Here is a 142479-nt window from a genome sequence, read left to right as displayed (position 1 = left end):
GTTCCACGGCGACCGTACGTCGAGCGTACGGTAGCCTTACGTTTAATATACTCCAGGGGTGGAGCGGTAGCATTAGTCTGGCGGCATGGTCGCCGTATGGTCCCCCTTAGGCCACCTTGTGGGCCCATTGCGGCTACCTTGCGTCTACCTTAGTATTTGTCGACAAAGCTGCGGCCGCCGCAGGGACGCCTTAAGGCGACCATGCGTGATCACTTCAAAGGCCGTACGGCAGTCGCAGATTCAAATTCAAGATACGCCATTCGGCTACCCTAACAATGTGACCGCTACCGTATGTGACCGTGGGAGAGCTGCGGCGGTCCTATTATTGCTATTGGCCGTATATAATTAAGACCGCACGGCTGCCGCGGCAAATTTGACCTAGGCATTAGCAATAGAGTTTTTTTCTTTTCTTCTACGAGTTGGTTGTTCGCGTTCATAGTTGTATCATTCGTTAAATATGCGGAATGTGAATCCAGGGAAAGCTTTTGAAAGTGTGGCGCTAACAAATTGAAATCATAATACCGAACGTAAACAAAGAAGCGTCAAAGGTGACCATTAGTTGTAACGCTTTGAGTCATGGCAAAATAAGGTTACATGAAAAGATTGTGTATGTTTTGCATCTTTCTCTCTCTCTCTCTCTCTCCTCTCTCTTGTTCTGTTTCCCTTCCCCTCTCCTTTGTTCTGCCCGCTCTCCTTCTCTTGCTCTGTCTCTGCACACACACATATATATATATATATATATATACTCGTTCACCCTCTCCCTCTCTCCGTCTCCCTATCCCTCTATTGCTCTCCCTCCCTTCTTCTTCTCCTGCTCTACTCCCCTGTCTCGGCCTATCTCTCTTGATCTCGCTTCATTATCATTTCATTCACGTCTCATAGTACTCGTTCACGCTCGTTTCATGACCGTTTAATCGATTTTTCTTTCATTTCCGCGTTTACGACGTAATAATTGTCCACACCTCCATCAAAACGACCCAGATCACTTCTTACAATGTAAAGTTTGCTGTTCTTACCTTCGTTTTTTGAAGGTCGGAAGAAAGTTCACCCCTCGATTGGCTGTTCTTTGATGTTTAAACTTCGCTTAAAGAAGAAATATTTGACAATGTACTGGTGATTTGTGCAAATCAAAATGGCGTCTAAATAATTACCATCCAAACTAAACCGAACCTTACACCACGAATGCCTTTACAAAGCCAACGACACTTTTAACGCATGCTTGCGTATCGTGCAAAAAGGCAAATAGAGTGACAAAATATGAACCATTGTTAACTGCATGATACAGATTTATGGGCAAAAGATAAGCCCCGCTGCACTTTGTAAATAGATCGACATGGAATGGGTGAATAATATTTCAGCATTACACATTAGGAATATATTGGCTTCATTCACAAGGCAAGTCAAAGCGAAGAGGGGTGTATGTGGGTGTGTGTGTGTGCGTGCGTCGAGGGTAGGGGATGCGCCGTTGATTTTACGGGGGGAGGGGGGGGGGGAAGGATTGATTTCACGGATTTTTTTTTTAATCCCCTCCCACGCCCCCGCCACAGAATACTGTATTAGCATTTACTATTTCATAATAAGTATGCAAAACGTCATTGATGTGTGTGTATTGAGGCCGCGAGACTCACTGAATAGTATACTATCATTATAAGCGAAACGTAACATAATTGTCACATAAATGTCAATGTATTCTGCTCTTTGTGCTTTGTGAAGAGTTGTGTAAAACTTGGTGCTATTAAACGTAATTAAAACTGTTCATTTTCTCTCTTTCAAAACCACATTTTTTTTCATAATTAACACTCTCTCATTTATCATTAATATTGACTGAGAGGTAGACGTTGTAACAACGACCGCATTCTGGTGTATTTACAAAATGTTAGTCGTCCGGAATAAGTATGGATTCAATGATAACTGTTTAAAACTAAAATAATATTTGAAAGAGAAATAGTAAACAGAACAGCTAAAAAAGCCAGACCACAAATTGCCCGAGAAACTGTTAAAAGTAAAAGCACTTTAGATGAAAAGTAGCAAAATAGTTTATAGTTGAGAAAATATGTGATTTCTATTGATAACATTGTACGTCAATTATATTTGTTCTTAGAGCTTTATTTTGATGTTTGAATGTGAATACACACCTAATTAGTGGAACACACACACACACACACACACAAAAACTCTCTTATTTATCATTATAGTCTGGTGAGAGCCAGAAGGGTGTTAACTCTGTGTTAACGCCCTTCTGGTTCCAGACAGAATTACCGTACGTACTGTTTCTCTAGTAATTGACTCTCTCCTTCTCTCTCTCTCTCTCTCTCTCTCTCTCTATCTCTCTCTCTCATACACACACACACACACACACACACTCTAACTCTCTTAGCATATCTTTCTATCTTCAATTCGCATCTCTCTCTCTCTCTCTCTCTCTCACACACACACTCTAACTCTCTTAGCATATCTTTCTATCTTCAAATCGCATCTCTATCTCTCCCTCTCTCTCTCTCTCTCTCTCACACACACATTCTAACTCTCTTAGCATATCTTTCTATCTTCAAATCGCATCTCTATCTCTCTCTCTCTCTCTAACTCTTTCTCACTCTTTTTACACATCTTTCTCTATTAACACCGTCTGGTGAGAGCCAGGCACATATGTCTTCATTATTGACCCCCTTTCTCTTACTCTTTTTACACATCTTTCTCTATTAACACCGTCTGGTGAGAGCCAGGCACATATGTCTTTATTATTGACTCCCTCTCTCTCTCTTACTCTTTTTACACATCTTTCTCTATTAACACCGTCTGGTGAGAGCAAGGCACATAATTGTCTTTATTATTTAACCACTATCTTTTACTCTTTTTACACGTCTTTCTCTTTTCAAACTGTCTCCTCTCTCTCTCCTCCTATAGTCCCCTTTTCTTTATATCGCGTTCAACGAGATGCAGCCCCAGAAATCACACTAAAAAAGCCTGATTTTACACTGATTTTGTTGTTTGCTTGTTTATGTGTGTGCAAAGTTGCAGATGTGTACACGTATTGAATGAGTGTGTGTGTATGGGGCCGGGGGAGGGGTAGAAGACTATATATGGCCCGTCAAGTTATTCTAATCGTTAACTGTGGCCCGTAAACTTTAACAGATTGGCCACCTGCTCTCCTTCACTAGCTCTGGCTCTGCACATATATCTACTCTTTCACCCTCTCCCTCTCTCCGTCTCCCTATGATTATCTTGCTCTCCCTCCCTATTCTTCTAGCTGTAATCCCCTTTCTCTGCCTCTCTCTCTTGATTTCGCTTCATTATCATTTCATTTACGTCTCATACCCGTTATACGCTCGTTTCATGACCATTTAATCGATTTTTCTTTCACTTCCGCGTTTACGACGTAATAATTGTCCACACCTCCATCAAAACGACCCAGATCACTTCCTACAATTTAAAGTTTGCTGTTCTTACCTTCGTTTTTTGAAGGTCGGAAGAAAGTTCACCCCCTCGATTGGCTGTTCTTTGATGTTTAAACTTCGCTTAAAGAAGAAATATTTGACAATGTACTGGTGATTTGTGCAAATCAAAATGGCGTCTAAATAATTACCATCCAAACTAAACCGAACCTTACACCACGAATGCCTTTACAAAGCGAACGACACTTTTCACGCATGCTTGCGTATCGTGCAAAAAGGCAAATAGAGTGACAAAATATGAACCATTGTTAACTGCATGATGCAGATTTATGGGCAAAAGATAAGCCCCGCTGCACTTTGTAAATAGATCGACATGGAATGGGTGAATAATATTTCAGCATTACACATTAGGAATATATTGGCTTCATTCACAAGGCCAGTCAAAGCAAAAAGGGGTGTGTGTGTGTGTGTGTGTGTGTGTGTGTGTGCGTGCGTCGAGGGTAAGGGATGCGCCGTTGATTTTACGGGGGGGGGGGGAAGGATTGATTTCACGGATTTTTTTTTTAATCCCCTCCCACGCCCCCGCCACAGAATACTGTATTAGCATTTACTATTTCATAATTATGCAAAACGTCATTGATGTGTGTGTATTGAGGCCGCGAGACTCACTGAATAGTATACTATCATTATGAGCGAAACGTAACATAATTGTCACATAAATGTCAATGTATTCTGCTCTTTGTGCTTTGTGAAGAGTTGTGTAAAACTTGGTGCTATTAAACGTAATTAAAACTGTTCATTTTCTCTCTCTCAAAACCACATTTTCTTTCATTATTAACACTCTCTCATTTATCATTATTATTGACTGAAAGGTAGACGTTGGAACAACGGTTGCATTCTGGTGTATTTACAAAATGTTAGTCGTCCGGAATAAGTATGGATTCAATGATAACTGTTTAAAACTAAAATAATATTTGAAAGAGAAATAGTAAACAGAACAGCTAAAAAGCCAGTCCAAAAGTTGCTAGAGAAACTGTTAAAGGCACTTTAGATGAAAAGTATCAAAATATTGTATAGTTGAGAAAATATGTGATTTCTATTGATAACATTGTACGTCAATAATATTTGTTCGAACAGCTTTATTTTGATGTTTGAATGTGAATACACACCTCATTAGTGGCACACACACAAACAAACCAAAAAGAACCTCTCTTATTTATCATTATAGTCTGGTAAGAGCCAGAAGGGTGTTAACTCTGTGTTAACTCCCTTCTGGTTCCAGACAGAATTACCGTATGTACTGTTTCTCTAGTAATTGCAATGACGACCTTCGTCATTGCCTTGTTTTCGTTCACATTCTGCCCCATTAATATTCTCCTTTTCCTCCTTTTCCTTATCGTCCGAAAATCCCTTTCGTTTTGCACGTAGTGCTTGTTATCACTAATTATGCCCTTTTCTCATGTCCGTTTCCTTTCAAATTTCATAGGCATAGTCTCTAATATCTCTTCAAGGTCACTACATTCTTCGATTCTCGAAATCACTCATGCATAACCGTCCAGGCGCCATTTTGTCCGTTTCCGGTCCATTTTAAGGCCTTTCTTTCTTCCTTCCTATCTCCAGTATCCTAGATCCTACAATCTTCTAACAAAGTCCTCTAGATAGTCTAAGAGATGTTCTTTAATCTGCGACGTATAACCTGCCCTTCAAAATGCCATTTTCGTACTCAAAATTCAAATCTGAAACCGACTCCGTCAAAAATATCTTAAATTCTTGAAAAATTGACCCCTAAATAATCTAAAACTGCCATAACTTTCTCATATAAATTCTGTTTTGTATTTAAATCACACAGTATCTTTTTCTCATAATTGCACATAGCCATGCCAAATTTCACGCTCCAATGGCTTTGCAAAACATAAATAGCGCCCTCTAAAGTTCTGGGAATTGGCTTTCTTTCTGTGGCCGTATCTCCATTATGGCTTGGCAAACCCGTACCCTTTTTTGGATTTAGATACTTGAAGATATGCCCTTTCAAGCCATATACAAAATTATATACCCTAACACTGACCGACTTTGCGAAAAAAGCCCTCCAAATTCGCCATTTTCAAGAAAATTGAGAAATAACTTCAAATTGCTCTAAATTAGCAATCTTTATACCTACATCAATGAAACTTGGCAGACATATGTATCCATATACGTGACAACTGTCCGCCAAGTTTGGTAAAATTCGAATATGTCAGCGCAAAGTTATCGCCAAAAATGATGAATTTACTATGCATTACGTAATAGCGCGTTTAATGCGTGCAATACATTGCGCGAAGATAACAATGGTGTCATACTGACCGCAATGAAGTGCCCTTTTGCATGATACCAAGTATAGTATATGTTAACACAGAAAATTGTGAATAAATCGCATTTGAACAAAGGTCACTACACGAATTCCGCCGAGTTTCCGCCCGAATCTAACACGTATCGGCTATGACGTCATTTTTTCAGACTGCTTTTCGCCCCTTAAACGTCCTTTTTTTTCCTTGAAAATTTGCAGTGACATGCCGAGTTCCAATACGCAGGGCACCTCATGGCCGGATTTTTAGAATTGGTCAATGGGGCCATTTGAGACGCCATTTTGTCCTATAAATCTATTTTACATCACGTGTTTCGATAGGATTATCATAGAAGTAAAAAGAGTGGTTTACAATAACAATTATGAAATTTTCTTTCTAATGATACCAAATACGGCCCATAAAGAGACATAAAGAGAGAGAGAAAAAACAATTTAACTCTGGTCATAATACAGATCCTGTACGTTTTCCGCTCATGCATTACACGCATTGTCTATGGGGCATATTGGGTTCACGCTTTTGACCCCCAGAACGATTTTTATTGCAATGACGAACATGCACCAAATCCCCTTGGTTTTTGCACGCAGTGCTTGCGAGCCCTTACTACGTCCTTTCCCCTATCCCAATTTCTTTCAAACTTCGTAGGCATAGTCACTACCATCCCATCAAGGTCACTGTTGAGGCCTTTCTTTCACCCTACCTATCTCCAATTTCACAGAAGCTACAGACTTCGTACAAATTGCTCTGGATAGGACGAGAGAAGCTCTTTCGTTTGACACGTAGAAACATGGCGTCATTGCACGCACATCGTTGTGACACGATTGCATTTCTAGTTGACTCTCTCCTTCTCTCTCTCTCTCTCTCTCTCACACACACACGCGCTCTAACTCTAATAGCATATCTTTCTATCTTCAAATCGCATCTCTCTCTCTCTCTCTCTCTCTAACTCTTTCTCACTCTTTTTACACATCTTTCTCTATTAACACCGTCTGGTGAGAGCCAGGCACATATGTCTTTATTATTGACCCCCTCTCTCTCTCTTACTCTTTTTGCACGTCTTTCTCTTTTCAAACCGTCTTCTCTCTCTCCCCCTATAGTCCCCTTTTCTTTACACCACGTTCAATGAGATGCAGCCCCCAAAATACCAGTGAAATACCATTCAACCTAATAATAATTTTGGACGCTCATTTGCATAAGCACCAATGGTAGATGAATGGTACTATTTACACTATTGAATTTGAATATTTGAAAATGGTAAACCATTGGTATACCATTGAAATGTTTGTTGTAAGGGCAGCTTCATTAATAATTGTTAATTGTTTACGATCAGATAAATAACTTGATAAAAGTTCTAAAGGTGTGTCCCTAATACTGAAATATTTCAATTTTTGTAATAAAATAGAATGATTTATAAGCTGCTTTAATTAACAATAACAGGCTGTTCATGTAAGCAAATGTATAATAATGTACATCACAGAGTCATATGAGTGGGACCACAGGCACAAAACGGCAGTTACTCACGGTAAAGAGACACATATCAGATCCAAAATTACTCCAAATTGAAGAAAAAACTAAAGATCCATCATTGTTCCTGAGGACTAGGGAATTATTCCTTGCAGTTGGTCAGCTTTGTACGTTGATCATGAAGAAAAATTCTCGAAAAATAAAGCGGAATCACAGAGCAAATTGTATGAGGGACACCTAGTTTTCTCAAAGTCACTACCATTGAAACACCATTGACCATACAATTCCACCATTGAAACACCATTCACCATACAGACTCTACCATTGACCATTCACCATACCGACTCTACCATTGAAACACCTTTCACCATACACTTCCACCATTGAAACACCATTGACCATACAATTCCAACATTGAAACACCATTCACCATACAGACTCTACCATTGAAACACCATTCACCATACAGACGCCACCATTGAAACATCATTGACCATACAGACGCCACCATTGAAACACCATTGACCATACAATTCCACCATTGAAACACCATTCACCATACAGACTCTACCATTAAAACACCATTGACCATACAATTCCACCATTGAAACACCATTCACCATACAGACTCTACCATTGAAACACCATTCACAATCATACACCACCATTGAAACATCATTCACCATACAGAATCCACCATTGGCACACCATTGAAATACGAATTACCATTGATGCCAGGCGCGGATCCAGGATTTCTTAGGGGAGGGGGCCCAACTTTTTTTTTTTTTTGCTCCCGAAAATTTAAAAATCGCGCCGGCCGAAAAGTCGCTCAGTGGGGGGGGGGGGGGTGTGGGGTTTACAGAGCAATTTTTTTTCAGTTTTTTTTTTTTTTTTTTTTTTTTTTTTTTTGCTCCCGAAAATTTGAAAAACGCGCCTGCCAAAAATTCGCCCAGTGGGGGGGGGGGGGGGGGGGGGGGGGGGGGGGGGGGGGGGGAGGGGGGGTAGTGAGCACATTTTTTTTTTTTGATCCTCAAAAAATTTTCGATTTGCACCCCCCCCCTTGAGCGCCAGGGGGGGGGGGGCCCAACCCCCAAAAAAGGTAAAAATCACGTGATTTTACATGATTTTTTTCTCAAAGGGGGGCCCGGGCCCCCCGGCCCCCCCCCCTGGATCCGCCACTGATTGATGCTACCATTCAAACAAATACCATTAGGTTTTTTTTAAGGGTACCCTCCTGTCTCTGCCTCTCTCTCTCTTGATCTCACTTCATTATCATTCCATTTACGTCTCTTACTCGTTTTACGCTCGTTTCATGACCGTTTAATCGATTTTTCTTTTATTTCCGTGTTTACGGAATAATAATTGTCCACACCCCATCAAAACGACCCAGATCACTTCCTACAATTCAAAATTTGCTGTTCTTATCTTCGTATTTTGAAGTTCGAAAGAAAGTTCACCCCCTCGATTGGCTGTTCTTTTATGTTTAAACTTCGCTTAAAGTAGAACTATTCGACAATGTACTGGTGATTTGTGCAAATCAAGATGGCGTCTACGTATATATCATCCAAACTAAACCGAACCTGACACCACGAATGCCTTTACAAAGCTAACGACACTTTTCACGCATGCTTGCATGTCGCGCAAAATAGGCAAAAAGAGGGACAAAATATAAACCATTGTCACTGCATGATGCAGATTTATGGGCAAAAGATAAGCCTCGCTGCACTTTGTAAATAGATCGACATGGAATAGGTGAATAATATGTCAGCATGACACATATGGCCCGAATTCACAAAGGAGGTTTGTGGATAAACTGGCCCGAATTCACAATGGAAGGTTAGTCGACAAACCAAGGTTTTCGTACGTCAAATGACGCGTTTTAGACCTTGGTCTGAAATACATTTCACAAAGGATATTTGTCGACAAACCAAGGTTTTTGTACGTCATATGACGCGTTTTAGGTTTGAGTTCAGACCTTGGTCTGAAATTACATTTCACAAAGGAGGTTTGTCCTCAGACCAAGGTGTATGTACGTCATCAGACCCGAATTTTACAGACTGCTCAGAGGGGAGGTTTGTAATTTCTCAAACCAGGTCTGAGAGGTATCAACCAATCAGGATGCAGCACTGCGTGGAGATAGTTTTCGCTCGATTAATTTTATCCAAATATTTCACCGCCAAAACAATCTGCGATAACATCTGGTCAGCCCGATTTTAGTGCAATTGAAATCTCCCACTTTCTCGATCCTTTACTTAAAATCGTAAGTATAAAACATGTACATGTAGTCGAATCCATACTCTTCACTTTATTGACATTTCAATATATGATATGCTTTATAAATTTCCATTTACCATGAAATGTTCGGTGTTTTCAAATCCGACGGCCTATTAGTTTTGTTCTCCAATCAGTCCCATGCATGAACATTTGTGCTGACTTTAAAATAGACTACGATTCTTTGAATTCGTCTCGGGAAGATTTCCTTTTGCTACAGCCACCTAAATTAAACAAAAATACGGGTACAGCTTAGAATGATATAAGGTCTATCTAAGACTTATATGATTTATAAAACATGAAATAGGATTAGCCTAGATTTTAGGTGGCTGTCGCAAAAGGAAATCTTTCCATCGTCTCTTTCAAATCTTTTCCCCTTCAAATTCCAAACTTGATCCTGCCTGAAAGTTAAAAAGAAAACGATGACCATTCTGTATTTGATCTATCTCAGCAAATTCTCCACTCAAGATTGCTAGATATAGAGACAGAGCCTAGACTAGGCCGTACGTGACTGCTTGCGAGGCTGAATAATTACAATGACTCAACTTTTTGTACGGGAGTGTCAGTTTCTTCTCCTTGGCGTTTAATCATTCGCTGTACCTTCACTCCTTGAAAACTGTACATGATAAAGCATAACAGGAATGCATAATAAGTATGTGTTCATGAATATAAGTTTCACAATATTAAAGCAGCTATAGCATTCTACTAAATCAAAGGCATTGTCTGAAATCAGTGTCTAACTCCTTTTCATGTTTGCTTGTTAATCTTATATAACAAGTCAGACACTTGACAAATCTCTCTGAACTTTAGGTAGAATGTCATAGCTAACAAACAATTAAACTTACATTATCTTTATCATGTCTAATTCAGATTTAACACGGTTTCAACTAATAATGTGACCATATTTAGCGAGCTTGAATGACTTTATCATAGTCAAGGAACACAATAACAAAGTCATAACCTTGACCTGTCATTCACACAAATATGCTCACATTCCTCATCCGTTTTCATCATAGAATGTCTTCTTCTGCATCATACGTTTAACTTTACTATTTCGTTCAACTTTAAGCAAAACCAAAACATCAATTATAGATGTATGACATATTAAATGTTCAATAAATATCTCTGGTAAGGTAATTGTACTATCATCTGTGTGGGTGCACAGTTTACACATGTTATACATTTGCCATACAAATTACTGCTGCTACTGTGTAAGTTTCATACAATGTAAACAACTTAAAAACTACCTTTTTTACATTTATTTTCATAATGCTCAAATATGTGGTTTAACTAACCTCTGTGCCTCCATAATACTGTAGAAACAGCTCTCAGGAACAAAGGATGCTCCAGAAAACCACAGATTTTCTTCACAAAACAGAAATCATGTGGCAAACATGATTATTTCAAATCAGCCAACAACAGGTGGCGCCAAACCAGTTTCTGACCTTTAAACTAGAAAAACTTAAGAGCTGTCGTAGTAATCTTTGAACAAACGCCCTCTGTTGTTCCATTATTGCAATGTCAAGCTAAATCAATAAATACTAAATAAAATGACTTTAAATGGCAAATACAAAATTACAACTTTCACACCGTATGAATATGAATATGATGATAATTCCAGAGTTCAGGGACTGAGAGAGCTCCGAGTCGAGTCCGAGTCCAATGCCCAATGCCCTTGGGCTGAAGTTAGGCCTAGGGGGCCTAGAGTAGACTATATCTGAGTATGACTGTCATGTTTAATTTTGTATTGTTGTCAACAATGCCATGACACACGCTAATTAGTGTAGACTATAGGTCTAGGCCTACACTAGTCTAGTTATTAAAAATTCATGATATGCCAATGCCAGGCTCTAGGCATAGCAATGATGTCCATCACTTGTTTCACTGGTAAATATAAATTCAAGGGGCATCAGCAATGCCAATGTTCCCCAAAATGAATGGAACTGACAAGGTAAGCTTTTAATAAATTTAGATCTGGTTCTAATTGTCTTAAATAACTGGCTTAATTGGCTTGGTCTCCAGAGCCAGGAACACCCATAAAGTCACAAGCACAAGTAAAATTTCTTTATTTTAAAAACATTGTTTCATTTTATCTTCACTCCAGTCACTGCCAGTAAAGATGATAGAAATGCAGCTGATTCAGCATAATGAGCTGGAGCACCTGGAGGAGAAGCTGGAGCAATATATAGCAGCACAACCGGGCAGAGGCCTCTGCTTTTTGGAAAACCCGCTGAAGGATGAGCCTTTTGTCTTAGATTGAGGTACTTTGAATTCAAATTCTGTATTGGGAAAGTTACCGAAAACATGGCCAAACTACCTGATGAATATTGTTAACATAACTATAAAAAAGGATTCTGTTATAAAATCCAACCCTAGTGTCTTTATTAAAATCCAGAAATACTTCAATTCACGTTGACCGCCTAAATTCACTGTCCGTTTGCCCCGGCGCTCCGCTGGTCTGCCTACGACGTGCAAGCCCCCAATGCCATGCACATGTGCGTTTTACATAGATTTATTCAATTTCTAAGCATTTTCTGTCATATACCATACATTGATAGATAAGTTATGATATTTTTTTTTCTCACATGGTAGGTGATGAAAGCATAATGTTCATAATTTGTGTGTGAGGCATTTCCCAATACTGTTATTTGGCTTTAATACATGAGGAAATTATTCAGATTATGTGTTGGAAACAAGTTTGTGATTTGTTGTTTTGTGTACTTAAATTTTACAAAAGGTGAAGCCGTGAAGGAGATTAAAAAAGGCATGACCAATTTTGTCTTTTATGTTAAACTGATTCACACCACATCTATAAATCAGGATAATTTGTTGTTTTAAGTGACAGTGACAGTTGGGGATGCAAAAATATAATAGCATAAACCAGCAAAAAAATATTTATTTGAATGCTTGTTTTTCTTCTATTTTTAAGGGTATTCGATCTAAAGGATGCACGGTGAGAAGGCAGCATGCCTTGTCACAGTAATTTGTTTGCCGAATGCAGAGTAGTGAGGGATGTTTTCGAAGTTGTTGCCAGAAGAAAGGGACAAGTCATGAAGTTTCCTACAAGTTACAACAAGGCAAAAATTGACTACTATTCAGAAGCAGTTTTGCCAATACTGCAGATTTCTAGGATTTGTGGGTGCTGTTGATGGGACACATTTTTACATCAGGAGCCCTGATTGGGCAAGAGCCAGGTACTACATCAATAGCAAGAACAGGTACTCCATCAATGTTCAGGTGACAATAAATGAATACATCATGACTGGATCCGGCACGGCTTTCCCTCTAGGCCTTTTTTTTAGGTTGCAACATTTTCACATTAGATATATACACTCTCCAGTCTTGTGTGTTGTACATCCATAGTTATTCATTGGTGACCAATGCAAGATTTCTAGTGGCCAAATGGATATTAAATTACCGGTACTCATTGCCTTTTTGCACAGTTAAGATTATTCAATGGATAGTTAAATTTAAAAATCCTAACACATCTGTCCTTAATATTTTTTTAACGAAAGGGAAATTGGAAAAATCAAAACTTGTTCCATCCATCTATTGGCAATACGGAAATGACCTCTAGATTTCGGATAATTTGTTGATGGCCATTGGCAATTGGGCACTGTTTTTGCCATTTATCAATGAAAAAAAGAAGAGAAGCATGTAAATTGATAAATGACAATTACCACTATATATGTTAAACTATAAATTAAAAAACAGGTTCATTTACCATAAAACGATGAGTGAGTGGGTACCCCCTCCCCCCCCACAAAGCATGTGTTGTTGTTTTAGGATCACTGTTAACAGTGAGATTATTTTTGTTTACATTGCTACAAGATAAACAATGAAAAACATGAGGTAAAAACGAAGAAATACTTCATCAGTCCATAAATATAATTATGGTAATAAGCATGATCTTCCAATTTTTGTTGTATAAATAGATATTGAAAAGCAATTATCAAATATTGAACTGCATTTGCATTAATTACCATAAATAACAAATTAAAATTGATACATTTCACGGCCAATCTGAAGTGTGAAATGAGTGAGTTTTCATAACTAATGAATGCCAACATGTTATTTCATATTGACAGGTTGTCTGTGATCATGCTTGGAAAAATCGTTGCAAGGGGGCCTGCACTGCTAGCAGCCACGATGCCAGGATCTTTTCTGAGTGTGCACTGAATTGACAGCTTGATGCTAGGGCAAATGAATAACAATTGATTCTTGGAGATAGACTATAGGGTAGGTAGATTATTTCTTCATATGAAATTATTTATTTATTCTTTTTCTTACTCAATCTTGTTTCCTTTTTTTATATTTGGCCAACATGTGGCATGTTAGGAATGGTCATTTGGTAATATAGTAACAACTGACATTAAGTAATTAATTCAAAAGAGCTCATGTCCTCAGTTCACAAATCACAATTCATTTTGTTGATATCTAGATGCAACTGGATTAGTTTGTTGTCAAGTGAAACATCATAGTTTTTGTATTAGTGACACAGGATAGAATAATTCCTGATTATGTGCACAAAATATACATCGTATCCTTTTCTATAGTATTACCCCCCCCCACCCCAACCCCTCGAAGCAAAACATGAACAAGTTGTAATTAAGAATATTGTTTAGGATATTGTTCATTTTGTCCTTTCGATTTTGCAGGTATCCATGCCGTCTCTGCCTCATCAGAAGCCATTTCTTCATTTAGAGGGTTGACCGCAGATTTGCTTTAAAAGCCATCTGTACTAGTTCAGCCAAAGAGGATTAGACAACCCAGCGAGGTCACTGACGGGTGGCTATCTCATCAATTCAATGTTCAATTAACATAAGAAAAAGAGGATCATGGGGAACCAACAGGCACAGATTGGGGAAGTTTTCTATATAGAGGGAGCAAGTAGATACAAGTAGTACAGTGAGGATTTAAATCTTCACACACAAAAATAGGAGATGTGCGATTGAGCGCATATTTATTAAATGCAAGGATGAGGACGTTCCATACCTCATCAATCAAAGACAGAAGGTCGACACTTCTTAATTATTGTTATGCTTTCCTGTTGCCCATATTTGGGAAATTCACGTTTTGCAAATATAGCATTGGTTTGGCCAAGTAGCCTGCACCAGTTAACACTGGAGCTTACTAACAAGCCTTTATTTCTTTCTTAGCTGTAAAGTTAAATAACCACCACTATCTATCTATTTAGTGAGCTATACATTATTTGATTAAGGATTCCACAAACATTTTCAATGTATACGGTAATAAGTTATACAATACAGATTTAACTCAATTGCAACTGGAATTACCTCAAAATGTATTTCAAAATATGGCCCCTCCCTGGTGTTCCCACAATACTTCGTAGTTTATGCAACATTACATCAACAACCTGGGTGTTGAACTGTTGATTATCGATCCGCTAAAACTATTAAGAGGTAATTTGATTTTTTTTTTTGTTATGCCAAAAACTGCTGATGTAGGCACTGTCTCATCAATGTTGTTATTTTTGAGGTAATTGTAATCTCTGTTGACTTTCAAGCCCGCAAGTCACTATAAGGTAAATGACGGACATCATTTTTTTTTACATGTATTATAAAGTATTTGGTTTCTAGAGGTTCTAAATATTACTGATTGACTGCCTAATATCTGTTGATACGAATGTTTCAGTTAACAATACTAAAAGACTTTGTAGTGAGAAAAGTAACAATGTTGTGGTGACATAAAAGATTTACCACATGGTCTGAATGTAACAGTTTAATTTAAGTGTTTTGTTTGATCCATGAATAATTACAGGAGATCAAGGTCCCCATCATTTAAAAAAAAAAAAAATTGTTATTCTACTCGAGGTAAACAAGTTTGCGATTCAATTTTTACTTTGCATAAGGTCTAAACCTTCAAATGCGTCAAATGACGCACATAATCCTAGGACTGTCTTCAAACCCCCTTTGGGAATTCTGACCAATATGACCCAATTTTAAAAGTCACATTAACTTGCGTATACCTGTAAATTGTAAGACAGCACATGTGCTTGAATACATTGATTATGGTTTGTGAAACAAACATGTTTGAAATTTCATTAATTTAAAACAAAAAAATATAATTGCAAATATGGTTAAATGCATTTATTATGATTGTATAACAGTGCAATTTGATTTGTCTAAATTCTCAGTGAGTTACAGTAATTATATTACTTGTGCAAATGGTTTGTCTTTATATAATCTGTGCTGGGTCTACTATGAGGTAAAGGTTACCTTTTTTTTACACACACTTTCTCTATAAACTACCAAAGAAATATTAGTGCATGACATAATCCTAAAACAATTCTTGGCTATAACATTTTTAAAGAGTTGTTTTCAGTGGGCCGGGGGGAGGGGAATTGTTGATGTTATGTTTAGTTGATAAGTATTTGTTGTCACTCTGACGGTATTTGTAATTAAGTGTTCTCTATAGATTAAATGCACCCGATTTAACTTTAATTAGCATTGTATACATTGCTGAGTTGAGGGGTGGGTCAGTATATATTATTTGGTGGTCAGCTAGGGGAGAGTATTCGAACAAATGTTATTATTTACTGTACTAAGCGAAGTCAAAATCAAAGAACTATTATGTGCAAATTTGAATTTTTGTCACCCATTTTGTTGTATTTCTAATTTTCTTTCTTCTAATAGTAATAGCGCTACAGTGAGACTTTTAATTGGCCTTCCAGAGCCTCTCTTAACCTCTAGTGGGCTATTTTTCATATAAGCTGCTACAAAATTTACAAATGTAAACTCCATTGTTTGAACAAACGGTAAATTAGATGCTGCTTGTGAGTGTCGGCTTGCATGGTGATGTTTTCAATTCAATTCAATTCAAAAGACTTTATTTCCGTTAAAAAACATACAAATAAATACATGTGATAAAGTACAGACAATTTAAAATATACAAATCATGAGCATTAAATTAAATTAATTTAAACAAACTGTGAAAATGAGTAAAAGGAAAAGGGAGCACCTGTAGAAAGCTTATGTTAGCTTGTTGATTCAGGCGTCCAAATGAATAAAATAATTACACAGATATAATAACATAATAATGAGTATTGCGCATGTATTTGTTCTACCCCCCTCCCTTCCTCCCTCCCTCCCACCCCCCCCCACCACCTCCCCCTCCCCCTTCTTTCTCTCTTATGGTAATTTACAAATTATATTTTATTTTAAAATAGGTGTTAAACTAAAACAAATTATAGGGATAATAGATATATTTTAAGATTTTTCTTGAATGAGTTTAAGTAAACATATTGAGTGAGAGAGGATGGAAGAGAATTCCATACTATGGGCCCTGTATACCTTACCGATTGTTGCATGTACTGTTTATCAATATTCCAAATGTGTAACTTTAGACTATTTCGAGTATTATATTTATGAAATTTAGAGTTAGTTTGGAACATAGTGGCAAAAGATGATGGTGCATTACCTTTAATACATTTGAATACAAACACAGCATTTTGATATTTATTTAGGCTATAAATATTGAGGGTATTTAACTGTCTAAATAAAGGTTTAGAATGGGCCAAATAATGAGATTTTGTACAATATCGTAAACAACGCTTCTGAAGTAAAAATAAGGGTTTCAACTTAGAATGACTTGTATTTGCCCACACGATGTTACCATATGACAAATAAGATAGAATGAGTGAATTATAAATCATAAACAATACATTTCCTGGTAAATAATACTTCAGCTTTGACAATAATTCTGTAGTTTTACTAATCTTTGTAGAGATCATGGCAATATGGGATTTCCAAGACAATGTTTCATCTATGAGAATACCTAAAAATTGAATATTTGAGACTTTTTCAATAATTGTTTGATCAATATATAATGGGGGAACTTGATTTTTCAATTATTTTTTGTTGCAATGAGCTGTTCTAAAAAGAATACATTTGGTTTTGTCTAAATTAAGCGATAGTTTATTTACCTTTAACCACAGAGATACATTCTTCATGTGTTCATTAAACTGGTCTATCAGTGAGTATAAGTTATTATGGCTTAAGAACAAAGAAGTGTCATCAGCAAATTGTACAAATTTTAAGGAATGAGAGGAGTTACATATGTCATTTATATATAAAAGGAAAAATAGGGGGCCTAAATTTGACCCTTGAGAAATTCCAGATTTAATCAGTAATTTGGTAGAACTATATCCATTATATTCAGTAAATTGGTACCTTTGTGAAAAATAACTCTTAATCCAATTCAATGCAATACCTCTGATTCCATAATTAACTAATTTCTTAAAGAGAATGGAAAAATCAATGGTATCAAACGCCTTACTCAGGTCCATAAAGACACCAAATATAAACTGTTTTGAATACAAGGCATTAACAATGATATCATGAACAGATATTAAAGCATGGTCAGTAGAGTAATGGGTTCGAAATCCAAATTGATTATCATGTAATATATGGTGTTTAGATACAAAATTGTATATACGATCATAGACTAATCTCTCCATGATTTTTGAGAAGCATGTCAGAAGTGATATAGGACGATAATTACCAATAGTGTGCTTATCCCCTTTTTAAAGATTGGGATAATTTTGGATACTTTTAGTTGTGAGGGTACTATTCCCATTTGAAGAGAGAGATTAAAAACATAAGCTAAAGGTTTTGTAATAACATATCTGACATACTTAATAATATCTGGACTAATATCATCCCATCCACACGACTTTCCATTTTTAAATGAGTACATTATTTTCAAAATTTCGTCTTCATTAATTGGTTTCAGAAATAAACTTTCCTTTATCGGAGGTATCATAAAAGAGGAGAAATTTATATCTTTAGAAGTAGTTGCATCAATGGAAGAAGCTAGTTTTGGTCCAATATTGTTAAAATAATCGTTAAAAACACTGGATATCAATTGCGGATCATTTAGTGTTCTTCCTTCGTGTATAAAGTGTTGTGGTAAGATGGGTTTTCGTTTTTTAAATATACTATTAATCAATCGCCATGTTTTCTTGAGGTCAGTTCTACAATCATTAAACCTTTGATAAAAATACATTTTGTTTGCCTTTCTCAATTCAGATAACACTTTGTTTCTAATCTTCTTATATTTTTCTTCATTTTCATATGTAGGATTACAACAAAACCTTTTATAAAGTTTGTTCTTCAATCTTATTTTTGTCAACAAGTTTAATGATACCCATAACTTTTTGTTTTTATTTTTCTTATTACTCCTAACAAAAGTGAAAGATTCATTATAATGCCTTTGAAAGTTGGAGAAAAAAAAATCATAGGCAACATTGGGATCTTTACTTCTATAAACATCTGTCCATTCTTCAGAAGATAACTTGCAGAAAAATGACTTCTTTGTGTTATCATTGATTTGTCTTGTTTTTTCCCCCTTATCATACATGTACTCATAACATCTTTGAGCATTATTTAGTACTACAAAAACTGGCAAGTGGTCTGATACATCAGAGTATATGATACCAGCATTTACATTTGAAGTATAAGAATTAATAAAAATATTGTCTATAAGTGATGCAGTAGTTTTTGTAAGTCTGGTTGGTTTGTTGATCATAGGTGTTAAACCATTAGCATATACGTTGTTCAAAAAAGTATTAATCCTTGTATTACTAGAGGACTTCAGGAGGTCTAAATTGAAGTCACCCATTATATATAGATGCTTATTCTCTTTAGTTAAACATTGTAAAATATCATCAAAATATGTATTAAAGTCAACTACACTTGAGCTTGGTGGCCTATATATAACCAATATTACAATATTTTTTCCACGAGACACTGTGATTTCAATTGCAAAACACTCTTGAGTAGATGTTATAACATTTAAATCATTTCGTATTAAATATGTTAGAGTACTAGAGACAAGAAAACCTAATCCCCTCCCCGACATGTTTTTCGGTCTAAATGTATAAACTCATAACCTTGAATACTAAATACAGGTAGACTATGGTCTGATATCCATGTTTCAGTTAACCCAACCACAGAAAAAGGGTAATTTAAAGAATTAAATAATTGTTCAACATCACATGAGTTTTTATTTAAGCTTCGACAGTTGATGTGAAGCAAGCTAAAATCTTGACGACCATCTTTATAATACTTATGAGTAAAATCTTCTGGAAGTATATACTGGCATTCCTGACATAGTTGAGGAAAATTTACATCTGGATCCCGTTCATTGTTGGTATCTTCTTCGGTTATATTTAAAGATTGGGCAATGTGTGAAATTATTTCAACTTTGTTAAACTCGTGACTAACAGGAAGCACATTCTCTTTAAATTCAACACCATCAGTAATGTGATTAAAAGGGAAAATTTCACGTAGACAGAAACAACATTTCCAATCAGGATTACTTGAATTAATTTTACCTGCCAATAAAAACTATTTCACAATTACTTGTATGACATTTTAAACAGCATGTGCAACATATACCAGCATCTCCTTGACAATTACATTTAAAATCATCCACCATCTGGGTGCAGGTCATATACATATCGGTCACAGTAGACTATCCTACAATAAAAATCCATCCTTAAATAACCTACATGCATTTTGAGAGAGAAATATCTAAACAAATATCCCACATCTAAGTACATCATATTAGAAAAAACAACAGTTTGTCTTGCATTAAAAAAAAGAAAAATGTAAGGAATTATAAGAGGCATCTTAAAAATCAAAGTGTTCACAGCACCTACTCCAAGTTTAAGTTGTCAAGTTGATATACTTTCTCAAGAAAGATTACCTAGAGTCCTTTTCAGGACTCCTTAGTCCTCCCTCTCCCTCACATGGTGCACCCGCAAGCCTACTGTATAAACGGTAAATTACTATTGTGTTTCATGCTCAATTATTTATGTAAACATGAAAATACAAATACAATATTCTTGCTTTCATATATTTACGAGGATAACGGAGATAGATATGCGTCAGATTCTCTCTCTCTCTCTCCTTTTTGTTGGGGGGGGGGGGGGGGGGTGGGTCTGTATATGTGTGTGTGCATGGTTTTGTATTATGAGTTTCATTGCGAAAGAGAAGAAGACGACAGAGAGAGAGAGAGAGAGAGAAAGAGAACAAAAAATGGGTAGAAAGAGAGAGGAGAGACGTGAACAGAGAAAGAGACTGGGAGGGAGAGAGAGAAAGAAAAGATGGCCATAGAGGAATTTATTTAAATTAATATTATATGGAATCGAATCATTTACCAGTCACAATTTGTATGTGCAAAAATGGCCAGTTTGGTCCAATAATTAGGGTAACAAACGGGGAACTAGTTAAAATATTAATTAATCGACCATTCTAACAAAAATAACTATATAGATCTACAGTAAATAACAAGTATAAACTTAAAAATTTTAAATATGGAAAACAATATACAAGACAAAACTAAAATGGCATGAAAGGAGAATGTGCAACTTGCAATCAATTGAATTAATATATTAATCACAATAAAAACTTCATTCATATTAAATCAAGATTATTATTAGGTGATTTTATTGATAACAATTTGTAGCCCCCAAACCAATAAGACTCTTACAGTTAATTTAAAAGAGCCCTTGACAACCTTAGATTTATTAATCCAACGAAGGTTTTGAGGTGCCGATGTCAAATTGTTCTGGGTCAGATTAAGTGCTTCACCAGCACTAAATTAGTTGAATTTTCGAAAATAATTACGATCGTGTTACGCGATGTTGCCACGATATCAAATGTGTGACATCAGTATCTAGCCAGATGAAAATCAATAAAGTTTGCACGATTCTACAGCACAGGGGATGCCCTAATTAATGTTGACCCCTCCCTACCTACCCTATCATTTCCTGATAATATATTCAAATGCGTATAGTGAAGAGGCGCTCAATTTTCACTCTCATAATTATGTCCAACACTATACCTCCCGACAACGGAGGCGATAGAGCGCCATCTAATATGTAGCTCAGCCAAATTTGATAATCAATATCGTCTCTGATCATCTTCCCGTTACGTTTTTCTATCTTTCTTGTTGTAAAGATTAATTTTTGTTATATTCTTTATCATCATTCCCCTCTCTCTCTTTCATTCTCTTTGCATGTGAACCTAGTAACGGATGTCATCGGGGCCGGACGTATCCATCATGAGGAACTTTAAGATTTGCACTGCTACGTGTGACGTCCTTTTAAGCCACTATCAGTACCTTAAAAGGAAGTCACAGTGCCTTAAAAGGACGTCACTCGTAGCAGTCCACTATGTCGACGTGCAAATGTAAAAGTGTCTATTATAAAAGGAAGGAGCCGCTGCTCCGTCTAGGAGAAATTTTGTCTCATGTTCTAGATAATTCAACTGGTCATGAGTTCCTGTATCAGACCATAAGCTGGCTAGTGGTTTCCCCTTTTCACTCAATGACAGTGGATGCCTAGAGGCGAAAGAGCGCCCTCAATAAGATGCTTAACAGAAGAAATGGAATGGATGTATCCCTCACACCCTCTCTCTCTCTCTCTCTCTCTTTCTTTCTCCGTCTCTCTTTCTTTCTCTTTTTCATTAAAAAACTCTACTAAATGGTCAAAATTTGAGGGGGCAGATAAACAAGGCCGGGAGGAGAAATATTCCTTGCCCCTTTAAAGTGGGAAGATTTAGCATTTGATAGTTAAACGGACACACAAGCAAACTCTTTTTGGCTCTTTTCCCGTATTTCTTCGATCTTTCACTTCCATCTTTATGTATTAAGTTCCCCCCCTAATTTAGACTTCCACTTAATCAAGGACGCAGATCGAATCACCCCAACACATTGTTCGATAATCGTTTAATGAACCTATTACAACATTATTCATTTAAGACTAATCATGTTGTCCACATGTTACTGATTAACATAATATTAATAATATCATCTTTGAAGAGCGCCTATAGAGCAATCCATCGCCTTATATTGTCTCATGTTCTTTTTCCTTCATCTTTCCCTCATCGACCGAAGTGCTGAAACTTGCAGTATTATCATTACCCAGTCATTGGATTCAATTGCTATCCTGCACTTTACATTACAGTGTATAATTGCAACACCACTCTGGGAGCATAACAGCCATTCATCTGTCCACATGCGTGCACGCGCATTTAAAATCACATCGACTTTCGCATCGTATCCAGGGTACCCATTTAACACCTGGGCCCTGTTTCATAAAACTTGATATCAATAACAAGTTACAAGCTACTGTTATAGAAATTTAGCAGTTGTTATAGATAACAAGTTTTATGAAACGGGCCCCAGGGTGGAAAGGAGTAAAGTTGAGAAAATACCTTGCACAAGGGCATAAGTGTTGTACCAAGCCTAAAACGTTTGCATTTCCAGTCAAGTGATTTACCCACTTCTATTTAAAGACACCTCAACAATTATAATGACAAGGGAAGCAAGGTAATTTGTTATCATAACAAAAATGAAAATTGCACCGAATCATTTGAAAATTGATTGATAAAGATCTACAATGAAAACAGACAGACACAGACAGACACACACATACACGCACACACAGGCACAGGCCCTAACATATACATAAACTCTTACATACATACACCAAACACCATCAGGCCTGAACACCATATGTCGAAGCTAATAACATTATAAAAACGAGACCTCTCAGGCTTCTATTTTGGCGTATATGTCCTGTATTCGGATTCTTTCGATTTCCGAATGTTTCCTCCAAAAAGTCCGATGTCCCGCCTGCATTCTAAAACGTATGGTGTAGTTGAAGTGATGCGCCATTGAGCTCCTTTGTATCAAAACATACATCGTCTCTCTGTGGATTCGAATATTCTACAGCGCTAATTTTATCAGTGATTTAATAATGGTTAATTTCTCATGTAAACGATTTTATTGACATATTTTCGATAGATACAGTTGCCCGACAAAAAAGATTAAAATGTTGTAACCTAAAATCTAGATTTTCTTTAATAGTAGAAAGTATTGATTAAAGTACATAGGTCTATGCAAAAAAACTGTCACAGATTTAAGGCTCGTTCAGATATGACATGGTACACCGCCGCAAACAAAAATGTATTCATTTAGCTTTTTGTTATAAGATAGAGAAGTGTGACGTTTATGAAACTTTACTTCATCACAAAAAGAAAAACCACAACCCTAGGTAAATAAGACCAAATTGTTATTGATAAATTATATATTGATATTGATTATAATTCGAAAATATAATCTCTGATTATTTCATTTTTTCTTTTCCAGCTATGGCAGTACATTTTTTCACTTTGCCAACCTAATAAAAATGGTCACGGCGCATTTCAACATGGAGTCCCAACTCAGAGAGGTGATTTGTTTAGTTATTCCTCTTACTAGTGGCGTACTATGGGTCCGGTCAATGGAGGAGGTGGGAGAGGGGACAATGGTATTATGAGGGGGGGGGGGGGAGGGGTGTAGAAGTAGTGCGGTGAAAATCTGCTTAAGCGACCACCTGTCTATCAAGGCCACATTTTCTGTTCCGCTTGAATAATGTCTCTCTATACCTTAACCCTAATAAGGCCGGGCTATTTGAAGTCTTACTACGGCTGGGGGGGGGGGGGGGGCATTATGGCCCCCCCTAAGATCTCGGCCGTGAAACGGCCGATCTCCGCGAAATTTTGCACGCATGTCAAGTGAAGTGTATAGAACAATATGATAATTTCATTTTTTTGAAAAAAATCCCTTATTTGCATATTTATGGTAATTTATGCAAATAACGTCATAAAATCACATTTTTTCCCATAAATCCTATATTATTCATATTTAAGCATTCTTTTTCACTACATATATTCATTAGACCATTTGGAACAATAAAACGACAAAAAAAAACTGGAAGAGCCAGCTTATTCCTTATGTTATCTCTTGTTTTGATAATTTCTTATGTATTTCATTGTTTTTTTTTAACTTATTTATGTTATTGTTTTTTTTTTTCTTTTCATTTCTTCCTACAATTCAACTATTTTGACTCCCCCAAAAACCACCTAAACTTTAAACAAGACCCAATAACCAATGTTTGATCTATTTTTAGGAAAAATGACATTTCCATATGTTTTGTACACAAATCACAAAAATGAGCGATTTTTGGGCTGACATGCAAAGACAAAAGGTCACGTGACCTTGTAACTATAGGTCCGATTTTTTTTTTTTTTTTTTTTAAAGATGCGCAAGACTCTAAAGAAAAAAGTCAGCGAGCGGCGAGGCGCCATCCATATGCGTTCTCGAACAATCAGAAAAATCGTGGAGGGGCCTTATTAGGGTTAAGAACACAAGTGTAAACGTGCTTTTTGATCGTCAGAGAATTTTGACGTAAAATGAACAAACGGCATCAAAATATCCTGATTCCCCCTTTTTGTTGTTGTTACTTTGTTTGCTTGTTTGTCAATTATTGGTGCTCCCTCTAAAACAAGACCCTGGATTCACCCCTGATTAATTCATAGACATCTTTCCCGTTTTCAGCTTCAGAACTTTATATCACGGCACCCTGATCAAGGGACGGGCGCCAGAGCTCTGGTCCAGGCCGTAGAGCAGACCAGGGCTAACATCAGATGGGTCCAGAACCATCGGGATGAAGTGAAAGCCTGGCTTCAGCGGGTGAACCAAGATTGAGTCCTGGATTGTCTGAGCCTCGTTCATACTTGACGTGGTAAACCGACTTAAAGCTCGATGCACACGAAGCGTTTTTTTTCCTACTGCCACGAATTAAACCAACTGATTGTTCAGTTAAATAACATTCATGTAACAGTGAGCAGTGAACAATAAGCCTCTACAGATTATGCTGGCTGCATCTGCATGGAATCACCACATAAACGTTTCTTTGTGTATTCTGTTTACGCCAGTTTTCAGTCGAAATCTGTTTACAGACCAATTTGCAACTTTGCGCTAGGCCATTGCACCTTACTTATTAAAGTTGCGTCTGAGACTAGAGATTACGCCCGGACCTGTTCTGTGCATTTCAATGCCTGGTTGTCATCGAAAACGCCTCCTATCAACCGGGTCTAAAACTTTGGTTGCAGCGAATTTTAAACCACACTGCGTTTAAATGAAAGGAGAGAGACGGTGACGAAAAAGTGGTGTCCGATTGCTAAAAAAAAGACTGCTAAGCATACTTACCTATCTCTGTGTTATGCCTGTTGAGCTCCATGCGTCAGTGCGTTATTACTTGCGCTAGTAATTGAGCCTTTGAAGGCAATGGGACAATACACTGGTAATTCAACGCAGCATTTGCCTCGCTCATTTTGCATTGACTCCGAGTCCGGTGTCACTGACGCATAACAAATCGTGCCAATGGCTGACGCAGTGGCTGACGTAGTTCCACGTCAGCGTAATAAAGCCTCGTGTGCACATGCAACGGATTATTATAATATACAAGAAATGTGAGACGCACTGCTATAGATGAGCTTTACACCATTTTATTTTACCGCAGCGGTTTTTTTGAGACGGTTAACCGCGTCATCTGGGAACGAGGCTTATGAGACGCTAAGAGATCGATGTCCAAGAAGGGATAGCAGAGAGCTGAAAGTCTTCCTCAAGTGCGAAGTTGTGGTGATATCTGCTGTTTATTTACAATCCGAACAAAATTCCAAAGATCTCCTCGTTATAAACTTGCCATTGTTTCCATCATGATAAAGTCGAGACACGTCGTTATTTGGTCTTGTAGTGTTTACCCGTCAAGACTGACGGTCAATAATCATTGATACAATAATCATTGAAATCAAAGTCATTCCTGGCATATGTTATCGACAAAATACGAATATCCTATTAAAACTCATTAAGAGGTGTCTCTCTTTATACTCCGTTTTATCAGCTCCCAAGAAATGACATGGGCACAGAACTTAAAGTTCTCTGTAATGATAATAATTTGATTACCCATGGAAGTCTCATCAGCATCAATGTTGTACTTCCTGAGGACCCTGCAAATATTATTACCCCAGCAGTCATTGCCAGGTACCCATTTAAGCATGGGTTGAGAATAATGATAATAATAATAGTTCGTTCTTTTATAGCGCATTTCAGGACCGAAGGCCCTCTCAAAGCGCTTTACAATGTACAATGTACGTTAACATAATTACTCGAAGCATTCATCAAAAAGGTGGGTTTTCAAACGCGGATTAATGTCTTTCCGAGGAATGCTCTTCAGCAATTGTGTTGCTCTTTGGTTCGGTCCCGTAGCTTTATTAGGTTTAGAGAAATTGAAGAACTTTCAAAACATGACTTTGTTCAATCGACTTAAGAGAAAAGGTAAACCCGTTAGCAATCACGCCATGATGGACATCATTGGAGACTGATCCAATATCTTTACTATCATATACAGTTAAACTTTACCAGTGTTAACAAAATAATCATTCAAGTATTTGCAATATCATCATTGTTGTTGTTATCCTGTCCGCCGACGACTGACGTAGGCAAATGACTGTCACGTGATTTCCTTTGGTAAAACGTAACAAAGAGACTTCCAACAGTATACTTTTGATTCAACATTCAATCTTTTGTGAAATGAAGTCGCAATTGACCTGTCTAATCAAATATATCACGTAATTTATTCAGTTTTTAACATTTTTCCCATTGATCAATCATTTTTTGGTCTAATCAAATATGTCACGTTATTTATAAGCCTTTTACATCTTCCCTATTCATCATCATTGATTGTATTACTTGATTTTCTTTTTGATTGTATCTTTTCTTGGGTAGAAGGTTTTGCATTATCCATGAAATCCAATTAAATTAAACTGTGAGAATATTTAAATGAAAATTAGAGTATTAGAGTATATCATATATATATAAGATATAAAATCTAGAGAAATAGACAAATAGCCAGAAGAAAAGGCAAACCAAGAGGTTTAACAAAATAATATGTACATTAGTGAGCAGGGCGTATATCACTTTAAGATCAATTAATTTTAGAATTCTAATAAGACTTTTTTTTCCTACTAATATGTATCAATGTTATCATTGCTCCGTCCTTGTATCATATGAAATATATATCACTCTTTGAACATGTAGATAGCCCTCTTTTTTTGTTTAGAAGCAGCAAGATCAGATTGGAATTTTAAGAAGAGGCACGATATATAAACTAATGAAAAGTTCATGTGAATAATAAAATGATAAGATATAAAAGCATTTTTTGGTTTCGTTGTTTTGACTTTATATCAGGTGGATTGATTAATAAAAGTAGGCATGTGTGTATTAAAACGATCAGTTTCAGTGTGCGTATAAAGTGAGTGGATAGATGTATGGTCGTGTGACCATAATTCGCGCATGACCTTAATTCGCGCACAGTTTCAAATCCCCCCCAAAAAACAACAGTAAAAATTCGATAATCTGATGCCACCTTCAGATGTTCCCCCTGCTTCTCTGGAGACATTCGGTAAAGGGGGGGGGGGGGAGGGGTGTCTTTAGGACGTCTTTCACATCCCAGCTCAGCAAAAAAGGCAAGTGTTGACGACGTAGACTAGTGGTCCAAAGTCAACGTTTTCTTAAAAATCTCTGCCTTATCCTTGTATTGCTACACTATACATCCACAAACGCACGCATACATTTTTTTTTTTTTTTATTCCTCTAAATGTGTAATACACACACCCACGCACACTTATATACACACATACAAAGGGTGAGTAATGGGGTGATAACCCTAGGCATCTGAATCATAGACTTGAGTAAAACTTAATGAAACAGTTGTAGAATAAGATCAAATGTTCTCAATAATGTGGAAAAATACATGACTACCTGAAAATAGTTCAAAAAAATTAGAATTCTCAGATCAGTATGATCTATAAAGACCCTATGGGCTTTACATGGCACTGCAGAATATTTGTATTCTTAAAAAAAAAAAAAAAAATCACAATTACACATATAGCCATGTTTAATGAAATACATTAAACTACATATAATAGGAGCATACACAATATACCAAAGCATAGGTATGTACATTTAAGGCACGTTGCATTATTTACATTTAAATACTAAGGGCTATATGATAACTTATACTATAACCGCGTTATAAATTGTCATGCATTCTCATGAATATATATTACAATAATTCAATGAGGATAAAATAATTCATCACAGTTATATTCAACATAATGGATTCCAATATATATATAGTTAGTCACATGTTAAACAAAATAGACCTACATGTAAATAAAGGACGTACGTCATTCTTTATAATCTAATAAATGTAAACAAAATAATAAGTTTCAGTAAACGATATTCGGCGTTTTAACAATATAACACCCACACTGAACATGTCTGAAAGGAATCAACACAGCTTCTTATACTAATACTCCACAACAAACACATCATCAACAAGACAATAACTACACCAACCACTACTATTACTACTACTTTTACTACTACTAATACTACTACTTCTACTACTTCTACTACTACTAACTCTACTACTACTACAGTCTGGAGAAATGGCAATGAAAGCCAGCTAAATCGTCTCCAAGTTTTACAGAATAGAACGTTAAGGTCCGTTTTAGAGGTAAATAATCGTTTCAATAGAGCCACTTTGTATAACACGCTAAATGTCGATCAACTCGACGAAAGATGGAATAAGCAGTCAATTGTACTTGTATTCAAATTAGTTAATAACATAGCCCCACCCTCACGGATCCATCTTAAATCACACAACTACCCGTTATGTAATATCGATTGCCAAATTCAACTGCCACGACCACATACAAATTACCTCAGAAAGAGCCCTTTCTACTCAGCCTCAAAACTTGTCAATAACCAACCGGCAAACATCCGATTAGAAAAATAGCCTGGGAACATTCGCACGTCTTATATCCCTCTCTTAAATAATACACCCCTCCATCGTTTCTGTTATCCAAGTAATTTTTGATTCATTTTGTTTGTTTTCATCTTATTATGTTGTTATGATCATTTTTATGGTTTATTTTGTATATAATTATGTATTCGTTTACTTGTTGTGTTCAATTGTTGTTCACGGCCTTGCTGAAAAGCAGCTTCTAGCTGATAGCAGGCTTTTTAACCGTGATTAAATAAATAAAATACCAACAAATACAAAAATACTACTACTACTACTACTACTAAAAATGATGCTACTATTATAACTAGTGATTAATTGGGCCTTTCGCAGAATGCAAACATTTCTCGGTGCACATTTACCATGATTACAGAAAGTGCAGAAATGCATTTCGAATATTAAGTTTGATGGTTCGTGAATTAACTTAATAATGTTTTTGCATCGAATTTAATAGTGTACAATCATTAGTTGAACTTGTAGAAGAAAAAAAACATCTGCTTGGATATTTGACATTCCTATACATTTATACTTAGTCAGTGATTAATATCTTTCGTTGCAAAGACAATCCTTTGTATGGGCACCAACCATTTGGCTACGTTATTTACAAATTATCTACAGACAAAAGTAAAAACTCATATGAATATATCAGACAAGACAGCTTCCCTTTCCAAATCAAACTGTTAAATACAAACAAACCTTTTACGTAACACATGCAAGAGTTCATACATAAAATATACTGGATAACAAAATAATACAGCGTTATATGTGAAAGAAATGTTGTCTTCATTGTCCTTTTTGCAAGGGCCATGAAGGATACATAACTAGTTACATTTCCTTTAATGTCTGGTCGTGGATACATCTTAGATCAATTTACCGTAACACTCTTGTGTTTGTGTGAAATTACATGACAACTGATACTAAAATTATCTTCAATTTACACATCTGAATGCTAAAATCGTTTCTCAGTTTACAATTCAAATATTCGTTTGTTTGTTCTGTGTATACATTCATTTTATTGTTCATTATTCAATTACTTTCCGTTACATTCTTTGTTATATACATTTGCTTTTAAGACCGCCAATTACTGCCATTGAATATATTTTCTGTTTATAATTATAAAATATCTTTGTACATGAATACATCCGAATGTTTCAATCAAAACAAGCCTTCTGGCTCTGAAAAGACCACGCTCTTTAAACATAAAACGTAATAAATAAATCATAAAAAATGATTGATTTTAATGGCACAGACATCATTTGAAAAAATGTACATATTACACAAGGCAATATTGACATTGCATTGATACTTCCACTAACCGACTGAGGTGATTCAGTTCGGACTATGACGCTCTTAATTTGAAGAAAGGTTTGCATCATTCAGTTTGCACTCACTTTGTGTAACGATATTACTCTCAAACGGTGCGTCAATGTCTACGTCAGTCGCTGACGCAGTCATACGCTAGGAGCTCCAATGCAATTTTAATAATTAGATAAATTTATATAGCGCAGCCACTATATAAATATACTCTACTGCGCTGACCGCACACATAATTATCAACGATAACATATTATCCATTCCAAAAGTAGTTATGTAAATAAATCTTAGGAATGCACTATATTTACAGCTGAGTAACAAGGCAAGGCAACATTGTTGCATTTACTAAGATTAAAGAAGAACTGGTATTTTCAAAAGTCACGTGACTATAGCGTGAATAAATCTCTGTCCTAAGCCTGATCGGATATTTAGTGTTGGTCTTTCATCCTTCCATGACATTGAACACTCTGATGGATTCTAATTTTGGCAGGCAACCATTGACAACCAAATTATAATTCTATCCGATTCCCTTCTCAATGACAGCTCACATCAATTCATCACCTTATTTACAGACGTCCCAACTCTGAAGATTTTTCAAATGTTCATGATTAACTGAGCAGGATCTTCTTCCATGAGAACACATGTTAATTTCATTATATACATGTATATGTTTAAAGGTCCCTTTCAGTGATTCGCAAGCCATCAGAAACTTATGTCAAACTTTATCTGGAGCAGCAATTTTATGAAAGTGTTTGCAAAATTTAAGATCAACATACTGTGGTCTTCTATCTATAAGGGAAATTTGTGGGCCCTCATTTTGTACACGACAAATGTTTTGAATGAAACACTGACAGTTGCAAAATTCAAATTAGAACAGAAATGACTGTATTTTGTTTACAGAATGAATGTTTTGCCACCATACGTTCAGAAAACTTTACAACATTTTGGCCCTTTTACAATTAACACAAAAATAAGTGTAAATTCTTCCTGAATCCTGAACTGCTTAATGATACTGAGAATAACAGTTCAAAGGGAATTCAAAATCATGATTTCATCAATGAAAGAAAAAGAGCCATATAATCGATGTAAAGAACACCGATCCAAATTATATTAAATGATTATCAACGTGATTCATTGGATGAGTAACTCGATTGCATGGCAGTTGTATTTGTAATAGCCAAAGTCCGGATTTCAAATTAAACGTTGAGCGATTATGATAGGTCTATAATGATGCGTTTTGTGTATTCTTCACTTCAACCCATAATATATAGTTCCTGTTGGCAAGCAAAGATCGTCTGATCCCTCTGATTCGTCAGATCGAGTACAGTGTCATCTGTATGAATACTCAATAATATTTACTAAAGTGATGGAGAAAGAGAGAGAGAGAGATAGAGATAATTGTTAATGTGTGCATCAATATAATATATAGAAGCAGCACTACATAACAAACTTCACATACATACAGTAGACAGAGGACGAAGAAGAGCTGTTGAATATTACACAGTTTTACGTCAAAGTACAGCACCATTTGAACTAACAAGTTATCTATAACGTAAAAAACATAATAGTACAAAAATGCGAGAATCAATTATATGAATAGGTCTACATGTTATCATGTTAAAAAAAGAATAAATACCTTTACTTTATCACTTCTAGAATCCGGCCTATATTTTTCCAATGGGCAAATTGAAATATTAATTATTACCCATTTCCAATAGAATATTTTTTTTATGTACACGCCTTTGCCGACTCTTTGTTACATTTTGCAATGATTGGTTCATGTGCGATCATGAGTGGTACATAATGTCAGTTCGTATCATTATCGATCAATACACAAATACAAAAATAAACATAAGAACAAAAAAACTATTTCTGTAATGAGAAACAATTCTTCATCCCCCTCCTCTTCTCCCGAGACGGGAAATAACCTCATGCTTGTAATAATTTGTTAAGATAATTTTGTTTTCTATTTCCGTATACTAAAATACAAGCAGGGCGTTTTGAGCAGACCTCGCGTCTGAATGAATATCAGAAACGACTGGCATGAGGAGACGAGCATGCGTGCTAGTCTCCCACTAATTCTAAAACTAGACCTCCTTTTTGCTGCATTCTAGTCAGCCAGTAAGTCGTTAAAGTTAACAAAAGAGGAAGGCGGCTTTTAATTTTGCACATCCTTCCTGAGATGAACAAAATACTTGTGATCGTGCGAAAGATACACCAACACTGATTATCGCAGAGGATTTAAGAGACATGCAGTCATACAAAAATGTTATGCAGTCATTAATGGCTATGCAAGTCTAGAAGTTAAAGTTCTAAGGACTTACACACATCGTTTGCCATGCTCCACCTCCACCTCCATGTCGTGGTCTTCATTGCATGCAGTGTTGACATCATTCACGCTTAAATCTGTCCCGCATCTCACGAATCTACCGATATAAAAATAGACGGAATACAGTATCATCTATGTAAAATAATTAGGAATGGGGGCTTAATTGTTACAGGAGTTAACAATGTTTGTAATATATTTGTTCATAATGATGGAACTTTTAATCTTATTTGTTTTATCATGTAGACTCTTCAATTTATAGTAGAACAGCTGTAAGATTGTAAGATTCTATTGACTCTGTAAAAGTGCTCTTTGAAAGCACAATGTGTCTTACTCTTACCTGATAGTCTTCAGGTGTTTGAGGTTGTGAGGTGATCTGAAAGCTTGTAAGATTAGCTCCATCTTACTGTTGCCAATGTCAAGATCGCTGAATGTCACCTTGACAAGCTGAGGGGAGATATTCAGAAGGGCTTTGGGGAGTGAAGTAGGCTCCTTATGGAAACCAGTCGGTCGAGATGCATACACATGTGTTTTAATGGTAAGTTCTGTTGCTCCTGGTAGATGGATCCTCTGGATGACGTCACAGTTGATTGTGTCCCATACCTCTATAGCGACCCTCTTCACATTGTCGAACATCGAACCACAATCCTGCCATCCTCGTAGTGTCTTATCCTCTACTGTCAGCTCAGTCAAGGTGGGGCTCGTGTTACCACTCTGGTCGTGATCATGAACATAAAAAGGGAAATTAAAGTGCAATAACTAATTTAGTAGGTTCGATTGTTGGTAGGTATATAATTGCATTCTTAAGTTTCATGAAAAAAGCGACAAAAAACATGAAAATGTTTTTTGCTAGCCTCATGGGTATTGTAGAATATAAACAAGGATTATAAAAAGACATGAGCCGAGCAAATGAAAGATGGCTTTATATGCAAATGCAAGTATAGGTTACAAGTTATAATTTATTTTTCTTTTATACAATTCAATTGTACATGTATATTATTCGTTATTTACCAATATATAAATATGTTAAAGGCAAGTACCGTTTATAGATTCAATGATATGAAGACCAGTCTAAATTAGTATACGTTAGGATGAACACCTACTAAATAATTTCAAATCAGTCAAATGCAAGTATTCCGTGCTTCGTATATACAACAATCAAATACAATGTAACTGGCATAAATTTCTTAGAGTTTTAAATAGTAATATTGAAAGTGATTACAAACTAAATAATTTTATATCACAAGTACATTTAAACCGTTATCGATGTAGTGTAGTGTAGTGTGAATTCATAATATTACTTGAATTTCAATAAACAGTGAGCCGTTTAAGAATGTCCGATGTAAAACTTGACAGCAGAATTAACAGATATTTAATATTAAACGTGACTACAGGTACAAATATACCACCATAACATTTAGCTTATTATGTGTTTTAATGCATAGGCCTATCGGGAGGAAGGCGGGCGAATTGTCAAATTTCGTTAGACTATACAGAATAAAGTACACTTCCAGTATAACAAAACACGTAGTGATTTGCTTAGATCCTACAATATATAATGACATCAATACCTTAGCGGATGCTGCCATCGATGATGATGTTGAGTAGAAGTCATTGTGATACTGACCGCGGAGTGTCAGGTTCTTCAGATGAGACATCTTACATATGAACAGAGCGAGATCACGCGATGCAGAGGGACGTTCACTGAGATCCTGAGACTTGATGTTAAGAGTCTCAATCTGTAATGATAGCAACATTATGTTAAATGAATACTAATAACGAGCTAATAAAACTATATTCAAGAATCAACAGTATGTTTAAATTATATTAACATCGTTGCCACAATAAAAAACTCTTAACACAATCACATTTTTTGCAAAAGATGTACAAGTCTTGATACCTGAATTTAGCAGGAATTTCAATAGTAATGACAGATGCGTTTTTGATTGATCGGAACGGGACTAGGGCATGACAGATACACAAATTATTTTATTTTTCTAGACCTTATTGACCTGTAGACAGACGGAGTAGTGGGTAATATGAATGATAGACGTGGCTCATGATCTTAAGTCTTACAGAACAAAAGAAAATACAACAAGAAGGCAGAACGGTCTCAAAACAGTCCTTACCCCTAAAAAGGCGGGGCTATTTGAGGTCTTAGTACGACCGGGGGGGGGGGGCACAATGGCCCCCTTAAGATCCCTAATAATACGACAACAAATTTGGAAGAGCCAGCTTATTCCTTATGTTATCTCTTGTTCTCATTATGTCTTATTTATTTTATTGTTTTTTTAACTTACGTATTTTATTGTTTTGGTTGTTTTATTTCATTTCTAACTACAATTCAACTATTTTGACTCCCAATACAACCACCTAATTTTTAAACAAGACCCAATAACTAATGTTTGATCTATTTTTCGGAAAAATAACATTTCTATTTAGTTGTACACAGATCACGAAAATGAGCGATTTTCGGGCTGACATGCAAAGACAAAAGGTCACGTGACCTTGTAACTGTAGGTCCGATTTTCAAAAACATTCTTTTCAAAGATGCGCAAGACTCGAAAGAAAAAAGTCAGCGAGCGGCGGGGCGCCATCCATATGCGTTCCAGAACAATCAGAAAAATCGTGGAGGGGGGGGGGGGGGAGGATTAGGGTTAATCACACTACTCTTGACGAAAAACTTGAGCATTATTCGGGGGAGAACCTGAACATCCTTATAATGGTATCGACGACATTATAGTTGTGGATCAGTGACTGTCAGAAAGGAGGGGATTTTTCCCCCAGGCATATGATTCGGTAATCTTACTGACCCTACTACATTTTCACGTCGGAATGAGTAAGGAGTAAGGGAGGGGGGGGGGGGGGGGGAGGTGAGCCAGATACTTGATTTCAAGTTTTAATCTGTTATAATAGTAACATTGTATTGGATACACAATTGCTGACATTACGCTACTTAAAAATATGTTTACGCTTTACATTATGATACAGTTGCCATCCTCATTCTTTTATAAAAAACAATATGTTATTCTGACATTCAAGGATTGAAAAAGGTACTTGAAAAACTTATATAACATTACAAAAAAGTATAAAAACAAATATAAATGGAACACTTTGCAGTTTCTGACATGTTATAGAAATAATACAAACGAGGACGAAGAAATTCAGAACATTCGACAGTTTCCGATGAGAAACGTAATCACAACAACGGGAAAGAAATGATTCGATTTTTTTATTTTGTAGGGTTTGGACTAATATATTTATTATCATCAGCAATTTTTAATAAACAAAGCCGTCACTCCATCAGCACTTCTTTAGGCGGGGGTCTACATATTGAGTGTTTTAAGTCCTAATCTAATATAATTATAACATTATGTTTAAAAGAACAATTGCTGACATTACACGACTTGAACATATTTCTGAACAATACATCTTGATACAGTTGCCATCCTCATTAATTTACAAAGGAAAACGTTATTCTGACATTCGATTCGGAAATATTACCTTGAAAATCTAATTTTACATAACATAAAAGTGTGAAAACAAATAAACAGGGAACACTTTGCAGTTTCTAAAGGGATAGAAGAGACAAGGAGATTCGATTGTTAGCATTCCGAATTGTCATATGAAATGAAAAATATGGTATATATTATTCGTTATTAATCTGATAATCTTCAGTATGTTTTTGTATTATGACGGAGAGTTTATTTTTCGCTTCCACGTCCATGAACATTTAATTTTTCATACCTGCTTCCTCTCAACTGCGTTCCAATTGCGAGAGTAAAATAATCAACTTCCTTGCGACTATACAGAAAAGGGCACACTTGAAGTATAAAAAATATGAAGTGATTTTCTTAGAGTCATAAAATATATATAAGACCAAATCAATACCTTTGCAGTTGATGCCATCGCCGATGATGTTGAGTAGAAGTCTTCGTGACAGAAAACACCTACTGTCAGGTTCATCAGATGAGGCATCTTACAGATGAACTGAGCGAGATTGCTTGATGCACTGGGACGATTTTCGAGATTATTAGAGCGGATGTTCAGAGTCTCAATCTGTTGTAATAGTACGACATCACGTTAGATAAACAATTGCTGACATTACTATCCTGTATTACATCTAACATTACATGATGATGTAGTCGCCACCCTCATTCACGTACAAAAGCAACACGTTACTCTTACATATATTTGATAGAGATATTACTTTCAAATCATATTCCATAATAACGTAACACAAATGTGTGAAAAATGGGCTCAGAATATTTGACAGTTTTCGATGGGAAACGTAATCACAACAACGGGGAAGAAATGATTTGATTGTTTATTTTGTAGGTTTTAAACTCATATATATATATATTATCATCAGCAATTTTCAATTAAAATAGCCGTTGCTCCATCAACATTTCTATAGCGGGGGGGGGGGGGGGGGGGAGGAGTCTACATATTGAGTGTCTAAAGTCTTAATCTGATATAATTGTAATATTATGTTTAATGAAACAATTGCTGACATTACACGACTTGAACATATTTCTGAATATTACATCTTGATACAGTTGCCATCCTTATTCATTTACAAAGGAAAACGTTATTCTGAAATTCGATTCGGAAATAGTACTTTGAAAATCTAATTTTACATAACATCAAAGTGTGAAAACATATAAACAGGGAACTCTTTGCAAATTCCAAAGGCCTAGAAAAGACGAAGAGACTCAATTTTTTGTTTATGTATTCGATTCGATTTTTCATTTTTGAAGGTTTTTAAATTGAAATAATTTAGTCTCATTGGCATTCACAATTTAAATGGACGTCTCTCCATCAGCATTCCCGTAGCATTTCGAATTATCATATGGAATTAAGAATATGTTATATAATATACTAGTCACCAGCATTGTTGAAATCTTCAGACTGTTTTTGTATTATGACAGAAAGTTCACTTTTCGTATCCACGTCCATGAACATTTAACTTTTCCTACCTGCTTCATCTTATAGTCCGGCAGCCAAATCCAGATTATTGGCCTAACCTTGTTTTATGGTCTATAGTTTTTTTTTCAATAGATTTTGATTGCTTAGACCTTCTATTTCAAGAATCTGATTGCTGACACTCTGTCAGCCTTGAGCAATTTAAGATATATGACGTCATACAAAATGGCCGCCAAAGTACATGATTTTCCTTTAAAAATGAATAATAAATATATAATAAGGATTTTTTCTTCAATTTTTGGCAGCCAAATGTCTGTATCTCTCTAGGACCATCACTAAAAATATGCTTCGTGGTGTTGCATGGCCAGAGATGACCAGCTTATTTGCATATTTTGAAATAGCGCCCTCTATAAACATATTAATTTGAATAAAATATGTGTGCCAGCCAAATGCCAATTTCTTAAATCTATGTCACGTTGAAATCATATTAAATGCTTTGTTGGGGAAACAATTGCAGTTGTGCTGCATTAATCTTTTATCGTGTTTGGTACAAATTTAGATAGGGTAGGTGTGGGGAATGGAAGACCCTTAAGCACATTTGCATAATTTACATAAACATGAACAATGTTACACATACAGACATTTTTGTATTCTCTTTAGTATTTTTTCTCTTTATTTGGTAACGAAATTGTGGTGATGATGTAACTGATTAATAAGATAACAATGATTAATGACGTCATCACCAAAGGTCTCTCATTACCTACATGTGTAGGTAATAAGGGACAGTTACAAATCAAGACATTTTAAATACAATTTGAATGAAAATGGGATTGTTATAGTTAGTTCAAACACTTTTTGAATGATATACATGCAGCCAATGAACTTACTGTAATTTTGAAACGATTTTAAAACAATGGGGCCCAAAATATTTCTGTAGTTTTTTGTTTACCGTAATAAAGGTGCTCTCAAATATGTTAAAATACTTTCAGAATAATGTTCTGGCAATATGACTTTTACATTTATCAAACTCACAGCATAGAAACAACTTCTTAAAATTAAATGCATTCAAATTAGAATGGTGACACGTACAACCAAATATGTTTCATGATAGTGCCTTTCAACATGAAATGAACAACTGGGGAGAAGTAGGCCCCCATCTTGGACCTGGTGTCCCCCATTACCTACACACATTTCTGATCAGACACCATTCATAATGTGAATTGCAACACCCATTCACAACACACAGTGGCCATAAACTTTCTGTGATGGTTGGCACATTTCATAAACTTCCTTTTAAAACTATTTTTTTTAAGGGCCACCCCTAAATATCTGCATACACCACAACATTCAGTGAAAATTGTGTTTTTATATCAGAGCAAAATTTTACGATCAAAATTGCTTATCTTGGTCAATTTTGCCAATTTTCTCGTAGAGAGAACGCACTGTAGTCTTCGAAATGAATTGGATATATGCAGTAGTGCTGTTGAAGGCCACATATGTCGGTTTATCAATATTGGATCCAACACGGACAGGCAGTGATGGGTTCAAGCTTGGTGGTCTCCAATTCCCTACACCTACCCTACATTATGTCAAGAAAAAAAATGGCTATGAAAGAATTTATTTTTCAACAAATCGGTGAGAAGTGGTTTTACGGGACACATTATTATTCAATTAATAGGCTTTATTTAGACCAGCATTGCTCCAACGTCAGTGAATGTGGATAAAGCAGTTGACATCTATACTAGACAGATGCATGATTTTCAAAAGAAATTACCTGGTGGATTCTATGTCACAATTTCCAAGAATGTTCAAACCGTGGCAGCCATGAAGAAGTCAATGTTGGGGTACGAAAGTCTATGAAAAGTTGATCTACTCCAGAGTAATAGGACTGCAGACAAGTTCAAGAGAGGTCAATGTCAAGGACATTTTGTCATAAGAGCTTTCACCAGTCCCAACAGCACTTTTTGATGATTCTGGAAACGAGCACTCCCATGTCAAAGACGGACTTATAGAATTTGACAAAAGTTGAGATGTCAGCCAGGCATGAGACACTGGAACAACCTTGTACAGTCATTGATGGTTGTGCTTCGCTGTGGATGAAAATCTGATGATGTTTGCTTGGTGTTTGACAGATCCGAGAGTATTTAGAGGTCATAACGGGTCGAGAGTCTTCCAACTGAGTCCCGCATCACTGCTGCCCTCCAAGAAACTATCTCTTACTGTTCGTCGTCGTCGTCGTTGTCATATAGATCATGGCTCACCCTTGTGACCCGTTTGATGAGACCTTTTGATCGGCATCTGTCTCCTGCAATCCGGTAGAGTGTCTTTAGTATTTAGAGGGTGGCTAGTGATTTCCCTAAGGTCGTCAGTCCATCTGAGCTTGAGTCTTCCTTTGTTACGTGTTTCTTCAAAGGTACCTTGAATGATAATTTGTCAAGGTTGTCTCCTGATCTTCTGCTAACGTGACCAAACTATTGTAGCTTGTACTTGTCAATCCTGGTAGCAAGTGGCGGTTGATCTCCGATGATGGACATTAATTGTGTACATTGGTGTTGTAATCTCTTCATGATATCCCAAGTAGCTACCTCCAACACCACATTTCAAAGGCAGATTGCCGAGCTTCCACCCTCCTTGACAATCATTGACCCAAGAACATTATATAAACTTGTCCACTTGATCAACTTCTTCTCCATCAACCACCATGCTCTGTTGCATGTAGTTAATTTCCACCAATCATGATCTTGGTCTTTTTCACATTGAGGTAGGGTCCAAATTATTCACTTGCATCCTTCACTCTTTTTTAAGGAGTTCTAGTAGTTCTTCTGATGTTCTTGTTATAAGTGTTGTCAGTGGCATACTGAGCAAAAACACTTAGAGGGGTAGAAAAACAATCTGCATCACCACCACTTATACATGTTACATGCAGGCCCCGCGGAACTTTTTTTTTAAAGCGGGGGGGGGGGGGGGGGGGTTGAAGTATTTACGATCAGGAAGAGAGGAGCGCAAATTGGCGTGGTGTTCAAGGGGCCGCAGCCCCCGGAAGCTCAAGGGTTTCAGGCATTTATTAACTGTAAGATGAACATATTTTGATACCTCATTTCACCTCGGGTCACTTTCTTTCTTTCTTTCTAGTTCTCTTTAACATACTTTATACAAAAAGTGAGGGGGGGGGGGGCTCGAGTCCCCTGAGCCCCGCTGTTCTGCGGACCCTGACATGTAGGCTTTTAAATAAGCATATTTTTTGCTTGACTGTGGATTTAATAAAAAGTGAGAAAAAACCCAGGAAAATCATGTCATTTCAGCAACATTTGTAAATCACTGGTATCGAATATATAAAAAAAAACAGTTTGAATTTTGTTTGGGGGTTCAACTGTCCCCAACCTCCCCCCCCCCATACCCTTCCCCATTAATACGCCAGAGAGTGTTGTATTGTCGGCGTATCTTAGGTTAGTGATCGTTCGTCCACCAACAGAAACTTGACCATAAAATTCCTTTCTCATGATGAATTCAGCATAGATGTTGAAAATTTATGGTGATAGGTTGCAGCCTTGACGGACAACTTGACCAATAGTGAACCTTTCGGTGTCGCCATTCTCTGCTCTTACTGTTGCTTCTTGGTATTGGTAGAGCGACTGGATGAGTTGAATTATATGTGCTGGAAAGCCCATCTAGCTCATAATCTTCCATAGGCGTTTATGTTGTACGCAGTCAAAAGCTTTGGAAAGATCAATAAAGCTAGGGAGAGAAGTTGTTGAAACGTGTCTCTAGTGTTGCTAACTTCACTATCTTTTCATGACAACAAACTACAGTTGATCGACATCATAATTATATGCGCGAGTCTGCAGGATGATTGGGTGCTCAGAAATAGGCAAAAGCACAAGCAGGCCTTTACCGTCAAGATGAGGTTCTTGTTGAAGTGATTCCAGGCAATGATGTCATGCCAAGGAAAGGTCTGTCCACAACATAGTTATGATGAAGCAGGCAACATCAAAGAACAGCAAGCGATTGGAATTGATGCTAATGAGAAGATGTATGTTAGGGGCCTAGTGGATGACACAGACGTCTACGTACTACTTTTGCATCATTATCTACATGACGGACTTATAAAACGCCAATTACCATGGAGACGCCCCTTCACAAATCGAACTGTTATTGATGTTCCTGCCAATGTAGACAAGTTAGGAGATATCATTCCATCGATGTTGGCAGGACATGCGTTGACGGGATGCGACACTCTTGGGGCATACTTTGGCATTGGATAGGGTACAATGCTGAAAGTGATGAAGCAGAAGATTCGACTCCCTTAGGACTGAGTTGGCAATGTTGATGCAGCATGGTCATATGTCATCACTCAACCTACTCAATGCTTTGCTTCATGTTATGGACAGTCAACAACCAACTGAATGTCAGAGGCTCGTATCAACGTGTGGCTATCAAGGGTCCGAAGACTAGGAGCTCCAAATACCCCCAAACCTTGCCTCACTACCTCAAACTACTGAAGCGTTTGTAGAAAATGTTAAGAGAACTCATTTGCAAACATGCGTATGGAAGCACGCATTACAGTCACGACCTTACTTTGCAGAATTAAGTGTTAAATGACACCCTCTTCCACATGGAATATTTTAGGGTTCCCAACACTTTAGAGACCTTTTAAACAAATTTCAAGATTTTGAAGCAAACTTACAAACGGATATAGTCCTGTATCGTAGTGGTAGTTCGTAATTTTTAGGTTAATTCAAAAGAATCTAGAACCTTAGAATACAAATCTAGTTTCTTAACGCTGTCACTGAAAATGGGCATTTATCACCATATGCCACCTCATATCTATGGGACAGAGAGCATAAAATTCAACCGTGTTTTGTTCGAGTATCAAATTACAAAATAAAAACAAATGTGCAGCACAATCTTTACTCACTGTATTCAGTGCATCTGACTCATGACATATGATAATCTCATGTTAGAAATTGGTATTTGGCCATCATTTTGACCTATGCAAGTTAATGTGTCTATAGAGGGCGCCATTCCGAATTATGCAAATTTGCATATAATTTGTGATCATACAGCATTGCAATTTTTATTTAGTGATGATTCTAGAAAAAAAATCAAGATATTTGACTGCCATTTAATGTAGTAAGATGCTGTTAAAACTTTTTATATCATTAATTTTGGTTAAAAAGGGGATTTTGGCGGCCATTTTGTATGACGTCACATATCTCAAATGGCTCAATGCTGACAGAGTGTCAGCAATCGAATTCTTCAAATTGATGGTCTAAGGAACTATAATCCGAAAAAAAAACTATAGACCCTAAAACAAGGTATATCGAGATGGCTGCCGGACTATTAACAATTACGAGAGTAAAATCGTACACTTGCGTTTGACAATATAGGAAAGGGTACACTTTTAGTATAACAAATATGTAGTAATTTTCTTAGAGTCCTAAAATGTATCACCGAATCCATACCTTTGCTGATGATGCCATCGACGATAATGTTGAGTAGAAGTCATCGTGAAGAAAGACCTCGTACCCCCTATTGAGTGTCAGGTTCTTCAGATGAGGCATCTTACAGATGAACTGAGCGAGTTTACGCGATGCATTGGGACGTTCACGGAGATCCTCAGAGGGGATGTCCAGAGTCTCAATCTGTTGTAATAGTACGACATCATGTTAGATAAACAATTGCTGACATTACTATACTGTATTGTATCTATCATTACATGATGATACAGTCGCCAACCTCATCCACGTACAAAAGAAATACGTTACTCTTACAATTTATTTGATAGAGATATTACTTTAAAAATCATTTTTCATAATAACGTAACACAAATGTGTGAAAAATAGACACGGAACATTTGGCAGTTTCCGATGGGAAACGTAATCGCAACAACGGGAAAGAAATGATTAGATTTTTTTTTGTGGGTAGGTTTTGAATTCACATATTTCTTATATCATCGGCGATTCTTAATTAAAATAGCCGTCACTCCACCAGCACTTCCATAGGGGGGGGGGGGGGGGTCCACATATTGAGTGTCCAAAGTCCCAATCTGATGTTGTAGCATTTATGTTGGATAAAAAATTGCTGCCATTACTTGAACATGTTTTTACATTTTACATCTTGATACAGTTGCCATCCTTATTCATTTACAAAGGAAAACGTTATTCTGAAATTCGATTCGGAAATAGTACTTTGAAAATCTAATTTTACATAACATCAAAGTGTGAAAACATATAAACAGGGAACTCTTTGCAAATTCCAAATGCCTAAAAAAGACGAAGAGACTCAATTTTTTTTTATGTATTCGATTCGATTTTTCATTTTTGAAGGTTTTTAAATTGAAATAATTTAGTCTCATTGGCATTCACAATTTAAATGGACGTCTCTCCATCAGCATTCCCGTAGCATTTCGAATTATCATATGGAATTAAGAATATGTTATATAATATACTAGTCACCAGCATTGTTGAAATCTTCAGACTGTTTTTGTATTATGACAGAAAGTTCACTTTTCGTATCCACGTCCATGAACATTTAACTTTTCCTACCTGCTTCATCTTAACAATTACGAGAGTAAAATCGTACACTTGCGTTTGACAATATAGGAAAGGGTACACTTTTAGTATAACAAATATGTAGTAATTTTCTTAGAGTCCTAAAATGTATCACCGAATCCATACCTTTGCTGATGATGCCATTTCCGATAATGTTGAGTAGAAGTCATCGTGAAGAAAGACCTCGTACCCCCTATTGAGTGTCAGGTTCTTCAGATGAGGCATCTTACAGATGAACTGAGCGAGTTTACGCGATGCATTGGGACGTTCACGGAGATCATCAGAGGGGATGTCCAGAGTCTCAATCTGTTGTAATAGTACGACATGATGTTAGATAAACAATTGCTGACATTACTATACTGTATTGTGTCTATCATTACATGATGATACAGTCGCCAACCTCATTCACGTACAAAAGAAATACGTTACTCTTACAATTTATTTGATAGAGATATTACTTTAAAAATCATTTTTCATAATAACGTAACACAAATGTGTGAAAAATAGACACGGAACATTTGGCAGTTTCCGATGGGAAACGTAATCGCAACAACGGGAAAGAAATGATTAGATTTTATTTTTGTGGGTAGGTTTTGAATTCACATATTTCTTATATCATCGGCGATTCTTAATTAAAATAGCCGTCACTCCATTAGCACTTCCATAGGGGGGGGGGGGGTCCACATATTGAGTGTCCAAAGTCCCAATCTGATGTTGTAGCATTTATGTTGGATACAAAATTGCTGACATTACTCGACTTGAACATGTTTTTACACTTTACATCTTGATACAGTTGCCATCATCATTCATTCACAAAGCAAAACGTCATTCTGAAATTTGATTGCAAAAGTACTTTGAAAATCTGATTTTACATAACATAAAAGTGTGAAAACAAATAAATATTGAACTTTTTGCGGTTTCAAAGGGATAGAAGAGACAAAGGGATTCAATTTTTTTTTATTTTTTTAGGTTTTTAAATTAAAATATTAAGTTTCATCATCATTCACAATTTAAATGGACGTCTCTCCAGCAGCATTCCTGTAGCATTCCGAATTGTCATATAAAATGTAAAATACGGTATATGTTAATCGTTATCAATCTGATGATCTTCAGTATGTCTTTGTATTATGACGGAAAGTTTATTTTTCGCTTCCACGTCCATGAACATTTAATTTGTCCTACCTGCTTCCTCTCAACTGTGTACCAATTGCGAGAGTAAAATAATCCACTTCCTTGCGACTATACAGAAAAGGGCACACTTGAAGTATAACAAATATTAAGTGATTTTCTTAAATCCTAAAATATAGGACCAAATCAATACCTTTGCAGTTGATGCCATCGCCGATGATGTTGAGTAGAAGTCTTCGTGATACTGACCGCGGAGTGTCAGGTTCATCAGACGAGGCATCTTACAGATGAACTGAGCGAGATTACTTGATGCATCGGTACATTTCCTGAGATCACCAGAGCGGATGTCCAGAGTCTCAATCTGTTGTTATAATACGACATGATGTTGGATAAACAATTGCTGACATTAATATACTGAAGAATATCTAACATTACATGATGATACAGTCGCCAACCTCATTCACTTACAAAATCAATACGTTACATTTACAATCTATTTGCTAGAGATATTACTTTGAAAATCTTTATTTCATAATAACGTAACACAAATATGTGAAAATAGACTCAGAATATTTGGCAGTTTCCAATGGAAAACACAATCACAACAACGGGAACGAAATGATTCGATTTGTCATTTTGTAGGATTTAAATGCATATTTTTTGTATCATGAGCAATTCTTAATCAAAATAGCCGTCACTTCATCAGCACTTCCATAGGGGGGGGGGGGAGGGGTCCACATATTGAGTGTCCAAAGTCCCAATCTGATATAATTGTAGCATTTTGTTGGATAAACAAATGCTGACTGAACATGTTTTTACACTTTACATCTTGATACAATTGCCATCATCGTTCCTTTATAATGCGAAACGTTATTCTGAAATTTGATTGCAATAGTACTTTGAAAATCTGATTTTACATAACATAAAAGTGTGAAACAAATAAACATGGAACTTTTTACGGTTTCAAAAGGGATAGAAGAGACGAAGGGATTCTATTTTTCATTTGTGTAGGTTTCTAAATTTAAATAATTTAGTCTCATCGGCATTCACAATTACAATAGACGTCTCTACGTCAGCATTCCCGTCGCTTTCCGAATTGTCATATGAAATTAAAAATATGGTTTATCATATATTATTCACCATCCATGATAAAATCTTCAGTGTGATTTTTGTATTATGGCAGAAAGTTCACTGTTCACTTCCACGTCCATAAACATTCAACTTTTCCTCCCTGCTACCTCTCAATGGTATACTAAATGGGAGAGTGGATTCGTACACTTGCGTTTGACAATATAGAAAAGGGTACACTTCAAGTATAACAAGTATGTAGTGATTTTCTTAGAGTCCTAAAATATATGACCGAACTAATACCTCTACTGATGATGCCATCGCTGATAATGTTGAGTAGTAGTCATCGTGACAGGAATCACCGAATGTCAGGTTCTTTAGATGAGGCATCTTACAGATGAACTGAGCGAGATCACTCGATGCATCGGGACGATCACTGAGATCACCAGAGCGGATGTCCAGAGTCTCAATCTGTTGTAATAATACGACAACATGTTGGATAAACAATTGCTGACATTACTATACTGAATTATATCTAACATTACATGATGAAACAGTCGCCACCCTCATTCACTAACACAAGCAATACGTTACTTTTACACATTATTTGATAGAGATATTACTTTGAAAATCTTTATTTCATAATAACGTAACACAAATGTGTGAAAATAGACTCAGAAATATTTTGCAGTTTCCGATGGAAAACACAATCACAACAACGGGAACGAAATGATTCGATTTTTCATTTTTTAGGTTTTAAATTCATATATTTTGTATCATGAGCACTTCTTAATAAATAGCCGTCACTCCATCAGCACTTCCATGGGGGGGGGGGGGGAGTCCACATATTGAGCGTCCAAAATCCGAATCTCATATAATTGTAGCATTATGTTGGATAAACAATTGCTGACATTACTCGACTTGAACATGTTTTTAAACTTTACATCTTGATACAGTCACCATCCTCATTCATTTATAATGCAAAAGGTTATTTTGAAATTTGATTGAAATAGTATTTTAAAAATGTGATTTTACATAACATAAAAGTGTGAAAACAAATAACATGAAACACTTTGCGGTTTTCAAAGGAATAGGAAAAGATGAAGGGATTCGATTGTTCATTTTTCTAGGTTAAGTTAAAATTGAAAAAATGTATTCTCATCGGCATTCATAATTTAAATGGACGTCTCTCCATCAGCATTCCCGTCGCATTCCGTATTGCCATATGGAATTAAGAATATGTTATATTATAGAAAAATCGACTGCTACGAGAGGACTGGCTGTTTCCATACGCTCAAGGGAAATTTGCCTCCGCTGCTACACCCCGAGGCGCGCCTTTTTGTTTAGTATGCACACAAATTGGTCGTTGGAAAACGAACATTTTGATATCAACAATTATGAAGGAATTATGAAGAATTATCCACGGAGCGACGAAGCGTTCATCATTAGTTTTATGCTTTTCATCTACAAAATCTTTCACATGAGATATCTTGGAATGTAGAATTTACAACTTTAAGACGTGATTTTCCATTATTGATAAAAATAGGAAATCAAAATAATCTTCAAAAGATTGATCCGGAAGAAATAAAATTGGACACTTGCTAATATCAATTCGAAAAAAAAATCATGAATAAATAAATTTATAGGCGATCACAATATAGAAGAAGCGTAATTTATATTTGTAGAAAATTTGAATATCACAATGATACGTCCAGGAAAGGGGAAATCAACACAAAGACAAATTCCTTATTCTTGGTGAAACAAGGAGGCCCGAATTCACAACAGTGGTACAAAATATTTACCAAGTATAAAAGAAAGCAATCACTTAAGATATTTAGCAGAGAAAAGAAAAACTGAAGAATACGTAGAAGATTACTTGAAAAAGAAAGCAAAAGCACGAAAGACAAGCCAAACGAGACTATTTGATCGCCTTATGTAAGGAAATGACTCGTTCCACATCAATGAGAGAAATTGGAAATACGATACGTAAAATAGTAAAAATAATAATAAAAGTAAAACATTAAATCGATAATATATGAAGATAAAGAACAAATTAACTCCTCAAGACAATGATTTATTCCTAATAGATCTAAATAATAGTATACATTCTCAGATTTTATTGAATACAAATTTGCGAGTGTTTGTTTTGCGAGACTGCTAAAGCATGTGTGTGCTACTATGTTAATCAACTAGGGGACCTACGTCCTTAAGTCATAACTGACAGTAATGATGATTAATGCCTCACAAAAGGGCACTTATATAGCTGATCGACACGGTTTTTATTATGGGGCCTCACAATAACGAGGCCTTTGCTTAGCCACTGAATCATGACTGTACGCAGCGGGGCTAGGGTTCGTCGCCGCCCCCACAAATACACAAAACAAAGAAAGTGCAATAAATCATCAATAATTCCTCTGTAGGGCAATGTATTATGGTTCAAGGCATGCCCACATAGAGGATTTTTGTATGTTGGGGACCGGGACAAAATGCAATGAATTATTGATAGGTTATTGCATTTTTTTTGTTTTTGTATTTGTGGTGGCGGCGACGTACCCTAGCCCCCGCTGCGTATAGTCATGTTTCAGTAGCTAAGCAATGGCCTCGTTACTGTGAGCCCCCAGGATTAAAACCGTGTCGATGTGCTATATAAGTGCCTTTTTATCAGGCATTAATCCTCATTACTGTCAGTTATGACTTCAGGACGTAGGTCCCCTAGTTGATTATCATAGTAGCACACACATGCTTTAGCAGTCTCGCAAAACAAACACTAACACATTATTATTCAATAAAATCTGAGAGAGTATACTATTACCTAGCTCTATGAGGAATAACCCATTGTCAAAATCATTCCATAACTTAGGGTTAAAATAATAATTCCACCATAATAACCAACAGTGTACTAGGGAAAAATTGGGTCATCATTCAATTCAATTCAATTCAATTTTATTTCGCAATATAAAAATCAAAATATACAAAGTAACAGTAAATTTTAACTATCATGAACTATCATTAACTATCATGATCAGAGCGAGCAAAGATGAAGATTTTTGGGGGTGGAAACCCACGAGCTTAAACAGAAGTACTATATAAATAGTTTAATGGAGTATTTTTCTTTTTGTGTGTACTTAAATAAAGGATAAAGTCTGAAATTGAAATTTATTTTTCTAAAAACAAACCTCTATTTTCCAGTATTCTCCTAATTTAATCTTATGACACCGGACAAATTATTATCCTGACTGAATATGGCATCCATTTCTTTTAAAAGTAAGATGTACCAAATATACCAGGACGTGGATAATACACATGTATACTGACCTTGGAATCGACTGCTTTATTCACAAGCACCGAGTAGAAGACATCATGCATAGTACGACTGATCGTCACAGATCTCAGTGTACGTGATGAGCACATGTATTCAGCCAGGTCCTCTGAAGCCGTCCGTCCACATGTCTTCTCAATAGTCAGATGATCCTACAATGTACATGAACACAAATAATATTGTGAGGCTAGAAACGTAAATCATAAAAATAATACCATATTATCCTTATTAGTCACCTTAATAGAAACTGATTTTGTTTATATGTTTTTTTTCCTTCCATTTCCCTTTGGTTTTTATTCTGCTTTCAAAAATCTATATTTCACGAAGAACATCAAATAACTTTAAAATAACACTTTGCATTTGAAAGGAATTATTCTGATCCTACCAAATGTAAACTTTACTGAGTTCTGTACGTTATCTCATAATAATTCAAGTTGGCTTTTTATCCTACTGGTTTGAACAGTATGCACGTGCAAATCCTATTGGAGTTCGTGATATTAAAAGTGTTATATTATTAAACAAGATTTCATTGCAAATACACACAAGATCGGTTGTGCTACAATAACAATAAATCGCAACTCCTATTAAAAGACTTAAATCCTAATACTTATTAACTCTTGTAGATAATAATAGTGAAACAAAATTCGTGTACATTGCAATTTTCAGATAAAAAATGATAATCAGAGTTGCACCCACACTAGATCCATAGAACATGCATCAAGAAAATTGATTGTATCAAGCTTCTTTTCAACATTTGGGTGAAGAGAAGTTTATACAGAACGCGTTGCGCATCGTTAGTATACAGGGTATATGTATACAGTTAAGTGTTCAAACCAAACGACGTTATCCTAAGTCTAAGTTGCAAAAATTCGACGTTTCTTTCCTTACCACTTCACGATGATTCATGATGAAGATATGCCCTGATACTGTGTGTGCCTGCATCTCCTCAGTGATCTTCAGTGTCTTGCTGGACTCAGAAGAGAGATGATCCGCCACTGCTTTGGCCACTGTTTGGTCTTGGCTCTCGTATGCTACATCTACGACGAAGTCATCATCATGTCTACGCTTTCTTTTTCCTGCTGTGAGATGTGATACGATATCCAATCCGATCTCCTTCTGCTGGGCCGAGGTGAAGTACAGGAGGTAGCGGTATTCTCTTGCTTTAGTTATGATTTTCGCCACCAACCCGTCATACTCATTACGGTTTGAGTTGTAAAGAGATGCAAGATAAATTCCTGATAGATATTCCTGGAAGAGCTTATGAGGGAACTGCACCGATTGAACTGCTAAATTTGGATTAGTTCTTCTGTCTCGCCTCGGAAGAACTTTCTTTTCTCTGGTGAGCGCACCAACTTTGCAACCTACATCTATAGACTCTGGACAGCTTTGAAACTCTTCTTCTGTGAATACCAACCGTCTTTCCAGAAGACCCTGGAAGGCAACGCGGCCAATCTGAAGTAGGTGATGACGAATATCTGAACGATGTTCCCTTAATTTGCCTTCAACAATACCTGGAGATGGAATGTGCTTCGATAGGTAATGATCAACCAAAAAGTGGATCATCTCATCAAATAGCTGGGAGAATGTTTGCAGCTTGGACATTGCCTCTCGGCGCTCTCCATCAAATTCTTTCCACATTATGCACAGCATGGCTGTGTATATGGGATAGGGGGCCATGTTCTCTCTGATCACATCGTTGTTTGATATGAATAGGTTTAGATCTTCAGAGGAAGCTGTGTCTGGATGAAAGAACTTGGTGATGTAGGAAGAGAGGTTTTCAACAGAGAAACCTTCCACAGCAATGAAAGCAAACACCTTTCTGAGATTGGCATTCTTCCTAATCTCATCTGATCTCCATTGTCGCGATGTTATTAGTACTGTCCCTGAATTGAACAGACGATTGGAAGTGATCCGGGCGACTTGCTGATTGCTGTTAAGATCGACAGTAGACTCATCTAGGCCGTCCAGGACAAGAAAGACTTCATCCGAATTTGAGAGGATGTGCTTGTCTAGCTGCTTAGCTGTGACCGGATTGTTGTCAGAAAGATACGTCTTCACTATCTCTCCCACAGTCTTGTCCTCTGCTTCGCGAAGGAGGACGACAAGAACCAGTTTGAAATCTTGATATCCTTTTCCGTGGATCCAGTCCCAAGCGATCTTGGCGCAGAAAGTGGTTTTCCCTACACCACCTTCACCTTCAACCAACAAGCGTTTAGGATAGTTCCCGTTAACTTTCGTCTTGAGGAGGTCATCGTATAGAAGCGGTGTTTTGTGCTTGGTACCTTTGTCTTCTTCCATTAACGTTAGATTGGTGAAGATCTGTTCTAATTTAACGGTAAGCTCGGTGTTCAGTGGATTAGCTTGAATCTGACAGAGATTAATTTCATAATAGCGTTTGACCTCTTCAGCAACCCGTTGGATTTCCTCCTCTGTCATGGAGGGTATGTGATCACCGACCTGACCTGTGATGAGATGGTAAAGAAAGTTGTTTCTAAAGTTACTAGACAAAAACGTTGTGTTTAAAGATAAAACAATATAAAAAAGAGCAATCCTCCCCCCAAAGTACATTAACCATACATCACAGAAATGTTATATCAATATACGTAAATTCCCACATCTCAATTTAAATTTGCTTGTGGATTATGATCAATCGCTGAGAAATCATTTATTTCCTAGATAGGGGCTGTCACATTGATTACTGGATTGACATCGTGCCCTGATGTCACTGCCACAGGGAAAGGTTACTCGGGTCGATGCTAAGATGTAAGGCCTTTCTGGTTATCTGGTCGGGTTTTATACAATATTCTATTGAGCAAAGCTTGCGGTAAGCGTCATATTAAATATGCATGATCGTGTGCATTTTATACTAAAGAAGATAAAAACGATTTCTAGTTTCAAAAGCTACGCCCCTGGATTATTATTCGTATAATCTATGAACTAATAAAATGCATCTATCAAAACACGTTCTATTTCCCTGTTTTGCTAGACGGAGATTCCTCTTTTGTAACTGTTTATCCATATGGATGAATATGACAATCGAAGGCATTTGGTCCCATACGTTACCGCGTATTTTGGAATTTGCTTACATATTTAGTCTGATCCAAACTCTAGTGGCGCTACTAACGTGATACATTTCTCTAATGAAACTATATTTAGGTCAGTGATGCATGAAAGAAATTACCCTTGAATTGCCCCCCTCTCTCTTTATCTCTTTAAATAAAATGTATATATATATATATACGTATATGTACATGTATATGTATATTATATACATTATTATGCAGTATCCAAAAAAAGTGAGGACACACTGCTCCCTTAAAATAAATGTTAAATATTCCAATATTCCAAGACTCCTCACTTTGCTGCTATGTTTAAATGGAATACGCAGTGGTACTAATAGATTTAGCATACAGTGCTAAATAATATAGATTCTTGTATAGCGCTCATGTCTAACTTTACACACTAGACAATAATTACATCGTGTTTAACATGGCTGCCATTATGGTGCTCTAGCATTTCAAGGAATTAATTCCTGCCCGCGGCACCCATTCATCTAGTTGGTGAATGTACTTAAGAAATTAAGGCCATGGCGGGACTCGAACTTTACAGTTGCTGTAATGGCAACCTTGCTATTTAAGAGCCAGGATCATAAATTGTAGAGCGCCAGGAATGTCAAGTTATACAGACATGAGCGCTTTACAATCATGAACCCACTATTATCATTATTACCTGTTCGTACACTATCAGCAAGCTGTACCAGCTTAATGCTTTCTAACGTGTCGACCAATGTCTCCCTCGCCTCACTTTCACGTACTGTCTTCCGCCATTCGCAAAGCATCTGATAGGTAGCTAGCATGGAGTTGCCCAGCTTGTCCTTCTCAAACTGACTTAGTTTAGCCTCAGTGAATCCTAAAGCCAGTCCGACCTTCCTAAAATCTGAGGGATCTATACCTTCGGCAAGGAGATAGAACTCGAGCTCGGTCAGACTGCCAGAGCTAAATTATAGACATAAGAAAAATGATTAATTTCATAAAGCGCTCATAGATATTTGTGAAAGTTTATATTAAGAGTACTTTTGTCTTGCTCCTTTGACTTGCGAATACAGTGTTTTACTGCATTGAATTATAAATATTAATTGATATCGTCACCTGTAATGCAAGTACTAGACAAATACTGTACAAATATTACGACATCTACCTGTCAAACATAACGAGAATATGGAAAACGTCTTCCCTTTTGGTTCCATTTTTCGAATCCAAAGATTATTTTTACCAGCAAACTCAATGACCTGTATTCTACTAATCACGAATTGAACCTGATGGTGGATTAAAGGTTTTGTTCAGAATCGGGTTTAACAAAGACAATTAGCCTTATTAAGTTGTCCTTCATTTAAACGTAATCGTAGACTCGGATTAGAGCTCAGTTTAATTTAAAAAAAAAAAGTATTTTAACGTTCCAAAGATGCTCTTTCATGCTGCTTACTTATCATTTGGACCAGGGTTTCGTTCTACGTCACCGGATCTCAATAGGAGTATGTTGGTCATGTCTGGACGGTCATTTCCTTTGATTGCATCTGCTTCACTAGTGGTTGTCCCTGATAGGGGGACGGATAGGTCGGTGATCCGTGGTTTTCCGTTACTTCCTAAGAACGAAGAGAAAATTACGAATAGAGAACACACTTTTAACTCTGCAAACTATGAACAAGCCATACTGAGATAGTATCCTAGTGCCACATTGTATTTCTGGCGGTTTTTTTTAATCAATGGTTTCTAATTTATTTTAACATTTCTAACATCACTGACAGGTGATAGAATGGTGTCCATGTAGTCATTGGACAAAATGTTTCATGGTATTCCGTTAATTCCTTAATGACATTGATGGGCAGAAGACAATTTTCAAAAGAATAATTAGACGTTATTTGTCAAAATATACATGTTGATTCGGGTGAGAATAAGAATTCCGTGAAAGGGTAAAGGGCACTTTTACCACTGATTATAGTGCAAATAACGTCAAATCATAACAATCCATAGCAAATTGAAACAATCAAACTGTCTTTTATAAAACATTTTGTATAGCTCTAATTTTGCAAGTTTCCGTGTCCTATTAAAAAAAAATATGTGCAAGAAGAATTGTATGCAGTTGTTGTTATTATTTATATTTCTCATATTTGTTTTCTTCTTCGTCTGTCTTTTTTTGTTATAATGGGAAAGGGGTTGTTCTGGGAAATATATATAAATATCAATCATACCCTGATAGATGGTGTTGTTTGCTCGGTGTTTCTAGTTGTATCTTGCCTTAGTTTAGGTGACAAGCCTGATGATTGGTCCTCTTTCACTGACCGCGCAGAGGTTGATGCATCCTCCTCGTCTATTTGGATATGATCTGTCTCAACTCCGATGGCTGCAGGTACATGTGAGTACGATTCTGATGGGACAACTTCAGGTGGTTCAATTATTTGGGCGGAATTAGGGTGGTATTCATGTGACACTAGATTGATGGTTATATGTCTATTGTCCAATTCGTCTTCTACACAGGGTCGGGTAACTGGGTTCTGAACGTCAGTGGTATCACGGACAGGGTTGGTCTCATTTGCTGTTGGAGAGCTACTGTTTTCAGCACACGAAGACTCAGAGTGAGAAACCTCGTTAGGTCCGGGGCTTTTTACATCACATGAGGATCCACTCTCCTTGACATCATCACACTCAGGACCGTCACATTGTGACCGAGTCTGAGGAGTGCGAGGCGAAGTGTTACATTCTGAGTTGTTTTCTTCAGGTGACTGAACATTCTTGGCTTTTTTGATCAAGTTGACAAGTTTACTCCAAAAGTAATTGTAGTCATATTCTTTCTTCCGCCAACGTGTAAACGTGCCGATCCTGACACGCTACTCACCGACAGACACAGGCATGGTGACATCCAGATGCTGTATGACAGATTTGAAGAAACAGCAGAAATCAGTGAACTGGGAGATATTTGGATAACAACTAGTAGACCCCTTTCGAATATATATACTTACTAAATTAGCAGTGACTAATACTTTTGAATCTGTCGAATCTTTGAATTGTCGGTAAGATCGATCGAGATTCAATTGTATTGAAATAACCGATCAATTTTTCGCACACGTACGGTATCCTCGATCGCTCAGACCATTTGTTAACATGTAAACCTATGGGGTAACCATGGAGACTGAACTTTTTTCCCGGTAACCATGGTTACTGGGAATTTTACAGAAATAGTTAAAGTTTATGAATGCAATTTCGACCAATCAGATGGCTGGATTTCTTAAGTGAGGTATATAAAAGAATATAGTTCCTGTATGTGGGACCGTGCAGGGGGGGGGGGGGTATTTGTATTTCAATCTGTCTATAAACCGCCTCATCCTCTGCTCAGCCCCCCCCCCCCACCTCCTAATTTCCTTTCTTTTCTCCCTTTTCATTTGATACTCCTTCTATTATATTCGTCTTTTCTCGTTTTCATCTCTTTCAAGTCTTCTTGGACAACTGGATTGCTCGGTCATTTACCCGGACCTGCCTTTCAACATACAACTAAATTTGTTCTTCATAAAATATTTTTTCTTCATAATAGGAATTATGAATCCCACTACAAACTTAATAATGTCCAACCTTCCAGAATAATGACTTTTCGTAAAACCGACATGTAACCGAAATATCCGTACATGCAAATCCTGCTAACAAGCGGTCTTAATCGTTAAAACTTACTTTCATATAATTTATTATACAGCCATGCCACAAAATCATGTCACATCAAAAAGAAAGAAAGAGACACACACAGAGAGTGAGAGAGAGAGAGGGGTGGTGGTGGGAGATAGAGAAGACAGAGAGAGAGAGAGAGAGAGAGAGAAGGAGAGAGAGTAAAAGAGAGAGAGAGAGAGAGGCGGGAGGGAGACAGACAAAGAGAGAGAACGAAAAGAGAGAGGAAGAGAGAAATGAAATGGTTCTAAAACCGCGTTCCCCTGTAAAGTATGCTACATATATAATTGCACTTTAGACGGTAACATACGGAAACTGACTAGAACTTAGTGTCTGTTAATGAAACGGTAATTAGAAAGTAGCAAAATGTCCTTCGCAATTAAAATTCCAAGATTAAAAACGGAAAATAGCTTTCATTTAATATGGTCAATCACAACTGCATGAAATGTGGCTAGAGTCCTGAGACTATGCGTGTGTTAACTCTGGGTAATTATAATTATAAGGGTTCTGTTCCATTCCAAAACGAAACCACTGTTCAGAACTTATGGTAAGTAGGCAAACGGACAATTAAATAAATATCTCTTGCCAAGTAGGTCATACATAACATTAGTTATTGTGCAAATCATAATCATGCTTGGCATGGGGCCAAAAAGAATAGTACAGTATTAGAGTGAGAGAGAAGATAATGCTTGTGTGTGTATTTGTCCGTGTGTGCGTGGGCGAGAGAGAAGGAGAGAGAAGGAGAGAGAGAGAGAGAGATAGAGAGTGGGGGGGGGGGGCTATGCCTCGACATGCTTTAATCCGATAGGTTTCTTGTTTAGTTCTTGATAATGATTACGAACACTAGGTTGAAGGAGGCACACTGATTTGCAGGCTTAGAGTAATTGTAGTTGATAACTTTAGGAACTGAATCCAATGACATGTACATCGAATATGAGGAAGTACGTCTAAATGAAAATAGACAAAATAATGATACATTTACGTATAATAGAGCATTAAATTGTCTAATTTCTACGGTTAATATAAGATGAGTATTTGTTTGCTGTAAGATTCGCGCTCTATGAAAAAGGTGCGTCGAGCGTAGAATGTGCAAGGTGCCTTTTGTTAGGAGACCTTTTCCATCCGAGAAGAAAAACACACGAGGGGCTTTGCCAGAGAACCAGATGAGTGAATGCATATCTCTTGCCGAGTGAGACGAAGAAAGCATTATATCAATAGGGACGAGAACGTGGACTGCTACATGTGACATCCTTTTAAGGCAATGTGACATCCTGTGACCATTATCATTCAAAGACTACCGATGCTATTGAGGCGCAAATGAGAGAGGTATGCATGAGAGACAGGGTGTGTGTGTATAAAAGAGAGTGTGAGAGAGAGAGAGAGAGAGAGAGACAGAGGGGGACAGAGGGAGAGGAAGAAAGAAAGAGAGAGAGAGATGAGTGTGTGTGTGTGTGTGTGTGAGGGTGTGTGTGCGAAGGAGAGAGAAAGACACACACAAAAGTAAGGGGTTGAGATAAAAATCAACAACCAAATCTCAAACCGAGGGGGGGGGGCAACGGTTTGCAACGAACACTCACGTATCACGTATCACGTGTCACGTTCACGTTTTGCGCTGTTTCGTAAAATAGGTGACTCTTATTTTCGAAGTGTAGGGCCTACTATTCGTTGTTTTCCACGCCAGTAAAACACGAATGATCACGTCTACTAAAACGTGACGTGAGTGTTCAATCAATATTTCTAAAATTGCAAGTGCTTGTTGCTAATACTAGTCATGACGTCACCGTAATATGTATGATTTGAGTATGTACGTACTGTTTGTAACTATTTAACACTGTAACAACGAATGCACTGTTTCCCCGACTTCATAAATATTGGGATAAAATATTTCCGGGACATACAAGAATATAATCTCTCTTCGCATTTCTAACTTCCACGATTGTTTTAAAGTGAACTTTATCCTGTGTGAGAGCATATGTTTATATTTCTATGGTTGTTTTGTCTTTAAATGTCCCAACATACGTTGACACTCATCGGAAATGATTGTTACGTGGACAACATTATCCTTCAGACAAAATAACCAGCTAGTTTCTCAAATTAGTATCCAAGGTGTTTACTCCTGGATGTAACTAAAGATAAATCCTTTTGGCCAACAGAAACATCTTTGAGGGGAAATGGGTGTAAGTAAGATACGCCCTCTTATCAAAGTAACACCGCTTAAGCGGGAGAGCGCATCCTATAGTTGAAAAGACTTTTTTTCTTCTTCAAATGATTCTTACTATCTATTCACAATTCTCTTCGTGCTCAATTTGTACTGAAATATATGATACACATCATTACAGAAAGATACAGGCTATAGTTGAACCACGATATCCTATTAACAACTAAACAGTTGGAAAATAACACATTTTTGTCCTCACAGAGCAATTGTCGGTCAGGCAAAAGGGCGTATAAAATAATGGTCGGCTGTAAATTCGGAAAAAGGGCGTGTGTTTGTAATTCTTTAAGATACACCCTATTTGCCGAATTACTACCAAATATTGTTTGACAAATTGGTACGTCTCTAGAAAAAAAAACCCTTCCTCCTGAATACGACTAAAACTGTTAGTGAAAAAGAAAGTGAGATACGTTCTATTATCTCTCAAATAGTTAAGTTATGAGATTGCAGACGTATTTTATCAGAAAGATTGTATTATATTCACACACGAACTGTTCTTAAAACAAATTACCTCCTACACCCCTTTGCTTTATCCCGGTTGTTAATAATGGTACTTTAAAAAGATCAATGATGTAGCCTTTTACTTCCTTTAATCATGTTCATTGCCATTCACGTATTGATAAGTGGTATCACAAGCGTCTATATCCTGCAAGGAAGGACTTATTTACACAGAACAGAAACTTACTTTCTTTGAAAACTGTTATTATATTGTTCACGCGGCCGGATACTGCATCATAGAGATAATTGTTAATGACCGAGACCTGGGGAGCCTAGATGTAAAAAAAAAAAAAAAATTGTACCGGAGATAAAGCAGATTCGATGTACACGTAGATCTATGTCTAAACCCGAAATAGTGTAAAGGTTACAAACCTTAGCGCGTTGGAAAACATATATGAATTATCAATGGCTGAGAGGGAGGAAGACTAATTTTGCCTGGTAGGAAGGTCAGAAATCATGATATCTTTCTTCTTCATCCGCCCATGATAATTAGACGTTACCCAGCGCACACTTGAATGTTCATCATCATGCGGGGATAATAAATACTGTACCACTTGGGCAATGGTGTCAAAGATTATTTTTAATGACTGGCACCCGGGTAGTCTGGGTAGAAAACACAAGTTTGTATAATGGATTCAGTAAAGTATTATGTCTTTACCCCCCATATTATGATAGCAGTTAAATGAATCAAGCTTAAATTATTAAAATGTAATCATTGTAATAACCATTGCTTCGTTTGTACTCTGACTGTCCGTTCTATCCCTCTTCTCCAAGGTCATGTAACAACATACGGTACATGATTTTCCTTTGCTAATGTAAGCTTTTCCTGTGTTTTGGAATTTTATCGAAAAGATTTTATGTTATTGTACTGTATACAAAAACATGTAAATTAAAAAAAAAATCACCTGGGCAAAATATGGCTAGACCGCGCTATCTCTCGTGGACTACCCCCAAGAGGTGCTCCAGTGGCAAGCCGTTTTGGCTCGCCGTGGCTCGCTGTTGGGCGGACCGAAACGACGTTGAACCTTCAACACCGCAGAGATAGAGCGGTCTAGCGCGCGCTACACCGCGCTATCTCTGCCGGTCTGAACAGCCTCTAACATATTATACAAATATTGACTGCTCATGAGGATGATGGTGGGAACTATCACTCCCAAGGTGGTGTTCACACCGGTCCTTCTATCACCCCCGAGGCGAAGCCGAGGGGGTGATAGAAGGGCCGGTGTGAACACCACCGAGGGAGTGGTAGTTCCCACCATCATCTGATTACAGAGCAGTCCATATTTGTTTTATATACCTCATCCTTTTTATTGATTCATGATTAGGTCTAGCTGTAGGTCTAGATCTAGCACTAAAAAACAGAAAACTAGATCAAGAGGAATTACTCACCAGAAAAATCCAACATCAAGTCCAAGGCAAGAGTATTGAATTCCTACGCGCTACGCGTAACCGCGCGATTGCGGTAGCCTAGAACTCTAAAAATTTGTGTGCGCAACTAAGTCGCGGGAGGGGTTAGGGGTCCTATCCCGGGGTTTGATAGTAGCTATCAAACCCTCTGACGTAATGATACTTGATAGATCGAAATGCTCCTTGACATGTGATATAGTTTTGACCAATCAGTGAATGACAATCTATGTATCAGGTATATAAAATTTATTATATCCTGCATCAAAAATTTGTTGGCTTTTGATTGGTTGAGAGCTCGTCACATGACCAAAAATATTTGACCTATTTTTAGAAAGTACTATATGAGAGTACTATTTTGGTTTACTATTTGGGAGTTGAAAAAAAAATGTGAATTTTTTTTTAATTGAATCAATTTTTTTTTCTTCAAATCTTAATTTAATGAAAATAAAATATTTTAAATCTTTTTAGATAAAAATTGACCTTTTTTTTGTTCTAAATTTTTTTTCCCAAAAATGTTCTATTTTTTTAATTAAAAAAATAAATAAAAAATTGATGCAGGATATAAAACAAATATACCATGCCTTCTATTCGAGGTACTGGTTAAACTATGGGCCTCGGTGACTCCAAAAGTACCATTTGCTTCGGGGCTGCGCCCCTCAGCAAATAGTACTATTGGAGTCACCTATTGCGCATAGTTTTAACCAGAACCTCTCAAGGCAGAGTATTTTTGTATATTATACAGCCTGGCCACAAAATCATGTCACATCAAAAAGAAAGAAAGAGACACACACACACAGAGTGAGAGAGAGGGGGTGGTGGGAGATATAGAAAGGGAAACAAAGAGAGAGAGAAAGACAAGGAGAGAGTGAAAGAGAGTGAGAGAGAGAGAGAGAGAGAGAGGCGGGAGGGAGACAGAGTAAGAGAGAGAACAAAAAGAGAGAGGAAGAGAGAAATGGCATAGTTCTAAAACCGCGTTCCCCTGTTAAGTATGCCACATATATTATTGTACTAAAGACGGGAACAGACGGAAAATGGCTAGAACTTAGTGTCTGTTATTGAACCGGTAATTAGAAAGAAGCAAAATGCCCTTCGCAATTAACACTCCAAAATTAATAACGGAAAATAGCTTTCATTTAATATGGTCAATCATCACTGCATGAAATGTGGCTAGAGTCATGAGAGTTTGCGTGCGTTACTCTGGGTAATTACACTGTTGGTCATAATGGTGGAATATTTATTTTTACCCCAGTTTAGGGAAGGATTTAAAAAAATTAGTTATTTCGAATAGATCTAGATAATGGCATACATTCTCAGATTTTATTGAATATTAATTTGCGAGTGTTTGTTTTGCGTGACTGCTAAATCATATGTGTGCTACTATGCTAATCAGCTAGGGAACCTACGTCCTTAAATCATAATTGACAGTAATGAGGATTAATTCGTCACAAAAGGGCACTAATATATAGCCGATCGACACGATTTTTATCCTGGGGCCTCACAGTAACGAGGCCATTGCTTAGCCCCTGAATCATGACTGTACGCAGTGTTTGCTAGGGTACGAGGCCCCTTCCACAAATCCCCCAAAACGAAGAAAATGCAATTAATTTTCAAAAATCCATTGCATTCCCCCCCCCCGGCCCCCAACAGGAAAAATTCCTCTGTAGGGCATTGCATTATGGTTCAAGGCATGGCCAGACAGAGGAATTTTTCCTGTTGGGGGCCGGGGGAAAATACAATGAATTTTTGACAATTTATTGCATTTTCTTCGTTTTGGGGGATTTGTGGAAGGGGCCGCGTACCCTAGCAAAAACTGCGTACAGACATGATTTAGGGGCTAAGCAATGGCCTCGTTACTGTGAGGCCCCAGGATAAAAATCGTGTCGATCAGCTATATTAGTGCCCTTTTTTGAGGCATTAATCCTCATTACTGTCAATCATGATTTAAGGACGTAGGTTCCCTAGCTGATTAGCATAGTAGCACACATATGATTTAGCAGTCACCCAAAACAAACATTCGCAAATTAATATTCAATAAAATCTGAGAATGTATGCCATTATCTAGATCTATTAGAAATAAATAATTTTTTAAAATCCTTCCATAAAGTAGGGTAAAAATAATTATTCCACCATTATGACCAACAGTGTATATAGGGTTCTGTTCCATTCAAAAACGAAACCACTGTTCAGTACTGATGGTAGCTAGGCAAACGGACAATTAAATAAATATCTCTTGCCAAGTAGGGCATTAAAAACATTATTTATTGTGCAAATCATAATCATGCTTGGCATGGGGCCAAGTGGTTATATTATTAGAGTAAGATAGAAGATAATGCGTGTGTGTGTATTTGTCCGTGTGTGCGTGGGCGAGAGAGAAGGAAGGAGAGATAGAGAGGTGGGGGGGGGGGGCTATGCCTCGACATGCTTCTATTCCGATCTGTTGCTTGTTTAGTTCTTTATAATGATTATGAACAATAGGTTGAAGGAGGCACACTGATTTGCAGGCTAAGAGTAATTGTAGTTAATAACTTTAGGAATCCAATGACATGTACATCGAATATGAGGAAGTACGTCTAAATGAAAATAGACAAAATAATGATACATATACGTATAATAGAGCATTAAATTGTCTAATTTCTACGGTTAATATAAGATGAGTATTTGTTTGCTGTAAGATTCGCGCTCTATGAAAAAGGTGCGTCGAGCGTAGAATGTGCAAGGTGCCTTTTGTTAGGAGACCTATTCCATCCGAGAAGAAAAACACATGAGGGGCTTTGCCAGAGAACCAGATGAGTGAATGCATATCTCTTGCCGAGTGAGACGAAGAAAGCATTATATCAATAGGGACTAGAATGTGGACTGCTACATGTGACATCCTTTTAAGGCAATGTGACATCCTGTGACCATTATCATTCAAAGACTACCGATGCTATTGAGGCGCAAATGAGAGAGGTATGCATGAGAGACAGGGTGTGTGTGTATAAAAGAGAGTGTGAGAGAGAGAGAGAGAGAGACAGAGAGGGACAGGGGGAGAGGAAGAAAGAAAAAGAGAGAGAGAGATGGGTGTGTGTGTGAGGGTGTGTGTGCGAAGGAGAGAGAAAGACACACACAAAAGTAAGGGGTTGAGATAAAAATCAACAACCAAATCTCAAACCGAGGGGGGAGGGGGGGGGGGGGGGGCAACGGCTTGCAACGAACACTCGCGTATCACGTATCACGTGTCACGTTCACGTTTTGCGCTGTTTCGTAAAATAGGTGACTCGTATTTACGAAGTGTAGGGCCTACCATTCGTTGTTTTCCACGCCGGTAAAATACGAATGATCACGTCTACCAAAATGTGACGTGAGTGTTCAATCAATATTTCTAAAATTGCAAGCGCTTGTTGCTAATACTAGTCATGACGTCACCGTAATATGTATGATTTTTTTTTTTCATTTTCATTTCATTTCATTTATTTAACCAGTATAAAAACAATTTACAATGAAAATACAATATACAATATACAATATAATGGTTAGGACCCCTAAGAAGCAGAAATCTGCTTGTAATCGGGGCCCTGCAAACAAACAATAACAAGATAATGCACATAAATTAACAATACAATGTAAAGGACTTAAATAATACAAGTACGCACCCGTACATCAACACACACGCACGTTCATAAAGGTTACAGAGAAAGAATAGAAGGAAGCGAAAATAGGGCAGAAAGAGATAAAAGTAGAAAAAAGATGGGAAAGAGAAGTACTTACTCAACCATGGATTGTAAAATACTTTTTTTATACATTGATTTAAATCTGGTAATTGTAGAACTGGATCTTAGGTCATAATTCAAGGAATTCCACTCCCGTACCCCAACAAATGATATAGAATTATACATTAAAGTTGAACGACAGAGTGGGTGATGTAAATTTAGACGTTGACGAGTGGGGTAATTGTGAACAGAAGACTTTGTTTGGAACATATTATTAAAAACAGATGGTAACAGGTTTTTATGAAATTTAAACATAAATATACATGTATTAAGTTTGATCAAATCATATACAGGAATAATTTTCAGTTTAATAAATAATGGTAAACTTGGAGACATATAATGACTATTTGTTATTAACCGAGCTGCACGTTTCTGTAACATATAAATCTTGAACAGTTTTGTTTTGTAAGTATTACCCCAAATGATATTGCAATAATTTAAGTGGGGAAGAAGTGTTGCATTGTAAATATTCATTAATATGTTCCTTGGGAGAAAATTCTTTAGTCTAGATAAAACACCAATACTTCTAGAAATTTTAGAACAAACATAATCAATATGACATTTCCAATCTAGAGTTTCTTCAATATTAGTACCTAAAAAAATAACACTTAATTCTCGTTCAATATTTACATTCGCTATTTTAACAGGATTGGTGACATTTGGAACTTTCTTTTTCTTTGTGTGAAAAATTACATATTTTGTTTTTTCATAATTCAAAAATAATTTATTACATTTAAACCAATCATTCAATTTTATTAACTCTTCATTTAAATTAGAAACTAAGCATGCTACATTAGAATGAGAATAATATACAACCGTATCATCAGCAAATAATGAAAACATAAGTAATTTGGATGAACTGATTATATCGTTAATATATATGATAAATAAAAGTGGTCCGAGAACCGATCCTTGCGGAACTCCAGTATTTACATCCATATAATCAGATTCGACACCATCGACCACCACATATTGTTTTCTATTAAACAAATAATCAGAAAACCACTGATGAGGTATACCGCGTATACCGTAATGGTACAGTTTTTTAAGTAAAATATGGTGGTCGATGGTGTCAAATGCCTTAGATAGATCCATAAACAATCCATAACAAAACATTCCATTATTAATTTCATGTAGAATATTTTTAGTAAAATTCACAATACTCAGATCAGTGCTATGGTTTTTACGAAAACCAAACTGTTCTGAAATAAGAACATTATATTTCAGTAAATAATCATATAACCTTTTATGCATTACTTTTTCCAACAGTTTTGCAAAAACAGAAAGCAAGGCTATGGGTCTATAATTTTCTATATTTTTAACATCATTTTTTTGTATAAGGGTACAATTTTGGCAACTTTTAATTTATCTGGGACGATTCCACTATTTAAAGATTTATTAAATATGTCACACAATGGATTAACAAAAAAATGAATACAATTTTTAACAACTTTAGGTGAAATGCAGTCAGGTCCACTTGACTTATCTATTTTTAACAGAGAAGACAGTTTGATAATTTCATGAATACTTGTTGATTTAACATAAAATGAATTTAAATTTGGGTTAACAAGGTATTTATCATAAGAGTAATTAGGTGTTTGAATCGATTTTGATAGTTGTTTACCTATGTCAATAAAAAATGTATTAAACTCTTTTGCAATATCTTTCCTACTACTCATTTTTATATTTCCGTGATACATATTTTGAGGTAGTTTATTCTGTTTCTTTTTGCCAAGTATCATATTGATCTGCGACCATGTTTTTTTCATATCATTCTTTAAGTTATAAAACAAAGACTCGTAATATTTCCTCTTTGACGCTCTTATGATATTTGTTAATTTATTTTTATAATCTAAATATTTTCTTTTATGATTGACACTAGGTCTTTTTAAGCTATTTTCATATAATCTATGTTTACGTTTCACTGAATTCAATATTACTTGCGTAATCCAAGGTTTCCGTAAATTACCATTGAGTTGTTTGACTAATTGAATAGGAAAACAGTTATTATAATTGGAATAGAATTTTGTAAAGAAGATATCATAAGAGTCATTTGCACTTTCACAAGTATAGACCTCTGACCAGTCAATGGATGATAAACTTTCTTTAAACATTGACATTGATGAATCATTAATAATGCGTCTTTTTATGTATTTGTTACCATTCTTTACAATTCTTTCACTTGCAATTGAAAATACTGGAAAATGATCAGATAGATCACTATAAATGAGTCCTGTATATTTTTCTTCCTGTATGGTATTTGAAAATATGTTATCTATCAAGGATGCTTTATTTTCAGTAATGCGAGTTGGCTTTGTAAGTAAATTAAAAGAAAGCATCATATCTAAAAAGTCATTTGTTTTATTATGGATACCATAATTAAGCAAGTTTACGTTAAAGTCCCCTAAAATATATAAGTCTTTCTTCTCACTTTCCAGTATTTCAAGAACACTTTGTATTTTCTCATTGAAACAAGATATGTCAGAATCTGGTGGACGATAAACGCAACCAACAACTATAGGTTTAGGTTTCTTACTTATTTCAACAAATATAGTTTCATAATTGCATTCAGAATAAGTAAATTCGGGTAGTACTTTGTAATTGAGATTATTTTTCAAATATAGTGCAACTCCGCCACCAGATTTTGAGGGTCTACACTTAGAAACAAGAAAATATCCGTCTAGGTTATACATATTAATATTTGTAGAAGAATTGAACCAAGTTTCAGTTATGGCAATGACATCAAATTCAAATTGAAGAGATGACAGAACAATCTGTAATTCATCAAAATGTTTCTTTAGGCTTCTAGCATTCAAATGGAGAAGTGACAGTTTAGAATTCAATTTACTAAATTTTAGACTAAATTCTTCACAAAATGTGTATTGACATGAATTTTTAAGTTCAAGATCTAAATCAAAAAGGCTATGCACATCATATTTATTCATACAAAATGGGTTTAATTTCAATTGTAATAACTTGTCAATATCAATTCTCCTATTTAAATGGAAAAAGTCGTACATAGTCCAATAAAATTCATTATCATCATCTATATGGTTGAATGGAAAAATATTAGAAGTACATTGAGTGCATAACCATGACTGAGTTGGAAAGAAGGAAGAAGAGATACCACAATGAACACATACACTCATTCGCACATTCACAAATTAACTTTCAATAAGTAGTTAATAAAACATAAATACAGTAAAAAATAACGAAGATAATTACAAAAAGATCTGTAATTAATCAAAGGGCATAGGCATAGAATATGAAAAATATCATATTTGCATGTAGTCAGTTTAATGTATATCAGTTTTCACAAGTTTGCCAGTTCACTCACGGAATGTATTATCTTTCTTGTCGTCTTCCCATTGGTAGCTTTGGTCAATACAATTATCCTTCCATCTGATGACCATGCGGCATTCAGCCTATTGTTCTGTTCAACCTCCTTTTTCGCTTCCTTCAACAGAAGTCTATTTGCTGGTGTCAGGTCCTCCTCAACCCCCTTTCTTTTTCCTTTCAGCAGTTTGCGATTCCTGATCATGAGATTGCGGGCGCGATAAGAGGTGAATTTCACTATGATGGGTCTTGGTGGGAATGACTTGCTGTCTTTCCCTCTCGTAGGTTGATGCGGAAGACCTACTCGATGCGAACGATCGATGTCCTCAGCTCTCAGATTGAGTTGGAGATCGTTGATGGCGAGGTCAAGCGTCAAGGTATCGGTATTCTCATGGGACTGCTCTGGGATTCCATAGAGTCTTACACAGTTCCTGCGTGAGTATTGCTCTGCATCATTCAGTCCTTGATGAAGTGCACGGATGTCTCCGATGATGCGCGACTGTTTCTCCTGGAGATGATCTATGATGGCTGCCTTTTCCCTGACATCGTTTTCTAGCTTGAGTATATTTCCCTCAGCCTTCTCCAGCTTGTCCCGAAGCTCCGTCATCTGCTTCATGATTGCATCAGTTAGCGATGCCTGGAACAGGTCCCGAAACTCGAGACTTCTGAAGTAGTCCTTAACTTCCTCGCCGATCTGGTCACAATGATCAGTAGGGTATACATCAGAAGAAGCAGCAGCCATGATTCTCTCAGATTTCTTCCCTTTAGGTGGCATGGCTCTTGATACTTCAGCTTATGGAATAAAGCTAGAAGTCAATGGACGGGACACTTACTTTCAATAGGGTTATTCAACCCAAGCACCTTAGCTTGAATAGAGCTCAGAGTCTTTGGTGTCTGTATAAGCTGATATCAATGGGTGATTAGTCACAAAATAAGCTCTCAAAAGGTTGTTAAAGAAGATTTTCCAGGCGCATATATTGTACTGGTTGGCATATAAGCAAACTTAACAACCATACAAGTGAATATATGGGACCAGTTGTGAAGATAGGAGTCCAATACCAAGTTGAGTCCTCCAGGAGAACCAGTTAATTTTACAGTAAATACTACAATTACTGCATGTTTTTTGCCCTATAAATTAATCCACAAGGCTAGGTACACATGTCCATCAGCATTAAAAAGTTCATAATGCTCAAAAAGTCACAAAAACGCATCAAATTACTTGCCATACGAGATCAGGTACGTCTCCTCAAAGTCACTCCTATAATAGATCATTTGAGTATGTACGTACTGTTTGTAATTATTTAACACTGTAACAACGAATGCACTGTTTTCCCGACTTCATAAATATTAGGATAAAATATTTCCAGGACATACAAGAATATAATCTCTCTTCGCATTTCTTACTTCCACGATTGTTTGTCATTTTGTTTTAAATGCTCTTTTATGTATGCACGTTATATTTATAGGTTTTTTTTTAAAGTGAACGTTATCCTGTGTGAGAGATGGTTGTTTTGTCTTTAAATGTTCAAAATACGTTGACACTCATCGGAAATGATTGTTACGTGGACAACATTATCCTTCAGACAAAATAACCAGCTAGTTTCTCAAATTAGTATCCAAGGTGTTTACTCCTGGATGTCAAGGCCCGGTCACACAGAGGAGACGCATGGGGGACGCACGGCCAGCGCATTGGAAATTTGCAATTTTGGCCAGTGCGTTGTCGTTCGCTAGGCGTGCGTCATCATTCGTTAATCGTTCGTCGAGCGCGCTGGACCCACGCTATGCATTCGTCGTCATTCGCTGTGTGCGTCGGGATTTTTTGAGCATGCTCAAAAGTGTGCGTGGAGCTCGACGCATGAATGTACACGCCAAAGGCACGCTATACATGCGTGGAGCGCGCTAGACCAGCGCCAGACATACGCGGAGCACACGCCCTGTATACGCACAGCGCGCTAGCTACACGCTGTGCATTTTGTGTCAGCTCGCTAGCTGACAAAAACACGGCCTTTTCCGATTTCCAATGCGCGGGCCGTGCGTCGTCTATGTGTGACCACCTCTGTTGAGAACGCGGTGCATGCGTGGACCATTCGTCCAGCGCGCTAGCAACACGCTGTGCATTCGTGGAAGTTGTTATCATGTGCGCTCTGTGTACGGTCTGTATGCGCATTGTATGCGCCCTGTATGCGCTCAGCGCGCTAGCAACACCCTATGCATTTGGTGTCAGCTCGCTGTAGCTTCGACAAAAGTTGGGCGCACGACAACGCACTGGCCAAAATTGCAAATTTCCAATGCGCTGGCCGTGCGTTCCCCATTCGTCCCCTCTGTGTGAACGGGCCTTTAAGGATAAACCCTTTTGGCCAACAGAAACATCTTTGAGGGGAAATGGGTGTAAGTAAGATACGCCCTCTTATCAAAGTAACACCGCTTAAGCGGGAGAGCGCATCCTATAGTTGAAAAGACGTATTTTTGGGTTTTTTTGTTCAAATGATTCTTACTATCTATTCACAATTCTCTTCGTGCTCAATTTGTACTGAAATATATGATACACATCATTACAGAATGATGCATGCTATAGTTGAACCACGATATCCTATTAACAACTAAACAATTGGAAAATAACACATTTTTTCTTCACAGAGCAATTGTCGGTCAGGCAAAAGGGCGTATAAATTGTCAAAATAATGCTCGGCTGTAAATTCGGAAAAAGGGCGTGTGTATGTAATTCTTAAAGATACGCCCTATTTGCCGAATTACTACCAAACATTGTTTGACAAATTGGTACGTCTCTAGAAAAACATCCCTTCCTCCTGAATACGACTAAAACTGTTCGTGAAAAAGAAAGTGAGATACGTCATTATCTCTCAAACAGTTAAGTTATGAGATTACAGACCTATTTTATCAGAAAGATTGTATTATATTTCACACACGAACTGTTCTTAAAACAAATAACTCCCTACACCCCTTTGCTTTATCCCGGTTGTTAATCCATGATGTAGACTTTTACTACAGCATGCTATAGTTGAACCACGATATCCTACACTGTCGCTCATAAAGGTGGAATATTTTAGTTTTACCCCAATTTATGGAATTATTTTAAAAATTATTTAAAAATAATAGATATAGATAATAGTATACATTCTCAGATTGTATTGAATAATAACTTGCCAATGTGTGTTTTGCGAAACTGCTAAAGCATGTGTATGCTACTATGCTTATTAACTAGGGGACCTACGCTCTCAAGTCATAAATGACAGTAATGAGGATTAATGCCCCACAAAAGGGCACTAATAAAGCACATCGACACGGTTTTCATCCTGGGGCCTCACATTTACGAGGCCATTGTTTTGTCACTGAACCATGATTGTACGCAGCGGGGGCTAGGGTAGGGGGTAGTTTCCATAAATTTAAAAAAAAAACAGAAAATGCAATAAATTTTCAATAATTTATTGCATTTTACCCCGGTCCCCAACATAAAAAAAATCCTCTGGACGGCTATGCATTATGGCTCAAGGCATGGGCACACAGATTTTTTTTTAATGTTAGGCACCGGGGTTAAATGCAATAAATTATTGAAAATTTATTGCATTTTCTGTGTTTTTTTTTATTTATGGAAACTGCCCCCTACCCTAGCCCCCGCTGCGTACAGTCATGGTTCAGTGACAAAGCAATGGCCTCGTAACTGTGAGGCCCCAGGATCAAAACTGTGTCGATGTGCCATAATAGTGCCCTTTTGTGGGGCGTCAATCCTCATTACTGTTATTTATGACTTAAGTGCATAGGTCCCCTAGTTATTAAGCATAGTAGCATACACATGCTTTAGCAGTCACGCAAAACACACATTGGCAAATTATTATTCAATAAAATCTGAGAATGTATACTATTATCTAGATCTATCATTTTTAAATTATTTTTAAAATAATTCCATGAATTGGAATAAAAAAAAAAAAATTCCACCTTTATGAGCGACAGTGTATTAACAACTAAACAATTGGAAAATAACACATTTTTGTCTTCACAGAGCAATTGTCGGTCAGGCAAAAGGGCGTATAAATTGTCAAAATAATGCTCGGCTGTAAATTCGGAAAAAAGGGCGTGTGTATGTAATTCTTAAAGATACGCCCTATTTGCCGAATTACTACCAAACATTGTTTGACAAATTGGTACGTCTCTAGAAAAAACATCCCTTCCTTCTGAATACGACTAAAACTGTTCGTGAAAAAGAAAGTGAGATACGTCATTGTCTCTCAAACAGTTAAGTTATGAGATTGCAGACCTATTTTATCAGAAAGATTGTATTATATTTCACACACGAACTGTTCTTAAAACAAATTTCCCCCTACACCCCTTTGCTTTATCCCGGTTGTTAATCCATGATGTAGACTTTTACTTCCTTTAATCATGTTCATTGCCATTCACGTATTGATTAGTGGTATCACAAGCGTCTATATCCTGAAAGGAAGGACTTATTTACACAGAACGTAACGTACTTTCATTGAAAACTGTTATTATATTGTTCACGCTGCCGGCTACTGCATCAAATAGATTATTGTTAATAACCGAGACCTGGGAAGCCTAGATGTAAAAAAAAATAACAACAAATACTTTTGGTGAAAAAGTATGTGGGATACGTCCTACTATCTGTAAAATGGTTAAGTTTCGAGATTGGAGACCTATTTTACCTGTCTGATATACATAGGTTTCATTGATGTATCATGTTCGGTTTTGATTTGATTACATATGCGCATATTAATTAGACGGACTTAGTTATTTTCACAACTTTTTCATATCTGCAGATTCGCAAAAATGGCAAAAATTACTTATTTTGTTTGCTTCTGTTTTCAAAACGGTAATAGATTTATGAATTTTCTTTTTTGTATTTTTTACCACAAAGATGATATTTTAGTGTCTGATAATTTAATTTATTATTTGTGTCCGAGAAAGTGATGAATTAAGTTGTCAACTTTGTCGAATTTTGCAATTTTTGCCAATTTGACCATTTCTGGCAGGTTTTTCGGTAATTTTGCGATATCAAAAAAATGGTATAAAATCACAACGCATTGACCGATTTCAATTATGTTTTTTGTTTTTTGAAGCTTTCATTAAACTTAATCATTTGCAATCATAAAAAAACATGTGTTTGTTGTACTTATTTTTGGTGTGCTATACCTAATCAAAGGAATGGTAGGTACAGGCAGGCCGTGTGCACAGCAAGTCATAGACATGGTAAACGGGGTAAATGCCCTTACAAGTGATCTGGGTGTAGGCCGATATGCTTTACTGAACTGACTGGGTGTTAAAAATAGAATATAAATTAGTGTAATAAACTTTAGTTCTGGTACGAAAACAAAAATAATTCTCACAGAATCAAACGAAACTTACACTAAATGTTCAAGATTACAAATAAATGTCATTTGCCAAACAATTTTGGTAAAAAATGAATACTGGCTGAATAAAGAGCGTAGAAAGATAAGCAAATCAAGGTAAGTATGCCCGACACTATTTGTGTAGTCCCATATGCATCTTTCTGTGTACAGTGCTGCATATAGCTCCGTTTAGTCTCATTTGACATCGCCCCCTATCGTCAGAGTCAGCAGCCTATCATGCTAGCTTATGGAATTTTACCCCCCAAACAAATCGTTAACAATTTATTTAATGTTTAAACGAAAAGCACATCCACCCCGACGTACGTTTTCACTAGCTCTTTCATTGGAACCCTCATGTCCCATTGAATTTTGAAAGTTCACCCACCGTACTTTGATCAAAATAGGTTGCAAGCTCGCCATTGCCTATATAACACATGTGAAACAAGTCGAACTTTGGACTCAGTTTGCCAAGCGATTGTAAGGTTTTAGGTCAAGCACACGAAGGATAAGAAGCATGAATTATAATAGAGCAGTTCTGAGCGGTTCATTATGTCCATTTCAGCCAACCCCCCACCGTAATTTTTCCATTGAAGATATATATAAGCAAACATTTTGCCGAGGTAAGCAAAAACATGAATATTCATGGTCGCCATGGACTATTCGATTATTTACAGAGGGGTGCAATTGTGCACCACATCAAACTCCCCTACTTTAAGTCAAGTATTTCATTGTATTATGTAGTTTGGTAGGTCAATCTTAATAACTGTTTAATTATCAGATATCAATGATAGTTTAAAGATATGGAAAATGTTCTTGTATTTTATATTTAGCAAAGCAATCTCACATACAAATTCACTACCAAGTGTCGTCTAATCCGCCGATTGCCGTCTGCTTTATACGTCCAGCGAGCGAAAATGAGACAACTGGAGCAATATGGTTTAAGACTTGCCCACACACAGTCTTTTTTTAGTGGCTCAGCGTCTATCAAACAGGAGGCCTTGTAGGCTATCGCATGACCAGAACTCAACTTTATCTTTAACCCTAAAAAGGCCGGACTTTTTGAGGTCTTAATACGGCCGGGGGGGGGGGGGGAATTATTTCTCCCCCTAAGATCTCGGCCTAGGAAGGTCCAATTAATGTGAATATTAGCATGCATGGTGATAGATTGAAGTATATTAAATTACATGGTAATGTTTATTTTCTTTTATGATTATTTATATATTTTGTATTAATAATTTAATGACAATATACAATTTTGGGGGGAAATATACTTGCACACGCACATTTGTAAGAAATACATATTTTGTCACCTAAAACCCGAACCATAGGTCCGTCCATAACAAGTTTGGTATCAAAATGTGCGGGAAACATGAGGGAAATTCGACAGGGAAGGCCATTATACCCCCCCCCCGGCCTTATTATGGTTGAGAAGGCGTGGGCGTAAAGGGATTTACTGCAAGGACGAAATGTGAAAAAGTCAGACATGCATGATCATTGATTGGCATTGAATTCTTTTATGGGTTTACAAAGATTGTTTAAGGTATACAGAAATATGATCATCTGCCCGTAATTGAATGCCTTAAGCCCCTGAGCTTCAGGGGGCTCCATCCCCTGGACCCCACGACAATTTACGCTACGCACTACATGACCGTAAATACTTTAGCCCCCCCCCCCAACACACTTTGAAAACGTTCTGCGGGGCCCAAGAAGGTAGACAGGCTCGTTAATGTAAGTGATATGGCGGAATGATATACAACACTTGGCCAGGTCTTACCTCCAGGTGCAAATAAATTTTCTGTCTGTTCAAGTTATGGTCTGAAGGATTTCCCTCTCGCCAAAATTCCTGCTTAGATTCGGCTTATCATTTCAGCAGTAGCCTCCCTTGTAAGTAATAGCCTTTCTATGCCATCTCCTCGGGGTCCACTTGGCGCGTGTAGACTCCTTCGAATATCCAGCAGCTTCCCCCCGTGGTTGGCTCGGGCTCGTTCGCTAGGTCTCCGTACTACTCTGATAAGACGCTGTCTGCTGGCTGGAGCTTGCATGCAGGGTACATGACTGCGCCTGCCCGTGTCCGCGGTTCCGGGATTCTGATTCGCCCGTTTATCGGAAGTGGACGTGGCTTGTGGCTTTATGAGGAAAAGATTTCCGCCACTGGCTAACAGACACCTTACCGATTCAGCCAATTTGAAGAGCACATACCTATAATAACTACATTTCGCATTTTTTGCCCAATTTTATTCAATTTTTCACCTGTCTACTTCTCTACTTTTTTCCTATAGAGTAGTTTGCTTTAAGCGTTGAAATCAAATGAGAAAAATATCAAAAAGGGCCTTCTCGTTTGTCACGTCCACAGAGACGACGTCAAAGATGTGACGTCATTTCGGCGATTTGCGCATGCGTCGGGTTGTCTCACGTCGTCAGGCAAAATTTGAGAACACGTTTATCCACGATTTGAGGTTCGTCAGAAAACTCGAACCTCGTCGTCAAAATGACGTCATCTTGCTATATCGCAGCGTAAATCAAAAAGGAAAGACAGAAAGAGAAAGTGATAGAATGATAAAAACAAATAATAACATCAGGAAAGACAAAAAGAGAAAGTGATATAATGATTAAAAAAACAAAGAGCAACATAAGAGAAGGTGAAAGAAGGAAGAAACAAATAAAAAAACATAAGGAAAGATAGAAAGATAAAATGATAAAGAATATATCATGGAAAAAACTGAGGAGAAAGAGGAAGAGAAGAAGGATTTGGGTGGTGATGGTAGTGATCTATATGTTGTCGAAGATGATGGTGCTATCAATTAAGAGACAAATAGATATTGATATTTAAATAAAATAGAAATTGCACATCTGTCTAGTGTTCTTGAATGCCATTAGAATGAAAATGGTCATCATATCATAATAAAGCTAGCAGACAAGTTAGTCCATATTTCATCCGAGGAGCAAAAATTATCCTATTTCTTAGAACAATCATTTAAGTAGGTCTCAACTGGTGATGTCAACTTGACTTGCAAATGACGTTTTGATATACAACATAAATTTATATAACTTTGTAGGTTTTGATGTCTGCCCTGCCCTCAAACCAGCAAAGTATGACATCCATTTCAACGTCAACATCTCATTTGCCGTGCAGCAGTACCCCTATGCTACCAACGACATTGATTGTGTGATCAAGGGCAAGGGATTTGAGTTGGTGATAGATGAGCTAGGCTAAATGCCGGGCTGGTAGGGTAACCTATGATGACCACAAACAGGCCTATACAGTATTAGGTATACATATAAGCTGTTGACTACCAAATTCACTTATTTCCGTAGGCTTAATACGGGTAACATCCAGTTCATGTAGACCGGGTGAATACGTACAGCCCCCCCCCCCTCAGCATGTACCAACAATTATATAATTTCTTATGAAATTATTTAAATCATACTACCTTTTTTCCTTCTTCATGGTGATAATTTCTAATATCTAATGATATCTAATAAACTTTAATACAGATTTGATCTTTGTCCAAATATTCAGTGCTGTATCTATGTTGGTTCTAAACCACATAAGGCAGTGAAAGCACTCTTAGAATAATTTGCTTATCTGTCTACTCCATTGCATGGAGCAGTATCATAAACTGTGAAGTACCCTCTTCCCATCCTCCATCCGGGCTAGTTGTCCCTGTGCTTCTATACCATGAAGACATGATTAAAACAAAATCTTACCATTGCATTGTTTAATCGGATTTTCATATTTTGATTGTCACGGTGGCAGCAGTGGGATATATATATATATATATCTTCAATGAGAGATTGTTGTGATGCAGTATATACCAGCACTCTCATGCATAGGTTAAATCCATGAAGCACCATATACATATTAGATAATGTACATGGGAGTGAACCCGTTATACTGCTTTCAAGGCATTGTCTCATTTTTAATTTTCTTTTTTTGAAGAATGTTTATTTTTAAAATATTAAAATAATGGAATAAATAACTAGGTCATGTGGTACATATTTACTTAAACAGTCACATTTGGATTAGTACTTAATTGATGACTCTACTTTGAATTCATGTCAAAGGTGTGATGCCTCCAGATGAACATTACAAAAAATTACCATGATAACCATGTTTTTTGGTCCTAATTACCATCCACCATGGTAATCATGGTACCAAACAATGAAATACATTGTTTGATGACCCTATGTCTATCATCGTTTGATAACATGGTAACCATGCTTTCCATGGTGGATGGTAATTTGAACATATAAAAACATAAGCTCTGTAGCTTCGTCTATTCCTCAGATAGACTTTCTACATGATGGGAAAACTATAACGCTCTAAAGCACTCGTACTCCAGTCAACTCAACGTTAAATGAAATCACCACGAAGATGCAGACTTGTCATAATATGTTCCAAAGATATAGCCTTGGTGCATTTATTTCGGATCTCACGCGTTAATAAAACGGCGAGCAAGCCAAGTGTCATTCAGAGTGCGAATGATTCTAACGAAGTGAAGTACCATAAGTAGGAGACCAGCCTGTAGGTCCCGTGACCAATCTCTGGGAACAAAGGTTTGAAAGTATTTTTGTGTTCCCTGATGAATACCGAACAATTTTGACTGCGTCCTTACAGATTATATGTTGACCCCTCACGAACATGCCTGGGATTTTCAAAGGGGCAGCCCAAGTCAAAATTGTTCGGTATTCATCAGGGAACACAAAAACGCTTTAAAACCTTTGTTCCCAGATATTGGTCACGGGACCTACAGACTGGTCTCCTACAACATAAGGTATATTACCATATACAGTGGTTAACTGAAACAAATAGATACAAACATAAATTAATTATCCTAATTAATTCAACAACACAAACGATATATAATATACTTGAATAAACTGATTATTCACTATCTAAATCCTCGTCTATATATTTGCATCAATAACTAAGTACGTAATTAGGTAAGTCTTTATACATACATGTAGTTACTGCAATTATTGTAGTAAACAGTTATCTTGAATAGTTTAAATGTATTGATTATTCTTTAAGTATTATGCTATTCCTAACTGAATCTATAATCAATTTTCCTTTAATAGAATAATAAACCATAAACAATCACTCAAATGCAATCATAATACATTTAAATGAAATATGTTAACTAGCGCCAGCACTCAGTGCAGTATAAACTAATCATGCAAACTCTTTAACTTTCCAGTAGCTTTTGTGCTGAGAATTACACTTTCTCAATGACTGGTAGCTGTGCAGAACACGTTACAATGGAGACAATCTTTCTGCACGCTGAATTCTAAGAAACCCAAATGGAAGTGACTTCACTATCCCGAGGGTAAACACCAAATTCCTTTTTGTGACTCATGCATATATTTCAATCTTCTATCTTTCTTTCAATCACTTGAACTATATATTACAAGCAATGAAACTATACTAACAGAGCAATATTACAACATACTCTAAATGGTACATAGTTATTTCTCAGCTAGTCTTAAAGTAATCTGTAATGATTCTAGAGTAAATTAAACCTATCTCTGAATGGGTGTGCCCATCTATAATGCACACAGTACAGAAACACATATTCCTTGAGGGGAATTTAGTATATATTCCTCAACAAATTTGCAACATTGATATCTTCTTACAACAAATTTAAGCAATAAAATCATGAAATATATAAGCATTAACTTGTACAATGATATGAATGACAACGATAAACTCACCAACTGTTATATACCCCAAATGATGAATTTCTAATAATAATAATAATAATAATAATAATAATAATAATAATAATAATAATAATAATAATAATAATAATAATAGCCTAATAGTCCACTCCAAATTTTATTAAACCGAAACGGAAATTCTTTTTGCCCAATTGAGATCTTCTTCAAGAACACACATATGCACACATAGGGTAAGGTGTGGGGGTGATAATCCTAGGCATCTGAATCCCAGACTTGAGTAAAACTTAATAAACAGTTGTATAACAAAAATAAAAATTTCTCAATAATCTGGAAAATCCATGACTTCTTCAAAAAAATTCAACAAAATAGAATTCTTAGATCAGTAGGAATTTCATTAAACTGTACATATATTCTTTGCGAGAATCAATATTAATTACTTCGTTTTTTGATAAATAATAATAAGTTAATATGTGTATAGCACATACTAGTCCCTATGTGCCAATCATGGTGATGCATAATAGTTGTATTCTAAAAAATAGTAATCACAACATATAGACATGTTTATTGCAATACATTAAACTACGAATAATTTAGAGCCTACACATTATATTAAAAGCAAAAGGAGATAAATGTAAGGCACACTACACTATTTACATTTATTTGATAGGGCTTATACAGGATAGGTATGACTGTCTTAGACATTGACATGCAAACATTCTTGTCAATTCATATTACATTACATGAATAAGAATGAAATAATTAATCATGTTTAAATTCAACTATAATGAATTCAACCATGTATATTTAGTCATGTGTTCAGCAAAATAGACTTACATGTAAAGTCATTCTTTATAATATAATCAATGCATACAAAACGATCAATATCAGTAAACAATATTTGGCGTTTTAACAATATAACACTCACACTAAACGGAATAATTAATATTGATAGATCAAGTCTGAAATGAATCGATACAACTACTTTTACTAATACCGCCACAGCAATAACATCAACAGGACAATAACTACACCAACATCAAGTATTATTTTAGTATTACTACTACTACTACTACTACTACTACTACTACTACTGATACTACTACTACTACTACCGGAAATTACACTACTACCATTACTAGTTATACATTTTACTTCTTCGCATAATGCGGAAATTTCTCAATGCACTTTTACCATGTTTACAGAAAGTGCATACAACCTTCCGAAAATCAAGCTTAATGCTTCGTGAATTACACTTAATAATGTTCTTGCATCGACTTTTATAGTATACAATCACGAGTTAAACTTGTAGAAAATCATCTACTTGGATAAATGACATTTATATACAAACACACTCCTTTGAATGGGCACCGATGATTTGGATACGTTATTTACAAATTATCTACAGACAAAACTAACAAGTCATATATATATAGCAAACAAAATAGTTTCCCTTTCCAAATTAAGATTTAAGAAAATACAAACAAGCGTTTTAAGTAACACATGCAAGAGTTCATACACAAACTGTATTAGATAACACAAGAATACAGCGTTATATTTGTGAATGAAATATGGTCTCCATTCGTCCTCTTTACAAGGGCCATGAAGGATACATGACTCGATACATTTACTTAATAGTCTGTTTGTGGATACATTTGACAAAGATTTACCGTATTAAAACTCTTGTTTGTATGAAATCACATAAGAACTGGTACTAAAATTATCGCCAGCTTGCACATCTCAATTATATATCAATATTGAGTTGTATCCACGTTCATGAATATCAAAGTAATGAGTTATCGGAAATTTCGGAAGGAGAACACTATTTTTGCTTCGATTTGTATTTTCTTTCTTTTGATCGTTCGTTTGTTTTTTGTGTTTTCGTTTTGTTTTTTGATTATTCAATTTCTTTCCGGAACATTCTTTATTATATATACATTTGATTTTAAGTCCGCCAATTACTGCCATTTCATATGCTGTGTGTTTTTAACTGTAAAATATGTTTATATATACATTTAAAGTTTTCATTTAAAACAGGCCTTCTGGCTCTGAAAAGACCACACTATTTTGTACATAGAAGGTAATACAATAAATCATAAAAGACGATTGATTATAATGGCACAGACATCATTTATATAATGCTCATTGCACAAGAGGCAGTGTTTACACTGCATTAATACATGCCCTAACAAATTGAGGTGATTCAGTTGAAGAAAGGTTTACGCTGTTCGATTTTCACTCACTCTGTGTAACGATATTACTCTCGCACGGTGCGTCAATGTCTACGCCAGTCCCTGACGCAGTCATACGCTAGGTAAAGTCCGTACCGTGTGCACTGAGCTCCATTGCAATTCTTTTATTTAGATCAATTTATATAGCGCAGCCACTATATAAATAAACTCTACTGCGCCAACCAAAAAAAAAATTCTCAACGATAACATATTATCCATTCTAAATGTAGTTATGTAAATGTAATAGCTGAGTAACAAATTAAAAATACAGGCAACATTGATCGTTGCAGTTATTAGGAGTAAAGATCTTCTGGTATTTTCAAAAGTCACATGACTATAGCGTGAAGAACTCTCTGCCCTAAACCTGATCGGATATTTAGTGTCGGTATTTCATCCATCCATGACATTGAACACTCTGATGGATTCTATTGTCGGCAGGCAACCATTAACAACCACATTTTTAAAATTAAATTACAACTCTATTTCCGATTCCCTTCACAGTGACAGCTAACACCAATTCATCACCTTATTTACAGACGTCCCAACTCTGAAGGTTTGTCAAGTGTCCATGATTAACTAAGCAGGCTCCTCTTGCATGAGAACACATTTTAATTTTATTATACATGTATATGTTTAAAGGCCCCTATCAGGGATTTGTAAGCCTTCAGAAACTTATCTCAAACTTTATCTGTAGCAGCAATTTTGTGAAAGTGTGTGCAAAATTTAACATCAAAAGACTTGACAAAAGGTTTTCTATCTATAAGGGAAATTTGTGGGCCCTCATTTTGTACACAACAAATGTTTTGAATGAAACACTGCAGGTTGTAAAAATTCAAATTAGAAAAGAGAATAAATGTTTTTTTTTTTCACAGAATGAATGTTTTGCCACCATACGTTCAGAAAACTTTACAACATTTGGGATCTTTTGCAAAAATTAAATAAAATAAAGTGAAAATCAATCCTGAATCCTGAACGACCTAATGCTAGTTAAAGTAACAGTTCAAAGGGAATTCAAAATCATGATTTCTTCAATGAAAGAAAAAGAGCCATATAATCGATGTAAAGAACACCGATCTATACCATATTAAATGAATATCAACGTGATTCATTGGGTGAGTAACTCGATTGCATGACAGTTGGATGTGTAATACACAAAGTCTGGTTTTCAATTTAAACGTATTATATGATATGCCTATAATAGTGTTTTATGGACTCTTCACTTCAGCCCATACTTCCTGTTGGCGAGCACACATCGTCTGATCCCTCTGATTCGTCAGATTGAGTACGGGTGTCATCTACTTGATAACTCAATATTCACTAAAGTGATGGAGAAAGAGAGGGGGAGAAAGGGAGAGAGAGATAGAGAGAGAGATAAGTGTCAATGTGTGCATCAATATAATATGTAGAAGCAGCACTGCATAACAAACTTCACATACATACCGCAGTAGACAGAGGACAAAGAAGCTATCGAATATCACACAGTTTTACGTCAAAGTACAGCACCATTTTAACCAACATGATATCTATTACGTAGAAAACAAAATAATACAAAAATGCGAGAATCAATTAAATAAATAGGTCTACATGTTATCATGTTAATTTTTGGTTCGATGGGCACATTCGAATATTCCTGATTACCCATTTCCAATAGAATATTTTTTTTTTATGTACACGCCTTTGTTGACTCTTTGTTACATTTTGCACGGCTCGGTTCATGTGGGATCATGGGTGGTACATAATGTCAGTTCGTATCATTATCGATAAATACACAAAATGAATACAAATATAAACATAAGAAATTCAAATATTTCTGTATGTCAATAGCATTTTTTTCTTCATGTGAAACAATTCCCCCCGTTCTCTCGAGACGGGAAATAAGTACATACTTGTCAGGGGCGTACGTAGCGAGGGGGGGGGGGGTTATCTTGACAACATCGGACTGCTTACCCCCCCCCCCCCCCCTCCCCCCTCCCCCCCCCCTCCCCCCCCCCCCCCCCCCCCCCCCCCCCCTCACTGAGCGACTTTTCGGCTGGCTGAGTCGTTGCGATTTTTTTTGACCTCCAAAAAAAAAAAAAAAGTGTCCGCTTACCCCCCCCCCCCCCCCCCCCCCCCCCCCCCACTGAGCGACTTTTCGGCCGGCACGATTATTCAAATTTTCGGGAGCAAAATATTTTAAAATCCCCCCTTGAACAAATCCTGCGTACGCCCCTGATACTTGTATTAATAATTAAGATATTTTTGTTTCTATTTCTGTTATAAAAATACAAGCAGGGTGTTTTGAGCAGACCTCGCGTCTGAATGAATATCAGAAACGACTAGCTTGAGAATAGGAGCACGCGTGCTATAGTCAGGGGCGTCGCTAGACCTTTTTCAGTGTGGGGGGGGGGGGGAGGGTGGGTGTAGAGGCCAACGATTACCGACAAAACTAGCCACCAATTACAACAAAATTAAATGTCCCAATATCTACAAATTTAACACTATAAACCCGGGGCCGAAGGCTAAATTGTTTTTCCTATGGACTATCTATAGTACTTGCGTATGGGCAAATGGTCATTTTCCTCCAGGATATAAATGTACGAATTATTTCGTCAACTTAGTCAGCATCATAGCTATATATTAAAATGCAGGCGCGTAGCTAGGAACTTATTTTAGGGAAGGGCGGTAGTGAGCAAGCAAATCACCTAAAGTATTAGGGGGTGTGGGTGATAGGCCATCCGCGCGAAGCGCGAAAGCTTTGACGTTTCATTAAATTATTATAAAAAGAAGACGATTTGCTGTACCGTTCTCGACTGTTAATCTTTGTCTGAATTCAGTTTCTCCCCCTCCCGCTCAAAGCGCGGAAGCTTTGACGTTTCATTAAATTACGATAAAAAGCAGACGACTGGGTGTACAGTTCTCGACTCTTAATCCTTATCTGAATTCAGTTCTCCCGCGCGGAAGTTTTGGCATTTCATTAAATTATTAGAGAAAGTAGCAACTTGTTGAACCGTGCTCGACTCTTAATCCTTGTCTGAATGAAGTTTCCCCCTCACGCGTGAAGCGCTGAAGTTTTGACGTTTCATTAACTTATTAGAGAAAGAAGACGATTCGTTGTACCGTTTTCGACTCTTAATAAACTCTAATTGTCTGAACTCAGTTTCACCCTCTAGCGCGAAAGTTTTGACCTTTCCTTAAATTATCAGAGAAGCAGACGACGGTTGTACCGTTTTCGACTCTTAATCCTTGTCTGAATTCAGTTTCCCCCTTCCCGCGCGAAGCGCGAAAATCTTAGACGTTTGATTTAATTATTATAGAAAGAAGACGATTCGTTGCTCCGTTTTCGACTCTTATTAAGCCCTATTTATTGAATTCAGTTTTCCCCTTTCGCGCGAAGCGCGGAAGCTTTGACGTTTTCATAACTTATTAGAGAAAGCAGACGAATCGTTGTACTGTTCCCGACTCGTCTAAACTAAGTTTTCCCCTTCCGCGCGAAGCGCGGTATTTTTGGCGTTTCATCCAAATATAGAGAAAGGAAGACGAATCGTCGTACCGTTGTTGACTCTTAAAGGGCCCATGACGTCGAAATACAAGTGTATTCCTGTTGGTGTGCAGTCCTGCATACATCTCATATTTTGATATGTAAACTACTGAATTTGTTTCATAGATTTTTAAATATTTTTTGAAATATTTGTTTTTCAAACTTGCTAAGCTCCACCCCAAAAAACCTCCAGATCTCATTCCCCTTGTGACATCATCTGTCAGTCATCAATGAGCTAACTTGAGAAAGTGGTATGTATCTTTGCCGAAGTCGACCACCCATTAGAATACGTATTACAATAGCAACATACAAGTTGCTATGTCAGACATGCTGTAGCATCACCAGGAAGACAAAGGCAATGATGATGTATGGTACATATGTATGGAAGCATGCAATTATATTATGAACGTGTGCTAAGCTGGGGGAAATTACATACCATTGTCTATTCTAGGATATTAATTTAGTCTTACATCCTTGGCGACACCCTTGGCTATAGTCTCCCACTAATTCTAACACTAGACCTCATTTCTGCTGTATTCTAGTCAGCCAGTAATGCCTAGGTCACATTTGCTATACGCCTAGGATACGGCGGCCGTACGCCCCGGAAATCGAGAGATACTTGCGGCGGCCGCAGACAATCTGCGGTAGCCTCAGGGTCACCCTTGGGCGTATCCCTATCTTTGCAGGCCATACGGGTCGCCGTGGAATTATAACGCTGAGTTATAACTGTTTTTATGTATAGATTCGCCGTAGCGATTAGACACGCCGTAGCCATGCCGTAGACTCGTAGAGCGTCGGGCGTACGATGGCCTTGCGTTTTATATATTCCAGGGGTGAAGCGGTAGCAAGCGTCTGGCCGCACAGCCCCCGTATTGTCACCCTTCGGCCGCCTTGCGGACACCATGTAGCTACAGGTGTACCTTGCGTCTGCCTTAGTATTTGTTTAAAAAAACGGCTACGGCCGCCGCAGGGACGCCCTAAGGCGATAGTACGTCATCACTTCAAAGGCCGTACGGCAGCCACAGATTTTCTGTCTCCACAAATTCAAAACAAAAATCGTGCGGCTACCCTAACATATGTCACCGCTACCATATGTGACCTTGGGAATGCTGCGGCGGCCCTATAATGTGACCTAGGCATAAGTCGTTAAAGTTAACAAAAGAGGAAGGCGGCTTTTAATATTGCACATCCTTCCTGAGATGAAAAAAATACCTGTGACTGTGCGTACAATACACAAACACTGATTATCGCAGAGGGTTTCAGAGACATGCAATCATACATAAATGTTATGCAGTCATTAATGGCCATGCAAGTCTAAAAGTTAAAGTTGTAAGGACTTACCTACGTGGTGTGCCATGCTCCACTTCCACCGTCATGACCTGATGTTCATTGCATGCAGTGGTGAAATCATTCACGCTCAAATCTGTTCCGCATCTAACGAATCTACCAGTATTAAGATATACGGAATACAGCATTATCTAGGGGATGGGGCATGTTACAGGAGTTATTAATGTTTGCAATAGAGCCGTTCACAATGATGTAACTTTTTATCTTATTTGTTTTATCATGTAGCACCTCAATTTGTATAAAAACCGTGATGCATGGTACAGGTGAGCAGAGCTCTTCATCATAAATATTTAGGCCTACTCATGTTAGTATTGATGTTTTGTCATCTTTAAATTCAAATTGATTCTAATCATAATAAATCAAACTTTGAAAGAGAGAGAGAGAGTGAGAGAAAGAAATAGAAAAGAGAGAGAGAGAGAGAGGGGGGGGGGGAGATGGTGAGAGACAGAGAGAGAGAGAAAGGGGGAGACACACTCTATGCAATTAAAAAACCCGCATATTTTCTTCAATTTCCAGATGGGGAGTGGAGAATCAAAAGGAGAAAAGTGTCAAAGTACTCTTTGAAGAAAAGCACATTGTGTTTTACCTGATAGTCTTCAAATGTTTGAGGTTGTGAGGTGATTTGAAAGCTTGTAAGATTAGTTCCATCTTACTGTTGCCAATGTCAAGATCGCTGAATGTCACCTTGACAAGCTGAGGGGAGATATTCAGGAGGGCATTGGGTAGTGAAGTGGGATCCTCACGGAAACCAGCCGGTTGAAGTCCATACTCATGTGTTTGAATGGTGAGTTCTGTTGCTCCTGTTAGATGGATCCTCTGGATGACGTCACAGTTAATCGTGCTCTGTACCTGTATTGTGACCCTCTTCACATTGTCAAACATCGAACCACAATCCTGCCATCCTCGAAGTGTCTCATCATTCACTTTCAGCTCAGTCAGGGTGGGGCACGTGTTAACACCCTGGTCGTCATCATATACATAAAAAGGGAGATTAAAGTACAATAACAAATGTAGTAGGTTCGATTGTTGGTGGTTATATCACTGCATTCTTAGGTTTCATGAAAAAAGCGACAAAAAAAATGAATATGGATTTTGCTAGCCTCATGAGTATTGTAGAATATAAACAAGGATTTTAAAAAGACATGAGCCGAGCAAATGAGAGAAGGCTTTATATGCAAATGCAAGTATAAGTTACAAGTTATAAGAATTTTGGTTTTTTCTTCATACAATTCAATTGTACATGTATATCATTCGTTATTTACCAATATGAATATGTGACGGAAAGTACCGTTTATAGATTCATTGAAACGAAGACCAGTCTAATTTAGCCATACGTTAGGATGAACACCTACTAAATAATTTAAAATCGGTCAAATTCCGTGCTTCGTATAAACAATAATCAAATACAATGTAACTGGCATAAATGTATTAGAGTTTGAAATAGTTATATTAAAAGTGATTACAAACTATATAACTTTATATCACAAGTAAAATTTAAACCGTTATCGATGTAGTGTAGTATAGTGTAGTGTGAATTAATAATATTACTTGAATTGTGATGTACAGTGGGCCGTTTAAGAATATCCGATGTAAAACTTTACTGCAGAATTAACAGATATTTAATATAAACGTGACTACAGGTACAAATATACCACTATAACATTTAGCTTATTGTTATGTGTTTTAATGCATAGGCCTATCGGGAGGAAGGCGGGCGAATTGTCAAATTTCGTTAGACTATACAGAATAAAGTACACTTCCAGTATAACAAAACATGTAGTGATTTGCTTAGATCCTACAATATATAATGAAATCAATACCTTTGCGGATGCTGCCATCGATGATGATGTAATTGAGTAGAAGTCATTGTGATACTTGCCGTCGAGTGTCAGGTTCGTCAGATGACGCATCTTACATATAAACTGAGCGCAATCACGTGATTGAGAAGGCCGTTTACTGAGATGCAGATATAATCTAAGCGTCTCAATCTGTAATGATAGCAACATTATGTTACATGAATACTAATAACGACCCAATAAAACTATATTCAAGAATCAACAGTATGTTTCAATTATATTATCATCGTTGCCACAATAAAAAACTCTTAACACAATCACATTTTTTGGTAAAGATCTACAAGTCTTGATACCTGAATTTAGCCGGAATTTCAATAGTTCCTGGATTCTTCTGAGACCGATATAATGGTGTTTCTTCATAACTGATCGATAATGTCAGAGGGGATCAATGCGTTTTTGATTGATCCGAACGGGACTGGGGCATGACGGTTACAAAATTTATATCATTTTCTAGATCTTATTGACCTATAGACAGACGGAGTAGTGGGTAATATGAATGATAAACGTGGCTCATGATCGTAAGTCTTACAGAACAAAAGAGAATACAACAAGAAGGCAGAACGGTCAAAAACCCGTCCTTAACCTTAAAAAGGCCGGGCTATTTGAGGTCTTAGTACGGCCGGGGGGGGGGGGGCATTATGGCCCCTTTAAGATCTCCGCGAAAACGTGCACGCATGTAAAGTGAAGTGTATAGAATACTATGATAATTTCATTTTTTTTTAATTCACTCATTTGCATATTTATGGTAATTTATGCAAATAAGGTAATACAAATCACATTTTTTTCACCTATAAATCATATATTATTCATATTTAAGCATTCTTTTTCACTATATATATTCATTAGACCTTTTGGAATAATAATTCGACAACAAATTTGGAAGAGCCAGCTTATTCCTTATGTTATCTCTTGTTTTCATAATTTAAAATGTATTTCATTGTTTTTTAAAACTTATGTATTTTATTGTTTTGGTTGTTTCGTTTCATTTCTTAATACAATTCAACTATTTTGACTCCTAAAACAACCACCTAAACTTTAAAGAAGACCCGATAACCAACGTTATCAATTTTTAGGAAAAATGACATTTCTATATGTTTTGTACACAAATCACGAACATGATCGATTTTCGGGCTGACATGCAAAGACAAAAGGTCACGTGACCTTGTGACTGTTGGTCCGATTTAAAAAAAAATAATTAAAAGATGCGCAAGACTCGAAAGAAAAAAGTCAGCGAGCGGCGGGGCGCCATCCTTATGTGTTCCCGAACAATCAGAAAAATCGTGGAGGGGGGGGGGGGGTAATATAATTGGGTAATCTTACTGACCCTACTACATTTTCACGTCGGAATGAGTAAGGAGTACTGTTATAATAGTATCACATCATGTTAGATAAACAATTGCTGACATTATTTTACTGTATTATATCTAATATTATATGATGATAACAGTCGCCACCCTCATTTACCTACAAACGCAATACCTGCCTCTTACAATATATTAATAGAGATATTACTTTGAAAATCTTATTTCTTAATAACAAAACACAAACGTGTACAAATAGACTCAGAACATTTGACAGTTTACGATGGAAAACACAATCACAACGGGTAAGAAATGATTCGATTTTTCGTTTTGTAGGTTTTGAATTCATATTTTTTTTAAATCAAAATAGCCGTAACCCCATCAGCACTTCCGCAGGGTGGGGGTCCATATATTGAGTAGCCTTTAAACAAGGCCACATGTCTGATAGACGCCGAGCGACTAAAAAGGGACTAATCACGAAAACCCGAGTGAACGGCAGAGCGAGTAGCGCATCCGCCATTCGATCGCGCGTTCACCACGGGTCTCTAGATTCATCTCAGCCTCTGATTGGGGTGAAAATAGCCAGAGTCACGAGGCCTTGTCAAAAGGCTACATATTGAGTGTCCAAAGTCCCAATCTGATGTAATTGTAGCATTATGTTGGGTAAACAATTGCTGACATTACTCGACTTGAACATATTTTCACACTTTACATGTCGATACAGTTTCCATCCTCATTCATTTATAATGGGAAAAGTATTCTGAAATTTGATTGAAAATAGTACTTGAAAATCTGATTTCACATAAAATAAAAAGTGTGAAAACAAAAATATGGAACACTGTGCGGTTTCCAAAGGGATAGAAGAGACGAAGGGATTCGATTTTTTTATTTTTGTAGGTTATTAAATTGAAATAATTTAGTCTCATCGCCATTAACAATTTAAATGGACGTCCATCAGCATTCCCGTCGCATTCCCAATTGTCATTTGGAATTAATATATTATTCACCAGCAATGTCAAAATCTTCAGTCTGTTTTTATATTATGAAAAGAAAGTTTACTTTTCGCATCCACGTTTATGAAAATTTAACTTTTCCTACCTGCTTTCTATTAACAATTACGAGAGTAAAATCGTACACTTGCATTTAAAAACATACGAAAGGGTACACTTTAAGTACAACCAAATATGTAGTAGTTTTCCCAGAGTCCTAAAATATATGACCGAATCCATACCTTTGCTGATGATGCCATCGCCGATGATTTTGAGTAGAAGGCATCGTGATAGAAACCACGGAGTGTCAGGTTCTTCAGATGAGGCATCTTACAGATGAACTCAGCGAGATCACGTGATGCATCGGAACTTTTCCTGAGATCACCAGAGCGTATGTTCAGAGTCTCAATCTGTTGTAATAGTACGACATCATGTTGGATAAACAATTGCTGACATTACGCTACTTAAATATATGTTACGCTTTACATCATGATACAGTTGCCATTCTCATTCTTTTATACAACCAATATGTTATTCTGACATTGGATTGAAATAGTACTTGAAAAACTAATATAACATGACAGAAAAGTGTAAAAACAAATATAAATGGAACACTTTGCAGTTTGTGACATGTTATAGAAATAATACAAACGGGGACGAAGAGATTCAGAAAGTATTTGACAGTTTCCGATGAGAAACGTAATCACAACAACGGGAAAGAAATTATTCGATGTTTTACTTTGTCGGGTTTGAACTCATATATTTAATATCATCAACAATTTGTAATTAAAATAGCCGTCACTCCATCACCACCTCAATAGGGGGGGGGGGGTCTACATATTGAGTGTTCAAAGTTCTTATCTGATATAATTGTAAAATTATGTTAAACAAAACAATTGCTGACATTACACGACTTGAACATATTTCTAAACATTACATTTTGATACAGTTGCCATCCCTTATTCATTTACAAAGGAAAACGTCATTCTGAAATTAGATTCGGAAAAAGTACTTTGAAAATCTAATTTTATATAATATAAAAGTGTGAAAACAAATAAACATTGAAACACTTTGCAGTTTCCAAAGGGATAATTTTCAGTATGTTTTTGTATTATGACAGAAAGTTCATTTGTTTCGCTTCCACGTCCATAACATTTAACTTTTCCTACCTGCTTCCTCTCAACTGTGTACTAATTGCGAGAGTAAAATAGTCCACTTCCCTGTGACTATACAGAAAAGGGTACACTTCAAGTATAACAAATATGAAGTGAATTTCTTAGATTCCTAACATATATGATCAAATCAATACCTTTGCTGATGATGCCATCGCCGATGATAATGAGTAGAAGTCATCGTGATAGAAAACATCGAGTGCCAGGTTCTTCAGATGAGGCATCGTACAGATGAACTGAGCGAGATCACGTGATGTATTGGGACGTTTACCGAGATCATCAGAGCCGATGTTCAAAGTCTCAATCTGTTGTAATAGTACGACATCATGTTTAGATAAACAACTGCTGATATTACGATACTGAATAATATCTTACATTACATGATGATACAGTCGCCATCCTCATTCACTTACAAAAACAAAACCTTCCTCTTACAATTTATTTGATAGAGATATTACTTTGAAAATCATATTCCATAATAACGTAACACAAATATGTAAAATTAGACTCAGAATATTTGACAGTTTCCGATGGAAAACACAATCACAACGGGTAATAAATGATTCGATTTTTCGTTTTGTAGGTTTTGATTTCATTTTTTCTTCTTCTAATCATCAACAATTCTTAATTAAAATAGCCTTCACTCCATCAGCACTTCCATAGGAGGTGAGGGGGGGGGGGGGTCCACTTATTGAGTGTCCAAAGTCCTAATCTGATACAATTTTGTTGGATAAACAACTGCTGACATTACTCGACTTGAACATGTTTTTACACTTTACATCTTGATACAGTTGCCATACTCATGCATTTATTATGGGACGTTATTCTGAAATTTAATTCGGAAATAGTAATTTGAAAATTTAATTTTACATAACATAAAAGTGTAAAAACCAAAATATGAACCACTTTGCGGTTTCCGAAGGGATTAGAGAGACAAAGGGATTCGATTTTTAATTTTTGTAGGTTTTTAAAATAAAATATTTAGTCTCATCAGCATTCACAATTTAAATGGACGTCTCTCCATCATCATTCCCGTCGCATTCCGAATTGTCATATGGAATGAAGAATATGTTATATAATATATTATTCACCAGCCACGTTAAAATCTTCAGTCTGTTTTTGTATTATGACAGAAAGTTCACTTTTCGTATCCACGTCCATGAACATTTAACTTTTCCTACCTGCTTCATCTTAACAATTACGAGAGTAAAATCGTACACTTGCGTTTGACAACATATAAAAGGGTACACTTTAAGTATAGCAAATAGAGTCATAAAATATATGACCAAATCCATACCTTTGCTGATGATGCCATCGCCAATGATGTTGAGTAGAAGTCATCGTGATAGAAACCAAGGAGTGTCAGCTCATTCAGATGAGGCATCTTAAAGATGAACTGAGCGAGATCACGTGATGCATTGGGACGATCACTGAGGTCACCAGAGCGGATCTTCAGAGTCTCAATCTGTTGTAATAATACGACAAATTTGTTTTTGTAAAAACAGACCTCTTTTCCCCAGTATTCTCCTAATTCAATTTAATTTCATGACACCGGGGAAACTATTGTAATCTGTTGTAATAGTACGAAATCATGTTAGATACACAATTGCCGACATTAATATACTGAATTATATCTTACATAACATGATGATACAGTTGCCATCCTTATTCACTTACAAAACCAATACGTTACTTTTACAAATTATTTGATAGAGATATTACTTTGAAAGTGTTATTCTTAAAAAGGTAACACAATTGTGTGAAAAATAGAATCAGAACATTTGGCAGTTTTCAATGGAAAACATAATCAAAACAACGGGAGAGATGAGATTCGATTTTTCATTTTGTAGGTTTTTGAATTTATATATTAGTATTATTATTATAAATTAATATATTTATTATCATCGGCAATTCTTAATAAAAAAGCCGTCATTCCATCAGCACTTCCATAGGGGGGGGGGGGTGGGTCTACATATTGAGTGTCCAAAGTCCTAATCTGATATACACAGTGGATTTTTGCGAATAGACTTTCACTGAACTTGGACAAAACTAATTTCATATTTTTTAGCAATTCAATATCCGATTTACCAGGAGATATCTATTTCAACAATGTTAAAATTTAGAAAGTAAAATCGACCAAGTTTCTTTGCCTCTTTTATTTATTTATTTATTTATTTATTTCGCATCTTTATACAGAGTAACATGTTCAGCTAAAAATCATTACAAAACATTGTTAAAAACATTAAAATAGGCTGGTTTACAACAGGGCTCTGTTTAAAAAACAACATAAAATGACAATGAACAATATTATATATAGAAATGACAGGGGTAACGAAAGCTAACACACACACACCTGTTTACCACCTGTTTACAAACTAAAAATTACATTAAAATCAAGCATAAAATGAATTTGACCTCACTGCAACCCCCTCCTCCACCTTCATTAAAAAAAAGCTATTTATTGCCAGGTTTGATACATTTTTTGAAAATGGCTAAGGACTGGGCAGATCGGCATTCATCGGACAAACAGTTCCATTCATTTACACTAACTGGTACAAATGTCCTCCGATAAAATTGAGTTTTGCATTGAGGGATACGTAATAAAAACCTGTTGGTGCTTCGTGTTACACGTGTAGAGACATTGTCATTTAGAACAAATTTACTACTTAACTGGGATGGTGCAACCCCACTTACAAATTTATATACCATGCATGATATTGACTTGTTAAACAGTTCTTTTAGAGTAGGCCAGGCTAGTATTCGAAAAACTGTTTCCGATGAGGTTTCCCAAGTATATCCACTTACATATATGCTGCGCGCTTGTGTAGCGTGTTTAATATTTTGTAGTTAGATTCGGATGAAGATGACCAGACGGTTGAACAATATAATGCATGGGGGAGAACAAATCCCCAATATAATCTTTTGAGTTGATCAACATTAAATATATACTTGTTTCTTCTAATTAGGCCAAGTTTTTGTTTCATGACTTTTGCAATAGAAGTAACATGAGATTTGAATGTCAGAGTATCATTAATCGACACCCCCAGACACTTATATTCAGATACACATTCTAGTAAGGTACCATTAATTATAACAGATATTTTTTTTTATCCTGCAAGGTATTCAATCGTTGTCGAGAACCAAGAAGCATCACTTTCGTTTTTTTTTATCATTTAGTACCAATCTATTTTTAGATGTCCACTTGTAGACTTCATTCATTGCAGAATTTAGTTGACTTTCAACCGATTCAAGATTACTACCACTAACATACAGAGTTGCATCGTCAGCAAACATGACAACTTTTCCTGACTTTATACTGGAAACCAAATCGTTAATATATATTGTAAACAACAGGGGCCCTAAAACAGAGCCTTGTGGTACCCCAGAGATAGTTGACCTTGTATTGGATAATTTACCCCCTATTTCTGTCAATTGATCCCTAAAGCAAAAGTAGGATTTAAACCATGCCAATGCATTCTCAGAGCATCCTATCATAGAAAGTTTGTTCAGCAATACATCGTAGTTAACAGAATCAAAGGCTTTACGCATATCAATAAACGCTACCCCACAAAATTCCTATCAACTTCGGTTGCCCAGTCATCAACCATACACAATAGAGCACTTTCACATGAATGCTTTGGTCTAAAGCCAAATTGACTTTCACTGAAGAAATCGCTATTTAATAAGTATGTCTGTAAATGCTTTTGTACCCATTTCTCCAAAATTTTTGAAACAATTGACAATAAGGATATTTGTCGATATTTTTCTATACATAATCGATCACCGCCCTTAAAAATAGGGCGAATTTTGGCCAACCACCATGCTTTTGGAAAATGCCCTTTTGACAAAGAAAGGTTGAAAATATAAATAAGACCATCTATTACATTTGTGGCATATTTCATCACTTTCAACATTTTAACAGAGATGTCATCAGGCCCTGTCGCTTTTTTTTACAGAATGGCTATCAATTTCTTTTACAACAAAATCGTAGGTGATTGGAGGAATATCAAAAATTTGACGATCAACATGATCAAGGTCCTCACAATTCTCCTGTGGCAATGGACAACTGACAATTACATCTGGAATTGTGGTTTCACTAGCTCTCCAATCTGTTTTTCCCAGGAGTTCTGAAACACTATCAATAAAGTAGTCGTTCAGTTTTTCGGCAACAATTTCAGGCTGATAAATTTCAACATCATTAATATTCAATTTTATGGAAAGCTGACCAGTGCTAGAGGATAGTTGCTTTAGAATAGACCATAATGCACCGGGGTCACCAGACTTATCTTGCAATAAACCCTGTATATACTTTTGTTTAGATTTTTTAGTTAAACTTGTTACCATGTTACGTATTCTACGATATTCTTTCCATAATCCTGAGGAGTTAAACTTTAAAGCCTTGTTATGGAGATACTTTCTTTTTTTTATCAATGTAATTATTTCACCTGTGATCCAAGGAGAGGGTTTTTTCCTCATTCTTTTGTGTTTATATGGCATATGTTTATTAATAACTGACATTACTTGATTGTACCACAATTTCCAAGCTGTGTCAACGTTGCTAACACAAGCTAATTCTCTAAACATTAAGTTTAAGAGATCGTTGACAAAATTTACCTGCTTAAATTCTTTTAAGTTTCTGAATTTGATATCGTTATGAACATTCCCAGCACTTCTAGAATGTAAACATGTGAATATCAAAATATGATCACTAATGTGAGTTTTTATGACACCTGAAATACTGTGATCGTCCGGACATGTTGTATAAATATGGTCAATAAGTGTTTTAGAATGCTGGGTCACACGAGTAGGAATCTCAATCAACTGTGACAAAAGTGATCCCTGCATTACAGTCATAAGAGATCGTGTCGATGAATCGACATTGTCAGAAAGTAGGTCACAGTTGAGGTCCCCCAATATAATCAGTTCACAATCAAAATCTAGAGCATTACTCATCATAGCAGACATTAAATCAAAATAATCAACTGAAGAGTTCGGTGGACGGTACATAACACAAATTAAAAATGATTTCACGTTCCGTACCTTGGTTTTTATCCAAATAGTTTCTAAGTTTAACCCAAGATCTTTCACATGTTGAAAGTGGAGGGTGTTCTTCAAATAAATCATCACGCCCCCACCATGCCTACTTCTATCTTTCCTTAGTAAATCATAACCATCAATATGCAGTTCGTTGTCACTAACCGTGTTATCACAATGAGTCTCAGTAAGGCCAATGATGTCGAAGGGAGAATTTCTTAACAAATACCTTAGGTCTTCAAGTTTATTTGGTAAGGAATTAACATTCAAATGACACATACGTAATCCTCGTTTTGAAATAACTGGTATACTTCCATCATCAGCAAGTTCAAGATAGGCTTCTTGATTGCTATTACTGTCTGCATTGTCACTATTTCGAACTGAATCACTTGATCGATTGAAGTCATCAATGTCTTCATGACTATTGTCTAATCTATGTGACTGTTGAGGAGTCTCCGGGCTGTTTGTAGACAATCTAGCCAGTCTCGTGGGAAAATATATACACATATTCCTCTTTATCGATGATAAGATGTCCTGGAAAATACATACAAATTATTTGTGTTCATTACTATCAAGAAATGCTGGTGTGATATACAAACTGAAACCTATGTTCCCATCATATGTATTGCAAATGTTGTACTCCACTTTAATGTTAAACTACTTGAACTATGGTATTCTTGCCTGGGGTAGTTTATTGAAACTTCAACTGGACAAAATCCTGGCTGTTCAAGAAAGAGCAATACGAACAATTCGCAATGTACCTATTCGTACTCACTCGAGCCCTCTTGTCTTTAATACTAGAGTACTATGAGTTCGGGATATTTTAAATTTACAATTAGGCTGCCTCGTGTTTCAGCTGAATAACAACTAACTGCCCCAGGCACTATCTTATTTGTTTAAGAAAAGAAATCAAGTCCATTAATATCCTACCCGACAGGCGTTTTCCTATCACCTTCCTAGAACGAGAACACGCTTTGCTCAATATACCTTAATATATACAGGTCCTAAGTTCTGGAATTCTCTCGATTCTATGATTAAAAGGTCTGTTAGTGTACATGTATTTAGAAAAAAAATTGAAAAGTTATTATTTGAATACATATTGTCATTCCTGATTCCTGACTATTCTTGTCTCCAAGCTGTATAATTTTGTTCATTACAATGAGTAGCTAACGGTATGACCATACCAACTATGTTTATAATATACTCATATCGAGAACAAACTATATTGTAATATTGTTTCAATAAGCTGCATATATATTCCCTTCCCTTTTCCTTATCTTTTGTAGTTAATTGTGAGTATCGGTTCATGTATTCCTGTATCTCCCTTTCCCTGTTTTAGCATGTATTTGTATTTTATAAACTTTACTTTAGTTAATTATGTCATGTGTAGTTTAAGGGGCCTACCCACAACAAGCTCTGCTTTTCCATAGGCTCCGCCACTATATCTCTTAAGTTTAACTTAATGGACAATATTCTGAATAGTGTGTACCGGTATTGTATTTACATGTGTATTATAATAATTTTCAATATGTTGTTATACACTCTTTGTAAAATGAGAAATTGTGGAAACCAATAAACTATCTATCTATCTTTTTATCTATCTATATAGGCCTAGTTGTAATATTACGTTTAAAAAACAATTGTTGACATTACACGCCTTGAACATATTTCCGAACTTCACATCTTGAAACAGTTGCCATCCTCATTCATTTACAAAGCAAAACGTCATTCTGACATTTGATTGAAATAGTTCTTTGGAAATATAATCTTACATAACATAACATCAACATTCCCAATTACAATGGACGTCTCTCCATCAGAATTCCTGTAGCATTCCGAATTGTCAAATGGAATTAAAGATATGGTATATAATATATTAATCAACATCCATCTTCAGTCTGTTTTTGTATTATGGCAATAAGTTCACTTTTCACATCCACGTCCATAAACAGTTAACTTTTCCAACCCACTTCCTCTCAATGGTAGGATATACTAAAACGGAGAGTAAAATATTACACTTGCGTTTGACAATATAGAAAAGGGTACACTTCAAGTATAAAAAATATGTAGTGATTTTCTTAGTGTCCTAAATCCTAAAATATATGAGCGAACCAATACCTTTGCAGATGATGCCATCTCCGATGATGTTGAGTAGAAGTCATCGCGACAGGGACTCCAGAATGTCAGGTTCTTCAGATGAGGCATCTTACAGATGAACTGAGCGAGATCACGTGATGCATTGGGACGATCACTGATATTATCAGAGCGGATGAACAGAGTCTCAATCTGTTGTAATAATACGACATGATGGTGGATAAACAATTGCTGACAATAATATACTGAAGTATATCTAACATTACATGATGATACAGTCGCCAACCTCATTCACTTACAAAGCAATACGTTACATTTACAATCTATTTGCTACAGATATTACTTTGGAAATCTTTATTTCATAATAACGTAACACAAATGTGTGAAAACAGGCTCAGAATATTTGGCAGTTTCCAATGGAAAACACAATCACAACAACGGGAACGAAATGATTCGATTTGTCATTTTGTAGGTTTTAAATTCATATATTTTGTATCATGAGCAAAATAGCCGTCACTCCATCAGCACTTCCATAGAGGGGGGGGGGGGGGGGGGGGGTCCACATATTGAGTGTCCAAAATCCGAATTGATATAATTGTAGCATTGTGTTGGATAACGATTGCTGACATTACTCGACTTGAACATGTTTTTAAACTTTCCATCTTGATACAGTCACATCCTCATTAATTTATAATGCGAAATGTTATTTTGAAATTTGATTGAAATAGTAGTTTAAACATCTGATTTTACATAACATAAAAGTGTGAAAACAAATAAACATGGAACACTTTGCGGGTTTCAAAGGAATAGAAGAGACGAAGGTATTCGATTTTTCATTTTTCTAGATTTTAAAATTGAAAAAAATTATTCTCATCGGCATTCAAAATTTAAATGGACGTCTCTCCATCAGCATTCCCGTCGCATTCCGTATTGTCAAATGGAATTAAGAATATGTTATATTATAGAGAATTCGACTGCTACGAGGAACTGGCTGTCTCCATACGCTCAAGGGAAATTTGCCTCCGCTGCTATCACCCCGAGGCGCGCGTCTTTATTTAGTATGCACAAAACTTGGTCGTTGGAAAACGAACATTTTAATATCAACAATTATGAAGGAATTATGAAAAATTATCCACCTAGCGACGTAGCGTTCATCATTAGTTTCATGCTTTTCATCTACAACATCTTTCACAGGAGATATCTTGGAATGTAGAACTTTCCACTTTAGGAAGTGATTTTCCTATATTGATAGAAATAAGAAATCAAAATAATCTACCAAAGATTGACCCGGAATAAATAAATAGGTCACTTGCTAATATTAATTGGGCAAAAAAAAAAAATCATGAATCAATAAATGTATAGACGATCACAATGTAGAAGAAGCGTAATTTATATTTGTAGAAAATTTTAATAACACAATGTTACGTTTAGGAAAGGCGAAATCAAAACAAAGACAAATTCCTGTTTTTTGGTGAAACAAGGAATGTTTACCTATTATAAAAGAAGCAATCACCTAAGATATTTAGCAGAGAAAAGAAAAACTGAAGAATACGTAGAAGATTACCTGGAAAAGAAAGCAGAAGCACTAAAGATAAAAAGACAAGCAAAACGAGAATATTTGATCACTATTTGTAAGGAAATGACTCGTTCAAAATCAATTAAAGAAATGGGAAATACGATACGTCAAAAAGTAAAAATAATAATAACATTGAAAACATTAAATAGATAATATATGAAGATAAAGAAAAATTAACTCCTCAAGACAATGATTTGTTTCTCATAGATCTAAATAATAGTATACATTCTCAGATTTTATTGAATAAAGATATCTACTAAAGCATGTGTGTGCTACTTTGCTAATGAGGGTCCTACGCCCTTTAGTAATAACTGACAGTAATAAGGATTAATGCCTCAAAAAGGGCACTTATATAGCTGATCGACACGGTTTTTTATTCTGGGGCCTCACAGTGACGAGGCCCTTGCTTAGCCACTGAATCATGACTGTACGCAGCGGGGGCAAGGGTTATTCGCCGCCCCTTAAAAAAATACAAAAAACGAAGAAAATACTATAAATTATCAATAATTCATTGAATTTTCCCCCGGTCCCCAACAAGAAAAAATCCTCTGTAGGACAATGCATTATGATTCAAGGCATGCCCACATCCCAACTAACAATTAAACGTTTTCTGAACGTTCTAAAAAGGTTCCAAATTGGTTTTCTAAACGTTTTGTGAAAACGTTCTAAAAACGTCCATTTGTGGTAGGTTGAAAACGTTTTTTGGAACGTTCCAAATGGACGTTTTTTGAACGTTTTCTAAACGTTTCTAGAACCAATAAAAAACCTTTTAAAGATTTGCTTTTAAGTGCAAGGACCTGCAGAAAACCTGTACGACGTTTGGGACGTTTTAAGAACGTTTTAAGAACCTTAAAAACGTCCGGAAAACCTTTTAGGAACGTCTAGAACGTTTCCAGGACGTTTAAAGAACGTCTAGAACGTCCAAGAGAACCTTTTAAGAACGTCTAGAATGTACTGGAAACGTTTTGAGAACGTTCAGAAAACCTTTAAAGAACGTCCAGAACGTCCTGGAAACGTTCAGAAAACCTTTTAAGAACGTCTAGAACGTCCTGGAAACGTTTTTAAAACGTTCAGTAAACCTTTTAAGAACGTCTAGAACGTCTTGGAAACGTTTTAAGAACGTTCAGAAAACCTTTTAAGAACGTCCAATATACAGTGAATTTTAAATAAACGCTAGGTCACACATGAGTTTGATTGATTTTATGAATTTATTATCAAACATATTTACAAAATATGTACAAAGGCTTGGCAATACAGTACATCATGTATATTTGAAAAAGAGTATTGGTATTTCCCGAAGTGCCCCCGAAAGAACATACAATTCTGATATTAAGAATAAATTGTTATTTGATCAAAGTCGGTTCACAAACGGCTGAAATATCCATAAATATATTTTTATTCAAAATATTAAAAATGCTTAAAGACTACTTTGAAGAAAAAAAATCTGAATAGTTCTTTAAAAAGCAATTTATATAGATATTTAATTATTATTTTAACAAACATTAAATGCATAAACTGAAAGTAACGGGTCATTTTGAATATTAACAGGGGTTTTACTTGGCCGTTTGTGATTATTACTTTGCACCGTGATGGTGCAGGTTTTGGTTTTAAAGTTAAGTTTGACCAATACTAAACTATCCCTTTAAAACTATAGATACATAACACATGAACAATCTACAAATAATACACAATAATCTGATAGATGAGTTGAAGATATGTCATTAACTGGCAAATATGAATACTCATATATTTACGGGTCTATGTCTCTATGAATATACAAGGCAACATATAAATTAATAGTGTCAACACATGAACAATCTACAAATAAAACATAAGAAAATGATAGATGAGTTGAAGATATGCCTCATTAACTGGCAAATATGAATACTCATATATTCACGGGTCTAAATATACAAGGCAAGATAAAATGATAGTGTCAAGAATTTGGCAGCACACATATAGCAACTTTGGTAACACACTTTATAAAATCAATTTGAGTTATTTACAGAACCTGGCAATTCATGCCAAAAAGATGCCCCAGCAAATGATTAAGAAATCTTTCTATAATAAGTCTTGATCTTTGGTAAAACCACATAGTGCATAGAATTTCTTTGTGTACTATATCAATGTGAATAAATTCACCAGAACCTTTTAACAAAATGTCACAAATTATCATTAAATACATGTGAATAACCGATTTAGCTATGTGCCTCCACCCAGGATTAGCTTCATCATCCGGTGCAAATTATAACTATTCAAAATAGTACATGTATTTACTTTCTCATCAACTTCTACAAGTGATAAAAATGTGACTATTTTAAGAAGTCACATTTCGAGTGAAAGTACGGAGAAAAAAAATATGGAAACTACACTCGTTTCAGCTCTACAAATTGGCAACACTGATGACATCAACTGTGAGTAGCTATCCATCAACTTTGTACACAAAATTTCATATTTTCTAAATTTTCCTTAAAGTTGCACATTTCCACAGCTTTTAATCAGAGTATGTTCAGATTACTAATGACGAATAGCTTTTTACACAAAATGCTTTGACTATGGGGGATAGAAAATGTGAAATTTTGTGTACAAAGTGAATTTAGAGCTACTCAAGATGTCATCAGCATTGTCAAATTGAATAGCCGAGAGTAATTTACTAGAAAATGTAAAAAAGAGTAGTTTCCTTAATTTGTTTTCCTTACCGAGTTTGCCCATTTCTTATTTTTAATTTTGTTCAAATTTGTCTCCTTTGATTGAAGCAGTGAAATTTCTAGGGTAGATTTCCCCTTTAAATCCGTGTAAAAAATTGTCCTTTTGATCGACCAAAGATTTAGTGGGCAGGTCAAGATTTCCCAGAAGCCTTGCATTGGACCTTGCATCTTACTTCAAATATAAAATCAACACAAAACACATGAACAATCTACAAAAAGCTATTTACAATAAACTGATAGAAATGAGTTGATATGAATTATTAACAGGCAAATATGAATACTCAAATTTAAGGGTCTATGAATATAGAAGACAAGGTTATAAATAAACAGTGTCGAGAGTTTGGCAGCACACACATTGGTTTCAGCATCCTTACAAAAAGTAGTAAATTTACAGACCTATACAACTTTGTCTTGCATTCTCAACAAGATGTTGGCAATTAAATCCAAAAAGATGCACCAACAAAACTGTTATGTCGCTGATAAAGTTTCTCCATTATTAGCTGAAATGGTCAAATTTGGTTTCAATATGAGTTTTAGGATTTTTGCATTGCCCCTGAATGAAGGTATCTTAAACTACCATGAATGAAAATTTGGTGTTCACTGGTTTGGTAAACGGCTCCCTCAGTCTTCCACAAAATTCAACGGCCGCTCCTGGTTTGGACAAAAGCAGTTTTTGTACCAACTGCGTCAGCTGCTGCTGCCCTTCCTCCAGCCTCTGCAGCGTACACAGTACCTGCACTTGAAAATTGCCTGAGAAGAAAAAAACAGACACATAAAATGCATTATAATAACAGTTCAAGTCATTAAAAAGTTTGACAGCAAATGAATAGGATATTTTGGCGAGATATGTTTGATAGCTGTCCAATTTAGTCACTTCAGGAATATATCACCCAGCTTCAAAGACAACACCTGTGCAGCGCTTCTAACAAAGTATACATACTGTAAGGATTTAAAAGCGACTCTTCTGTAAGAAAACTATACCCATGCCTTGTTGATAAAATAAATTACATGTACTGTACGCCGCGATAATCTGTCTCTCTTATCCAATCCAACAGTATTTTAGTGTAGCAACTTAGCACAAATGGCAAATGTTGTTTTGTTAGTTAATACACTCTACAGTATATGTTCTGATAAAAAAAAAACTCAGAAACTTTTGTTTGTGAAATGCTATCTGAAAAAAACTTACTTTCCGTAGCCCGAGCCCTTGCTGGAGTTGTGGGTTGGAACTGAAAAATGCGATGTGGACTTGGACTTCGCATTCAGTTTCGGCATTGGTATCTCCGCTGCCACAGCCTTAGTCGTTCCTCCGCGTACATGTTGTTTTCTTGGGTTCGAACCCTATTCAAGATCTGAAAAATAGAGACACATTGCAGATGTTAAAAGGGATATCAAGACATGACAAGAATTCTCATAAACTGAACAAACTTTTGGGTAAAGCACACTTCTTGTCCGAAATTTATGCCTAGATTACAAATTAATTTCCAGTTTTGCCGGAATGGTGCCACATCTATTAATCATCATTTTGCATGGCTGGGACACAAAGCAGGTCTAGCTATACCAAATAAATTATCTTAGCTTTTCATCATCTCTTGGATTTTGAAGAAAACAAGAAATAAGATGTAAATTATACGTCTCTGGCCGAGCCAAGCACTACTAACCATCAAGAGACAAATACTTACCAGCGTCACTTCAGGAATCACTTGAAGATTTGCTAAATCTCTGGGGAAGACGTCTCTTTCGCTTCTACACAGCATCATCTTCCGGTACCAGGTTTGACGTGTCCTCTGCCTTCCTGGCGATGTTTTTTGTGCTTTCACATAGTTGCCTGTATGTACAAATAAAACAAATCAATCTTTAAGTTAATCTACGTTATTGGAAATCTAATGTGTCATCTGAACTAAAAATAATTTTTTTGAAGGGACGAAATTGAGAACAAGATATAGATCTAGACTAGGTCTCGATATTTCTATAAAAACAAAATCCATACAAAAAAGGTGGTTTGGGAGCTATTTCAATTGCCTAAAAACAAACCTGTTGATATAGGGGGTGGGATAATATAAAGTTGCTAAATGGTGGTGGAGGGAAAAGCATGGAATGTTCCATTCCCGTGGGATTTTAAATGATATTGAGGGAAGAGTAAATAAGTCAAGAAATGAGATGGTAGTCGAGGGACTTATTTTCTTCACGAAATAGCATTTTAAATCCCGATGGGAACTTTCCATGATTTTTCCAGACAGCAAAGTTAAAAACTCAACTGTTTTAATCATCCGATTATCATGTAATGTAATGAGCCATGCGCACATACCCACTCCAGCAAAGAGTCGATGCTATTATGCGTATTAACCTCTAGCACTGCACTACATGTTAATAGGCAGCATTTGCTCAAAAGGAATAGTCAATACACACATAATACACAAATGCACTTATCATGCCGATGCGGCTGTAAGCAAAGTTTGACAGTAGACAAACAATTTGAATTTCTAAATTGTTCTTCCTAACAAAATAACATCGGCAAGTTGAACAAATTGTATTCTAGTATTACTGCTATTTAGGTGTCATCAATTGTCACTAAAGTACCGATTTTTAGTGAAAGAGTTTTGTACAGTGGTGTTTGAAATGTTGAGTATCAATAGCGCAGCTTTTAATACACAGCCAGGATAGTAATGCAGCTATGTAGACTCTATGCACTAACTCTTTCTCCAAGAAGCTCCGACGCCGTTCAGCATCGGAGCTTCCTGAAGTTATGTGTGCACATAGCCTAGCCTACCCAATTACTATACCAGTCAATGCAATGAGAGTTTCATCGGCCTGCACATGCGACATAGAGTCTACCGTACTTTTCGTTTTAATGCAAATAATCAATATTTTATTTCATTTTACATGCTTCAAAATCAATCAAACAAAGCTTAAATTCCTTACAGATATCAAAATGTTAAAATAACGCTTACCTCGGTGTCGCAGTCTAACAGATTATTTGAAATCTCGAAGTCACGTCATCAAGCAGTCAATTCGTTATTCAGTTTAAAACACGCGGCAAGCTAGCTCTGGATGGAGCGAGCGCGCCGCACCGGCCGTGCCGGGTACGATTCACTGACCTCTACAGTGGTACGATGATATACGGTGCGTCCGCAGTTGACCCCCCTCTCCCCACCATGTACGTACGCACTTTGTATACACGTGGTTGAATGGAGCATATAAATGACGTAGCGCGGTCGGACTGACTGGGCTTTGGGGGGGGGGGGGCACAAACATTATATGTGAGGGAAAGGGGTCACTACTTTCTTCAAATAATGTCACCTTATGTTTTCTATTTTTTTCCCTCAAAATTATTGGGGAGCACGTGCCTCCCCCCATCGCTACGCCACAGGAGTGCATCAGTTTGACATACCTCGACCCCCCCATGCGTATGCATGTGGCCTAATTTCGCCAGCTAGTATTTTTTAAGAAATATTTATTTGGACATTAAAAATAAGTTCAACAAAATACGTCTGAATAAAACGTTCTGTAAACGTTATATCCAAGAACGTTTAATTTGTAACGTCCACAAAACGTTTTCTGAACGTCTTCAAAAGACCTAGCTCCGCAGCGAATGTAAGGTCCCAACTTAGACGTTATATAAACGTTTTTTAAACGTTTAATATGGACGAAGACGTACGGAACCTGATAAGAACGTTCTGTAGACGTTTTAAAAACGTTTTGTGTTTGCTGGGATAGAGGATTTTTTTAAATGTTGGGGATCGGGGCAAAATGCAATGAATCATTGATAGGTTATTGCATTTTCTTTGTTTTGTTGTATTTGGGGGGGGGGGGGGGGCGGCGACGTACCCTAGCCCCCGCTGCGTATAGTCATGTTTCAGTAGCTAAGCAATGGCCTCATTACTGTGAGCCCCCATGATCAAAATCGTGTCGATGTGCTATATTAGTGCCCTTTTATGAGGCATTAATCCTCATTACTGTCAGTTATGACTTCAGGACGTAGGTCCCCTAGTTGATTAGCATAGTAGCACACACATGCTTTAGCAGTCTCGCAAAAATGAACACTAACAAATTATTATTCAATAAAATCTGAAAGTGTATACTATTATCTAGATCTATTAGGAATAACTCATTGTCAAAATCATTCCATAAATTGGGGTAAAAATAATCATTCCACCATGATGACCAACAGTGTACTAGGGAAAAATTGGGTCGTCATGATAAGAGCGAGCGAAGATGAAGAAACTTTTTGGTGGAAACCCATTAGCTTAACTCTTTATGCGCCAGTTAAAAAACCCCCCTGTGCCACATTCTTTTAGGGTCACACATTTCGAGGGAATCTTTATTGACTCTGCTGAATCAAGAGGCTATAACTCTTCACTGGATGATCATGATGAAAAATATTGTGCAGCAAAGTTGTAGACCGGAAAACGTGCTTTTCGATGAACCGTCATTTGTTATATTTTGAATTATCATTTTTATAATAATCATAATTATATAATGTTTAATTTTTCTTATTTACGGCAGTTTTTTATCCCTCTAGAATTTCTTATTTAGCAATGATAAGACATCTTCAAATCGAATCTATTAGAAAGGTGGACTTCTTACCTTTCTTTACATACCTTGCTCAAGTATTCTAACAATTCAGAAGGTTAGTATTTAGGTTGTTGAAGAAAAGAAGTTCAATAGGGAGAGACTTGAAAGTACCCCGCTCAGCCACCCTTGACAATGGGCTAATCTGCCCATTGAAATCCCTATTACCCCAGGTTATTGTCAATGTCCGGTTTAGCGGGGCATGAAAAGGGACGTCGTGGGGATGTTTTTCTTTGTTGTGCCATGATAAGTCAATAAGAAATAAGAGAATGTTATTGATTTTGCCCACTGGTATGAGCATGTAAAAATGGTATAGGCATAATATATTATATGTGATATACATGACATAATCAGCATCTTATTGAAATGTCTCATTATGAATGTTCACCGCATCTGTTCTCTCACCTTCTTTACCCCTCAATAAAATTGATTTCAAGTACATTTATCACAGCCATAGATATACAAAGAAAGAATGAATCAATCTTAAAATATAAACTATATTGCATTGTTTTCCATTTACTTTATTGTGAGAGAGCTTATTATCAGAAATGATTGACGAGTGGAGTATGCAATGAATAAAATATGGAGAACGGACGTGAGAGACATTATGAGAGAGAAATAGTGATATGAAATGAAAGGACTTTACTGTGAATAAAGATTATAAGAGAAAGAGATAAAGATGACGGCAAGACAGGATACATATTGATACGAAAATAACAATAATAATGAGATAGAGATGACGGAAAGAAAGAGAGTAAACACTGATAGCATAAGAATGAATAAAGATAATAAGAGAAAGATATAGAGATGACGGCAAGACATAGGGTACATATAGATAGGAAAATGATAATAATAATAAGATAGAGATGACGGAAAGAAAGAGAGTAAACACTGATAGCATAAGAATGAATAAAGATAATAAGAGAAAGATATAGAGATGACGGCAAGACATAGGGTACATATAGATAGGAAAATGATAATAATAAAAAGATAGAGATGACGGAAAGAAAGAGAGTAAACACTGATAGCACAAGAATGAATAAAGATAATAAGAGAAATATATAGAGATGACGGCAAGACATAGGATACATATTGATAGGAAAATAATAATAATAATAAGATAGAGATGACGGCAAGAAAGAGAGTAAACACTGATAGCATAAGAATGAATAAAGATAATAAGAGAAAGATATACAGATGACGGCAAGACATAGGGTACATATAGATAGGAAAATGATAATAATAATAAGATAGAGATGACGGCAAGAAAGAGAGTAAACACTGATAGCATAAGAATGAATAAAGATAATAAGAGAAAGATATAGAGATGACGGCAAGACATAGGGTACATAATTATAGATAGGAAAATGATAATAATAATAAGATAGAGATGACGGAAAGAAAGAGAGTAAACACTGATAGCATAAGAATGAATAAAGATAATAAGAGAAAGATATAGAGATGACGGCAAGACATAGGGTACATATAGATAGGAAAATGATAATAATAATGAGATAGAGATGACGGCAAGAAAGAGAGTATTACACTCATAGCATAATAATGAATAAAGATAATAAGAAAAAGATATACAGATGACGGCAAGACATAGGGTACATATAGATAGGAAAATGATAATAATAATAAGATAGAGATGACGGAAAGAAAGAGAGTAAACACTGATAGCATAAGAATGAATAAAGATAATAAAAGAAAGATATAAAGATGACGGCAAGACAGGATACATCTTTCTTTCATTAGTTTTATTCATTCTTATTCTATCACTGTCTACTCTCTTTCTTGCTGTCATCTCTAGCTCTTTCATTAATTTTTATTCATTCTTATTCTATCAGTCTACTCTCTTTCTTGCTGTCATCTCTATCTCTTTCTTTCATTATTTTTATTCATTCTTATTCTATCACTGTCTACTCTCTTTCTTGCTGTCATCTCTATCTCCTTCTTTCATTTTTTTTATTCATTCTTATTCTATCAGTCTACTCTCTTTCTTGCTGTCATCTCTAGCTCTTTCATTAATTTTTATTCATTCTTATTCTATCAGTCTACTCTCAGGGAACACTTTTATCACTAGAGTCTTCGTCACTGCTCGATTCGTCGGAATCAGAGTCCATGCTCCATGCTTCCATAGTAACAAGATCTCGAGCCTCCTCTACACTAAACACACGTTGACGTTTTCCAGCAGGTGCCATCGTAACATCAGTAAAAAAAATCCAAAGAAAACCGCTAAATACACGGTAATTTCGAATGTAACACTATGAAGAAAAACAGTTTACCGGAAAGTGTGCGATGTATACAATGTAAACAATAGTAAACGCAACGCGTGGCTACACACTGCGAGCGGTATTATGAATGTCTAATTGACTCGTATACATCTGTGCAAAAATGCGAAGTTGGCACGCCTACGTCCGTGCAAATCGGCGAACAAAGCAAACAAAGAGTTAAGCATAAGTACTATATAAAATAGTGGAATATTTTTCTTTTTTGTGTACTTGAAAAAAGTAAATTCGCCTAAAATTGAAATATATTTATCTAAAAAAAACCTTTCTATTTTCCAGTATTCTCCTAATTTAATTAATCTTATGACATCTTATGAAAAACTATTATCCTGACTGAATATGGCATCCATTCCTTTTAAAATAAAGAAGTACCAAATATACCAGAACGTGGATAATACACAGATGTATACGGACCTTGGAGTCGGCTGCCTTATTCGCAAGCACCGAGTAGAAGACATCATGCATAGGGATAGTAGTAGCGATCTTCACAGATCTCAGTGTTCGTGATGAGCACATGAGTTCAACCAGGTCCTCTGAAGCCGTCCGTCCACATGGCTTCTCAATTATCAGGTGATCCTACAATGTACATGAACACAAATAATATTGTGAGGCTAGAAACGTATATCATAAAAATAATACCATATTATCCTTATTAGTCACCTTAATAGAAACTGATTTTGTTTATATGTTTTTTTTTCCTTCCATTTCCCCTTTGGTTTTTATTCTGCTTTCAAAAATCTATATTATACGAAGAACATCAAATAACTTTAAAATAACACTTTGCATTTGAAAGGAATTATTCTGATCCTACCAAATGTAAACTTTTCTGGGTTATGTACGTTATCTCATCATAATTTAAGTTAGCGTTTTATCATACTGGTTTGAACAGAATGCACGTGCAAATCCCAGTGGAATTCGTGATATTAAAAGTGTTATATTATTAAACAACATTTCATTGCAAATACACGCAAGATCGGTTGTGCTACAACCACAATAAATCACAACTACTACTAACAGACATAAGTCCTAATACTCATTAACTCTTGTAGATAATAATAGTAAAACGAAATTCGTGTAGGCCTACATTGCAATTTTCAGATTAAAAATGATAATCAGAGTTGCACCCACACTAGATCCATATAAGTGGATTTAAACATGCATCATGATTAAAGAAAATTGATTCTACCAAGCTTCTTTCCAACATTTGGGTGAAGAAAAGTTTTTTAATACAGAACGTGTCGCGCATCGTTAGTATACAGGGTGTATGTATACAGTTAAGTGTTGAAACCAAACGACGTTATCCTAAGTCTAACTTGCAAAACTTCGACGTTATTTTCCTTACCACTTCACGATGATTCATGATGAAGATATGCCCTGATACTGTGTGTGCCTGCATGCTCTCGGTGATCGTCAGTGTCTTGCTAGACTCAGAGGAGAGGTGATCCGCCACTGCTTTGGCCACTGCCTGGTCTTGGCTCTCGTATGCTACATCTACGACGAAGTCATCATCATGTCTACGCTTTCTTTTTCCTGCTTTGAGATGAGATACGATATCCAATCCGATCTCCTTCTGCTGGGCCGAGGTGAAGTACAGTAGGTACCGGTATTCCCCTGCATCCTTCATGATTATCGCTATCAACCTGTCATACTCATTACAATGTGAGTTGAATAGAGATGCAAGATACATTCCTGATAGATATTCCTGGAAGAGCTTATGAGGGAAATGCACCGATTGAACTACTGTATTTGGATTAGTTCTTCTGTCTTTTCTTGGAAGAACTTTCTTTTCTCTGGTGAGCACACCAACTTTACAACCTACATCGATGGACTCTGGATAACTCTGAAACTCTTCTTCTGTGAATACTAACCGTCTCTCAAGAAGTCCCCTGAAGGCAATGTGGCCAATTTGAAGCAGATGATGACGAATATCTGAACGATTCTCTCTCAATATGCCTTCAACAATACATGATTGAAAGTGCTTCGATAGGTAATGATCAACCAAAAAGTCAATCATCTCATTGAAGAGCTGGGAAAATGTTTGCAGCTTGGACATTGCCTCTCGGCGCTTTCCATCAAACTCTTTCCACATGATGCATAGCATGGCTGTGTATATGGGGTAAGGGGCCATGTTCTCTCTGATCACATCGTTGTTCGATATGAATCGGTTCAGATCTTCAGAGGAAGCTGTGTCTGGATGAAAGTACTTGGTGATGTAGGAAGAGAGGTTTTCAGCAGAGAAACCTTCCAGAGCAATGAAAGCAAACCCCTTTCTGAGATCGGCATTCTTCCTAATCTCATCTGATCTCCATTGTCGCGATGTAATAAGTACTGTCCCTGACTTGAACAGCTTATCAAGAATAATCAGGGCGATTTGCTGAATGCAGTTAAGATCAACAGTAGACTCATCTAGGCCGTCCATGACAAGAAAGACATCATCAGAATTTGAAAGGATGTGCTTGTCTAGCTGCTTGGCAGTGACTGGATTTTTGTCAGAAAGATACGTTTTCACTATCTCTCCAACAGTCTTTTCCTTTGCCTCGCGAAAAAGGATGACAAGAACTAGTTTGAAATCTTGGTAACCTTTTCCGTGGATCCAGTCCCAAGCGATCTTGGCGCAGAAAGTGGTCTTCCCCGCACCACCTTCACCTTCCACCAACAAGCGTTTGGCACAGATTTTGTTGACTTTCGTCCTGAGGAGGTCGTCGTAGAGAAGCGGTATCTTGCGCGTTGTACCTTTGTCTTCTTCCATCAACGTTAGATTGGTGAAGATTCGGTCAAATTCAATTTGAAGCTCGCTGTTCAGTGGATCGGCTTGAATTTGACATAGATAAATTGTATAATAGCGTTTGATCTCTTCAGCAACCCGCTTGATTTCCTCCTCTGTCATTGAGGGTATGTCATCACCAACCTGACCTGTAATGAGATGGTTAAGAAAGTTGTCTCTAAAGTTATTATTGTTTAAACGTAAAACACTGTAAAAAAAAAAAAACAGCAGCTCCCCAGCCCCCCCCCCCCTACAAAAAAAAAATACATAAACCATGAACCACAAAAATGTAATATCAATATACGTAACTTCCCAAATCTCAATTTAAATTTGCGTGTGGATCATGATCTGTGGTTGACAAATTATCTATTTCCTAGATAGGGGCTCTCACAGTGATTAACGGATTGACATTGTACCCTGATGTCACTGCCCCAGGGAAGGGTTACTCCGTTGATGCTAAGATGCCAGGCCTTTTGGTTAATTGCATGGTGGGGTTTTAGGCCATCTTCTATGGAGCAAATCTTGCGGTATCAAACTGTTAAATGTGCATGGTCTTGTGCATTTTATAACTAAAGATGATAAAAACGATTTCTAGTTTCAAAAGCTACACTCCTGGATTGATATGCGTATAATTCATGAATTAATCAAATGCATCTTTCATAATAACGTTCTCTTTCCGTGCTTTCTGACAGAGATTCCTTCTTTGTAACTCTTTATCCAATATGAATATACATCTGAGGCTTTGGTTCCGTTAGCGCGTATTCTGGTGTTGAGATTAAATGTGCAATTTCCTTACACATTTAATCTGATCCTAACTTTAGTGGGGATACTAACGTGATACATCTCTCTCTCTCTCTCTCTCTCCCTCTCTCTCGCTATATATATATATATATATATATATATATATATATGTGTCAATGTATATTATATACATTGTACGCAGTATCCAGCAAAAGTGAGGACTCCTATATAGTAAATGTTCAATAATTCAATATTCCAAAACTCACTTTGCTGCAGTGCAAATTTTAAATGGAAGGCGCAATTTTACCTATAAAATTAGCACATAATAGCAATAATACTAATAATTAAAATGGGTTCTTGTATAGCGCTCATGTCTAACTTGACAAGCTCGAAGAGTATTGCCCCGTCTTTAACATGGCTGCCATTACATTGCTCGAGCGTTTTAAGGAGTTAATATACCCATATATCTCACTTTGGTCGAGTGTAGAAAAATGTACCTAAATTTTTATAGCTATACATGAACCCACCATCATCATTATTACCTTTTCGTACACTATCAGCAAGCTGTACCAGCTTAATGCTTTCTAACATGTCGACCAATGTCTCCCTCGCCTCGCTATCACGTACTGTCTTCCGCCATTCGTAAAGCATCTGATAGGTAGCATGCATGGAGTCGCCAAGCTTGTCTTTTTCAAATCGACTTAGTTGAGCCTCGGAGAATCCAAAAGCTAGTCCGACCTTCCTGAAGTCTGAGGGATCCATACCGTCGGCAATGAGATAAAGCTCGAGCTCGGTCAGACATCCAGGGCTAAATTATAGACATAAAAAAAAATGATTATTTTCATACAGTGCTGTATATATAATTGTGTAATTTTGTATTAAGAGAACTTTCATCTTGCTCCTTTGACTGATGAATACAGTGTTTTACGGCATTGAATTATAATAATTGATATCGTCACCTGTAATGCAAGTACTATTAAAAAAATGCAAAAATATTACGACATGTACCTTTCAAACATAACGAGAATACGCAAAACTTCTTCCCTTTTGATTTCATTCATCAAATCCAAAGATTAGTTTTACCTGCTAACTCAATGACCCGTATTTTACTAGTCAAGAATTGAAACCCGACGGTGGGTTGAAGGGTTTGTTCAGAATCGGGTTTAACAAAGAAAATTAGTCTAATTTAGTTGTCCTTCAATTAACGTAATCGTAGACTCGGATTCGGGTTCAACCGAATATGAAACAATGGATTTTAATGTTCCAAAGTTGTTCTTTCATGCTGCTTACTTATCATTTGGACCAGGGTTTCGTTCTACGTCACCGGATCTCAATAGGAGTATATTGGTCATGTGTGGACAGTCATTTCCTTTGATTGCATCTGCTTCACTGGTGGCTGTCCCTGATACGGGGATCGGATAAGTCGGTGATCCGTGATGCTCTGTTACTTCCTAAGAGCGAAGATAAAATTACGAATAGAAGACACACTTTGAACTCTGTAAACTATAAACAAGCCATACTGAGATATTATCCTAGTGCCACATTGTATTTCTGGCGGTTTTTTTAATCAATGGTTTCTAGATTATTTTAACATTTCTAATATACAAATAGCACTGGCAGGTGATAAATGATGAATGTTCATGAATTTATTGGACAAGGTGATTCATGATATTCCCTTGATTCCTTAATGAAATTGATGGACAGAAATCGATTTTCAAAATAATAATCAGACGTTATTTGTCAAAATACATTTAGAATCACGTGTGAATAAGTATTGTGTGAAAGGGTAAAGGACACTTTTACCATTGATTATAGTGCAACTATCGTTAAATATAAAAAAAATCCATAGCAAATTGAAAAAATCAAACTGTCTTTTATGAAACATCTTGTATAGCACCAATTTTTCAAGTTACCGTGTCCTATTAAAACAAAAAATTATGGAAGAAGAATTATATACATTTAAAAAAAAATATTTATATTTCTTCTATATTTTTTCTTCGTCTGTCTCATTTTTGTTATAATGGGATAGGGTTGCTCTGGGAAATACATATAAATATCAATCATACCCTGTTGGATGGTGTTGTTTGCTCGGTGCTTCTCGTTGTATCTTGCCTTGGTTTAGGTGGCAAGCCCGATGATAGGTCCTCTATCCCCGACGGTGAAGAGCTTGATGTCTCCTCCACGTCTGTTTGGATACGATCTGTTTCACCCGCGATGGCTACAGGTACATCTGAGTACGATTCTGATGTGACAACTTCAGGTAGTTCTATTATTTGAACGGGATTAGGGGGGTATTCATGTGACACTAGATTAATGGTTATGTATCTATTGTCCAATTCGTCTTCTACACAGGGTCGGGGAACTGGGTTCTGAATGTCAGTGTTATCGTGGACAGGGTTGGTCTCATTTGCTGTTGGAGAACCACTGTTTTCAGCACACGAAGACTCAGAGTGAGAGACATCGCTATGACCGGGTCTTTTTACATCACATGGGAATCCTCTCTCCGTTACAGTATCAAACTCTGGACCGTCACATGGTGACCGAGTCTGACAATTAGCATTACATCTGCTAATGCTGACGTCACATGAAGGCCCGGTTTGAGCGGTATTCAGGTTGACATTGTAAGGAGACGCAGGTCGACAATCCGTTTTCCCTTGAGAACTATTCGCATCAGGTGAAGAGCCAGTACGAGATGAGATGTTACACTCAGGATTGTCGTTTTCTTTGGGTGGCTCCGCATTCTTGCTTTTTTTAATTAAGTTGTTAAGTTTGCTCCAAAAGTAGTTGTAGTCATATTCTTTCCTCCGACGGCGCATGAACGTGCCGATCCTGACACGCCATTCACCAAGAGACACAGGCATGGTGACATAAGGATACTGTGTTGTTAAAGAGAAACAAATATCAATGCTGGGTAAATTCACGAAACAGTCAATATGACTTTGTATACCAAAATAGTATCTAATTTGCTAACGGATTTATCTTAACATGCCATGTAGGAAAAATGTATTCGTTTTAGATTACATAATTATAAGAGAACGTATAATGCATGGTGCTTGATTGCAAATTTGCACCGCTTTTTATATTCCAGAAGATGTTGGTACAATTTACCTCGAGGGAGCAAACCTGGACAAAATCCACCGTAAAAACTGCCCTTTGAAGAGGTCCTTTATGCCTAGGTCATATTTGCTCTACGGCTAGGATACGGCTGCCCTACGCCTCCGAAATTGAGAGTTACTTGCAGCGGCCGCAAAGAATCTGCGGCGTCCTCAGGGTCACCCTAGGGCTTATCCCTATCTCTACAGACCGGACGGGTCGCCGTGGGAGTTATAACTGTTTTCATTTCATTTCAAGGTTCACCGTAGCGATTAGACGCGCCGTAGCGATTAGAGGCGTAGAGCGGTTCCACGGCGACCGTACGTCGAGCGTACGGTAGCCTTACGTTTAATATACTCCAGGGATGGAGCGGTAGCATCAGTCTGGCGGCATGGTCGAAGTTTGGTCCCCCTTAGGCCACCTTGCGGACCCATTGCGGCTACATTGCGTCTACCTTAGTATTTGTCGACAAAGCTGCGGCCGCCGCAGGGAAGCCTTAAGGCGACCATGCGTGATCACTTCAAAGGCCGTACGGCAGTCGCAGATTCAAATTCAAGATACGCCGTTCGGCTACCCTAACAATGTGACCGCTACCGTATGTGACCGTGGGAAAGCTGCGGCGTTCCTATTATTGCTATTGGCTGTATATAATTAAGACCGCACGGCTGCCGTGGCAAATTTGACCTAGGCATTAGCAATAGTGTTATTTTTTTCTTTTTCTACGAGTTGGTTGTTCGCGTTCATAGTTGTCCCATTCGTTCAATATGCGGAATGTGAATCCAGGGAAAGCTTTTGAAAGTGTGGCTCAACAAATTGAAATCATAATACCGAACGTAAACAAAGAAGCGTCAAAGGTGACCATTAGTTGTAACGCTTTGATTCATGGCCAAATAAGGTTACATGAAAAGACTGTGTATGTTTTGCATTTTTCTCTCTCTCTCCTCTATCTTGTTCTGTTTCCCTTCCCCTCTCCTTTTTTTCTGCCCGCTCTCCTTCTCTTGCTCTGTCTCTGCACACACACACACACACACACACATATATATATATATATATCTACTCGTTCACCCTGTCCCTCTCTCCGTCTCCCTATCCCTCTATTGCTCTCCCTCCCTCTTCTTCTCCTGCTCTACTCCCCTGTCTCTGTCTCTCTCTCTTGATCTTGCTTCATTATCATTTCATTTACGTCTCATACTCGTTCACCCTCGTTTCATGACCGTTTAATCGATTTGTCTTTCATTTCCGCGTTTACGACGTAATAATTGTCCACATCCCCATCAAAACGACCCATATCACTTCCTACAATTGAAAGTTTGCTGTTCTTACCTTCGTATTTTTAAGTCCGAAAGAATGTTCACCCCCTCGATTGGCTATTCTTTGATGTTTAAACTTCGCTTAAAGGTACTATGTCCCGTTTGCAGGCCCAAAAAATGAAAAAGTTAAATTCCAACTGCATTTGAAAGATAATACTAATTTAGAAGTTCCCTAAAAAAGGTGGGGCTTGAAAATGTCTTCAAGTGGGAAAATAGTGACTATTAGTTGTCAAATCGACTTTAGGGCTATAGAGCCCAAAAGTAATAGTCTTGATTTTCAGACGATTATACCGAATGGTCATACGTTTTATGCTGCACAAAGATTCAATCAGTTTAATCTTGGCCATCACAATAAGTGGGTTATTGATGTAGACAAATGCTCATGTACCCTTTACAACTCTTTTCATGTATGTCATTAGCAAAGAAGAAAAAAAGCCAGTCAGTCACTCAATAGTGTCTGACAGTGAAGTTTAGCAAGTAAACGGGTTTCCTTGCATAATTTGAATATGAGGACACTGCTAACGTTTAAATTTCAGATAGGACATACATGACATATTCATAATTCCTGCAAAGTTCTACAGAATTTGAGGTTGGCTGCAAAAGGGACATAGTACCTTTAAAGAAGAACTATTCGATAATGTACTGGTAAATTGTGCAAATCAAGATGGCGTCTAACTGTATACCAGGCAAACTGAACCGCACCTGACACCACGAATGCCTTTACAAAGCCAACGATACTTGTCCCGATTGCTTGCATCTCGTGCAAAATAGGCAAATGAAGGGGCTTTCATCGAAAGGGTGCGGTGCGGTGCGGTGCGGCGCGGTGTGGTGTGCTCAACGCACCCATTCGATAAAAGAGGGGGGCCTTTTCTCGAAAGGGTGCGTTGAGAGCGGAGTACCGTTTTAACACACCCTTTCGATGAAAGCGGGGGGGCTTTTCTCGAAAGGGTGTGTCGACTAGTCTTTCGCATCAGTCGTTTAAAATGAGGATCTCGGACAGAAGGTAATAGTTGCCAATTTAAGTATATCGAAAATGTATTAAATAAACCTTCCCCCATTTCCCTCTTTCCTTCTTCTTTCTTTCCTTTTATATTTTCTTTCCCTTTCCTTTTCCCTTCTCTCTATCGCTCTCTCTCTCCTATTTATTTGTTGGCGGGGGGGGGGGGGGAGGAGGCAAAAGCCCTTTGCCCACGTTTCCCTCTTTCCTTCTTCTTCTTCTTTCTTTCCTTTTATCTTCTCTTTCCCTTTCCCTTCTCTCTCTCTGATTTATTTTTTGGCGGGGGGGGGGGGGGGCAAGAGTCCTTCGCCCCCCCGTTTCCCTCTTCTCTTCTTATTCTTCTTTCTTTCCTTTTATCTTCCCTTTCCCTTTTTTCCTTCTCTCTGTCTCCCCCATCAACATAGTAATAACGAAAGAGACCACTCTGTAATCAAGACCATTCCATTTTCGATATACTTAGATTGGCAACTATTACCTTCTGTCCGAGATCCTCATTTTAAACGACTGATGCGAAAGACTAGTCGACGCACCCTATCGAGAAAAGCCCCCCGCTTTTATCGAAAGGGTGTGTTAAAACGGTACTCCGCTCTCAACGCACCCTTTCGAGAAAAGGCCCCCCTCTTTTATCGAATGGGTGCGTTGAGCACACCACACCGCGCCGCACCGCACCGCACCCTTTCGATGAAAGCCAAATGAAGGGGACAAATATGAACCATTGTCACTGCATGAGGCAGATTTATGGGCAAAAGATAAGCCCCGCTGCACTTTGTAAAAAGATCGACGTGAAATAGGTGAATAATAGTTCAGCATTACACATAAGGAATGTATTGGCTTAATTCACAAGGCCAGTCAAAGCGAAGAGGGATGTGTGTAGGTGTGCGTGTTTGTGTGCTTGTGTGTGTGTGTGTGTGTGTCCTCTCCTCTCTCTCTCTCTTGCTCTGTTTCTATTCCCCTTTCATGTTCTGCCCTTTCTCCTTCTCTGCATCTCTCTCTTTCTATCTATCTTTACTCTTTCACCCTTTCTCTCTCTCTGTCTTACCGTACTTCTCTTGCTCTGTCTCTGTCTCTCTATCTTGAATTTGTTCTATATATCAATTCAGACAGTTAAGTTTGGAAAGAGGGTTTTCATTGTCTTTTGTGGGCAGTGAATTTTGTAATAGATTACCTGTTGAAGTCAGATTGACAAGGTCTAGAAATAGGTTTCGGAATTCTGTTACAAGTCATTTGTTGAACAAGTAATGAATGAAATATCAAGTCTACACATTTCATAATTCATATTTTACATTATTAGTTTGTATACTTTTAGAGGGTTAGTACAGTAGAAGGAATACATTTCATATGAAAATGATGCAGACTTTTCATCAACCTTCAACAATGTTAGCGAGTTACTTTAAGAAGGTTTATTCGATAATGTACTGATGATTTGTGCAAATCAAGATGGCGTCTAACTGTACACCATGCAAACTGAGCCGCACGCGCATATTTTCTTTACACAACTGTTTAGCCATTTTCGCGAAACAATTCCAAGAAGAGCTCTGGTGAAAGAGTCTAAATCGTCAGCGCACTATATGTGCAAGCACGTACACCCATGGAAGGGTAAATGATAGAAAGGGGAAAACAAGGATGGTACTGGAGAGGATATGGAGAAGGAAAAACAAGGAAATACACAAGGAAAGAGAAGAGAATAAGTCAAAGGAAGAACATAGAAATATATAATAGAAGAGCAATAAGGGGATCATAGATCTAGACTAAGGAAAAACAGGGACATAAAGAAGAAGAAAGGAAATAAAACAAAGAAATAGATGACGAAGGAGAAAAGGATAGATTGAAGGAGAAACAAAAGAAATACATAAAACAAAAGAGAAGAGGTTAGAGTGAAGGGGAACAAAAGAATAAAAGAAAAGAGGTTAGAGTGAAGGGGAACAAAAGAATAAAAGAAAAGAGGTTAGAGTGAAGGGGAACAAAAGAATAAAAGAAAAGAGGTTAGAGTAAAGGGGAACAAAAGAATAAAAGAACTGCAGGGGGATAGAATGTGGAAAAACAAAGAAATATATAACGAAGGAGAAAAAGGATAGATTGAAGAAAGAAAAGAAATACATGACAAAAGAGAAGAGGATAGATTGAAGGAGAACGCAGAAATAAATAGTGAAAGAGAAGAGAGGATAGATTTAACCCGAAACATATAACGAGTATGTCATGTGCAGCTCAAGCAATCCAACACTGCTAAGGGTAATGCTAGACTCTGTCTCTAGTCGTTTGCACAGTATATTTGACTGAAGTGGCTAAACAGTTGTGTACAACAAAATATGCGTGAACCGCATCTGACACCACGAATGCCTTTACAAAGCCAACTATACTTGTCCCGAATGCTTGCATCTCGTGCAAAATAGGCAAATAGAGGGAACAAATATGAACCATTGTCACAGCATGATGCAGATTAATTGATAAAAGATAAGCCCCACTGCATGCTGTAAATAGATCGACATGAAATAGGTGAATAATATTTTAGCATTACACATAAGGAGTGTATTGGCTTCATTCACAAGGCCAGTCAAAGCGAAGAGGGGTGTATGTGGGTGTGTGTGTGCGTGCGTCGAGGGTAGGAGATGCCCAGTTGATTTTACGGGGGGGGGGGGAGGATTGATTTCACGGATTTTGTTTGTATCCCCTCCACGCCCCCGCCACAGAATACTGTATCAGCATTCACTATTTCATAATAATTATGCAAAACGTCATTGATGTGTGTGTATTTAGGCCGCACGACTCAATGAATAGTATCATTATGAGCGAAAGGTAACATAATTTTCACATAAAAGTCAGTGTATTCTGCTGTTTGTGCTTTGTGAAGAGTTATGTGTAAAACTTGGTGCTATTAAACGTAATTAAAACTGTTCATTTTCTCTCTCTTAAATCCAAATCATATTTCATTATATACCCTCTCTCATTAATCATTAATATTGACTGAGAGTTAGACGTTGTAACAACGATCGCATTCTGGTGTATTTACAAAATGTTAGTCGTCAGGAATAAGTATGGATTCAATGATAACTGTTAAAAACTAAAATAATATTTGCAAGAGAAATAGTAAACAGAACAGTTAAAAAAGCCAGACCAAAAATTGCCAGAGAAACTGTTAAAAGCACTTCAGATGAAAAGTAGCAAAATATTGTATAGTTGAGAAAATATGTGATTTATATTGATAACATTGTACGTCCATTATATTTTTTCTCACAGCTTTATTTTGATTTTTGAATGTGAATACACACCTCATTAGTGACACACACACACAAAAAAAAAAAAAAAAAAAACCCTCTCTTATTGATCATTATAGTCTGGTGAGAGCCATAAGGATGTTAACTCTGTGTTAACTTGTTTTTGTGTGTGCAAAGTTACCGGTGTGTACACGTATTGAACGTGTGCGTGTGCGTGTGTGTGTGTGTGTGGGGGGGGGAGAGGGGGGGGGGGGGATAGAAGACTACCTACGGCCCGCCAAGTTATTCCAACCGTTAACTGTGACCCGCGAGCTTTAAAAGGTTGGCCACCCGTGATTTAAAGTATCAATAGTTAATAATAATAATAATAGTAATAACAAATATAATCATAATAATGATGCTATTTATTCAATAATCATCATTGCAGGTCGAGAGCTGAATTACAAATGATTTTACAACAAAATATGTTTGAACTTAATTAATTACAAACTGCGTAAAACATAAACAAAACATTTCCTCATAATAAAATGGTAGGATTATTACGTTAAAACAGACACAAAATGTGTTCATCACAAATTAGGCTTGAATGGAGGTAGAAAAGGAGAATTTCAGTTTTTAAATAATACTTATTTATGTAAACAAAGTAAATGTTGTAGATTACAAAAAATAGTTCGAGGAGGTAACATATCCTGTATTGAAAGTGTGGCGCTAAAGGCCCGGTCACACAGCCTTTCGCGTCTGTATCGCGGGTAAAATTTCGCGACTTTTTTTTGCCCGCGGTTGCCCGTGGTGGAAAATGTGCAAAATTGGCTTACCCGCGGTTTACCCGTGGTATGCCCGCGGAACAGACGCCGGCGACTGTTCCGCGTCCTTATCGCGGGTGAAGCGCGGCGGTACCGCGGCCTACCACGCTTACACGCGGTACACACGCTAATGCACGTGATAACAACGCGGTACAGACGCGGAACAAACGTGCTATGACCGTGCTCCACCCGCGATTACCCGCTAAAATTTCGCGTCCAATTCCGCGTGTAACCACGTCTTAACCGCGGCCGTAGCACGTCCTAGCACGTTCGTTCCGCGTATGTACCGCGTCTTTACCGCGTGTGTACCACGTGTACCACGTGTACCGCCCGCGATTACCCGCGGTCTAAATTTTTGGGCAGCCCAAAACTTTTTCGCGCGGCCAACCGCGTGTGAATTTCTTACCGCGTGTAACGACGGGTAAAGTACGGCTGTATCGCGTCTTTATCGCGACCTCAAAGCGTCCAACAGCGTCTGTTTCACGGGCAGAAATTTTTGGCCGTGATTCGGCCGCGATACGCCCGTGGAGGGCTGTGTGACCGGGCCTTAACAAATTGAAATCATAATACCGAACAAAGGAGCGTCAAAGGTGACCATTAGTTGTAACGCCTTGATTCATGGCAAAAAAAGGTTACATGAAAAGATTGTGTATGTTTTGCATATTTCTCTCTCTCTCTCTCCTCTTTCTTGATCTGTTTCCCTTCCCCTCTCCTTTTTTCTGCCCGCTCTCTTTCTCTTGCTCTGTCTCTGCACATATATATATATATATATATATATATATCTACTCGTTCACCCTCTTCCTCTCTCCGTCTCCCTATCCCTCTCCTGCTCTCCCTTCCTCTTCTTCTCCAGCTCTACTCCCCTGTCTCTGCCTCTCTCTCTCTCTCTTGATCTCGCTTCATTATCACTTTATTCAAGTCTCATACTCGTTCCCGCTCGTTTCATGACCGTTTAATCGATTTTTCTTTCATTTCCGTGTTTACGACATAATAATTGTCCACACCCCCATCAAAACGACCCAGATCACTTTGTTCAATTTCATGTTTGCTGTTCCTACCTTCGTATTTTGAAGTTCGAAAGAAAATTCACTCCCTCGATTGGCTGTTCTTTGATGTTTAAACTTCGCTTAAAGAAGAACTATTCGACAATGTACTGGTGATTTGTGCAAATCTAAATTGCGTCTAAATAAATATCATCCAAACTAAACCGAACCTTACACCACGAATGCCTTTACAAAGCCAACGACACTTTTCACGCATGCTTGCATGTCGCGCAAAATCGGCAAATAGAGGGACAAAATATGAACCATTGTCATTGCATGATGCAGATTTATGGGCAAAAGATAAGCCCCGCTGCACTTTGTAAAAAGATCGACATGAAATAGTTAATAATATTTCAGCATTACACATAAGGAATGTATTGGCTTCATTCACAAGGCCAGTCAAAGCGAAGAGGGGTGTATATGGGTGTGCGTGTTTGCGTGTGTGTATGTCCTCTCCTCTCTTTTGCTCTGTTTCCCTTCCCCTTTCATTATCTGCCTTTTCTCCTTCTCTGCATCTGTCTCCCCCTACTTCTCTTGCTCTGTCTATGTTTCTGCTCTCTATCTTGAATTGGTTCTATATATCAATCCAGACAGTTAAGTTTGGAAAGTTCTTTAAACGCCTGTATTATGTCTTTTTTCACATGGAAATTGGTTGGGAGAATTTACTGTTAGAGGGTGTCGCACAGTGACACCTTCAAGAAGACCATACATATCTTTGTGGTTTGAGAATTTTTTTCAGGATATTTTGCATGTTGGAGGGTTAGTACAGTAGAAGGAATATATTAAGTAACATTTCATACCAAAATGATACAAACTTTTCATCAACCTTCAACAATGTTACCGAGTTACTTTAAGAAGGACTATTAGATAATGTACTGGTGATTTGTGCAAATCAAGATGGCGTCTAACTGTAAACCATGCAAACTGAACCGCATCTGACACCATGAATGCCTTTACAAAGCCAACGATACTTGTCCCGAATGCTTGCACGTCGTGCAAAATAGGCAAATAGAGGAAACAAGTATGAACCATTGTCACTGCATGATGGAGATTAGTTTTTAAAAGATAAGCCCTACTGCATTTTGTAAATAGATCGACATGAAATAGGTGAATAATATTTCAGCATTACACATAATTAATGTATTGGCTTCATTCACAAGGCCAGTTAAATTGAAGAGGGGTTTATGTGGGTGTGTGTGTGTGTGTGTGTGCGTCGTCGAGGGTACGGGATCCCCCGTTGATTTTTACGGGGGGGGGGGAGGATTGATGATTTTTATTCCCTGTCACGCCCCCGCCACTATCAGCATCCACTATTTCATAATAATTATGCAAAACGTCATTGATGTGTGTGTACTGAGGCCGCGAGACTCACTGAATAGTACACTATCATTATGAGCGAAACGTAACATAATTTTCACATAAATGTCAATGTATTCTGCTGTTTGTGCTATGTGAAGAGTTATGTTGTAAAACTTGGTGCTATTAAACGTGATTAAAACTGTTCATTTTCTCTCTCTTAAAACCAAATCATATTTCATTATATACCCTCTCTCATTTATAATTAATATTGACTGAGAGGTAGACGTTGCAACAACGATCGCATTCTAGTGTATTTAAAAAATGTTAGTCGTCCGGATAAGTTTGGATTCAATGATAACTGTTTAAAACTAAAATAATATTTGAAAGACAAATAGTAAACAGAACAGCCAAAAAGCCAGACCAAAAGTTGCCAGAGAAACTGTTAAAAGCAATTTAGGTGAAAAGTAGCAAAATAATGTATAGTTGAGAAAATATGTGATTTCTATTGATAACATTGTACGTTAATTATATTTGTTCTCACAGCTTTATTTTGATGTTTGAATGTGAATACACACCTCATTAGTGGCACACACACACACACACACAAACAAAAACCTCTCTTATTTATCATTATAGTCTAGGAGAGCCAGATGGGTGTTAACTCTGTGTTAACGCCCTTCTGGTTCCAGACAGAATTACCGTACGTACTGTTTCTCTAGTAATTGACTCTCTCCTTCTTTCTCTCTCTCTCTCTCTTTCTCTCTCACACCCACACCCACACACACACACACACACACTCTAACTCTCTTAGCATATCTTTCTATCTTCAAATCGCATCTCTCTCTCTCTCTCTCTAACTCTTTCTCATTCTTTTTACACATCATTCTCTATTAACATCGTCTGGTGAGAGCCAGGCACATATGTCTTTATTATTGACCCCCTCTCTCTTACTCTTTTTGCACGTCTTTCTCTTTTCAACCGTCTCCTCTCTCTCCCCCCTATAGTCCCCTTTTCTTTACACCACGTTCAATGAGATGCAGCTCCAAAAATACCAGTAAAATACCATTCAACCTAATAATAATTTTTTTCGACGCTCATTTGCATAATCACGGGATGAATGGTACTATTTACAATATTGAAATTTGAATATTTTAAAATGGTATACCATTGGTATACCATTGAACTGTTTGTTGTAAGGGCAGCTTCACTAATAATTATTAATTGTTTACGATTAGATAAATAACTTGATAAAAGTTCTAAAGGTGTGTCCCTAATACTGCAATATTTCAATTTGTGTGATGAAATAGAATGATTTATAAGCTGCTTTAATTAACAATAACAGGCTGTTCATGTAAGCAAATGTATAATAATGTACATTACAGAGTCATATGAGTGGGACCACAGGCACAAAACAGCAGTTACTCACGGTAAAGAGACACATATCAGATCCAAAATTACTCCAAATTGAAGAAAAAACTAAAGATTCATCATTGTTCCTGAGGACTAGGGTATTATTCCTTGCAGTTGGTCAGCTTTGAACGTTGATCATGAAGAAAAATTCTCGAAAAATAAAGCGGAATCACAGAGCAAATTGTATGAGGGACACCTAGTTTTCTCAAAGTCACTACCAGTGAAACACCATTGACCATACAATTCCACCATTGAAACCAAATTGACCATAAAATTCCACCATTGAAACACCATTCACCATACAGACTCTACCATTGAAACACCATTCACCATACCGATTCTACCATTGAAACACCATTGACCATACACTTCCACCATTGAAACACCATTCACCATACAGACTCTACCATTGAAACACCATTCACCATACTGACTCTACCATTGAAACACCTTCCACCATACACTTCCACCATTGAAACACCATTGACCATACAATTCCAACATTGAAACACCATTCACCATACAGACTCTACAATTGGAACACCATTCACCATACAGACGCCACCATTGAAACACCATTGACCATACAATTCCACCATTGAAACACCATTCACCATACTGACTCTACCATTGAAACACCTTCCACCATACACTTCCACCATTGAAACACCATTGACCATACAATTCCAACATTGAAACACCATTCACCATACAGACTCTACAATTGGAACACCATTCACCATACAGACGCCACCATTGAAACACCATTGACCATACAATTCCACCATTGAAACACCATTCACCATACAGACTCTACCATTGAAACACCATTGACCATACAATTCCACCATTGAAACACCATTCACCATACAGACGCCACCATTGAAACACCATTGACCATACAATTCCACCATTGAAACACCATTCACCATACAGACTCTACCATTGAAACACCATTGACCATACAATTCCACCATTGAAACACCATTCACCATACAGACTCTACCATTGAAACACCATTCACCATACACTTCCATCATTGAAACACCATTCACCATACAGGCGCCACTATTGATACACCATTGACCATACAATTCCACTATTGAAACACCATTCACCATACAGACTCTACCATTGAAACACCATTCACAATCATACACCACCATTGAAACATCATTCACCATACAGAATCCACCATTGGCACACCATTGAAATACCAATTACCATTGATGCTACCATTCAAACACCATTCATTTACCATTAGGTTTTTTTTAAGGGTACCCTCCTGTCACTGCCTCTCTCTCTCTTGATCTCACTTCATTATCATTCTATTTACGTCTCTTACTCGTTTTACGCTCGTTTCATGACCGTTTAATCGATTTTTCTTTCATTTCCGTGTTTACGGAATAATAATTGTCCACACCCCATCAAAACGACCCAGATCACTTCCTACAATTCAAAGTTTACTGTTCTTACCTTCGTATTTTGAAGTTCGAAAGAAAGTTCACCCCCTCGATTGGCTGTTCTTTGATGTTTAAACTTCGCTTAAAGTAGAACTATTCGACGATGTACTGGTGATTTGTGCAAATCAAGATGGCGTCTAGGTATATATCATCCAAACTAAACCGAACCTGACACCACGAATGCCTTTACAAAGCTAACGACACTTTTCACGCATGCTTGCATGTCGCGCAAAATAGGCAAATAGAGGGACAAAATATTAAACCATTGTCACTGCACGATGCAGATTTATGGGCAAAAGATAAGCCTCGCTGAACTTTGTAAATAGATCGTTATGGAATAGGTGAATAATATGTCAGCATGACACATATGGCCCGAATCCACAAAGGAGGTTTGTGGATAAACTGGCCCGAATTCACAATGGAAGGTTAGTCGACAAACCAAGGTTTTCGTACGTCAAATGACGCGTTTTAGACCTTGGTTCAGACCTTGGTCTGAAATACATTTAACAAATTAAGGAGATTTGTCGACAAACCAAGGTTTTTGTACGTCATATGACGCGTTTTACGTTTGAGTTCAGACCTTGGTCTGAAATTACATTTCACAAAGGAGGTTTGTCCTCAGACCAAGGTGTATGTACGTCATCAGACCCGAATTTTACAGACTGCTCAGAGGGGAGGTTTGTAATTTCTCAAACCAGGTCTGAGAGGTATTAACCAATCAGGATGCAGCACTGCGTGGAGATAGTTTTCGCTCGATTAATTTTATCCAAATATTTCACCGCCAAAACAATCTGCGATTACATCTGGTCAGCCCGATTTTAGTGCAATTGAAATCTCTCTATTTCTCGATCCTTTACTTAAAATCGTAAGTATAAAACATGTACATGTAGTCGAATCCATACTCTTCACTTTATTGACATTTCAATATATGATATGCTTTATAAATTTCCATTTACCATGAAATGTTCGGTGTTTTCAAATCCGACGGCCTATTAGTTTTGTTCTCCAATCAGTCCCATGCATGAACATTTGTGCTGACTTTAAAATAGACTACGATTCTTTGAATTCGTCTCGGGAAGATTTCCTTTTCCTACAGCCACCTAAATTAAACAAAAATACGGGTACAGCTTAGAATGATATAAAGTCTATCTTAGACTTATATGATATATAAAACATGAACTAGGATTAGCCTAGATTTTAGGTGGCTGTCGCAAAAGGAAATCTTTCCATCGTCTCTTTCAAATCTTTTCCCCTTCAAATTCCAAACTTGATCCTGCCTGAAAGTTAAACAGAAAACAATGGCCATTCTGTATTTGATCTATCTCAGCAAATTCTCAACTCAAGATTGCTTGATATAGGGACAGAGCCTAGACTAGGCCGTATGTGACTGCTTGCGAGGCTGAATAATTACAATGACTCAACTTTTTGTACGGGAGTGTCAGTTTCTTCTCCTTGGCGTTTAATCATTCGCTGTACCTTCACTCCTTGAAAACTGTACATGATAAAGCATAACAGGAATGCATAATAAGTATGTGTTCATGAATATAAGTTTCACAATATTAAAGCAGCTATAGCATTCTACTAAATCAAAGGCATTGTCTGAAATCAGTGTCTAACTCCTTTTCATGTTTGCTTGTTAATCTTATATAACAAGTCAGACACTTGACAAATCTCTCTGAACTTTAGGTAGAATGTCATAGCTAACAAACAATTAAACTTACATTATCTTTATCATGTCTAATTCAGATTTAACTCGGTTTCAGCTAATAATGTGACCATATTTAGCGAGCTTGAATGACTTTATCATAGTCAAGGAACACAATAACAAAGTCATAACCTTGACTTGTCATTCACACAAATATGCTCACATTCCTCATCCGTTTTCATCATAGAATGTCTTCTTCTGCATCATACGTTTAACTTTACTATTTCTTTCAACTTTAAGCAAAACCAAAATATCAATTATAGATGTATGACATATTAAATGTTCAATAAATATCTCTGGTAAGGTAATTGTACTATCATATGTGTGGGTACACAGTTTACACATGTTATACATTTGCCATACAAATTACTGCTGCTACTGTGTAAGTTTCATACAATGTAAACAACTTAAAAACTACCTTTTTTACATTCATTTTCATAATGCTCAAATATGTGGTTTAATTTACCTCTGTGCCTCCATAATACTGTAGAAACAGCTCTCAGGGACAAAGGATGCTCCCGAAAACCACAGATTTTCCTCACAAAACAGAAATCATGTAGCAAACATGATCATTTCAAATTAGCCAACAACAGGTGGCGCCAAACCAGTTTCTGACCTTTAAACTAGAAAAACTTAAGAACAGTCATAGTAATCTTTGAACAAACGCCCTCTGTTGTTCCATTATTGCAATGTCAAGCTAAATCAATAAATACTAAATAAAATGACTTTAAATGGCAAATACAAAATTACAACTTTCACACCGTATGAATATGAATATGATGATAATTCCAGAGTTCAGGGACTGAGAGAGCTCCGAGTCGAGTCCGAGTCCAACGCCCAAGGCGGCGGGGGAGCTCGCACCCCTAAACCATGGGCTGGAGTTAGGCCTAGGGGGCCTAGGGTAGACTATATCTGAGTATGACTGTCATGTTTAATTTTGTCTTGTTGTCAACAATGCCATGACACACGCCAATTAGTGTAGACTATAGGTCTAGGCCTACACTAGTCTAGTTATTAAAAATTCATTATATGCCAATGCCAGGCTCTAGGCGTAGCAATGATGTCCATCACTTGTTTCACTGGTAAATATAAATTTAAGGGGCATCAGCAATGACAATGTTCCCCAAAATGAATGGCACTGACAAGGTAAGCTTTTAATAAATTTAGATCTGGTTCTAATTGTCTTAAATAACTGGCTTAATTGGCTTGGTCTCCAGAGCCAGGAACACCCATAAGGTCACAAGCACAAGTAACATTTCTTTATTTTAAAAACATTGTTTCATTTTATCTTCACTCCAGTAAAGATGATAGAAATGCAGCTGATTCAGCATAATGAGCTGGAGCACCTGGAGGAGAAGCTGGAGCAATATATAGCAGCACAACCGGGCAGAGGCCTCTGCTATTTGGAAAACCCGCTGGAGGATGAGCCTTTTGTCTTAGATTGAGGTACTTTGAATTCAAATTCTGTATTGGGAAAGTTACCGAAAACATGGCCAAACTACCTGACGAATATTGTTAACATAACTATAAAAAAGGCTTCTGTTGTAAAATCCAACCCTAGTCTCGTTATTAAAATGCAGAAATACTTCAATTCACGTTGACCGCCTAAATTCACTGTCCGTTTGCCCCGGCGCTCCGCTGGTCTGCCTACGACCGTGCAAGCCCCCAATGCCATGCACATGTGCGTTTACATAGACTTATTCAATTTCTAAGCATTTTCTGTCATATACCATACATTGATGGATAAGTTATGATATTTTTTTTTTCTTCACATGGTAGGTGATGAAAGCATAATTTTCATAATTTGTGTGTGGGGCATTTCCCAATACTGTTATTTGGCTTTAATACATGAGGAAATTATTCAGATTATGTCTTGGAAACAAGTTTGTGATTTGTTGTTTTGTGTACTTAAATTTTACAAAAGGTGAAGCCGTGAAAGAGATTAAAAAAGGCATGACCAATTTTGTCTTTTATGTTAAACTGATTCACACCGTCAAAAATAATAGTCTCGTTATTAAAATGCAGAAATACTTCAATTCACGTTGACCGCCTAAATTCACTGTCCGTTTGCCCCGGCGCTCCGCTGGTCTGCCTACGACCGTGCAAGCCCCCAATGCCATGCACATGTGCGTTTACATAGACTTATTCAATTTCTAAGCATTTTCTGTCATATACCATACATTGATGGATAAGTTATGATATTTTTTTTTTCTTCACATGGTAGGTGATGAAAGCATAATTTTCATAATTTGTGTGTGGGGCATTTCCCAATACTGTTATTTGGCTTTAATACATGAGGAAATTATTCAGATTATGTCTTGGAAACAAGTTTGTGATTTGTTGTTTTGTGTACTTAAATTTTACAAAAGGTGAAGCCGTGAAAGAGATTAAAAAAGGCATGACCAATTTTGTCTTTTATGTTAAACTGATTCACACCACATCTATAAATCAGGATAATTTGTTGTTTTAAGTGACAGTGACAGTTGGGGATGCAAAAATATAATAGCATAAACCAGCAAAAAATTATTTATTTGAATGCTTGTTTTTCTTCTATTTTTAAGGGTAATTCGATCTAAAGGATGCACGGTGAGAAGGCAGCATGCCGTGTCACAGTCATTTGTTTGCCAAATGCAGAGTAGTGAGGGATGTTTTCGAAGCTGTTGCCAGAAGAAAGGGACAAGTCATAAAGTTTCCTACAAGTTACAACAAGGCAAAAAGTAACTTCTATTCAAAACCAGTTTTCCCAGTACTGCAGATTTCCAGGAGTTGTGGGTGCTGTTGATGGGACACATGTTTACATCAGGAGCCCTGATGGGGCAAGAGCCAGGTACTACATCAATAGCAAGAACAGGTACTCCATCGATGTTCAGGTGAGAATAAATGAATACATCATGACTGGATCCGGCACGGCTTTCCCTTTAGGCCTTTTTTTAGGTTGCAACATTTTCACATTAAATATATACTCTCTAGTCTTGTGTGTTTTACATCCATGCTAATTCATTGGTGACCAATGCAAGATTTTTAGTGGCCAAATGGATATTAAAGTAATATTCCCTTACCGGTACTCATATCACTGCCTTTGTACACAATTAAGATTATCCAATGGATAGTTAAACTTAAAACTCTTAACACATCTGTCGTTAATATGCTTTTAACGAAAGGGAAATTGGAAAAATAAACACTTGTTCCATCCATCTATTGGCAATATGGAAATGACCTCTAGGTTTCTGATAATTTGTTGATGGCCGTTGGCAATTGGGCACTGTTTTTGCCATTGATCAATCAAAGAAAAAACACAAAGAGAAGCATGTAAATTGATCAATGGCAATTACCACTATATATGTTAAACTTTAGAAGCACAAACAGGTTCATTTTCCATACAAAGATGAGTGAGTGGGTACCCCTCCCCACCCCACAAAGCATGTGTTGTTGTTTTAGGCTCGAAATGTTTTGTTAACAGTGAGAGTATTTTTGTTTACATTGTTACAAGATAAACAATAAAAAACATGAGTTAAAAATGAAGAAATACTCCATCAGTCAATAAATATAAGGTAATAAGCATGATATTCCAATTTTTGTTGTATAAATAGATATTGAAAAGCAATTATCAAATATTGAACCTCATTTGCATTAATTACCATAAATAACAAATGAAATTGATACATTTCACGGCCAATCTGAACTAATGAATGCCAACATGTTATTTCATATTGACAGTTTGTCTGTGATCATGCTGGGAAAATAACTAGTATCGTTGCAAGGTGGCCTGGACTGGTAGCAGCCACGATACCAGGATCTTTTCTGAGTGTGCACTGAATTGACAGCTTGATGCTAGGGCAAATGAATAACAGTTGATTCTTGGAGATAGACTATAGGGTACGTAGATTATTTCATCATATGAAATTATTTATTTATTCTTTTTCTTACTCAATCTTGTTTCCTTTTTTTATATTTGGCCAACATGTGACATGTTAGGAATGTTCATTTGGTAATATAGTAACAACTGGCAAAAAGTAATTAATTCAAACGAGCTCATGTGCTTTTAAATTTCAGTTCACAGATGACAAGTAATGTTTTTGATATCTAGATGCAACTGGATTAGTTCTTGTTTAAGTGGAACCTCATAGTTTTTGTATTAGTGACACAGGATGGAATAATTCCTGATTATGTGTACATATACATTGTATCCTTTTCTATAGTATTACCCCCCCCCCCACCCACCCCCCTCGAAGCAAAAAATGAACAAGTTGTAATTAAGAATATTGTTTAAGATATTGTTCATTTTTTCCTTTCGATTTTGCAGGTATCCATGCCTTCTCTGCCTCATCAGAAGCCATTTCTTTATTCAGAGGATCGACCACAGATGTGCTTTAAAGGCCATCTGCACTAGTTCAGTCAAAGAGGATTAGACAATCCAGCGAAGTCACTGACGGGTGGCTATCTCATCGATTCAATTCTCAATTAACATAAGAAAAAGAGGATCATGGGGGACCAAAAGGCACATATTGGGGTAGTTTTCTATATAGAGGGAGCATGTAGATACAAGTAGTACAGTGGGGCTTTAAATCTTCACACACAAAAACGGGAGATGTGCGATTGAGCGCATATTTATTAAATGCAAGGATGAGGACGTTCCATGCCTCAATCAATCTAAGAGAGAAGTTCGACACTTCTTAATTATTGTTATGCTTTTCTGTTGCCCATATTGGGGAAATTCACATTGTGCAAATATAGCATTGGTTTGGCAAAGTAAAGCCTGAAACAGCTGACACTGGAGTTTACTAACAAGCATTTATTGCTTTCTTAGCTGTCAAGTAAAATAACCACCACTATCTATCTATTTAGTGAGCTATACATTATTTGATTAAGGATTCCACAAACATTTCCAATATATACGGTAATAAGTTATAAAATACAGATTTAACTCAATTGCAACTGGAATTACCTCAAAATGTATTTCAAAATACGGCCCCTCCCTGGTGTTCCCACAATACTTCGTAGTTTATGCAGCATTACATCAACAACCTGGGTGTTGAACTGTTGATTATCGATCCGTTAAAACTCTTAAGAGGTAATTCGATTTTTTTTTTGTTATGCCAAAAACTGCTGATGTAGGCACTGTCTCATCAATGTTGTTATTTTTGAGGTAATTGTGATCTCTGTTGACTTTCAAGCCCGCAAGTCACTACAAGGTAAATGACGGACATCATTTTTTTTTGGACATGTATTATAAAGTATTTGGTTTCTAGAGGTTTTAAATATTACTGATTGACTGCCTAATATCTGCTGATACAAATGTTTCAGTTAACAATACTAAAAGACTTTGTAGTGAGAAAAATAACAATTTTGTGGTGACATAAAAGATTTACCACATGGTCTGAATGTAACAGTTCAATTTAAGTGTTTTGTTTGATCCATGATATAATATAAACAAAAACAATTTTGCGATTCGATTTTCACTTTGCATAAGGTCTAAACCGTCAAATGCGTCATATGACGCACATAATCCTAGGACTGTCTACAAACCTCTTTTGGGAATTCGGGCCAATATGACCCAATTTCAAAAGTCACATTAACTTGCGCATACCTGTAAATTGTGAAACAGCACATATGCTTGAATACATTGAATATGTTTTGTGAAACAAACATGTTTGAAATTCCATCCATAAAAAAAAAGTATAATTGCACATGTGGTTAAATGTATTTATTGTGATTTTACACTGTCGCTCATATAGGAAGTATATTTTTGTTTTACCCCAATTTATGGAATTATTTTTAAAATAATTTAAAAATAATAGATCTAGATAAAAGTATACATTCTCAGATTTTATTGAATATGATTTGCAAATGTGTGTTTTGCGTGACTGCTAAAGCATGTGTATGCTTCTATGCTTATCAAATAGGGGACCTACGCCCTTAAGTCATAAATGACAGTAATGAGGATTAATGCCCCACAAAAGGGCACTAATATAGCACATCGACACGGTTTTGATCCTGAGGCCTCACAGTTACGAGGCCATTGCTTTGTTACTAAACCATGACTGTACGCAGTGGGGGCTAGGGTAGGGAGCAGTTTCCATAAATAAAAAAAAAACACAGAAAATGCAATAATTTTTCAATAATTTATTGCACTTTACCTCGGTCCCCAACATAAACAAATCCTCTGTGTGCCCATGCCTTGAGCCATAATGCATGGCCGCCACGAGGATTTAGATACGCGTACGATCCTCTCTCTCTCTCTCTCTCTCTCCCCCCCCCTTTTTTTTTTTGGGGGGGGGGGTGGGTTTGCATATGTGTGTGTTTGCATGGTTTTGCATTATGTATTTTATTGCGAAAGAGAAGAAGACGACAGAGAGAGAGAGAACAAAAAATGGGTAGAAAGAGAGAGGAGGGACGGTAACAGAAAAAGAGACAGGGAGGGAGAGAGAAAGAAAAGATGGCCATAGAGGAATTTATTTAAATTAATATTATATGGAAACTAATCATTTACCAGTCACAATTTTTATGTAAAAAAAATGGCCAGTTTGGCCATATAATTAGGGAAACAAACGGGGAACTAGTTAAAATATTAATTAATTGACCATTCTAACAAAATAACTATATAGATCTACAGTAAATAACAAGTATAAACTTAAGACTTTGAAATATGGAAAACAATATACACGACAAAACTAAAATGGCATGAATGGAGGATGTGCGACTTGCAATCAAATGAATTAATATATTAATCACAATAAAAACTTAATTCATATTAAATCAATATTATTATTAGGTGATTTTATTGACAAGAATTTGTAGCCCCCAAAACAATAAGACTCTTACAGTTAATTTAAAAGAGCCCTTGACAACCTAATATTTATTAATCTAACGAAGGTTTTGAGGTGCCGATGTCAAATTGTTCTGGGTCAGATTAAGTGCTTCACCAGCACTAAATTAGTTGAATTTTCGAAAATAATTACGATCGTGTTACACGATGTTGCCACGATATCAATTGTGTGACGTCAGTATCTAGCCAGATGAAAATCAATACAGGTTGCCCTAATTATTGTTGACCCCTCCCTACCTACCCTATCATTTCCTGATAATATATTCAAATGCGTATAGTGAAGAGGCGCTCAATTTTTACTCTCATAATTATGTCCAACACTATACCATCCGACAATGGAGGCGATAGAGCGCCATCTAATATGTAGCTCAGCAAAATTTGATAATCAATATCGTCTCTGATCATCTTTCTGTTTACGTTTCTCTATCTTTCTTGTTCTAAAGATTTGTTATATCATTTTTCATCATCCCCCCCCTCTCTCCCTCTCTTTCATTATCTTTGCAGTAACGGATGTCATCAAGGGCGTATCCATCATTATAAAAAAAAAGGAGCCGCTGCTCCGTCTAGGAGAAGATTTTTTCTCATGTTTGTAGATAATTCCACTGGTCATGAGTACCTGTAACAGACCATAAAGCTGGCTAGTGGACACTCCTTTATTTTTTCACTCAAAGACAAATTTTTTTGTTTTAAATGATATTTTATTTCCTTCCTCACAATTTCACATAACAAGAAATTCACATAACAAGAAATTATCAAGATAAGCAATATAAAACAAGATCTTTGATACAAGACATTTCATAAGTTACATCAATCAATGAACATAGAGAAAAAAAAAAGGAAAAAAAAAAATTTGCATGTAACAGTGAATAATCAAAATAACAGTAGAGGAAGGTTTAAAATTACATATTACCATCTTATCACAACACTCTCACACCCCCCCCCCCTCCCCTCTAGCCCACCCACACCACCTTTCACACACATAAACACACATACAAACACAAACACACACTGCATGCAACCTGTTCCCTCAACTCACACCACACAAACTCTTAACCCCCCCCCCTAGCCCACCCATCTCATCATACCCCCTTCACGCCGACACACACACTGCATGCAACCTGTTCCGGTTTGTCCACCTGTACACGAGAGAGAATTAATAATACTAATAATAATAATAATACCCACATCCATTAAAGTAAAAATGCATCGATTTGTTCCCATTTCTGTAAGTGCATCCCCAGTTTCCCCTTTTTGAAGGCTATTTTGTATTCCTCGTCTCTGTAATTTTTAAGCATATGTACTGTTTTCTGTACAGATGGCAAAGTTCCTTCTTTTCTAGAAATAAAAATGATATACTTTACTAAAAATATGATACAATTTATTACAAATATTCTCGCAGTATTGCCGGATATTCCCATAAAAAAGGGTTTCCAATCATCAATGTCAATTTCGATTAAATGTAACTTTTGAATTACCTCCTGCCATAATCTTTTAACTTTAAGACAATCTAAAAATAAATGTTGGTATGTCTCTACTTCTAGTCTACAAAAGGAACAAAAATGGTCTGACTCAAAACCAAATTTAAAGAGCTCTCTTTTCGTATATACAGCCCCTTGTAATTGTTTGTATTGAAACTCTCTATGTTTATTACAAAGCATTGCACATTTCATCCTTGTGAATGTTTCTTTCAACTCCGTCATTCCAAGATCAAATTGACAGTTGCCATCTGTAACATGTAATGTATACTCTTTTTGAAGGTCTTCAATGAAGTAATCATATAACCGCCTGGATTTTATATCACATAGTTTCTGTAAACGTCCAAATATCATCAATTCTATTTCAAAATTTTCAGTGTCCACTTCCATAAAATCACTTTGTATCCAATCGTTTCTAATTGCTGAAAAGATCTTTTGAATTCTAAGCAAGCTTTTAGTTTCAAAACCCAAATTTAAAAAATGTAAGATCGGTTTTAAATGACCTCTGACAATTATATCTGATGCTTGAAGTATACCTTTCTGAAATAGTTCGACATCAAAAAATGTTTTATTGCTGAGACAAATACACTTGTTGCTAAATATAATCGGATTATTCTTATTTTCTCCAAAGTGTCTGCATTTATCTAATTCTTGCCATGCCTTCAACATGTCTTTATAAAAAGATGGTATACCCTTCAAGTCCATTTTATTTATATCATAATTACAAAGAAATATAATTCGACCCCCCAGTGATCTGAAAAAGTGGTCAAAGGTTACTTTCCAACCTGAATACTTTTCTCCATATAGCAACCGTTTGATCCACATTATTCTCTGAGTCTTGATAAATATCTTAAAATTCGTTACTCTGAGTCCCCCAGCGCAATAATCTTGATATAATATTTTCCGTTTTATTCTGTCTCTCCCTCCCCAAATAAAATTAAAAGAAATCTTTTCGATTTCTTCAAAAATGTTTTGTGGGACTGTCATAAGAGACGAAACATAATTTAGTTTTGAAAATACATATATCTTCAACAATTTAATTTTGCCAAACATCGTTAAATCTCGTTGCTTCCACCAACCGATTAGTCTTTTGATTTTGCTCAAAATTTCCTTATAGTTCAAATCATCTTTTATTTTGGAATGACGTGCGAAATATACCCCTAGGATCTTTATATGTTGTACCCTATGTCCAAAAAAAGGTAAACCCGGCCTATCACTTTCCTCTCCTAACCACATAAAATTTGTCTTATCCATATTTATCTTCAACCCACTTAATTTTTCAAAGTTTTTGAAAACTTTCTTCACTTTATTAATTGAATCCATATCTTTTAAAAACAATGTAATATCATCGGCATACAAAACTTGCTTTATTTCTTTATTCCCGAATCCTACCCCTTTAATGCTCTCATCTTTCCTAATATAACGAGCTAGTAATTCGATAACTATTACAAATAAATATGGAGATAGGGGGTCACCTTGTCTTACCCCTCTATTAATTCCAAAATATCCTGTTGAGTGTCCCCCGTTCATCACGCAACTGCTAACATTAGTGTAGAGGGTTTTAACCCAAGAACACAAAACTTTACCAAACCCGAACTGTTCCAAAGCTTTAAATAAAAGTTTATGGGAAATGCAATCGAAAGCCTTTTCAAAATCTACGGCAATTAAAAAGCCTACAGGCTGATACAAGGACTGAAAGAATGTATCATCAATTAACCGAACCGCTTCCCCAATATTCCGATCTTTAACATAGCCCACCTGATCGTAATGAATAATATCCTCCAATACCTCCTTTACCCTTGTAGCTAATACTTTCGACAATATTTTATAATCTACATTTAAGAGAGTAATTGGCCTATAGTTTTTCATGTACAAAGGGTCTTTGCCTTCTTTCTCAATTAGTGTAATTACCCCCTGTCTCTGTGAGTTTGATAACATTTTTGTTTCAAAACTTTCATTAAAAGCCTCCACTATTGTTTTCCCTAAAGTGGGCCAGAACGTGAAATAAAACTCTGTCGAGAAGCCGTCATTGCCTGGTGATTTGTTCCATTTCATTTCCTTTACTGCCTGATAGCATTCTGCCAGTGTTATCTTGCCTTCACAATACTCTTTATTTTCTTTACTTAATTTTGGTAATTCATTTAAGAACATATTTTCAATATCCTCTGTAATTTCACCATTTTTACATGCATATAAATTCTCGTAAAACTCCCTGATAATCTTCAAAATCCCTTTGCCATCCCTCACAGTTTCCTTATTTTCATTATATATCTCCTTAATCACACTTTTCCTTTTATTTGACTTTAGTAATTGTTCAAAAAACGTTGAATTTTTTTCTCCTTCTTCAGACCATTCTGTCCTTGAACGGACTTTTAACCCTTGACGTGAATAGTCGAAAAGCTTCTCTAATTCCATTTTTTTCATGTCAATTTCATCCTGAATATTTTTATGACAATCAATATTGATCGTCAATCGATATTCCAGGTCTTTAATTTCTTTTTCCAATTTTGCAATGTGGACTCTTCTGAGTTTTGCTCTTTCACGGGAGAATTTCATTATATATTCTCTTAATTTCATTTTCATAAAATCCCAAAATTTAATTTTGCTCGTTATTTGATTCCGCCAAGTTTCCTCTATTTCAGAAATCTTCTTTTTTACCCCATCTACAAAATCTTTTTCATTACATAGACTACTATTAAACTTCCAATAGGATTTCCCATAAACAAAACTATCGACTAAATTGTTAAATTCTATTCTAACTCCAGCATGGTCAGGTGTAATAGAAGGCAAAATTTCAGACTTTCTTATCAACTTGTCTACTTTCGAAGAAATGAAGATATAATCCAATCTACTCTGAACTAATGGCTGCTTCTGTCTGAAAGTGAATTCTTTCTGATTAGGATGACGCTTACGCCACACATCAATTAAATCAAGCTTATCAAGAAAGTCTAATAATGAGTCCCTATATTTGCTTTTCGAAATATTACTTGCACCCATGTAATCTAAATTATGATTCATAATAACATTGAAGTCTCCTCCAATTATCAAGGAATATTCTTGACTAAATACAGAACAAATTATTTTATTTAGATCAGACAGAAAATCACATTGGGCGTTTTCTTTATTCCTTGTGGGAAAGTACACGCTTCCTAATATTAGCTTTTCGCCTTGACATTTGCCTTTAATGATGACGTATCTTCCCCCTTCGTCAATTAAGGTTTTTTCCACCACAAAAGTAATACCTGGTTTAAACATTACAATAACCCCCCTACTGTGGTTACTCCCGTGGCTAAAAAACATTGAGCCTTCCCAATCACCCTTCCAACTGTATTCAATGTCTTCTGTGCTAAAGGTTTCCTGCAAGAATATCATATTTGCCGACATTTTGCACCACTGAAAAATCTTCTTTCTTTTAACTCTATCTCTCAGTCCTCTGACATTAATTGAGAGTAATTTTAAATTAACCGACATCAAGAACTATGAATCTATATCTGTAACAAAGAACCTTTAGAAATGTACATAGTGGTGACAGTTTCACAGTAGATGGGAAGCTTGATGCATTTCCAACTCTAGGAAAAACAAACGCTTTCAAGTTAGATTGCAAATTAAACAAGTACAGGCAGACATCGGAACCGGAAAACATACCACACATACCATCACCCCACCCTTCAACACTATCAACCACATTCATACACATAAGCATAATATATGCTGGCATGTTCGAAACCCCTCCCATCACTTATTCTAAATCATGGCGTGGCAGCCTTTTACACAAAGTATTAATACAGTCTTCTTACTGTGACCCAAAAAAAAAAAAAAAACCAACACCGAAAATAAAACAGTAACTCCAGACGATATAACTTGACCTCATAATTAACGGATTCAGATAATGTGTAACTAATGATACTTTAGCCCCAGGCTCAAACGGCTATATATAATATTTTAAAAGAAAAAAAACGTAATAAACGAACGTAATAGATAAACCCCGTGCATACTTTAAGCTTCAACAGCTTGTACCCCACCAAATGGCTTTTGGTACCATTATAAACTTTACAGTATATAAGGAGTTCTTTTTTAAGAAAACGAATTAATTAACTTTTGAACTATTCCTCTTCTTTTTTTTTCCTTTTCCTTTCACTGTTAACGACCGGCTTAAGGTAACCGTAAAAGGGCATTATTTATTTTCCCCTTTTAATTTCTCTCAAAACAGAGTCTAGATATAAAATTTATAGTTGATTTAAAGACCTCGCTGTTGTCTAAAACTGGCTGGGGTCGAGACTTTTCTAAATAAAAGAACAACGTCCCGCCCATCTGCCGTCATAGACAGTGACCACAAGCAGCCGGTGACGAGATCTAATTATTGCTTCACAAGGCACTAACGTTAATCCTCCTGCTAAGATTGTAAAATTACATGGATATTTACTATTAAAGGGGGGGGGGGGGAGCAGAAACAAATCGACAATTATGTTGTATATTTCAGATGCCATTTATCTCGATCAACTGAAATGTCTAGGACCAGCTGGAGACGAGACTTGTCTCAAAACACGTCCCGCCCTCCTGCTGCCGCAAAGACCATTCAGCCAATCAGCATGTCCGGCGTTGGTGACCACGAGAAGCCGGTGACGAAAAGAAACAAAAGAAACACTTTCGCCCTCCAGCTCTCGCGGACCAATCATAGCTGAGGAAGCCTCTCACGTGTTCATGGCTATTGATTAGTTGGATTACTTTGCTCACCAAATGGAAAAGGAAAGAGAAATGCGATGTACATGTATGTATTAAGTTACACACACAGACACACACACATGCACACCAAACCACTCCCCCTCTCCATTTGTAAATATCTTTAAAAAGAACCCGTTCTATAATTTGCGTTGT

General features: G+C 36.8%; 3 protein-coding genes and 2 long non-coding RNA genes across 5 annotated transcripts; 1 reads left to right on the top strand and 4 right to left on the bottom strand.

Annotated features, from left to right (window-relative positions):
- Nucleotides 1-32826: 32826 nt before the first annotated feature.
- On the bottom strand, nucleotides 32827-43547 carry LOC105439259. Its single transcript, XM_030994313.1, has 5 exons — nucleotides 43221-43547; nucleotides 36724-36891; nucleotides 34404-34571; nucleotides 33173-33546; nucleotides 32827-32932 (listed from the first exon to the last, which is right to left on the bottom strand). Exons 1-5 carry the CDS (start codon nucleotides 43317-43319, stop codon nucleotides 32827-32829), a joined length of 915 nt encoding a protein of 304 aa, XP_030850173.1. The 5' UTR covers nucleotides 43320-43547.
- An 873-nt stretch (nucleotides 43548-44420) lies between these two features.
- On the bottom strand, nucleotides 44421-75196 carry LOC105437699. The gene is made up of 9 exons (XM_030994312.1): nucleotides 74877-75196; nucleotides 55073-55747; nucleotides 54307-54466; nucleotides 53554-53819; nucleotides 50713-52286; nucleotides 49821-49976; nucleotides 46809-46976; nucleotides 45631-45798; nucleotides 44421-44615 (listed from the first exon to the last, which is right to left on the bottom strand). The coding sequence occupies exons 3-9, from the start codon at nucleotides 54366-54368 to the stop codon at nucleotides 44421-44423; spliced, it is 2589 nt and encodes an 862-aa protein (XP_030850172.1). The 5' UTR covers nucleotides 54369-54466; nucleotides 55073-55747; nucleotides 74877-75196.
- Nucleotides 75197-102620: 27424 nt separating this feature from the next.
- On the bottom strand, nucleotides 102621-105787 carry LOC115927995. The gene is made up of 4 exons (XR_004065808.1): nucleotides 105552-105787; nucleotides 104283-104428; nucleotides 103790-103952; nucleotides 102621-103353 (listed from the first exon to the last, which is right to left on the bottom strand). It is a non-coding gene; the product is annotated as an uncharacterized LOC115927995 (long non-coding RNA).
- Nucleotides 105788-109737: 3950 nt separating this feature from the next.
- On the bottom strand, nucleotides 109738-123666 carry LOC105442409. Its single transcript, XM_030994311.1, has 6 exons — nucleotides 123442-123666; nucleotides 115035-115844; nucleotides 114259-114419; nucleotides 113511-113776; nucleotides 110806-112376; nucleotides 109738-110039 (listed from the first exon to the last, which is right to left on the bottom strand). The coding sequence occupies exons 2-6, from the start codon at nucleotides 115827-115829 to the stop codon at nucleotides 109788-109790; spliced, it is 3045 nt and encodes a 1014-aa protein (XP_030850171.1). The 5' UTR covers nucleotides 115830-115844; nucleotides 123442-123666; the 3' UTR covers nucleotides 109738-109787.
- An 8285-nt stretch (nucleotides 123667-131951) lies between these two features.
- LOC115928010 lies at nucleotides 131952-135025 on the top strand. The gene is made up of 3 exons (XR_004065815.1): nucleotides 131952-132173; nucleotides 133021-133179; nucleotides 133607-135025. It is a non-coding gene; the product is annotated as an uncharacterized LOC115928010 (long non-coding RNA).
- The last annotated feature ends 7454 nt before the right edge of the window (nucleotides 135026-142479 follow it).

Source organism: Strongylocentrotus purpuratus, unplaced genomic scaffold (assembly GCF_000002235.5).
Source record: "Strongylocentrotus purpuratus isolate Spur 01 unplaced genomic scaffold, Spur_5.0 spur5_scaffold_21, whole genome shotgun sequence".
NCBI lineage: Eukaryota > Metazoa > Echinodermata > Echinoidea > Camarodonta > Strongylocentrotidae > Strongylocentrotus > Strongylocentrotus purpuratus.
The sequence above is the reverse complement of the archived record's forward strand: the minus strand, read 5'-3'. Positions and strand labels throughout refer to the sequence as shown.

Excerpts from the sequence above, each read along its gene's own strand:
- LOC105437699 (XM_030994312.1), bottom strand. The coding sequence starts at position 54,368 with ATGACCAACATACTCCTATTGAGATCCGGTGACGTAGAACGAAACCCT. Across the intron at positions 49,977-50,712 it reads TCATGAATCATCGTGAAGTG|GATCATCTGACTATTGAGAA; the intron begins GTAAGGAAAGAA and ends TGTACATTGTAG. Across the intron at positions 44,616-45,630 it reads CGATGGCATCAACTGCAAAG|ATTGAGACTCTGGACATCCC; the intron begins GTATTGATTTGG and ends CTATTACAACAG.
- LOC105442409 (XM_030994311.1), bottom strand. The coding sequence starts at position 115,829 with ATGCCTGTGTCTCTTGGTGAATGGCGTGTCAGGATCGGCACGTTCATG. Across the intron at positions 113,777-114,258 it reads AACCCTGGTCCAAATGATAA|CCCTGGATGTCTGACCGAGC; the intron begins GTAAGCAGCATG and ends TCTATAATTTAG. Across the intron at positions 112,377-113,510 it reads TGCTGATAGTGTACGAAAAG|GTCAGGTTGGTGATGACATA; the intron begins GTAATAATGATG and ends ATCTCATTACAG.
- LOC105439259 (XM_030994313.1), bottom strand. The coding sequence starts at position 43,319 with ATGCCTCATCTGAAGAACCTGACACTCAATAGGGGGTACGAGGTCTTT. Across the intron at positions 34,572-36,723 it reads CGATGGCATCAACTGCAAAG|ATTGAGACTCTTAACATCAA; the intron begins GTATTGATTTGG and ends CTATCATTACAG. Across the intron at positions 33,547-34,403 it reads CGATGGCAGCATCCGCTAAG|AGTGGTAACACGAGCCCCAC; the intron begins GTATTGATGTCA and ends GATCACGACCAG.